The sequence below is a fragment of the Tyto alba genome, unplaced genomic scaffold (assembly GCF_018691265.1).
Source record: "Tyto alba isolate M040663 unplaced genomic scaffold, T.alba_DEE_v4.0 Super-Scaffold_5, whole genome shotgun sequence".
NCBI classification, from domain to species: domain Eukaryota; kingdom Metazoa; phylum Chordata; class Aves; order Strigiformes; family Tytonidae; genus Tyto; species Tyto alba.
Genome location: NW_024881326.1, coordinates 21,221,908 through 21,332,619, shown reverse-complemented (window position 1 = coordinate 21,332,619; position 110,712 = coordinate 21,221,908). Strand labels below are relative to the sequence as shown.

General features: G+C 42.2%; 4 protein-coding genes across 7 annotated transcripts; all 4 read left to right on the top strand.

Annotated features, from left to right (window-relative positions):
• The first annotated feature begins 24,094 nt into the window (after nt 1-24,094).
• On the top strand, nt 24,095-55,130 carry ADGRG4 (adhesion G protein-coupled receptor G4). The gene is made up of 23 exons (XM_042807554.1): nt 24,095-24,137; nt 26,898-27,515; nt 33,448-33,525; nt 33,981-34,075; nt 34,403-34,455; nt 35,573-35,612; nt 36,149-36,174; nt 37,151-37,299; nt 38,231-38,363; nt 38,906-39,024; nt 40,087-40,297; nt 42,683-42,848; nt 42,969-43,118; nt 43,966-44,088; nt 45,820-45,865; nt 46,713-46,816; nt 48,159-48,280; nt 49,117-49,385; nt 50,592-50,685; nt 51,757-52,046; nt 52,597-52,698; nt 54,163-54,324; nt 54,962-55,130. The coding sequence occupies exons 1-23, from the start codon at nt 24,095-24,097 to the stop codon at nt 55,087-55,089; spliced, it is 3,321 nt and encodes a 1,106-aa protein (XP_042663488.1). The 3' UTR covers nt 55,090-55,130.
• Nucleotides 55,131-64,405: 9,275 nt separating this feature from the next.
• BRS3 (bombesin receptor subtype 3) lies at nt 64,406-68,857 on the top strand. Its single transcript, XM_009973051.1, has 3 exons — nt 64,406-64,836; nt 67,536-67,887; nt 68,450-68,857. Exons 1-3 carry the CDS (start codon nt 64,406-64,408, stop codon nt 68,855-68,857), a joined length of 1,191 nt encoding a protein of 396 aa, XP_009971353.1.
• A 6,456-nt stretch (nt 68,858-75,313) lies between these two features.
• HTATSF1 (HIV-1 Tat specific factor 1) lies at nt 75,314-88,587 on the top strand. Its single transcript, XM_032993807.2, has 9 exons — nt 75,314-75,616; nt 79,359-79,563; nt 79,882-79,929; nt 81,091-81,245; nt 82,264-82,427; nt 84,084-84,183; nt 84,701-84,790; nt 85,287-85,424; nt 85,839-88,587. Exons 1-9 carry the CDS (start codon nt 75,449-75,451, stop codon nt 86,121-86,123), a joined length of 1,353 nt encoding a protein of 450 aa, XP_032849698.2. The 5' UTR covers nt 75,314-75,448; the 3' UTR covers nt 86,124-88,587.
• Nucleotides 88,588-91,403: 2,816 nt separating this feature from the next.
• Nucleotides 91,404-100,523, top strand: VGLL1 (vestigial like family member 1). Of its 4 annotated transcripts, none has more exons than XM_032993798.2 (6): nt 91,404-91,426; nt 92,103-92,220; nt 95,667-95,896; nt 96,479-96,898; nt 99,050-99,109; nt 99,783-100,523. In XM_032993798.2, the coding sequence occupies exons 3-6, from the start codon at nt 95,686-95,688 to the stop codon at nt 99,821-99,823; spliced, it is 732 nt and encodes a 243-aa protein (XP_032849689.2). In that variant the 5' UTR covers nt 91,404-91,426; nt 92,103-92,220; nt 95,667-95,685; the 3' UTR covers nt 99,824-100,523. The 4 variants fall into 4 exon arrangements, with proteins under 4 accessions (XP_032849689.2, XP_032849690.2, XP_032849691.2 ...); XM_032993799.2 differs by lacking the exon at nt 91,404-91,426 and adding an exon at nt 92,691-92,725 and having other exon boundaries at nt 92,050-92,220; XM_032993800.2 differs by lacking the exon at nt 91,404-91,426 and adding an exon at nt 92,646-92,725 and having other exon boundaries at nt 92,050-92,220.
• The last annotated feature ends 10,189 nt before the right edge of the window (nt 100,524-110,712 follow it).

Sequence of the window (110,712 nt, the reverse complement as noted above, 5' to 3'; positions counted from 1 at the left end):
TATTGGTCCTGCGGAAATTTAACTTCATGGGATTCAAGAGAAAGAAGCTGGCACACGTCTATGAGTTGAGTTGCACCCACTGCGTAACCAAGCGCTCACTGGCTTGCGACAGGGCTGGGGGTTGAGTCCTGTGTTTCAAGTACCCCTGGTTTTGTACGTGTCTCCAAAAGAAGAGTGGGGTGAAGTGATTTGGCCAGTCAGGAAAAAAAAAAAAAAAATCACAGAAATGAATGAATTCCTAGATGCTGTTCTATGTTAACCTGAATTTGTCACCGAGTTGTTATTTTGCTTCCTGGTTGGTTATCAATGAATTCTGGAATAGTCTCTTATTTTGCCTTTGGGTTTATGCTCTGGGAAGAGTGAGGGTAAAACAGCATCTGTGGCTGTATCTTTGGGTAGGATCTTTGGGCCTTATGCAGAAAACTCCCTTTGAAATCGTGAGTGGAAATTTTACCCATCTGTGGGCCAAAGAATTGTCCCATAAATGGGAAGAATGCAGAAAAGGCGGCAGTAAGATCATGCAGTGTTTCAAGAGAGTAAACAGGAACCTTACAAAAATTCAGATCAGGGCTCCATTTTCACCTGGATATCCAGACCGCAGACTTGCCCTCTTGTTTCTTGTTTGTTATATTGGCTTCCCCCACTTCAGCATGTGTGTACAGATAATCTTTTGGCTCTTGTTTCCTCTGAGTGTTAATAGAACGCCAATTATTGTTATTATTTTAAACAAAAGGGCAGCTAAAGGGGAAAAATCCCTAAACATGCAAAGCTAAGTTTTCCAAGTTTTTGTTTATAATATATAGTAATAATACCTTGCCACTTAGCAATCTTAATGTACTTTACAAGCATGATGAAATTAAATTTCGCCATTCCACTGAGAGACATTCAGATGTTATCCTTATTTTACAGATGAGAAAACTGAGTCACTGAAATCAAAGTCTCTAGTTATGTCATGAACAAAGCAGCACAGCAAAAAAAACCCAGCCCAGATTTCTTGACTCCTTGTTCTGTATCCATGTCTTTTTCCATCTTCCTTTCATCAACAACTATCAGCAAATATCTCCAAAATGGTTTATACTGATTCTCTACGGCATAAAGTACAAGAGGTGTGGTATAAAAAAAATGGTCAAACTGTCTGATAGAATGTAATTTTTTGTTTTTGCAAGCTCCATGAATAATGTGTAGTTATGAGGCCATACTTCCCATATCTGTAAAAATAAAGTGCTCATGAATGTATTGAGATGCCTTTGGATTTTGATTAGGTTACATATATTTTTCTTAACTTACAGAATTTATTTGACACGCTGTGCAATTACAGGAGTCAGTGTCTATTTATCCATTTTTGCCTCTGTGAGAAAAATGAGACGATTGGCATGGGAGGAATCACTCTGCGGAAGGGAGTGCTTACAGGTGGAACGGGCAGCTGAAATTAATTTTCAAATAAGATGGTATTTTCTGTTCTTTTCATTTCAACAGACACATATACAAGTGGCCTCAGTGGTTGCAATTTAACACATCTGATATTTTCTGCACATGCAGAGCTTCGGAGTAGAAGGTATAAATTACAAGAAGGGAAATAAACTGTGTTGCACACTCAGGATATTTGTGGTGGGACAGAGGAGGCTGTAAACTTAAAAAGGCCAAGCACATACAAATTCATGAGAAATAAAAGGACTCTTGAGGTAGAAGTGGGGCATTGTCCCTTCCTGCTCTCCATACATATACATATGCATACTGCTTGATATGCATATCTTTTATCTTTAGGCACACAGGAACTGAGCTGAGAATATCTGCCCCAATGTGGAAAATGTGTTACGTTTTTTCTCTGATGAGCGGTTTAGGAATATTTGAGTTAATGCTTCAGCAATTGTAACTTCCATCTTATATCCCTTTTACCCTTGTTTCTCAGATTTTCAGTTCGGTCATGCAATTACAGCTTATGCCATTTTAGTGGAACCTCATTAAAATTTTGACCTTGCGTGGCTTCAGCAGCACTTGCAATCATCTTTCAATTTTGCAGCATTTGCAGATTTGATTGCAGCAGATGATTTATTTTAATCCTTTAAAGACTGTCCTTTTTTTCCATTGTCCCTATGGAAGAGTGAATAATTTAATTTTAGAGTCATCTCTTCTGTCCTTTCAGTTTTCAAGTGATAGTTTCTGACAAATCTTTCAAAAATGTTTCAGGCCAAATCGCTGATGGGTACATGTTGGCATTATGAGATGAAAATCAATAGAGCCCTGGCACTGCATGCAATTTGAGATTCCAGAGGCTTTATACTATCCATTTCGGTTTAAGAATACCAAAATTAGTCAAAATAAGAGTAGCTGAAATTAGTCAAGAAGAAGCCAGCTCAGAAAATACTTACACCATCGGTAGATCTGTGGAGGATGTTGGAAGAAGAAGAAGCAGCCACCCATTAATCTATTCCTAAACCGATTTCCCAAAGTATCCAGTGTTACACAGTATTAGATGTTGTGCTTGACTGGACTGAGTATGAGATCTGGTATGACAATTTTTATATTCTAGTTCAAAAAAACAGCCTTCAGATTTTCTGTGAGCTGATGACCCTAATTGCTTTGATCACTAAAGCACCTATCAGTAAAATGTTCATGTGCATTCAACTTTATTTGTATTGGAGTCTCGCTGAATAAGAAACCAGGGAAATTGGATGTATCTCTATATCCATGCATAGGATTTTGAAAAATCGTAAAAAAGAATTTCAAAATGTTTGAAATCCAAAAGTGTAAGGCATATATTGTGACAGATTATAGTGGGTTTCCTGTGGTGAATGTAACTGCCATGGCTGATGGAAAGAAAATTGGTGGCATGAAAATCACTGTAGCTGTCCAACCTTCTTTCCAAATGGGCTTTAACTGCACGTTCTTGTTTATTACTCTCCTGCTGGGACAAGTACCTGCAACAATCTGTGTTACTAATACATCTCTACTCTAAGGACCTCAATTCTTAGTCTTGGGTCAAGTTGACTTGTATTTATCTGGGTGAATAATTCTTTAGATATAAAGTTATCGGACAGTATTGCTTAATATAAGAGATACAAAATCAAGCCCTTAGTTTGTCCTTCGTCCAGTATGTTTATTGGTTACCTGGCTGACAGAATGGAAAGCATCCCTATAACATTTGTAAGCACTGCTGAGATGTTGGAGGACAAGCTTAGGAATTCAGAATGACCTTGAAAGTTAGTAACACAGTCCAGGAGAAAATGGGGAGAAATAGAGACTGATGCAAGATAAAACACTGAGACAAGAATAATCGCAGAAAAACAAGACGGAGAACAGCTTGCTACATAGCGGATAGAGCAGAAGATAATCTGGGATGTCACAAGCTGAGCATGAGTCAACTGTGCCATGGTATTGTGAAAAGGGAAGCGCGGTGGCGGGGAGCAGGGACAGGAGGGTGGCCTCCGGGGCATAGCGCTGTCCTCCGCCCGGCTCAGCAAGGGTAAGGCATCAGCAGGGCGACTGCGGGGGCACCGCGCTCTAGACAGAAGCCAGCTGGAGACAATCTAGAGGGAATCAACAAAAATAGTGAGAAGACGAATGAGGCAAGTTAAAGAATTGGAATTTTTCTTTTTTTTACTCCGAAGAAGAGGCAAATGAAGGGTGATAATCTGCTTGCTTTGACTGAAGCAGGGAGAATGAAAGACAATAGGCTTGATTTTAATCGGGGAGGATGAATGTGTAATTTTAAGGAAACCATTCGGATAGGGAAGCACAGCGGGATAGATTGCCGGGGAAGTGGTAAAGCTCCACCGTGGGAGATCTGTGGCTGGATGGGTATGAGCCCAGAAAGGCAGGTCTGATCAGAGGGTGGGAGGAGGGACTGCATGACCTGAAGTCTCTTCCAGCTCTGTGTTTCTACAATTCCTGCTTGTGGGTTTGGGGACTGTTGGCCAGAACAAGTATTATTCAGTGCAAGGATTGCAGAACTGCCTTCTAAATTTAGATGGAGCACACTAAGCAGTGACAAAAGATAAATGAGTTCGAGGGAAGACACTGTGATCATGTGGCTGCCTTGGGTAGCTGACAGAAAAGGTTTGATGCTTCAGTGCACGACACCAGTTCTGTTATCTTAGATCATCCCTTGCTGTATAACAGTTTTGTGGGGAGAGGAGACCAATTTGTACAGAAATTAATAAAGCGAGAAGGAAGATGCACATGTACATGTGGAAACAGGTCCGTGCCTTTCCTGTCTGTAATCCTCCGCATGCCCACCAGTTCTCATTTCATAGAATAACGCCTATGTGTTGGCTGAGCATACACATTCCCCATGAAATCCAAATTTTAGTCATTACTGGGGTCAAAAGAGGGTTCTAGAAGTCTCTTCTCACCATCTCTTGTCTTTTCAGCATTTATGTATCTATTTATTTATTCTGTGGCTTTCCATCAAGCAGAAGCTCTCCCTGAGGTTGACAGTTACTGTATTTATGTGTCTACGTGTGTATGTCTGGTAGGTTGAGCACGGTGAAGATAGTAAACATATAACAGTAAATAATAAAAGTTTAGCTCCTGGGCCAATTCTGTGAAAGTGACTGCCTAAACAATGTGTGTAAAAGCTGCATCTGTTCAACTAAATTGAGATGCTCTGTGTTGAAGTGCTCACTGCGTGTGTAAACACCTAATGCTGTCATCATTTGCTATTTATTTGTATTGCCACAGTGTCTAGGAGCCTACAGTAATAGCGGCCAAACAGAGATGGCAGTAGGCTACTCACTGCCCCAAAGAGCCCAAATCTGGGCCAGAATTTATTTCAGGATCTGTACTTTAGCTGGCAGGTTTTTAAAACAGTTTTCTTACTTGCTTCTGGCTTGTCCTGCTCTGATTTGCAGCAGTACATTTCCCAAAGAAAAGATTAAGGTGAATCAGCTCAGTCAATTTTCTGAAGGTACAAATCCCATCATACTGAGTCATTGTACAAATGCTGCACCAGCTGTGCGGATTCCAGCATTTCCCTTGCCTACAGCACAATCTGGTAATTATTACTGAATCATTTGAAATTATCCAGAATTTTGATGTGATCACTGTCAATGGCACTAAATAATACAATTCCAACAAGCTAAACACGGATATGGTAATCCTTATCACCTCTAACACTAAACAATTTAATCTTATCATCATGTTCTGATGATATAATATATTCCAGCAGTGGCTTTTTATGAATACTGTGTTGTTCCAAGTGGTGTTGAGATAAAACACCATTGTGGAGAGTTAGAGTATTATGCGAACAGTGCTGCGCATCTGACTGAGAGGACATTTTTTGAAGACTCTTAGATGACTCCTCAAATCTGTGTAATGATCTGAAAATCCTTCTGATTGATCCCTGCCCTAGAAGTGAGTACTTACCGAGAAATTTGAGAATACAGAATAATTTTTCATTTATCTGAGCGTGAAAGTGTTTCTCAGTAACTCAATGCTGCTTAGATGTTTTTCTTTCTAACGGCTCAAAGGTGGCTTCGTTTGAAAGATCAGTTTTCAAAGAGGTGTCCTTGGACAGAAAAGAAGAGCAGTCAGCTATGCTAATTCTATTTTGTGCAAAGCTCCTTGGCAGAGAAGAGTCCCTGAAAACTGCCTCCCTGCTTTTGGAAAATAAAGGGCAGATTGTAGTGATGATGGGGAAGGTCCTTAGTGCAAGGATAGAAACTTTGAAGTCTTTGCTTTCCTAAGTTGATGTAAGATGTTTTTTAAGTCTGAAGAGTGGCTCTGCCTGCAGGAAGAAAGATTGGTCAGGAACAGCTCCCCTTTCCCAAGCTCCATGTAGACCTTTGGCTTTATACTGCCACCTGCTCTTCCGAGATTTCTTGGCAGGCCTAGCTTTAACAGCCTCGTTACGTTGTCTTGATTCCCTGTGCAGCTTCGGTACAGGCAACGTGCAGCCTTTTGCCCAGCCATTCCCATGGCAAAGGAGAGCCAACTCCAGCCGGGAGAGCCGGGGCAGTGAGGGTTACACTACTCCTCTCACAAAGGGGAAGAGGAGGAAGAAGCTGCTTTTCAGCAGCAACAACAAAAATCCACCAAAACTCAAAAATCCAATAATGATTTCATTAATCCACTTAATAGCTGGAGCTAATTTAATCCAAATTTAAACTTCCTCCAGTATTTTGGGATTCACCTACCTGAAAACCCCTCTTTGTCCCAGTGCCATCTAGCTGCTCTTCCAAGCAGCTCGGAAGGGGAGCATTCCCCTACACATGGCAGTGGGCACTTACAAGTTGTGTTTTAGGATGACTGCGTCCAATTTACTTTCCTCTCTGTCAGAGGCCAAAGATGCTCCTGGTGTGAGATGGGTGTTGTTTGGGCTGCACAATAAAAGACTGTATGCGTGTCTGGCACAGACAGGTGCTGGCTGCATTCACAGTGCTGAGAAGCTGTGGTTCCATTTCTTGTCTGCAAGTTACAATCTGTTAATTCTGCTGCTCACTTTGCCTTTCCCCATTCAATTCATCCAACCTTACCAAGGTCAATATCGGGTAAAGGCTTGGGGTCTTATTCAGCAGTATCAAGAAAGATGTCTATCTCTTGGATTACTTTATCAGTTTTTAAAGACCAATTTTATACTGAAATAATGCTTGGGCAAACATCGAGTAATTCCTTTTCGTAAGAAAAGTATTTAGAGAAGAGGCTTTAGCAGGGTAGTTGTTACTGGACTCTACGGTGTTCCTTCCTGTTCTGGCTTGGGGGTTGCTGCTTTGGCAATTCCCACTGGCTTCTGACATGGCTTGGAAGGACCCTGGTCTCACAGGCTGCTTTTCCATAGACCCTACCTTGTCCTCCCATGAAATGGGCCCTCTACTCCTGACCAGCTGAACAAACTGAAGTGGGATTCTGCAGATGAACTCGTCAGGGCCAGCGGGAGGCCTCTGCCACAGTTTTCGACTGTAGCACTGTGAAGCTCCTGTATTCCAGCACAAAAAGAGGGCGAGGAGATAAATGACTCTAGTGTTTGTTTGTTTGTTTTGCCTAAAGAAGCTTCTTTGTAAGCGTATTCCACATGAGTATTCTTCTGTCCACGTAAAATAGATGCCTTGTGTCTGAATTTAAGTCTCTGTATATTGTTAGTTGTGCAATGGCTTAGAAATACTTTAGAGGCATTATCTGGGAGCTTTTATGGCTTCTCTCACATATTTCCTCTGCCTCCCTGCACCCACACGTCCATGCACACAGAGCGAGAGATGCAGGGTTAGACTTCTGCTCATTTTACACAAACAAAACTCTCTTTTTACGGTCTTTTTTTTTTTTTTTCTGAATTTAACCCAAAAGTCAATTTTGGACCCTTTAGACAGCTATCCCAGCAGAGATCTGTGCTCCTGAGGACCTCAGACTCTGGAAGGAGTGATAGGCGGCTCGATTTGGAGCCCAGAGCCTGAAAGCACAAGCATCAGCCCATCTGCGGCCAGTTTCCCCGCCTGGTAGGGTTGTTTTGTGAGTTGTTGCTACAGAATCACAGCAGTGCCATTTATTCTTGAAACCGTGGATTGCATTGCAGGGACAGCCATAACAAATCACGAGCATCTGTCATAAGCAGTTTTCTTGCTTTCCCGTGTGGATTAACTCTTCACTTAAAGCTCTGAATGGCAGCATGGAGCAGGAAGAGAAAGGCCAGATGTTTTTTCCCTGAGCATTTTCTAACTGTCTCTCCCCCAAAAGTTAACCATTCTATGATTCCTTTGGCTTCAAATTTTTACTTAATGTCAGTTTTGGGAAGTCTTCAAGATTAACATCTCAAGAAAGCCATTTCAGCTTCGAAGCAATAAAGCAAGGAGTGCTTTGCTCTTTGGGGAGATCGCTGAGCGCAGAGTCTTCCTAGCAGAACACATATTCAAAATACGGCTGTGAGCTGCAACAGAAGTAGGCTTTCCACCACAGAAAAAGGACGTGTGCTCCATTTATGAAAAAGGAAATTAATTAATCAAAATTGCTACAATAAAATAATCGTTTTTTAACAGGTGGCTGGACTGTGTGGAGGTGTTATAAGTGAGGCCTGTCTGTGGTAGCTAGAGTTTTCTAAGTCAGAGGTACAAATCATGCAGATGCTAAAAGTATGCCAGCTCCACTTTGCACGCACAGACAGACCGTTATTACAGCCCCCTCTGATGTAATCACTGAGGTACTCTGCAATTAGGCTTGCAGGGTAGCTGTCTGCAGTGAGCACTGGCTCAGTTCTTCAAAGCACCGTGAGTGTCAAATAATAGGTAAATGCATTATGATGAGGAGATCGATGCTGTGGGCCATGGATTCAGCAACATGCAGGATTGTAGCCCCCCAAGAAATCCGCTCTGTCCAGTCTGTTATCTTCTAGCTTTGCCTTTATTTACATTTTCAGCAAGGACAGCCAGATTTCTTACTTCTAGAAATCTAAGGGCGAAACTAGCAAGACATTTAACATTCTGAAATAAATGAGACATAGGAGTAGCATGTAGGAATGCTTTAGATACATTTTTTGGCAATGCTGGGTGATCACATAGATGATACTAACTCCAGAAGAACCCTCCGGAGTGCCCACCGTAATTCCCTCCCATGGACAGCGAACCAAGAGCCGCCAACCATCTGAACACCCAGTAACCAGTGAAACTGCCTCAGAAAAGCATTGAGCACATACTCTAGTGAGTTTTTCAAGGGAAACTCTCCAGTTTTGGTGCTCTCCAACCCTCTTACCCTGCTAAGAAAAACCTCAAGGGCTCTTGGTTTCTGGGAGTTACTGGCTTTCAGTATGACTGCTTTTAGCACAAGTCGTAGAATTGCTAATAGAGTTTCTACTAGTTTATTTGCCGTGACTTCTGCTTTCACGTGTGAAGGTTTCTGGCTCAAGTCAACAGCGGTGAGCCCTAAGCGGTTTGAAATCCTGTGGTAAGTGTCCAAGCATAAATTACTGTGAGCACAGTGTGATAATACCCGTATGTGTATAAACTCGGCTGCGGGCATGTTGTCGAGCTTGCATGGTTTGTCCGGTGAAGAAGAAAAAGGGAGAGAAGTTAGAAAAGCCCTGAAGATTCTCCTTTGCCTTATTCTGGTGATGTGTCACCTGCTTTGGTACCCGAGATTCCCAATTTCAAGGTGTTTTAACACTGGAATCAAAGCAGGCGGCTCGCCCAGAGGTTCTTTGAAGCTTGCTCTGCTACAGGAAATGAAAAAGCAAGCAGCACCCAGTGCCTCGGTAGGCCTGTGCTCGAGGTGCTTGCTCTCCACCAGCAAGACTGGTTCTTCTTCTGAGTAGGGCGACAACCTGCCCAGCCTCCCAGGTCTGTAGCCCTGTCTTTTCTCGGGGGATTCCCCCGGGGGCATGATTTCCAGAGAGCTCGCACCCCGCTGACTCAGGGCGGTATCGGGGCTGCGTAACTCGTGGGAAAAGAAGCTGTGACAGGTCCTGCCACGGTGGCACTTGAGCTGTGCAGCTTTTGCTGGCGGGTGGGTGGAGGAGTGGATGGGGGCGGGGGGTTTCCATTTGAAGTTTTCGTTTAAATACTGACATTTGACAGTTATTACTGTACAGCAGCATCTGAGCAAACTCAAACGATTTTGCTGTTCCACACCTGGAAAAATAACTACTGCAGTTCAGACCTCGGGGTAGTAAGTGTTGGCTGCTATTTACTTTTCAGTGGTAGTTCCTTATCTGCTTAAAGGCGATGCCATGAACCTCAATTAGTTAGTGGTTATACAGTGCTTTGAAATTATAAGACATGATCTGCCTTTTAAGTATTATAATGTTTCTATAACATACTGTAACAAGTACATGCTTCAGTGTACAGCAGCACACTTGGCTGCAGGCCAGAAGTGCTACTTAAGTGAAATATTTCTGGACTTTGTATGCCAGTGACACAAGGATATCAAGGAAGATGTTCATCTGTTCTAAATTCACTGTGTACGTACCTTGAGTACATGGATAGCCCAGCTAAGAAAATCAAGCACAGTACAAATAGGTGTCAAGTAGAACAGGTGACGGATGCAGCACAAGAACCTATGCACAGTCCAGTCAAACAGCAGAGTGCTTTGTAGAGCAGGACTGGGAGGAGGGTAGGACAGGTATAGCATCAACTATTTCCAGTGATTTCCTTCAACGTCCAGTCCTGGAGCTCATGATTGCTCTGAGCGTGACTGTGCAGTGCTACAGATGTTCTTTTATTCTGATACATGGGAGACAAGGATGAATCTGACTTCCTCCTTTTGCTCTTCAGCCTGTACTGTCAGTGGTGAGTAAAACGCATTGCTAAATTAATAAGTCATAACATTTTTGGGCTTGGGCCACTAAGCTGTCTCTCTCTGCTTCCCTCGTGAGTATGGGAGATATGTTAGCCTGGGGATAGGGTAACAGCTCCAAAAGGCTGCGGTGAAATGCAATCTTGTTCTGACACAATGCAGCCAGTCAGGCCATCTGTGTGAAGGAGCACCCAAAAAGGTAACCGACAAAAATTGATAATCCCCAACTGAGCCTCAAAAACTCAGAGCACCCAGCCTAGCTGTGGGGAACTTACAGTTTGCAAATTTGAGGGTCGTGACTGTGGAACTGAAGCTTTACAGTGACAGCAAGTGGTTAGGAATAAGGATATTTAGTTTATATTTCTTGACCAGCGTCCGCTTTTAGGTCCCAGGTCTTTCCCTGGTTCAGCAAATGGGCGTGGGCGTGCGGGTTAGCTGGAGCTGTCACGGGGCAGGACACTGGTGTGGTCTGAGCGTCCAGCCGTGCAGACCTCTGCTGCCCAAAGGAAAGGATGCTCTGGGTGCGCGGTACCAGCCCTTCAGTGAGTCTCTCTGCGGAAGCAAATCATGAGAAAACTGACCCTGGGAAGGGGTCTGAGGGTGCAGCTTCCCTCAGGCGGGGTGGCTGGTGCGAGGCGTGGGTAGGACTGCAGGGCTGGGGCTGGGGGCCTGGGTAGCGATAGCCCCTCTCTGAGCACGGCAAGCTGTTGGCTTGCCTCAGCTGTAATCCCACACCCGCTCGTGCCACTGGCTTCTGGCCAGACTCCCCCCTGGCTGGGGCTCTCTATGCCTCACACCTCGGTCCCCACCGCAGTCGCAGAGACCACAAGGATTGATGGGGGAAGCACTGACCAGCTGGGCCTGCGTGCCCGGGGTCCCAGAGCTGGAGAGAGGCCATGTGCTGCACAGCCACCGAGGGGGTGCAGCTGAGCAGGGTATTCAGCTACAAGAGGCTCTGTGCAGCAGTGCAGCACAAGAGTCTTGCCTTTAAATATCCTTATAATGTGGTTTCTCTGCTTCTATATGTGTGTCTTACATAGCTATCCAAGAGGGAAGGCTGCACAGTTTCATCATTCTGCCCTTCATTCCTCCCCTCAACTAGCCTCAGCGTGAAGTTTGGATCCCCCTCGCTCTGGACGGAGACGCTGTGGCAAAGCAGGTTTCACCATGAGACTTTTCCACCAGCTGACTGACATATCCCAGCCATGCACGCCGTCAGGGAGTACTTCTTGTGGAGATCAACTCACAGGAGCAGAGCAGAGGAACTGAGGGCCTGAAAGTAAGAAAAAGATAAGATTCTGAAAAATTAAATGCGGCTTGTGAGGCTGTAAAAAAATAAATCCTGTAGATAGGAGTGGGGTCTGGCACAGAGCAGAGAGATGGGACACAGAACTGGTGGAAGTGTTGCATCACCTGAGTGAGATGTAGCTAATGTCACCACCACCTAGGGATGAGGATCAAAACAGACCCTACTGCTTTGCCTCTGCATCATTCTAGTATAAGGCTTGCGTTATAGGATGGGTTGGTAGAATAGCACAGGGAGCAACTTGTAGATATTCAAAAGAGCTTTAAAAGAACAAATATGTCTCAGAACTAAATGGTTGGTGCCACCTGCAGAAATAAAGAGAGTACTACTCATGCCTGTTTGCTGCTTTTCTGACAAACACCTCGTTTCCAGAGAGAAGTGGTACAAGCACAAAGCTGTATTCTGCATTCACATTTCATCTTGCTTTCATGGGACAATTTTCCTTAAATGCCTTTGATGCAGTAGAGCTCTTAAGAAACCATTCACTTGAACGCACTGCACCGTTTAACACTAAAAATGAAATAAGGTGCATGCCTGTGTGGAGAGACTAAATGTAGGATGCAGCACAGAAGGATGCTGTGTAGCATCTGATCTGGAATTTATCTCCATCAGGCTGTGGCGGAACAGAATAAATCAGGAATTATGAATGCTTCTTGTGTGGTGGAGGGTGCATCAACTGCAGACTTGGTTAAAGCTGGTGGTTCGCTCACCACTGTGCTCTTGGAAACTGAATAGAAAGACCAATTACCGCCTACCTCTGTAATGACAGCTAAGGGTTGATGTTTCTCTTTGGTTTCCCAGCCAAAGCAACGGGCTGCGTGTCAAAGCTTGTACTTGCAAAGGTAAAAGCTAGAGGATTTGAGGCAAGCGGGATGGTTTGTGTGTCAGTGAGAAAAGGAGTCATCTAATGATCGCCCGAAATAACAGGAGGACAGACTGTCTTGGGTGTAGGCCACGCTAATGACCCTGATTTGGAAACGGTGAATAGGAGAAGTTCTGCTTGGGTTTCTTCTTCTGAGTTCAAGGAAACAAGACTCAGTACTGTAAATATCTGCCTCTGGTTTTCAGCCTCTCTTCCCAATGGGAACAATCCAGTGAGGCCCTAGTTATTACCTGCTATAAATCAGCTGCGTATACACACTTCTGACTAGAGCAGGGTCTCCTCCCCTTCAATTATCATTCCTTCTCATGTACAAACATTAAAGCAAAATTCAATTAGAAGTGAGCCAGGAGAGCACAATTAAAAGCTATCTTCGGCTCCCAAACGCCCTGAGCAGAGCAGATGTAACGTTCTGAGGGGCTGCAAAGGTACATCCCTTCAGCAGAGCCCAGGCTGAAGTTTAGGTTTAAGCATCTCCTGGGCCCCAGGAGTTTCAGACACACTTTTGGCCGCAGCCCATTGCTGGCCAGAGCACTGACAGGCTGAGTGGGGTCTCCTGGAAGAGCCGCTTCCTTGACCATTCCCAGAGGATGGGTTAGACCCAGGAGCAGCATGGGCCGGGGCTCTGTCAGCATGGATGGCAATGGCACAAGTGGCACTAGCCATCGAGCGTGACTTTTCTGGTTTCAGAAAGGACATTTCACTGGACGTGTAGGGAAGTCTCGGATTTAAGCCTTGGTCTGAGCCAGGACCTTGCCCTGAAATGGGCCAGGGTTACCTTTTTCTTAAAGCAATGCTACCACAGCTGGTAAATCTCAAACTCCTTCTTTACCTAAAACTAGAGTTATTTATTTATTTATTTATTTATTTTTTCCTGAAACTATCCTGATTGGCACAGCACGGCTTGTTCCACTGAGTAGTTACAGGGTTTGGGCTGTCACATACTGGAATTTTGGTATCTCTTTGGAGCAAAAAATTAACTCTGTATTAGGGCAGCTCTAGGTTATAATTAATGTAAACTAGTGTAGAAGAGTGCATCAAACCCCAGTATATCCATTAGGCATCTGGTGAAAATACAAAGATAGCAAAAAGCTTTAGTCCCTTAAGTCTGTTTTTCCTACTCTGGCAAGATTGTTAATGTCAATATTATTTCAGAAGTATTTCAAAACATAAATCTGAATGATATTGAAAAAGCTTACACGTTCATAAACATTTCTAATTTTTGAGGGGACTACTAAAACGCATCCTTTCTCTTGCCTCAAGACTTAACAGTAATTATACAACTGAAAATGGAATGATTCTGAGAAAGGGCTCGAGAAGACCTCTGGGGTGTTAGCATTGATTTTACAAACACACAGTGCAATCCTGTTGCTATTTTTAACAGCCTGCCTCAGCTAAAAAAGGAAAAATATCAGAAGATGTAGAAAATGTGAAGAGGAAGTACTGCAGAGTGAACCCAGAGGATTGCTCAGAGAGGAAATGAGTCAGGCAGTTGCTAAGTAAAGGCAGTTGCCTATTTACAGAGGAATTAAAAGAGTTAAAGGGATGTCTTATGAAATCCCCAATCAACATTTTCTGAGCAGAGTGCAGGACGGCATGAGGATGCACTTAGAATAAAGGGGTCTGCATCAAACCGCTGAATTGTCATGAGGTTGCCCTGTGCAGACAGTCAGCCTCGGGCATGGACAGGAGTCAGGAGCCACAGGACAAACCCATTTCTACCCTCAGCAAACGCTGTTGTGCCCGTGGTCCGGCCGTCGCAGGCGGGGGAGGAAGCCCTTGGGGCAGCCAGGACACCAGCCCAGGCCCCTTCTCCCTGCGTGATGGTGAGAGTGGGTTGAGACACAGCTGAAGAACACCCAACCACTCTGGCCTTCATCCTACAGCAGGGTACCATCTTGCTTTTCTCCCTTTGAAGACCACTTGCAACCTCAGCCTGGAGGAATTTCTGGTGAGGAAGGAGAGGCATGGCTCGTTTTTTCAGCTTGTGAAATGGAGAGTCACTGGGATCTGCTGGCAGAGTTCGTACGTGTGGTGCAGGCTATCTGCATGAGAGGTGCACCAAAGCCACCAGCATCTTCAAGGCAGGCCACAGAGCAGTATTTCAACCTAGCAGGCTCTACTCTGCATGACTGTTTTTCCTTCTCACCAGATACACGTGGTTAATTAGCTGGAGCGGAGAGAAAACAAAAGCTCTTCCTCCCACTCACATCTAATACCCATAATTAATGGTCAAAACGCATTTCTCTGGTAAGCAAGAGACTAAGTAAAAAGACTTCCATCATTGCTTAGTAATAAAACAAAATCTAGTAATAAATCACAGCCCATAGGACATGTTACAGCAAAGGGCTGTTGCCCTGTAGCAGCTCAGTCCGTCGTGGGGGAACCAAAGGCCGATGTAACAGTGTGCTGTCCTGCCAGCTGGTAACAGCCCCTGTGCTTTGGGTCCCTGACTGCACAACCAGGTCTAGCGTAAGGAGATGGAGAAATTTATATCCACTTGCATGAGATATGAATCTCACCCTGTTACGTTTAACTGCGAAGCTTTTACAGGGTGAAAACGTCTGGTGAAAACGTTATTATCACTTTAACAAATTCCCCAGCCACAGGCAATGAGAAAAGCAGTGATGATGTGACACACTGAATTCAGGCTGTGGAAAAAATCTCAGCTATGACACTTATCTGCTTGAGTTTCTGTGTCATCTGTACTTTCCTAGCGGAATAGTTCACATAGTTCGGGCTGCTCCAACTCCCCAGCTGGGTGCAGTGGCTACAGAGGAAATCCTGCTGTTGATGTGAGGCACTCTATTCCACATATGCAGCCAGATGTCTGTGGGCTATTATGGCACAAGATTTTTCCCTACTGCTTTTGACTGTTTTCGGCCCTAGCTGACTGAAATATTTAGTTTGCTATCTCCACCAAACTGCCCAATTTTGGTGGCTCTTGGAGTAACTGGAACTTTCATATTTTTGACCAGCAGTGTCATAACCATGCAGTAATCCTTGAGTTATGGACAGTAAGTTTCCAGCCTTTAGGTAACTTCTCAATGTACGTGCATGTATCAGGAAACTTGGGATCAGGGTTTTCCTCCATTCACATGTATTGAGGGAAGCTGCAAATGTGGGAGAATTTAGAAATCCCGGCAGGAACCCTGTTGGGGAATATCCCTGATCAGGAATGCCCTTCTGCACAGTCGATGGAGCAGACCGAACTGAAAAGGGTGGGAGGGAAAGTCCCGTGGCACATGGGAAGGAAGAGCCAGCGAGGGGGTTCAGGGCATGTTTCCAATGCAAAATTCAGAGCAGGGGGATAATTTTTCCTTGAAACCGCAACTACCAGGAATGAAAAAGTCAAAGAGAAGGATCGGACCTCCGTAACTTGGAAGTTCCTTCTACAGACTATTATGGAGGTCCCTGCCTTTCTGAACTCCTGCCCGGACAGTGGTGTCTGGCGCAGATGAGGACCATTACGCCCTCGTATTCACAGGAATATCACTAAGATTTTACCAAGGAAGGGGGGATTTAAAGTATAACCTGGCACAGATTAAAGGCACAGGGCCAAATCCGTGGTTTGTTCTTTTGGTGGTCTCGTGCAAGAGGGACTTTGTCTCACTGGACACAAATGACTTTAAAGGTAACTTTAAGAAATATCTGAGCCCAGTTTACGGTTCTTACTTTTCTTCTGGAGGGTGTTTCTGGCTTGTGGGAGAATGGCAGTGGAAATCATTAACCACTGGACAGTATTTTTGTTATGTTTTTCTGGTTTTGTTCCTGCACTGCCCATGTGCCCAGGATCTGGACAGGAGCATGTTTAAAAAGGAGCTGAAGGAGAGGTGGAGGACTAACTGATGCTGCAGATCAGCTCTCCTGCTCTGCAGATGGATTACGGTGTACTGTGAGCCGTGCTTAACACTCTTTTCACTCTCTGGAGCTCATACATTAAGCGGTAACGCGTAGCTGACAGGGACGCGATCCCTGTCTCGTTCCAGCCTGTGTTGGCTTGGCACATGTTACCTTCTACAGGGCTGTGGGAGCGTGCGGCTGGGCTCTGAGCTCACGCTGCTGCAGACCCCAAGGAGATGAGCTTACGCCACCCTCGGAGAGCAGCAACGAGCCCTGAGCAAAATTCACTCCCTCTTTCTTCCAATTCGACTCTTTCTTCTTAACGCTGCTTTTGAAAATAGGCACCTTGCTTCTTCTAATGCTGCTTTTACTCTTGCTTCAATGACAGCATTTTCTTTGCATGAGCCACCTGCTGTGTGCCCAGGAAAAGGCCAGTCAGCAAAACTTGTGTGGGGCAACAGTGACATCCAGCGGCCCCAACCCAGCCCATGGTCTGCAAAGCTCTGCCTGCATCAGTCTGCCAGGGTCATGGGCAAACTGGGTCTCCACTGAAGCCAATGGCTGTTTGTCACTTCTTTAGTAGAGTCATTAAATAAGTTCTTTAAATTTTACCCCAGTGTAACTAAGACCTTGCATGCCTTGTCCTGACTGTAACGTGATTATACCTCTCACAAAGGAAGGACAAGAATTTGCTCAGAATAAGACATAAATGAAAATCCATAAGAAATATTTACTCCTATGTGTCACAAATACTTAAAGAAGAAAAGCTGTGTTTGTGGATTATCTGCATAACCATTATGGTATGCGACTGTAGGTCCTTCTGCTATTTGTTGTATATTTTTGCTGTGTTCACCTGGTAGGAGGTCTAGTCAGGCTGAACTCTAATGACCCACTCTTCATGCTTTTCTAAACTAAAGTTTAAAGTCACAGAGTTCTGCAGGTAAAAAGTATCTTGGGATGTATTTAATTAAGTTTCTTTTGCAACAGAAAGAAACACTGCTTCTTCTTCTCACCTAGTAGGCAGATGCCTGGGATTGAGATTCCAGTGGAGAAAATTGAAGAAGTAAGGGCAGGTGGGGAATATTCCCTCCATCTCACCGAGTCCAAAGCCCGGTGCCAATCTGTGCGCGTGGCCACGAGCATCCCCTTCTCCGGGGGAGGTGGGGGGGCCCTAAGGCAGAGCTGGCTTCGTCGAGGGCAGCTGAATGCAGTCAAGCACTTCACAGTGGCGAAGACTGCTGTGACAGCGGTGGGGGGGATTTGATCAGAGTCCCTGCTAGGGACTCACACAAGTCTTTTGGATGTGCTTGGGACTTCTGGTCTGGCCTGCGCTCCAGACAGAAGTGTCGTAAATCAGCTTGTGCAGACCACTGCACCTGAGCTAGCTCTTTCAGAGCCCACCAGGTGTCCTTAATGAGACCAGATTGTGGAGACAAGACAGGTTTAAACAGGTCATTTTAAAATCTGCCTTTTCATTTCACGCAAGTTTTGCTACAAATACCGCTCTCAATCTTTTAAGCTCCCGCCACAGCTCATATCTACCTCAGCTTTCCTTCTCTTTCCTCTTTCATTACTTGAATGTCCCACAACGTGAGTCTAATACAATATTAACCACTCAAGCCATAAAGGTCCTGTTCCAAAGCATCATAACATCAAATTACTTTCAGGGCAATTTTCATAATCCATAATTCCAGAGGACTAGTAGGCGACGCTACTAATGAAATCAGTTATGAGATTGACATTGTAATTTGCGTCCGTCTCCGTGCTGCAGTCTCTCCGGGGCCATTAAGTCAGGGAGCGGAGTGTAGGTGCGTTGCATGGAAGTAGCACTTTCCGTCCCAGTAATTACGTGTTGTGGTTGTAACAGCAGTAGCAGATTGGATCGATGAACCACCTGCTAGGTGCTGCCGAGAGATTCATGGGTCGTGCCGAAGGTTCTCCACTTTATCTCCTGTGAGAAATGTTGGTGAGGCTTGATCCTTGGGGGTGATGCGGTATTTTTGACGGGTGAGAGGCCAGGGCTGAGCCACTCCAGCTGAGAGGGAGCTCTCAGGAGCCTCACAGGAGCTGCGGTGTGCTGTGGCCATGCCCCTGGCACAGATGGCTGGAGCGGTGCTCGGCCGGGGGGAGAGGAACAGCCCTGGGCTCAGTGCCTGGCCACCAGCTGGAGATCCCCCACGCTGGGCGACCTGGGAGGATTTCAGTGGTGGAGCAAGACCAAGAACAGCTGCAAACCAGATGTCCAGGTGCAGTTTTTACAGCTGTGTCTTTTGCAGTCACGGAGAAAAAATTAAGGGCTGCTAAGAGCGAAGAAATACTGTTCGTGTGTGGTTGCATGGGACAGTACCTGTAGGCAGCTGCACACTCCGCCCAGTGCTCCAGCTGTAGTAGCGGGTGAGCAAAGTGGTAGTAGCACCACAGCAACTGCACGGCAATGAGCTGGAGGCGGGCGGATAAACAAGAGGGGCATATTTTGCCCAGCAAGGGCTGCACAGACGGACCTTCCCGAGCCCGTGGCCAGGGAGCTCTGCCGACAGAGCGGAGCTGCGGCACGGCGGGAGGTGAAGGCGGGAGCGGCCGTCGTCCCGTGGGGCACCACGTTCTAGAAGCTGACCCAGTGCTTCTGCCATGGAGAAGGGTGACGGGAGGTGATGGCGCAGCAGACTGCGATAGGCAAGGTGCAAAATGCCCGCTGACACTAGGTTTCTCTCAGGAACCACTGACAACTACTCTGGGGAGGAACAGGATTTTGATTTCATTAAACCTTCTACTACTTCTCCTGTTGAAACATAACCAAGAGAGAAAAAGGAGAATGTGTTTCAGAACATGTTCTTTTGGGTCACTCAAAATCCTTGTTTCAATTTGAATTTTAAAAGTGTAAATATTCTAAAATTAAAAAATGAATGTAGAAAATTTTTAATTGTTTTTTTCCTTCTAAAAATACCTGCTTGGGATGTTTTGACAGAGTGAAATATACATCATTCTAGAATCAGCCTGTAGCAAAGGACTGGAGTAAATCTGAAGGTGTGGTGGTATTCTTTGAGTTGTATTTCTTGAACACCTACGAGTTCATAAGGATTTTACTCAAGTTTCTAAAATACCTACTAGAGGATTCAATAAATCATGGTCAAAAAGATTTTCTCCTAGCTTTGAAATTGAAAAGGAATGAAAAAAGTCAATTCTGTATTAAAACCAATTTGTAACCTAGAAGTTTGTATGGGCTAGCTGTCAGCTGACTCAGAAAATACTCTGTAATATTTACATCCTTCAAGGTTTCTGAAAGAGAAGATTATCCCCCCTGCTAATCTTTTCCTGCCCTGATTTAGTGAACTGATTTTATATTTTACAATAAAATTTGCAAGATTATGGTTTATGATCAAGCATGTTATTTACAGATCAGTGTCCAGAGGGCAGCTGCAGCCCCGCTCTGCTCGGCCAGCAGCCCCGTGCAGCTCTGTGCTGTGTGCCCATATAAGGTGCCCCGATGCTTCTGCTATGAAGGAAAAGAATAACAATTGTTTGTTGAAATGTAACACTGGATCCCTTTGCTGGTAAATATGTTATACTGTTTATTTTGAACAACAGTGGTCTGACTGTTTCTGATTCAAAGGATATGTATTTTGGGCCTTAACTATTTTTTAATGGTGCATTATCTCAGGGGAGCTGGGCAGGACTGGGTAGGTCCATCGACTAGAAAATGTGGACAATATTTGCACAGCCTCTGTGCTTTCAGTGCTCAGTTGGCAACAACTGAAGTAAATAACAAAAGCTGAGAAAATGCAAAAATACTCCCACCATTATGCACATTTTAGTTTAGGGACCAAATTTAAATGTCCAGTGGTATAAAGAAAGCTCAGTCCAACTGGGAACTAAACATCCTCTAAAAAAACCTTCGTTGTTGCACTGTGCAGGTCTGAGATGTTCTGAAAAAGGATCCTTTTAGGTAAAAATAATTCAAGAAGGTCTTGGGAGGATGACAGCCAGCAAGGCCAGAAGGTTTCATGGAAACTGTAAGCAGCTGTTAAAGGCACAAGTATATGAATCTTTTTGGTTTGTTTTAGAATAAAAATGGCTGGTTGAAAAACATCCTGAAGAGTCAGCCACCCACATTCTTCCTCCAAAGAATCAAAGATTCCGAGCTCACAGGCTTTGAGATGTAATTACAGTATGAGGAGGTTTGGGAGAGCTGAAAAGTCACCATAGCAACCTCCTGGCAAAAATCTTTGCACATCCAAAGTAAAGCAAAATTTTTTTTTTATCTGAATGGCCCTAGTAAGTCTGAATGTGTTCTGTCTTCATTTTCTGCTGCTCTTCATTTCATTGTACTTCTTAGTCACAGGTTGTTTTCAGCTCTGAGTCCTATGTGTCCTCTTCTAAAACTTCCCAGGAAGGTTTTGACCAGGAATGGATGCAGGATGCTGGTTATTAGATCAGGCTCTGCCTGTCACCTAGTGCTAAAGAGGAGATGCCCTCACATGGTGTTCCAGACCCTTTGCAGTAATCTCTAGCAAAGCTGATAAACAACTTGTGTTGAATAATTTAAACCACTAAACTGAAGAACAGGGAAGCAGAGAGAAGAAAATGGACAAAGTGGAGAAAGGGGACAGCTAGACCTTCTCAATAGTCGCTCTGGAGTTGCAGTAAAAACTCCTTCTATACCATGATGCCATGATACTGGTTTAACAGGTACAAAAAGTTGACGGGCACAAAAAGATGACTTCTGAAGCACCCACCCTTGAGAAGTCTTGTTCAGTCCCATGCTTGAAGAAAGGCTCTCTGCAAGACTTTATTGTGAATACTAGAGGCTATGCAGTATGGATTTGACGAGACAAACAGTGCACGCCCAGCAATTTCCATGAATATGATCTGCCCATGAGAGAAAGAAAACAAAACCTGCTGGCCGAGGCTGGCGGGTGGCAGGAGCGTGCTTGGCCGCGGCTGCTTGGCTGTGAGAGGGTCTCTGCTGGTGCATAGTGAGAAGACAAGGCAGGAGAAGAGTTCCTGGAGATGGGGCAGTTTGGCAAAGGCGTGCTGTGGTGGTCTTCAGGGGAGAAACCTGAAGTCTGAGGTCTTTATAGAGGGGTAACTGAGAGGAGGGGACAGAATTGTCAGGAAGAAGGTGAAGACGGATGACTAGATTAGTTAGGAGAGCTGAAGAGAGGGACACTTCCATCCTGTTTGGAGACTAGAGTGTCTGGAGGATCAGGGTCAACTGAAGTGTTAAGCAGCCTTGGGAGGTTCAGGGTCTCTCCGGTTCCTCTCATGTCCCTAACCAGATCCAGTGAGGGAGCTCAACTGCTGGGAGCCACTGCCAAAACATTTAAGATCACACTCCTGTGGGAGACGGGAGCAAGCTCCTCAGGGCCCTGTGCAAACCATTTCATCCCTCCAGAGATAACTCTCAAAATTCAAGACTTTACCTCCTGCTAAGCTACAGCCAGGACCATCCTTTCCTGGTGCTGTTCACTCCTTGGTCTTGACTCACAACATCTTTCTCGGTAGCAAGCAATATTTAATATTGGTTTAATTTGGCAATGACTGATTAATACCTTGCAGGAGGAAAGCAAGATACTGGTTGATCTTTACATTATAGTGCTGTATACCACAAATAGAGGCTAGACAACTGTTGTGGGAAAATGACAACTAATATTCCTTAGCGCAGTCACTTTTGAATCAAAAACAAGGGGAACTCTTCAGTTCAGTTGTTTCTTTCTAATTAGTGCTTTATAATGCTTCATGTTCTGGACTTTGCTCTGCACAAAACTTAATACAACCCTGTGACGTACCACAGGCTGGGAGTGTAATGATTTGTTTCTTAAATGTTATTGCGAAAGTCAACAAATCATTGCTGGAGTAATAAAGGAGAAGGTTGGGAGCAGAGATCTGTTGTCACAGCAGGTTTTCCAGGACCTAAGAAATGCAGTTTCAGAACAGAAGTCACTTGCTCCTCGTTGCCTGACTGACTGAAAACATCATAATATCCCACCTGATTTTCTCTTCTTGTTTCTCTCCATCGGTCTTTTGGCATCTGACAGGAGAAACAGTGTGGAGCCCTTAGCAAAAATCTACCTTGATTTCCATGCTACACTGGGAGGTGAGTTTTTGAGCAGCACCTTTTAATGACTATGGTGTTTTCAGGAGAAAGTGTGAATCACCTGAAATATGTAAGAAGTCCTGTTTAGGTACCACAGGCTGGGAGCATAATGATTTGTTCTTTAAATGTTACTGCAAAAGTCAGCAAATCACTGCTGGAGTAATAAAGGAGAAGGCTGGGAAAAGAAATTTATTGTCACAGCAGTAAATGGAAAACTGGGACATTTCCTAACTTCGTAAGTTTTGTACAGTGCAGTTTTAAAAGGAAATGGAGAGAGCTGTTATTCGCTCAGGTTTTAAATAATTTTCTAATGTTTATCTCATATGTCTGCACACAAAGGGACAATTTCCATTTTCCCAGCGGTCAGACTGTTAGTAACCCTTAGCGGGGAGCCCCAGGCGAGGGCTGCGTCTGATGTGAAGCCAGGAGACTCCACTGAACGGAGCTTGGCCAGTTTAGACAATCTGAGGATCTAGTCCATCCCTTACAGCCATTTTATATACCTCATTAGTAGCTGAAGATTTAATCCAGTGTGGTCCTAAACCCAGAATAAGCCCTTGCCTTTGATGTCCAGTGAAGTGAGTGGAGAAAGCAGAGCACCACGGGGCAGCGTGCAGGGTGCTAGGAGTGAGTCCGGGGCTCTCGGGCAGCGAGGCTGGCTCTCCGCTCGGTTGCTCTGGTTTAACTACAGTCATCTTTGAAGCAATTTTAGTCAAACTATAGCACGAAATAGGAAAAATTCCTTCCAATTTAGAGTGGCGTATTTGGATTTTGCTTTAAGTGCTCAGTGTACACTTATACCCTGGAACTAGCCCTTCCCCAATTACATGTTCCCAGGGCTTAATTAAACTGATGAAAGTCTGTCTGCAGACAAAGGCGCAGCAGTGAGAGCAAATACTTTTTTTGACCGCGCTGTCCATGAGCAGCCTTGCGTCCTGCTTCTCTGTGTGCCTCTTGCCCCCTCTGCTGCCCTGTGGTCTCCCATCCCACAAGTGTCTGTGGGGTATAACTGTGGGCCAGCACAGCCAGCTTAACCTCACTGGTAGGGCTTTCTCTTCTCGTTTTCCCCACGTTTGTAGGAACGTCACCGCTTCAGACATGGACTCCTTTTGTCGAAGCAGGTTGAAAGTTGCTAATGGGTTTGCAGAGTTGTGACAGATGGACGAAACACGCAGAGTGTAATTGTGTAAATCTCATCTCTTTTAGAAACCAGAGGGTTTGTATAGCTGTGACCTTTACAGAGACTACTGATCTAGTGACTCAGCTGGGTCACGGGGAGTGAGGACTTCTGAGCTCCTGTGCTGTGAATGCCGTTTCAGCAAATCGCCGGAGCGGTTTGAATTCCTCAGCCAAGTGTGTGGTAAGAGGGGGCTCACCGATATCTTTCTTTCAGAACATGCCTAAAGAATGAAGAGGTTCATGTGTGGCCCTGGACAGCACTCTTCTGACAAGGCTCTTTGCATCCTGATGGTTGCTGCTCATCTTTTCCTCCTGGCAGGTACAGTAATTCCCCTCAGGATTAACCACGGGGATGGTGCTGCCGGCGCGCCCTGGGCAGCCCCCGGCCCGGGAGATGTCTGCTGGTTTCCTGGTTTGTGTACACACAGTAGATCAGGATAGGAGCCCACTTTCCTCTTGTCCTGCCCCAGAGCAGCAGTTATTCGTGCTCTGGATCTCTCCCTTCTCACTGCAACTGGTACTGGGGTCCTTGTCTTCCCCTGAACATATGCTGGCCTGCAGACCTACAGGTCTGGCCATGATGCAGACCCTCTCCTGGGATGCTGGTTCAGTCTGGGCCGCAGGTGGGTCAGTACAAACGAGGAAATATGGCAAGGAATGAAGCGTCAGGCTTTGGTTGCATCACAGCTCTTGTCCACAGTTGGAGGTGAAAAGCCTCTTGGTTTTTGTCATTATTCATTTCTTTCCTTCCTGGGTGTCTTTGTGCATTTCCGTATGGGTTTTTTTCTAGTTTTACATTGGTCACTGTAAAATAAAAGCTGTTCATTTACTCACTTCGTGGTCTTCTGGGAAAAGCACAAGCCTACTGGCAGAACCAAATTCCCCGGTAGTAATTCAGGCGCCGAGTCAAACACTGCTTCATGAACACACTCAACACCCTTTTGCTCCACTGTAAATCCCAGAAAAACAATAATTAGTTTTATGTTGTTTTTTGTATTTCTTTCTTTGGCTTCTCCTCAAGAACAATGCAGGGCACTGAGATAATTCATGCTTCTAAAATGCATCCTGTAGCACTGGGGGCACTTCCAGCGCACAGTGTAGTCGAGGAGAAAAATGAGCTCTTTCCAAGGAAAGCTTCCGTAATAAAAAGACTGAATTAATGCCTGGGTCTTGCCAAATGTGCCCACTTTCTCTCAGCTTTGGCCAGAGGCTCCTAATCTGTCTGCTGTGAGACACTGGAAGGCCTGACCCCTGAAAGGGTGATTTCTCAGCATGTCTGCTGGGGCGCAGGGGCTGCTCTGGTCACTCATGGAACGGGTGCCAGTTCTGCCAGTCGTACACCCCCCAGGGAGTCCCATCTCTTGGAGAAACCCGTGGGAACCGGCTTCTTGCCCTTTTGGGCCCTGCAGATGCTGGGAAGTATGGCTGAAGATGGCTGTGGCATTTTCTTGTGCTGTAATGAATGACTCACTGCTTGAGCTGTAATTGAGTAGCTACACCCACGTCTCTGCATCCCCTAAAGCTCCACCATGGATCTTCTCTTGCAGTCCCAGCACCGGCCATGTGATTTCATGTGCAAGGGCTTGCTCCCACTAAGGCAGAGGCTGGCGTGTTAGTGGAGAGGTGCTAAACTCCCATCCCGCCCGGGGGCCTCCGCTGAACGGATGTTACACACTGCTGTTCTGAGTCCTACGTACTCCCACTCAAGGGGAAAATAATTATCTCGGGCGCAAACCAGCATCTTAGTGGAGTTGTAGTGGTGGAAGCTAGACCAGGATGTGGGTGCACGCTCCACAACGCACTGAGGTGCTCAGCGAAGCTGATCTTATTGCTGAGACAGACATGGAAGATAGCGGAGTGTTGTTAAGTGTAGCAGAAATGTTCTCTTTACGCTTTGAGTGCACAAGGTTACACTAGGACAGCAATGCACCACTTCTGATCACCTCCAGAGGATTAGAGTCTGCGGATGGATCATTTCCTACTTGCCTCCAGTTTAAAGTGTGTGAAGTAGATGGGGAGAAGCACCAGCTACTTTTTGCCATCCACAACGTGTATAAACTTTACTGGAAGTGCAGATAGCCCCTGGAGATTTATTGGTCAGGTTAGACTTGGGGGCTTTGTAGAAATATATCTGATTTACATGGCTGGCAATCAGGGTTGGAAAAATTTAAATTAATTTGAGGAGAATGCTGTAAAAATGGCCCCCAGATGTCCTTATAAAAGACTCAACTTAATGGAAATTCTTATCTAGAAGAAATATATCCTGAATTAGTGAAGCACATGTAAACATGTGAATGTAATAGTGAGTTAAAGATGCAGATCACCTGTAAAGGAGGGGCCTGGGTTACAAATTGAGTCTGATTAATTACGGCTGCTATGGTGCTCGTGGGGTCTCCTCACCCCCAACAGAACCACCTTGTTGGTGGCAGATGGAGCTGGTGGAAGGACTGGCTCCTGCCTTCGGTGCTGGTGTGCTGCTGTCCAGACGTGTTGCCCGTGGACTGGTGCTGCTCCAGGGGCTTCGTGCACCTTCACAGAGATTCATGCCCGGGGACGGGACTTTGTCGTGGTAGGTGGTGACTGCAGTGGGACTCGCAAATCCAGGAGTCAGAATGGAGATAACGTGTCTTAGCATTGCACTGGGCTGCCTCCTGTCCAGATAGGTAACAGACACTTAACGTGGAGTTCAAAACCCAGATAAGCAGAGTGAAAGACCCTCCACAGCGTGCTGGTGCCCCTGCCTGAACTGCCCCAGAGACCGAGGTTAGAGCCATCACAGCTACTACTGTGCTACTCTGCAGTCAGAGCTGGGGCAAATTACTCACTGCCTGTGTAGGTCTGCGGTTAGTATTACTCAGGGAGGTTGCCTCTGTCACCAAAACCTTTTGAGTAGGTTGTGGAGATATAATGAGATGATTTAAAGTAATGTAGAAAAAAGATGACCCAACAAATTCTCCAGAGCTTGAGAAAAGCGGAAACCTTAATCTAAAAACTGAAGGTTGGGGGTGTGGTATGTCACCCGGGAACCAAACATGCAAATAGCTCTTTACCCTGCATGTGCTGAACCACGACCTTGGCGCTGAGCATCCATACTGATACTGGAGCACGTGGACCCTAGACCTGAGTTCTGCATTGATTCCTATTTGGCATGTCTTGAACACTTCAACTTCTCCTTCACAGGATTAAACCCATCTTTTCTGGTAGTGTGGGTGGTCTCAGAATTAAATTTCAAAGGCAGCAGAAACTAGAAATAGAAGAAACTTTTAATTTTTTTAATCATCATTCAGGGAAGTGCTGGAACGAGGTCGTATTGCAGGTTTTTCTTTGGAAGGGACACTTTATTTCCCTTCTTCACCCTCTTTCCCGATGCTGTTTGCTTACAGAAACACGCTATCTGCATGGAGAAAGACTGGATTTACTGGGAAGGAATGATAAGTATGTGTCTCTGGCCAACTTCAGCATCCCTCAGCTATGTCAGTTCACGGTGTGCATTGACCTAAAGCGGACGGCCAATGTCAGCTCTTGGGCAGCCTTTTCCTATGATGCTAGCAACACCTCCACTGACATAAATGACATAGAGCTTGGGCTCTCTGGAGAAAACAAGCGATTGAGACTGTATCTTTTCGGCACCAGACGAGACATTGAGATCGATCTGGCCCTTTTTGTGTGGTACAGTGTGTGCTGCTTGTGGGACAGCAGGAAACAACAGCTGGAGGTCTACTGCAATGGTAATCTCGTGCATACTGAAACTATTGGCAGCGCTGAGTGCCTGAAACCCAACGGGAGCCTGGTGCTGGGTCATCTGCACAAAAGAAAGGATGGCTTTATTGTGCGGGTAAGCAACAGCTTCATTGGCAGCTTGTACTACTTCCAAATGTGGGACCGTGTGATGGGTCGGGAAGAGCTGCTGGACTGCGCCATGGGCAGTACTGTCAGCTGGAAGGAAGAGCACTGGAACTTCAGCAGCATCCTTCCCGTGGCAGACTGTCTCCTGCGCTGTGGTGAGTCCCTGCAATCTTTCCTCTTCTTGGGGCTCGCGTGTTGCTGGGGATCACATACAGAGAGTAGGGAACCCTCCAGTGCTCAGGACAACAGGGATTGTCTAATAGCCTCCGAGTGACTGCTGCTGTGACTGAGTGGACAGAGCTGTAGCCATGCGTAGGGCGCTGCCCACTCACCCCGTGCAGGCTCTTGAAGCAGATACGGAGGTTGTGGATGAGGGGAAGCTGGCAGGGGCAGGCTCTGCCACTGGCATCCTCTGGAGCCTGTTGGCCGGTGGCATCTTTGAGATGAACCTTCTAGTGGTTCATCCTTCTGCTGCAGCACCAAACTGCTACTCAGCTGGCCTGGGCCTGAGTGAGGTAGGTTGAACACAGACATTTTGTTGCAGTATGTTTAGCAATATTTAACTAGAGCCATTAGTTAGATGATATTAATCACTTTTCCACAGGACACTTGTCTGTTGTGTGCCCCAGATGGATGTTCCTTCACTGAAAAGCACCCTTAGCAGTGTTTTGGGTTATCTCATCATCCAGTCCTGATGTCTGTATGGACTGCATGGTATCTAAACTACACAGTGTTAAAACAGAGGACCAAGATTGACTAACTGACTGACTAATTTACATAAAACTAAGGACACGCCACAATATTTAGGTGCTCCACAATAACAGTGAGTGCATCTTTAGTAGTCATCTGTAAGCTTCACAGGGAAAGCAGAGGCACAGTACTAAGTAATTGGTCATTTCTGGTGTCCAGTTTGAGAATTCAAGGAGCATCCCATCAGACAGCACGTCTCTGTCAAGTGCAGCATCCACAGATTTCACCGCAGTTCCCACTGCACTTGCCCATCTCCTGCTCTGGGTTTCATCAAACCAGGGCCCAAGGCAATGAGGAGAGCATTGGGAAATCACCGACTGCTGCTGAAACCTGTGCTCAGAGGGATTTCCCCGCCCTGCCATCATTGCTCACCCCCTTGCTCTGCACCAAAGAACGCAGGCACTAATATCAATTGCTGTAAATGACAACCTGCCCGTCTGCCTCTCGGCTCCCTGCCCCACTGCCTTTATTCAGGCAGTCCTCTTTCTGCACTGCCCGCTGCCAGAGCTATTTCCCTACTTGTGTCCCTGACTGGGGGGACACACATGATCTGATGAGCAGGGAGGAGGAAGGCTCAGTTCCCCTTTTCCGATTAATACCTTTGCCCTTGGGCCCATTGTCTCTGTGGGAAAGGTGTGTGCCTGGCTTGGCAAGGACTTGTGAGAAGCTTACTCATGTTTGCTGGTGAAAAGTTTAGCACCTAAAATCAAAGACTCCACTCAGTGTCCCTGGACTTTGATTTTTCAAAAACAATAACCTGGATGAATTTGAGCAGCTTTTTAGTGAGTCTTTTAAGTGTGTCTCATAACACACTTTTAAGTATTTTAGAGAGAGGCTTTCAATGGTCAAAGCATTTTGTCCCTCTAAAGCAGTCCCTAAGAACCAGGTGATTTCCTTTAGTTCGGATTCTCCAGCGCAACATGAATTGGACATTCAGTCTGGAAACTGTTGGTGCAAATATGAAAAGGTTATCAGCAAGGAGAAACGGCAGTGTATCTCACAAGGGATGAACTGCACCAACAGGCATCGAGGCTACTCTTGCCTGTGGTGCCATGAATGGCTGGATCCACATTGTGTTCCACCCTGGGAGGAGGGAAGGGTTACTGGAGTCTGACATTTTCCCGAGAGCAATAACTGAGATGACTGTTGTGAAGTCCTAGTTATAGAGATGCTCATAAAATTTAATCATGTTTGAGAATCTGTCATGTGTCAGATCTTGGCAAGACCTTTGCTTCCATTATAAATCTACTCCTTACTTTAATTAACTGAAATTCATGAGCTAGCCATTGCACAGATACTGCATACTGATAATACACTAGGTAGGGATAACAGTGCGTGGTGTAAATACATACTGAGATTTATGTCCTGTCTTTCAGATAGGGGAAGCTGCACTTGGCTGTAGTTCATATGGATTGTCCATATGTCACACGGATGAGTCTGCATGAGAACATGGAGCATGTGTATAAGAAACAGTTGTGCCTATGTAATGAAATGTTATGGGGAAGTGCCATTTCAGTGCTGATGTCGTAACTCGAATTGTTACTTATGCCCTATTACTAGCTGCAGGGTTTGCTTCTTGTGTTTATACATGTTGTTTATAGACCTGTGCATTGCTTGGTTCACCTTGACAGTAGACAGTTTATGCAGTTGTGCTGGAAAGTTGGGCAACCTGCTTTGTTTTGGAAATTCCAGATTACTTTTGGGAAGCCAGGCCTCATTTAGGCAAAGTGAGTGAAACTTCTCATATGAATGCAGCAGGAAGCAGCCTTAAGAAAGTGTGTTGGCCTTTTGTAGGTGATACAATTATCGTAGCAATTGCACTGGTTTTGCTCGATAACAGGAGTAAAGTTACTGCTCTGCCTTTGTTTTTTTTTACCCAGAGTTCTAGAAGATGATCCTTTTCCAGCTCAGCTGGGCCTTTGCTAAAAGTATAGAAGGAAAAGTGTGTGTTCTCATCCTCTCACTGACTCACAGTCTTCAACTCTTCCTCCCCCTACCTCACCCACACACTGATTTCTGATTTTCTTCTTAATTTTAAATAATCTGGGAGAGGGATGAATACACAGGATCTGAAAATGACTGCTAGTAATACAGAAATATATTTATTACAGTTCTCCTATTGGTGGGTCTAATTTTTGCTGCTCTTCTATTGGAAATCATACATATTTACAGGATGCCAAACAAACCATTTATTAAATTATCAAATGAAAATCCATTACTAGGACTTTTAAAATGTCAGTGTTACAGTATTTTTCTAGCTTCAGATCTCATCTGTCATCATGCCTTGGCTCTCATTTCGTGAATGGAATTACATGCATGTTAATTAAAGCAAATGAAGTTACAGGATGCAGGTGGCTAGTCCCACACCTGCCTGCTGACAATGATACTTGACATGTGAGAATAAACAGATTTTTTTTTTTTTTTCTTCAGGTGATAATGATAAAGAGAAAGAAATAAATTTAAGTCTGTGAAGTTGTAATTATGCTTCATTTTTCAGGAGATGAAAACAGCATTGTGAATTACATTCCTGATTAGAATGGGTTTGGGTTTTGTTTGGCCATTTCTCTATTTTTTTTTTTTTTCCCTAGAAGATTTTTATGATTCATCCAGGCTGACACGGGGTGATATCATACATCACCCCTGAGGCAATGATTTTTGAAACATTACACTGATAACAACAGGAACAGAGTGGAGCCTGTAATCACCCAGCTATATGGAGATTCCTCCTATCTGGAGATCTGCAGCACTGTAACAGTCAGGAGGCCAAATTCAACCCTACGTGTACAAACAGTTTGGTTTATGGCTTGATAAATCATAGCCTAATATCATATTTGCATTTCTGTAAGGAAAGAAAAAATAATTTATTCCAGTGACAGGGCAAATCTGCACAGCATTGGCCTTTCTATGTTCTCATCACACTTCCTCTAGGACAGCAGTTCTTAACAAAAGCTTAGAACAAGACATTCATTTTCTATCAGCTTGAAGCCAGGGACTAATTATTTGTAGCATCACACTGGGGCTCACAGAACCCATCTCTGCAGCTTCACACCACAGGAAGGCACACAGGTTTTCACTAGAAATTCAAACTGTAGGATTAAAGTCACTGGGAATGCTGGAATATCTGCCTCTCTGCAGCACTGGGGGTCAGGTACTCCGTGCTTTGCTCTTTGTATTCTCAGGGTAGTAGGTGTTGTGAGGAAAAAGCACATCCTCTTAGTTTCAGGTCCTTCTGTTTTCTTTAGAGGAGTTGTTTCCCTTTGCTTCTAGGGTTTTGCTATGAATTTAGTAGATACTTCTGGCTTCTTGTTTTCTGCATATTCATGTGTATGTCAAACAGTGTTAGCAGCTATTGGTAGGAGGCCTGTGTATTGAATATCTAGGTCTGCCTTGCAGTTAGATGATCTAAGCCTGTGGATCTTTTCCAATAAAGAATCAGCAAATACCCATTATGTCAGGTCATGTTTCTGACCTACTGCAGGCAACGAATTTGAAATGGCCATGTAGCAGCTTGCTCCTGGACTTGCTAGCGTTTTAGTGGAAAAGCAGAGTAAATTAGTCCTCTGTTTTCCAACAATTTAGTACTATCTCAGAAGCAACAGGCCTGAGTAAAAAGGAGAGATGTCTAAATGAAAACCTAGGATTCATCAAGTATCATGGGAAAAGCAGGCTTGCTATTTTTACAGCTTTCTGTACACCCTGGGAGCAGTAGGAACAGCGCTACAAAGAGCACTGCTCTGCAAAAGCAGGCTGCTGGGCAGTTTGATCTTTGCAACAGCCCTGGCATCTTTCCTGCTCCCCATCCCACCACCTCCGGGTGTGGAGGGGCCTCCTGGCTCAGCTCTTTGCCAGCTCTGAGCGTGTTGCTTCTGCTGGTGATACTACAGGGACTGAAACTGCTGGCTTCTAGATCATGAGATGACACCAAAACAGAGACTGGCACCTCCCACGACCATTTGGAGGCTGAAGGTCTGAGCTGAAGACTGAAGGGTCTGAGCTTAGCCTGCAAGAGCCAACCTTGGAGAGACAACTCAGAGCTGGATTTCCAATAGCTTTACTGTCCTCTTGTTCCAGTCACTGGAACTCAGAAATTGCTCCAGTTTGACTTTGTGCTGAGTGCACAGACTGTGACTCAAGGCAAAGGGTAAACCTGCTTGTCTGTCTAAGAAGCAGAAGCTTGTGTGCTGCAGCATGCCTGTTCAGAAGGGGCTTCAGCTGTCCTTTCAACTTCTCAAAATAATCTGAAGCTATTTAGGATAAAAATAGGAGGCTTCAGGTTGTTAACAGCCCCTGTTTCTGTTGTTGTCCATGGATGTATTGCCAGTGATTTGAATGGGTCAGAGGTGGGCTGTTACACTTTAAGCATGGGTGATTCTCCTTACCTTGAACCACAGGAGAGAAAACAATGCTTTATGAAGCATGGCCTTATCCTACTTATTTCCCACCACACTCCTTATTCATAATTTGGCTTTGTATTCATATGTTAAGTTTATTTCTCTTAGTCAGACCTAGAATGTCAAGTCTCTGACAGTCATGAGAGTGAAGAAAAAAACACAAATTACCAGCATAGCAAGGAAATGGTAACTCTAGAGCAAAATGTTGTGATCCCTCTTTTCTTTCATCACCAAGACCTGTAATGTTATATGGTGATTCGGTTCACTGCAATTTTCTGTAATACATGTGACAAACATCACCCGTTTTGTCCCTGTCTGCCTGGTGATGTGGCAGATTGCCTGTGAAATGCAGAAATCATATCTGGTTTGACAAGGTGATTCACTTCAAGGAAAATTAGCTACAAACGAATTCTTGGAATTCTTTACTTCGAAAACAACAGGCAGGATGGTCGGCATTTATAATAGAAATCCTTATGCATGGCTATTATTAAACCAGAGACCATGAATATCAATGTTCATCTCACATGCATGTTAACCCGTTAGCGTTCAGTGTTTGACAAATGCCTTTTCCTGAGGGTGGTACAGGTTAATTGAGGAAGAGAGAACAGAGAGATAACTGCTCTTCAACACAAGCAATGAAAAAAGATAATGTTGCATAAACTCTGGTCTTCTGTGTAATCTAAACTTCGCAAATCCTGTTTTTTCCCTTGTTACACTGTAGTCACCTCTGGAGAAATAAGAAAACCCCCCACACAGGCGTATTTTCCCAATTTGCCTTCATCCTGGAGAGTGCACAACAGAGTGAACCCTGCAGAGTGAACAACAGCAGGTCTTTGTTACGATGACCTTTGCTGAGGGACTCATACCTCTCTTTCCCCTGGACTATGCTCTTCCTGACACTTTTGCCCCTGTGGATTCTCAGGCCTTTTAATGTTCTTTTCAGCAGGCTCAAGTGAAGCATCATCAAGTGCTCCTACGCTGCCTCCGTTACCTCCGACCAGCAGTACCAATAGCACCATTCCATGTAAGTGCTAAATGAGGCCGTTTTAAATGTTCACATGATCATCACTGACACTGACTGACACCATACATATGACAATTTAAGATTCAGTCATGCTTAAGCTATTGCTGCTTAGCAGGGTGTGGTATGTCAGCAGATCCTCCTACCTCTTCCTATGCACTCTTAGCAGGCAGCAAAAGCCAAGTTAGTGCACCTACAAGTACAAACCACTATTTATTTGTTAAACTGTGATAACTTGACCATGTGTTTGGGCCCTTAGGCTCCTTAATGAAATTTCTAGCAATGCAGCAGTAATCTAGACTCAGACGCTTGGAGTCTGGAATTTCTCAAAGAACCTCAGCGTCCATGAGACTGGGAAACACAACTGTGGTTCAACAGAGGGGTGAGGAGATGGGGAGGGGCGCAGGTACCTTCTGTACAACCACAGGATGCATCTCACTTATCTTCTCTTCTTACAGTCAGCTTCTTTAACGTTGATATGAACTTTTCTCTTTTCTACAAAACTGAGAGAGCTCCTGATTACTATGATGCAAGGAAGCTTCTTGAAAATTGGGTGAGTAGCTTTCTTTTCTCATTCTCATGTATTTCTAGCAGGTATCAGATGATGAGGACAGCTGGTACAGAATGCAAACTGATGGGACAGCACAGAAATGAATATCCATGTAACAGTATTGTGGCGTTTCAGAATCATGATATCCAACGCATTTTTAACAGTATAAAATTAGATTCTGAAGGAAGGGAAAAGTGTTGACATTTTGTAAAAATTTTTAGCCATTTTCGTGGGGATTTAGAATTTTGATGACAATTCTAAATTTACAAGCAGGTCTAGATAAAGTATTGATAAACCAAGTTAATAAAAATGCTATTGTTTTCTTTCCAGTTTAGTATCATATTTACTGGAGAAGAATTTTTTGTGACAAACTTTAAAGTCAGGTAAGCCTCTGGCTGTGTGGTGGTGTCATCTTGACCCTCTGTCCTTTGAATGAAATTGCAGCCAGGTTCCAAGTGCCCATTTCACAACTGAGCAGTCCTGTGACATGGGTGTAAACCAAACCCTCAGATCTGTACAGCTGCGATCATGTGAACACCCACATTCTGTTTACTGGGCTTATTCACGTGAAAATATATATCCTGCCTAGTGCAAGGCAAGTAGCTGCTGCCAAACTGAGACCTCATCTTTGGCCATATATATTGGTTCATGATGAAGACGAAACCTTTGCTGCCTCTCCAGCACGTGAGCACTGAGTCAGGTGGGCTGATGGATCTGATATGCCATCCTGGCAATTCAAGAAGTATGGAAATTGGTCCTTGCAGGAGCTGGAAGGTAGGGCAGAGCTCTGGTACCTGCAGGGTTCATTCATGTTAGTACTGCTGAAGCCCTGTTTCAGCGATTGCATGTGAGTGCGAAGGAGTTTAAGGGTCACATCCATCCACAGAGCGAGGGTCGTGACTCCTGCGGGCTGTCTAGTTTGTGTAAGTAGGTGCACAGCAGCTCTTGTGTGGCAGTGTCTAATGAAAGGATATTATAGTTCCAAAACCCTGCCCAGGAACAGTGGTTTGTTGTGTAAGACTCCTCTATTTCATACCTTTTAGCCCAATCCAGCTGTATTCATATCTGAACTGTAAGCAGCTGAGAGGGATATCTAGCAATTTATAAAATTATCACTTGCACAGACATGGAGTTTTATCATTTTATGCATATTTCGACTTCCTACTTTCTTCTCTGACTTCTCCAGTCACTGCTTGCTTTACAAATGACAATACAGTAACACACTGCACTGTTTACAGAGGTGAATCCGATTTGGAAAACCATAAGAGAAGGGTGGGTCCCGTTCTGGAAGAAGTGGTTTTTGCCAGGGTGCATACCTGTTACAGCATTTGTCCTTGGTGATTTATGTAGATACACCTATGCTGAATTCAGGATGACTTCTCTGCTGCAAGGCCTGGCTCACTGTGGTCACAAAATATTTTTTGTAGGTGACAGCAAATGGGGCTTGTTATATTTATATGCTTACTATGAAATAATTATTCTATTCTCTTTTGCTTGCAGGGGTAATTATCCACAAAGCAGTGTCTATAAGAGGGCTCATGTATGTAATTTATTTTCTGATTTTCAAACTTTTTCTTACCTCTGCATATAGTAGTTGCATGGTCTAAATGCTGATACTATTGTGTTTTGCTGAAATTATTAAATATTGACCTTCAATCTGGTAGGTGTACCCCATGTAAATAGTTGGGCTGGAGAGCCACTGTGTCTCAATAGATACTGCTATGTTCTGTGCAGACAAAGGATTGCTGGGTGGGCCTGGCACCATCTGCAAGCAGTGCTTTGCAATAGCCTTCTGGTGAGCACACTCACTGCACAGCGTTAGCTGTAGATCTGCTCTGCTCTCTGCAGGAGGCAGCATCAAGGCACCATGATGTTCTGGTTTATTCTGATGTACCTCTAGAAGTACTGTGAAACAAAAGCTACTCTAGAGAGTCAGGTCCCAGTAACATTTAAAGCAATTTGCTCTAGTTTAATGAGCACACTGAGTTTCTGTTGTTTGCTTTCCTTCAAATTCAACTTGTGTCAGTTGATTCTAATGAGCTTCTAATTTTTTGTGTCCTTCTATGCAAACTGAAGATGAAGGTAAAGCAGATGTCACAAAGGTAAGACCCATGGTTAAGAACTGGGTTTCCATAGTTCATATTGATTTCATTTTTAGAGTCAGGAGGAATTATAGCCCTCCTTAGCTGTTTTAGTTTCAGAATAAATGTGGAACCTTTAGCTGTATAAAACAGAAAAATACATGTGGATTCAGTAATTCTTGACTTGGGGAAATGTATGTGAGCATCCGAGGTTTCCCTCTCCTGCTCCATGTCTTGGGAGGCTCACAGTACTTCCACGGCGAGCTGGGAGGTTTATGCTGCACTGTAGGAGGTGGGAGTGAGTTGGAAACACCTGAAACATCCCAATCCTATGGAAATCTCACTCATTAGTCCTCAGCTGAATTAGAGGTCCATTGAGGTGATCCACCTACAACTGAGAGCTGGCTTCTTGCATCTTTCTGTCATGTCTGAAGCCACTCAAAGAGAGAAACAGTCTCTTCAAACCTCCTAAAGTCACCAAACATAGTTATCCAGAAGAATGGCTGTTTTGAGGAGAAAAACCTGGAATCCAGTCAAGATAACTGAAAGCAGTTAGTTAAATCTCAGTTTTCCATGGAGCCTTGGAGTCTGCCACCTCTGTTTAGACACAGGGGTGCTCAGGCACCTCATCGTTTTATGACTAGCTCACTCCAAACTTTAAAACATGGTTGGAAAATGCTTGCTTGTGACAGATGTTCCTTTGCCAAGATAATGTGATTAGGAAACTGAGGTATTTACCATGAAACTATAAGATTCTTGTATCTGTATTCCCAATAATTTGTACTTTAGAAAGCATTTCCAGTGATAAGGTACTAGTGTACACACATTTGGTGACATTTGCCGACATTTGCCATAGGGCTGCACTTACGGGGAACAAAATACATACATAAATGATCCAACTCAGTATAATTTTCTGGGTTACTCTCTAATTCTGTAGCCATTTATAATTGTGAAATGATATTAATATGGTAGCCTTGTTTGTGTATTCTATTTGTAGCTACACCTGTAAGGCCATTATAAAGGCCACATCACCTGAAATACAAGAAGTGCTGAGTCTCAAGATCAAACAGTTGTTGAATGACACTTACAAAGAGGGACCACTATCCTTATATGTGAAACCTGAAGATGTGGCTGTCAGGGCAATAGGTAATACTTCATTAAAACTTAATTGGAAATCACTTGCTTTGTAATTCTGGCTACAAGTGTTTTATTGCATTTAAATTCTGTGGAGAGGTTAAGCTACAAAACATCCTTACAAGTAGCCAGACTGACCTCATCTGATGCTGTCGAACATCTTGCAATGAGAGCAAAATCAAAAACTTGGGTTCCAGATGAACGGAGGTAAGCTGAAACTTGAATCCTGGTGCCAAGGCAGGTCTGAGCACCTCTGCACCGAAGGCAAGGTCAGGGTGAGGCAGCTGCAAATCCAGGATCCCCTGCTCACAGCCCGTGCCCCAGAGCCTGGCTACTGAGGGAGACCGGAGGCAAACACCGAAACTAAACCCATTGCCGACATTTGCTTAATGCCAGCACATATTGAATCGAGCCTCAAATGGCAAATAATCTTTTTGTTGGCTTGGTTACAATCTCTATCGCTCCTTAAAATACAGAACTGAGCCAGAGATAAGAGCTAACAGGCTGTACCCAAAATTCAAAAACACATTTTATACCAGACTTACAAAAGATCAGCTGCAGACAATAAAAATACAAGCCTGGAGGAAAGACATTGATAGGATAATGAGGGGCAGTGTGAAAGCACCTTCCGATAGATTAGAAAAGCCCACAGGATGTACTGTCATTAAACACTGTTTGTGACGCTGGGAAACTAACATTTTATCTGAGGACTGACCTTGTCAGATAAAAGAGAAAAAGATTGTAGAAGAACAGATTAAATATGTAAACAAAATGTTTTCTTGCAGCCAGTAAACTTGTAAAATACTCCTACCCAGTCTGCAAATTACATCTCATTCCCATCAGGAAAGGAGGTCCAGAGAACAGCTGGGGCTCTGGGTGTCAAGGGGTTCTTCTTTTCGACTACTAAATCTTTTTAAAGAGCTTTTATGTGCTTCTTCCTCAGCACTAATGGATTGTCCAGAAAGCTTTTCACACACAACCTACAAGGGGAATTATTCCTGGCCGCTAACAAGTCCAGCTACCGAAGCGGAGGTCAGCTGCAGGAAAAACCCTCTGCAGTCCGCTCGGAGGAGTTGGTGAGTGGTGAGAACGTCTCCTTTTGGTTCTTGCAGGGCAAACAGGAGGGAGCTCTGGGCTGTGCGTGGTGGGGAGCCAGATGGCAGTCTGTCATGGCACGCCGCAGCGCCATGCCAAGGAAGATGCCAAGCACACGGAGCCAGTCCCGCACGGGCTGCAGGGGCAGGGCGCCTCGCAAGATTTCCACCGTCTGCAGCAAGCGCCGGCCAGCCTAGTAGGAAAGTGACTTTCTGCCTGAGCGGGGAGGGGGAAACAGAGGCACTGAAGCATTTTGTGTCACCCATTCATGGCTCTCTGCCCTCCAGTGCCTCCAGATGCATTTCAAATTGCTCTGGCATTGGGCTCTGCTTCCACTCTGCTAAATGAGTGCTAAGTCAGACCTGGCTTGCAAGTCAGCTTTCAAAATTGGGCTAATAAATTACATTCTTAACTACTTAAATGGGAAATATGAGGAACATTAGATATTTATTAAAGTTAAAACATTAAAATATATTATTAAATATTTTTTCTTGTAACAATGTACACTGTTTTAATTTCTCAGTGCAATTAATATTGAACTTCAGCAATCTTTCTGGAAGAAACCAAATATGACCGAATGTAAATTACTGGAAGAACTTCCAAATAATATTTTAGACCTCCACGATATCACAATAACGGAAGGTAAGGCACCAGATACTTCAGTGACAAGGTGAATCAAAGTAAAAATAGTTACACTCAGATAATGCTGATATTGGACATCTGAAGAACTGAAGTGATAAGGTTGTTTTATGTGCACCCTATTTACCTGGTCATCTTAAAGTGGTTTTAATGTAGATGAATTTTGCAGGTGCTTCAAAATTCTCTAGCTAGCACTTTGAAGACTTGTCTCAAATCCTACACTTAGATTTAGAAGTAAATAACCAATGAATAATGTGACAAGTTTTGCCTGTCCATACTCTCTTTGATACTGCATCAAAGTATCTCATAATATCTCATACAAAGAAGCCCAAGTCAGTGTATGGAATTGAAAACTTTGTGCTGTAATTCATGTAAGCCACAAAATAACCTTTACCACCTAATTATATCTTTTTTAAGCTATACCAAACAGTGCAAGTTGTTTGAATGGTGAACAAAACCAATACGATAGCTTATCCACCTACTCAGCAGTTCCATCAAATAATAGATCATTGAAAGATATCTGCAGTTGCATACAGACTGTCTGACTCCCAGGGTGTAAAACTCTGCTTCTATAAAAAAATTATAGAAGGATGATGAGATGATGAATGGCAAATACAACTTTTCAAAGTATACCATTCAGAATTTGCTTTTGCTGCTATACCAGTTAAGCAGTATTTGGGGAGAGGGGAGGATCTTGTGTAATTCTGAACTCACAAACGCTAGTAAATGTGTCCAAGGTTAAAACTAAATATTATTTACAGATATTCTTTATAATCCAAAAGAAGGTGATAGTATTCTTAGGAGAAGTACATTGTTTTCGTCCTTTAAAATATAACCCGAGATATCCAGATTTTACTCTGAAGTTTTTACCAGTTTCATTGACATGTTGAGGGCTTACTGACTTATTTTTGGGACATAATTTTGTCATAGATCAGCAGCATTATGACCCTATAGAAAGAGAAGAGAAGCAAACTAACTTCTTGCTTTAACATAGAGAGATGTAGCTATATAGCTAGACATACAGCTATGCCACATAAATCATCTGTATTCTTTTTTTTCTTTTAGAAAATGCACAAGATGTTGTACAGCATATTTTATACCTCTTGCCAGATGCAACACCGAATATGGAAGAATTGGAAATCATTGCAAGTAAAATTTCGGATATCGTAAGGCTTGCAGATATAAGCACAACACTTGCAGAGTCTATATTGTCTGTACTAAACTATATTTTGCTGCAAGAAACAGAAGATCAGAACATTAGGAAAATGACCAATAGGTAAGTAAGATAACTTGTCCAGAAGTGGCTTCCTAAGCTAAAATGACACCACAGAGTAATTCATTCAGTCTGTTAAAATATCACCACAAGAGTTAGCAATTTCTGTACTTGGATCTTAAACATGTTTGTGGTTCTTAGCAGCAGAGACTGGTTATTGTGCTGTCAAAGGTGCTTTTACCAGAACCAGTTCTGCAGAGTTGTTCTCTGTGGGCATCTCAGCCTGGAGGTGGGTCAGGGAGGCTGCCGGGCTGCCGGCCCAGCTCAGGGCTGATCTTTACAGCTCAGCAGCCAGGTCTGTTGGCAGGTCAGCCTGGAGACACGTGTCTGTTCCACCAGCACACCAGGCTGGAGCGCTGTATCTGTGCCGATAAAGATTTTTCAAACATAGCTGTTCAAGCTTAGACTTCAAAATCTACATTTAGGGTCCTATGTCCTTTACATGATTCTCACACGTGCTAAAACTGAGGTTGCTAGATAACTTGAAAAACATCTCTCCTTTGAGATCTTAAAGGTAACTCAACTACCTGGTTTTGAAATGTCTGGCTTCTGTGGCTGAGCAGCACACTGTTCAGAAAACTACTGCCAGCCTTTACAAAGGCAAATGCACAGAGTTTACTCATTTCTGATTTGGGCAAGACAGCTTACCCACTTCTCACTGCACAGCCTGAACCTTCAAGTAGGAAAGATTATTCTATTTTGCACAGGCAAATCCAGTGCTAACCAACAGTGTAAGAGATGTGGTGTTCATCATATTAAAAAGTCTTTCAGCATTTCTCATATGGAAGACTGCGCCTATCTGCAGTTTTCTCTCATTTAATGTAAAGCAATATTTTAATAAGAAATATTAAAATAAGAAATATCAAAAGAAAAATTAAATTTCCACTTAAGTTCTAGGTTGGCTGTAGACTATGCAACAGCCCCATTGTTTGCACTGGACATCTATGCATTGCTTTTTCAAACTCAGGAGTCCACAAGAAGAAACTACCAAAAATAGCTTAGAAAATCTGCTGGAGAGAAAGCACTGAGTAGCATCGTGATCCTTTTGGCTGTATGCTCTCTCTTCAAAGTCTACCGCACTGCGGTGTGTGGAGTGGGGGCTGTGATAGCTGCCAGCACTCTACACCTCTGCCTTCTCAAATAGGCTGTGGGGTTTTCTGAAGTGAACTATCCATTACTTCGGATTCGCCTCCTGTGAAATGTAAGGGTTTAGGGACAAGGATGATATTCTAATAGGCTCTGGATTCCTGATCCTTAATGAGGATGGAGTTGGTATGTATGAGTTGTAATAAAAATGTCTTTACAATTTTTATGGACAAGAGAATCTTAGGTATTTTAATTTCTCCATAAATCAGACCTCAGAAGGGCACAACCACTATGGTGATACCTGATGACTGCTAGCATATCCTCACAACAGCTATTATGCTCCTTTTTCCAGGCCTCAGTAGAAATTTTTGATCCCAAGTATTCTGAGGAAGTTGAACTCCAGACTTTGCAGCTCTAGGGCAGCTGTGGCTGAAAGGTTCCTATGGGGGTCCTTTTGTGTCTGGGACCAACGATGCATGAAGACAACACCAGGCAAAGAAGGACAGGAAGGTTTTCCTTTAGTCTGCCAGGGCCAGCTGTCATACACATTTTCAGTAGAGTATCATCCCTTCTTGCATACCGCTGAATAGCTTTAAGGGTGACCAAACATGTGGAGCTGTTTCTGACTCTTGGTACACATGACTATTAAACAACATTAATTTACTGCTTCCTTTGGATTCCAGCCTCTTCTCTCTACTTAGGAAAAAAACCCACTGAGAGCAGGGCCCAGAAAGCCTGTGAAATCTCCATCCTGAGAGATATTCAGAGCTTTACTAGACAAGACCCTGAGCATCTGACCTACCTTTAAAGTATGCTCTGCCTGGGGGAGGTGGGGAGCAGGAGTACAGACCTCCAGAGGTCCCTTGCAGACTAAATTATTCTGGGTCTGATATTTTACCTGAGGGTACAATTAGATGATTGCAAATAATGAAATTAGCGGGTTTTACAACTTCCTGCCTTCCAGATAAAATTCAGTGTTTGACCGGGTGTGAATTTTGACTCAGGTCTTCCCAGAACCACAGGAAGGTTGTCCCCACAGGAGGGTATCTTCCACCTGCCAGACTTTCAGTCTACCGAAACACGCTGCTTACCATCACCTGACCCTGTGCCAGACAAAATGCTATCCTCCCCAAGATGGACCCATTCTGCTCTAGTGATTGGCCCTTGTGATCATCAATCAGAGCAGAGGTTTTTAGCTGATTGTCTCCTGGATGCATATTATGAAGCCAGGAGAACATTTCAAAAGCTGTCTCTCTCCATTTTTTTTTTTTTTTTTTTTCCTCGCTGTTGCTCTTGGTAAAGTATCCTGAAGACAACTGAGGAGATAGGCTATAAGGTGACTTACACAGAAAGAAATACTTCAGTGATAACCACTTCCTTGGCTTTGTTGGTGATGCGTCCAGATCCCAGCATGTTTGGAGGACTGGCCTTTGGCGTTACCTCCTACGACAAAGGTGTGGATCTCAAGGTGAGACCAAAGCATCACCCCAGGGACTGCTGAATAAACCACACAATCCTGCTATTTTGTACCGTTGTGTGTTTGACCTGATGAAGGCAGCTCTCAGCATGTCGTATCTCTCTCCTGCAGATCAGTGTTCAAGAAAACCCTTTCAAAATGGCCCCGGCTTCGGTGTTTTTGCCAAAATCACTGAAGAAATTCCTAGGAATTGAGCACTCTGACCCAGACAAGCATTCAAAGATCCAGTTCAAGTTTTTTGGCACTACTTCACTCTTTGCGGTAACTACAACTCCTAACAAACACTAACGCAGCAGTAATTGGTTCAGCTGTTCTTAGTGTGTACAAAAGAAAAATCCCAATAGCGTCATCTGTTCTGGGCACATTTAGCATCAGACTGATGGAGCACTAAGAAATGTGCATAGAGAGTGCACCCAGGCAGCAAAACCTTCTCTGTAGCAACGATGCTCTGAGAGGTGTCTGTAGACCTTAGACTTTTTGTTCATTTTCTGTAGCTGATGTTATTCTAATACTTCTCTTCTGTAGAAAAGAATATACCCTAATCTTCCTCTGATAGTAAGCTCTTGCTTAAGGAATGTGCATAGCACATGTCAAATATCATGAAAATAATTTCAAGATTTATGTCTCCATTAAAATAATAGCAGCACTGATATGCAGCATTTAGGACTATTCTAGCACTTGCTATGCTTTCTTAACTTGGGGGGGGTGGGTGAGTGTAATTTGAAAGGGAGCTATTTCTTTTGGTATGATGGAGCATACAGTGCGCTGAGCAATGCTTTTCACACAGAAGAAGCACTCGCAATTGTGTCTACTGTCTAATGAGCTTAATGATGTACAACTGCATGTTTTGATGTACTGAAACGATTATACAGCTTTCTCAATCCAGCTGATGCATCTGAAACTCTGTTCTGCTTCATCTGATGTGAAGACTGTCTCTGAATTTGCAACTAACTACATTTTCTAATGAAGTAGCAAGGAGCTAAATTACATCAGGCATCCCTTGGTGTTTAGCTGATCGCCATTTCCAAGAAATACAGTTTAAAAAAATGGAAGCAGGAAGTGCTTGGATTTTTTTTTTTTTTTGCATGCGTGTATTTTTCCACTGCAGGATGACAGTTTAACGAAGGAGAGGTTGAATACTTACGTTGTGAGTGCCAGCATTGAAAACGCATCAATTCAGAACCTTAATGAGCCTGTGACTATTACTCTTCAGCACATAGACCAAAATACGGTAGGATGCCTTCATTACATCAGAGACATGTTGAAGTAGAGCCTATTTCACTTACCCTTAAAATAAACTGGCAATGGGACAAATAAGCTTAAAACAATTCGCTGCCTGACCTCTCCATGATATATCAATCAGAACGTTGACAGGCCACACAGATCTTGATGTTTAATTCCTGCAGGTTAGTAAAGCTTGAGTCTCCACTAAATCCATGTTTAGCAGCAAGGGACATTTTCACTGATTCCTTGGTTTGATCTGGGCAATTTTTTTCAAGGAATAGTTTATTTGCTGAAAAACTGTCAGGTTTTGGATTTGACTGAAATGATTTGTACTTGCTCTGAATTCAGCAAATTGTTTTAGTCACCAGAAGAGGTAAATTTAAAAAAAAAAAAAAAAACATTGCATAGATGTTTTCAGAATTAATTTGCTTTGTTTTGTTTGAAAACGATGTTTCAAAACTAAAATCTATCATAAATTATTCTTGATGGGCATGGGTCAAACTTGTTGACTGGGTTCCACCTTAACATTTTTGTGTTGCAACTGTTTATGGTCCAGCCCTCCCCCCCCCCAATATATTGCAAATCCAGGGCAGAACAAAATTATCCAATAAGATGAATTTGATTAAAGTTCAAGTTAATGAGAGCTTGAAAATGCTGCTTATATGGCAATGTGTTCTTTCCATTCAGTTCTAGCAAATAAGATATACGCAGAAATTTCATCTAGATATCCCCTCTCTTCCGTCATTTTTACTCCACCAGGCCATCTGGCACCTCTCAGATTTTTTTCCTCGACCTTTTAAAAATATCCTAATTAAATGTTTAATGAGATATCATCCTAACCTACATCTCTGGCTCTCTGCCTAATTATATTTGACAGTCTACAGATCACACATCTTAACAGCTTATCTGTTAGGGTGGCTTCCTGTAAACTCTGTGCTTTATTAGACTTTATTAATAATAAAAGAAAATGAATCTGTGCCTTGGGAAAGTTTGCTGCAGCATTATGAGTAATAAACTAGAATGTCCCCAAGGGAAAACATTGCATTGAATACCCATTTAAATCTGTTCAGCTGTTTGCAATATGCAGGCAAGCTTTATTTTCTCTTAGGTGTCTTCCCTGCCTGGTTTCAGAGACAGTGGAAACACTGAAATTCTAAAAGGTTTTCTTGTGTTGAGAATTGGCTTTGGTTTTTATTGTATAAAATCTCAGGTTCTTATTCTAGGTCTTAGTCATAAATTTTGAATTTCACCAGTAATTCAGTATGACATCTCAGATACCACATGAAGCCTACGAGATCAGACACTGGAATTGGTCTAAGCTGGACAGCTTGTCAGATTTTTCTGCTGTCCTTGAAAGACAATACAAGATACAGAATGACTGGGGAAACTGGGAAAATCACTGCCTCCCAGGATTTCCCTTGGTAAAGGAGAAGGCAGAAGTTGGGATCCTCTGCTGGTTTTCAGTGCCATGGGTGAGATGGCTGATATCCCAGCTGGTTCCCAATGACCAAGTGCCCAACTGCTCCTGAACTGCTGGCACCCTCGGTGACCTGCAGACCCTTGGCGGCACCACCATGCAAACAGCCACAGAGATCAGGGGGCTTTCAGGACATGGGAAATCAAATCAAATTGCCTTAGTTATAAACCCTGATTACAGGCAAGATGCACCGTCTGCAAGTGCAGGTGGTGTACAGACGTACTGAATAAATGTCACAGCCTTCTTTTTCTCTGATTTCAGGGTAATGCAGCAGTGCACTGCGTCTTTTGGGACTTTTGGAAGAACAGTAAGTGTTATTTACAGAGCTGCCATGCTTGCTCTGTCACCAGCCTCACAGAGCCTTTGGCTCCTTGACATTGCAGCTTGAAACTCTGAGGCTGTCCTGTTGAGTCTGTTCCTGGTTTCCATTGACATTGACTCCTTGGCAATCAGTGCTACTACTAGAGGATACATGTCTGGCATTGTACAATGGTGCATCCACATGAATAAGAAGACTTAGACTAAAAAAAAAAAGCAGAAATGCAATGAAATGTCAGATGACCTCACACTTCAGGGAAGTCAGTGAGGGCTTTGCTGTGGTCAAGTCTTGAATATGGCTCAGGTAGTCAACAGACACAGAAGTACTGTGGTAACTCAGAACATGTGGGAGGGGCTTTTCTCTGCAATTACTGGTGTTGGATTATATATAGTTTTTAAATCAGGAGCTTAGCTTCTGAGTATGTCATACATGCCACATAAACAGGGTCAGAAGGGAAGATTTGGATTTTTCAATGCTACGCTTTGCCTAAACAAACCTTCTGCTCTGTAAATATTTCTTGCCGTCTGTGTTTCCACACCCTGCAGCATAATCTAGTCCAGCGCGCTTTTCCTTACCTTCCTGCTTTCTCCATGTGCAGGCATGTAAATGACTTCAAATATTTCTTCATTCCACCAAAGGCTTTCATCCAAGTTTTGAGGTTCTCAGGCAACTATATAAGATGTGTTCCTGTGTGAAATCTCACTCGTGTGCTGCTAAATGACCCTGCAATCTGTACTAACTTGAGCTCATATTCACACATTCTGCGTGCTGCAGAGCTATAAATGACTGAGCATGACTAACTCTGCTTAAAAATCCCTTTTTCTCTATTACACAGATGGACTGGGTGGTTGGAATACATCGGGGTGTGAAATGGAATATACAGATATGAATTACACAATCTGTTTTTGTAACCATCTTACCCATTTTGGAGTCCTACTGGTAAGTACTCTGTGAATCATCTCCAAAAAAGTCCCGTGGCACTAAACAAAGTCATTGCTAGTTCTGGGGAGAGATGGGAGATTCATATCTATACAACCTGTTAGATATCTGCAATTTTGCCAAAATCAGTAATAACAAACAAAACAGTTATAATAATTTTTATAGTATAAAGTCCTCTAAATGTCTCTTGCTTCATGGCAAATTCATTTTACAGATGTTGTTTGTGCTTCTTTGCAATGTAACCTAATCAACGTTAATGTGTTATGTGCTGCGTTGGAAATACTGTGTTAAATTTATTACCTGCCAGTGGCAACTAATGATCTTACATCTTCCTGAAAGTTTTATCTATGCTCTGTCAGAAAGGGAAGTTTAATATAAATACAGGAGATGTCATTAATAGAGAGAAAACTGCCTCTAAAAGTTGAATGTCAAAAAATTAGATGACTGCCTGAGAATGGGCTGCAACAAATGCAAAGGGATAGGCAAATTCCAAGGAAATGGAGTAGATTAAAGTTCTCTAATCCCAGTGGGATACAACCTACATGATGGGGCAAGGCCATCCCTTGGCCTTCAGACCCTTGCTCAGCTCCCCCTAGAAGTCACCATTACCCTGCTCTGAGAGAGGCATGGAAGCCCTCCCTTGAAGTAAGAATGTGACTTCTACAGAAAGGAATTTAGATGTTACAGATTTCAGGCAACTTGACAAAGTTTCCATTCAAGCAAAGAGAATTCAGTCTGATTTTAAGGTCACACCTCTTCTGCACTGCCACTTGAGTGATCAGCACAGTTCCGAGTATTTAACAGCACCTTCGATTGTACATCAGAGATGTAGGTTACTAGTCTGAAGCTTGAAGTTTCACCAAATAGAAGAGAAATTGTAGCAGGCAACAACAATGCCCTCTCGATATTACTCCTGGCAGCAGCTGTGGAGAAGAGGGATGCTTTCTGGATGTGCAGGATCCTCCCGCGCTCCAAGACATTTAGCAGGTTTGTGCAGTTCCCCAGCGCGGCAGCTGCCACTGAAACAAAGTAGAGTTTCTCTTACAAAGCAAGCTCCCAGTGCAAAAATTTTGGCAAGATCCTGGAATCCTTGTTGAACTTGTGGTTTCTGAAGTACAGATTTTCTAGCCTCACAACTTATTGCTGGGCACTTTAAGTACAGTATATTTTTACTAGGTTAGATATTCTGTAGGACTATACAATAAGAAACACATAAAAACATGAATGGAAACTTCCCAGTAAGCAGAACAGAAATTGATTTCTTTATCAATGTGAAAATGTGGGAAGCAATTTTCTTTATCTGCTATGGCAAACAACAGTGATTCTTTATCTTGTGTCATAGGACTTGTCCCGGACAGAGATAGATATCACACACGATCACATATTAACTCTGATAAGCTACGCAGGATGTGGTGCTTCTTCCCTTTTTCTGGGTATAACACTGGTGACATATCTAGCCCTTGAGTAAGTCTGATCCTTTTTCTTATATCACTTTTAATATTTTAGCAATAATGAATTTGCAGCAACTACTGGAATGTTTAGTAATATTTGATGCTGTGATGCATAGGAGGGAAGACTGTGAGTGGACAGTATACATATTGCTTTAGTCTGATCTGTGACTGTGGTGAAATAAAAGGGATTCAAAAATTCATGCTTCAATATAAACACTAGTCTGAACTTTTCAGCAACTTCTATGTTCCTAAATTTCTGTAATTTCATAAATTTACCCATGGACATGGGTAAGATATCATGCCAAGAATCTGGAATATTCCCTGTGTATTGACTGCACATTGGATAACACCAGCAGTCTTGGATATTCCCTGTACATTGGATGGTATCAACAGTAAAATAGGGAAACTTTTCTCTTCTCTTGCTCTTAGTCTTTCTTGTGTTTTGTCCTTTTGGATAGGTTTTGTTTTATACTGTATGTGACCGTAGCTCCTGGCATGATGGGACCCTAGACTTAGGTAACTGTGGGGGCTTTCACAACCTAGTAATATTGCAATAACAATAATATTTGATGCAGTAATGAAAAGATGATGTTACGTCTGTCTCTCCTCCACCAAGTGTGAAAAACCTAGCAGGTCTCCATACGTATTGAAGCTCTGCTTTTTCAGGCTGGGAGATCTGCTTCAAAAACAAACTAGTGATGTGATATAAACACCAATGTAGATACAATTTATACCACAAGAAGCCGATTTGTAATATGATGAATATACATTTGTGCTACTTCGCATTAGTGAATGCACCCAGCACAAGTCATGCAGTGATAACCTTATGGATGTTCCCTTTCATTTTAGAAAGCTGCGGAGAGACAACCCTTCAAAAATCCTGCTCAATCTTTGTGCTGCGCTGCTGATGCTGAACATGGTCTTCCTCATCAATTCCTGGCTGTCCTCGTTCAACCAGCCAGGTCTCTGTATCACCGTGGCCGTGCTCCTTCATTATTTCCTTCTTGCAGCTTTCACGTGGATGTGCCTGGAGTCTGTTCAATTTTACTTGGCTCTTGTTAAAGTCTTCAATGTTTATGTCCCAAAGTACATCCTAAAATGCTGTATTGCTGGCTGGGGTGAGTAAGTGTCTTTCTTCTCCACTTCTGTGCTTGGTAACTTCTCTAAGATAGGGACATATTTGTAAAAGTCAGGACACTGAGCTCGTAGGATGACACTGAGCCGTAAGGATGGATTTCTTCCCACACGCAGGTTCAGTTTAAGTTTCTTCTGCCCAAGCAGACATTAGCAGAAAGTGCCTGTTGCTCCCTGCACAGCATCACATGCAAGGAAAGGCAAAAGTGGGCGTAAGGAGCTGCTCTCCCTACCCCTCCTGTTCTTTACAGGAATGATTTATGGTACCTCATGTCAGTGGATGTGTCTGAGGAAGTATGAGCTGCCCACAGTCTTTGTCCCTGCATTGGTGATGCTCAGAGGTGATTCTGATCTCCTTCTCCAGGCCTCATGTCCCTACCTGCCATTTTATAAATGATTCCCCCATGGGGGCTGGATTTGGCTTTCATTCATAGCTCTCCTGAGGACTTCACTGATTCACCTTTTCTCCAAGCACTGAGTATCAGATACTTGTTTGGGAGAAACATAACAGAAAGGATCCAAAACGCTGGCTCAGCTGTTAGAGAAGGTGTTCTCAGAGGCACTGACCCAGAGCAGAATTTGGTCTGTATGTTTTGGGTCACCATTAGATGCTGTTTTAAAGGGGGTTTTAGGCTTTTGAATAGCATGCAGTGTATCATGATCTCTATCCTTAGATCTGATGTCACTCATAATTGTTCTCAGGTGCAGCCATCCATGATGGTGGTGTTGGCAGCAGCAGTTCTCAAAAGAAAAGCCAAAACTGAAAGAAATATGGGAAATGAGTGGAAGGGAAGATTGCTAAAACACTGTCTGGAAGATGTCTGTCAGATCTTAACACAAAATGCTGTGGTCTGCTTATCTTTTGACACTCTGCTTTTTGTAATAATCAGTTGGTTTTATTTTACCAGATTGGATCCCTTCTGGAGATGTTTGAACACTCATAAACATTTTGCAAACACAGATATTTTTATGCCTACTCATTTGTAATTTATATAAATAAGGAGATTAAACCTGCTATGCCACACATGTAATTACACTCATTTCAGAAGGAGCTTTAGAGGTAGAGCTTGATCCTAAGATGTACATGTCTGCTGTTCTCATCAGAGATTATCTGATCCGATATCTTTCCACAGTCTCCATTTTTAAATTTTTAATCTAAGTATCTCTTTTTCTCTTGCCTTCCATATTAGGAATACCAGCTATTGTAATTACTATTGTGCTCATTATCAATAAAGATTTTTATGGCAATGGATCACATTCTGAGAGCAATCCATTCAGCAATTTGTAAGTATAATACTCTAAGCTTTCTGCTGGTCACTGGAGTAACTTAAAGATACAAGAAATAACTAGAAGGCAGCAACTTCTCTCTTGCTTTTGTCTTTCTTCCCCCCCACCTTAATCCTCTCCTTTTAGTGGTTCTGGCTCACAGTATAATTTTGGATGTATGGCTACCACATGGAGTAACACTCGCATCAGTGGACTGGGCCTGAGAACAGGGAGGGCTTCTGCCAGTCAACTCCATTTTACTTTCTGGAAAAATTTATTTTTTTACATCACATTAACTGAGTCTGATGGGACATTTTTATATGCTCCTACATGTTCTAGATTTCTGGCAAAACCTAAAGGCAGAATAATTGTTCTAGTATTTTAAACATTTGCTTCTTTTTTTTTTTTTTTAATCTCCATTCATATCGTTGTTTCTTCAAGTTCCTTTATTTAAATCATCTCAACCTCCTCTCTTTTCTAGTGAGAAAACATGGCATTCTTTCCTCCTTTTTAGAAACGGTTTTATAGCAAAGAATGCTTCCATTTTTTTTTCACCTGCTTTCTGTTTAGCACAATCTGATCACTGCTGGTGAAGATTACCTGAAATATTTGAATTGTATACCACCAGAGAGGGAACACGCACCCATGACACCTCAGAGGGAAAACTGTTTCCCATCTTTAGCAAAAAGGCAGTAAAACTCACTAATTTATGTCTGAGAAAAAGCTAACCAGTGCTCATCTCTGTGCTATACTATTATTTAGACTCCTAATTAAGTTGTATTTAACTTAGTTTTCCTAAGGCAGTGTGTCTTTGTGTGTACACATTAAGTTGTGAAACAACTGTCAAGTTTATCTGAATTTAGTAGAAATACTAAAGTCTCAAAGTTGTTGAATTCCGATAACATTAATAAAAAAGGCAAGTGGAAAGATTCTATGAATGTCCTCACTGGGGGAAAGTAATGGGCATTAGAGAATGCCTCTTACTAGGTACTGGAAAACCATATAGGATGCTTATTTTGGAAGCCAGGCTTTGATTAGTTTCACTACTCAGAAAACTTCTTATTGAATACTTATCTGCCTTTCTTGCAGTTGCTGGATTCAGGAGGACATAGTGTTTTACATGTCTGTTGTGGCCTACGTCCTCTTAATATTTTTGACGAATACAGCCATGTTCATCACTGTTCTGCTTCAAATCCAGTCTGTGAAGTCAAGGACACAAAGGAGATCCAGATTCTGGAAACGGGGTTTTCTTCGAGACCTCAAAAGTGCTTTCAGCTTGATGTTCCTTTTGGGCTTAACTTGGGGCTTTGTCTTTTTTGCCTGGGGAGCAGTGAGGATATTTTTCTTGTATCTTTTCAGCATTTTTAACACTTTGCAAGGTAATTTCTGAATGGAGTACCGCTATAAATATAACAGTTTAGGGCTGTGGAGTAGAAATAAATTTGTAATGTCATGTAATTCAAGAATGGGGGGAGAGGAGTGCTCATATAACTTTTGTGTTACAGTGTTTAGCTATTTGCATAGGAAAGCTCCACTGCAGTGGGATAATAGTGTTGTTTAGATAGCACTGCTGTGATAGATACGCTGTTAAAGACATGAATCTATGCCTTTGAAAGTGGGTTCCAATAAACGCATCGTTTCAGGGGCTGACATAATCCTTTTGAACTGGGCATAAAAACAGTTGATAGAATCTACAGTGACTTGCAGATTATTCTCTGAACAAATCTGCAGCAAGCTCTTCCCATTACCCTTTCATATGCACAAAGGACTAGGTACCATTCTGGGCCAACATGCTGCCGGCCCAGGGAGCACCTCTCTGCCCATACATAACATACTGGTAACTGAGTGGCAGAGAAAAAGTTTAGAGAAGGGAGAGCAGGTTGGAGAATCCACCTGAAAACCTGTGAATTTCTCTTCTTACTTCTCTAGGGTTCTTTATCTTTGTGTTTCACTGCTTAATGAAGGAAGAAGTAGTGAAGCAGTGCCAAGTACACTTTTGCTGGGAAAGACTGCGTCTGAGAAATTATCCTGGTAAGCATTGAGGGGTTTTGTTTAGCCTGACTCATAAGTCTTTGCCTGCTACTGGCATCACATTTGTTCTACATTAGGAAATAAGGCTCCCCTGAATAGCCTTTCTGCATTGCATTGGATAATTGTTCTCTAAAAGGTTTTTGTCCTCTTCCATTACCTGCTTATATGTTATGATGATGGGGTGACAGCATGCAGTAAGAAACATGGATTTGCAAAAAAGATTTCAGTCAGGTCTCTTATTCTGTTCTCACATGCCATTCAGTGTTCCCTTATGTGAGCTATGTTTTTTTTGTTGGCCTTCCAGTCTTCATAAAGACAAGATTCAGAAATTTATGCAGGATATTGGACATACTAGGAGCTAATCTTTATGCATAGGAGCTGGGTTTATTCAGCCTGGGAAGGAGAAGGGAGATGCAATTGCTGTCTTTGGCTATCTGAGGGGTGGCTATAGAGAACAGATAGATTCTTCTCAGAGGTGCACAGCAAGAAGACAAGAGGCAGTGCACCCAAATCACAGCTACGGAAATTCCCATCATTTATAAGGAAACTAATTTTTCACAATGATTGTAGCTAAATTATTTAGACTCCTAATTAATTCTCTCTACTGCCTCCTCTGGGACAGTGGCCCAGAGAGGCAGTAGAGAGAACCTCTCTCCATGGAGAGTCAAAATTCAGCTGGACAGGTGCCTGACCAACCTGATCCAAATCTGGGCAGGAGTGAAGGTTGGAGTGAAGACCCCCAAAGGACCCTTCCAACCTAAATTATTCTAAGACTCTGCTATCTACCAGCTCAGCAAGAAATAACATGGGCTGTAGCTTATTCTGGGCCACCCCAGTGATGTTGATTTTTCACAAAAATGTGGAAGAATTTAGTAACTTCAGTACCTCTGTGTGTCTGTCAGAATTAGTTGACATTATGAATGCGTATAACAAAGGAGAAGGTAAATCAGTTTAGTCTTTTCAGAAAACCAGACTAAAAATCCTGTATTAACACAGCAGTCCTGTGCATTGTGTGCTGCTGAGGAATACGTAGCTTTCCATTTGCAGAGAGGAAATTCAGTAAAAATGCTCTAAGTAGCACATTGAGTACTTTCCCTTGAGTATGAGCCAGCTTGATGCTGTATGATACAATAAGGTAAGGCTGCCATTCTTTTCCCTTGTGTATCTCCTGTCTTCTTTGGTATGTCCTTATCCAAATTAGTGTTACTAGACCAGGTCCCTAAAGGGGAAATAGAAGACTGAATTGCTGGTATCCAGCCCCACCTGCAGAAGTGTGACAGAGCTAGTGTAAAAATTAACAGCAGGAATTGTGCATTGTGCTGCACAGAGGCCCATGGCTTCAGGGCAGGTACAAGGATGGCACAAGAAGCAAGTAGAGACCTTTCTCCTCCCTGGTCTCTCGTAGTTTGAGATGTGACACCCGTACAGAATTTTATTCCTGTGCCTTCCACTCTCTGATTTCAGACTGGAGTGGGTCAGGTACAACTGCTGGATCTACACCAAGGCATTTAAACCACAAATCACCGTCCCAGGCTTTGTGGAGTCTAAATTCTAATGGAACAAGTTCAACTTTCAATGGTTCAGATTTCCTTCCCAGGACTTCTCCAGATATGAATTTTAGGATTGGTAAGAAAGCCAGTGCGCACAGCATAGACTGGAATGCAGTAAGTTCTATATGGTGACTGTCAAATCCCAACCAATGGAAATAAATAGGAAACCTTTCACTGCTTTGTCTGTGCCAGACTTCAGTCTGGGGTTAACTGTACTGAGGAAAGTAAGAAAGCCCTTAAGATCCTGGTATGGCTCTTCTCCGAAAGGAAGGGAACTCTCTGCTCAGCTTGCACCTCAGGTACCTAAGAGACATTCTACCCTGGGCCAGCTGGCTGTCATTCTCATGGGTCCTACTTCCAGCTAGGGAGCACCATAGTCTATCATCTCATGCATTAACAAAAAGAGCAAAGATCTTGGGATTACAGAAAGCTGATCAGGACCTGCTGTGCGCCTGTTTAATCCAGAAGAATCCCAGCAGGAGGTTTTGCCTTCCAAGATGGATAAACTGTTGCAGAACCATATTCTGAAAAAAAGACCTTTACAGGAATTCTGACCTAAGCACCAAGCATTCCTGGTTGTTTTTGGAAATACACTGGTTTCTGTCATTTCCCCAAAGATGTTAAATCAGTGAGCTCTGCACAGACAGGTTTCTTTCTAAATCTATTAAACCAAATTATTATAATGAAAAATTTTCCCTAATTCTTTTCCACAGCTGAAGTTCATTACAACCCTAGTGCTGTACCTCCAGAAGATGGTGAGACCAAGCATCCTTGTTCACGAAGAATACTACCCTTGGAAACGGGGCTGCACTGTCCACAGAAAGCAAGATTTTTTCATTGATACTGAATTTGTTTTCTTCTGATTATATAATAATGGTTCTCTTTTGTGGCATTTAGAAATAAACATTGATCTAAATAGTTACTTCTAATGTCCAGTTATCACTCTGAACACAATTAGAGCTAAACCATCCCACGATTCAACTCTCCAGGCTTCAGTGGAATGGCAGTACTGACCACTTAAGGATTTGGTCCCCCTGTGTTTCCAAGATTAGTTGCCATGTTAAACAGAGACTGAAGGCATTCTTTTACTCATGATTAGCCCTTCTCATAGTTTGTCGTCTTTTTTTTTTTTTTTTCTTTATACTGTCATGCCATCCCTCTGCTTCCTTCTTCATCTGATACTTATCCTCAGAACCTAATATCCATAATATTGAGTTTCAAGTAATTTTTTCGAGCCTGTTGTCTGACTGTCTCAGGCATGGACATCTAGGTTCCTCAGTCAGTATCTTTATGTTTTCTGAAATGGACTTCGACCAACTTACACATTAAGAAATTGGACTTGGCTTTCCAAGATGTTCCTTTCAGTTGTATGTTTTTATTTTCAGATGTGCTGGCACTGCTGACTTGGATTTAGATCTCTAAAGAGAAGTAGATGCGTGTTTAAATGTTTGAAAGTGCTGCCCAGTACCTTCAAATGGAATGTGGAAACAAGAAAAACTTAAATTCCCACTTCTAATGAGTATCCATGTGTAAGATATAGGTTTCAGATTACCTCTCTTGCAAAAAAAAAAAAACAAAAAACAAAAAACCAAAAACTCAGAACAATAGCAGATAAAATCCCACCATCTTTGAAGGCGGCGATTAAGAAGTTTGCCCTTGAGTAATGCTTTGTTGTGAATACAGCAGGAGATAAACGCCATTTCATAACATCACAGGAGAGATTTAACTTTCCTCTCCTACTAAAGAGGGGCTTTCTTTCAGCAAGTGTTTGAATTGGTAACTTGCCTGCTCAACCAGATCCTAGTTTCAGTCTTTAATGCCTTTCTCCATATCATTCAAGTAAAGATTTTTTTTATATAATTGCTAATATAGTAAAATACTAACCTGTACTGATGACAGAGAAGTAAAAAAAAATAATGGAGTGATGTCTTAGAGCTGGTATGTACGATAGCAAATACAAAAGGTTCTTTCATTCTGTGAATAACTCCCACACAGCAATTAGTGAAAAAAAGATGAGTATTTCAATGTACAGTAGCTACAGCCAGCCTACTTGAAATTAGACAGATCACCTTCAGTTCCTTGGCTTTCTGGGAGAAACGTTAGCATTAAAACCATGCAAACAAGTTCTACATCATACCCACTTGTTTCTAACTTGAAATTGCTTTCAATGAGAAAGAAATTTAATATAAAACACAGTTCAGTATGTCAGACACTTGAACTATCACCCTCTGCTCGTATTCTTTATTTTCATTAGTAAACTCTTTTTCCACAATCTGCTACTGAATACAAGTTTTCTCTGCTTTGCACTGAGGAGCAGGACATGCTGTGCAGTGCTGCTGCATGCTAAAGCTGTGCCTGACTCCCCTCGCATCCCTAGCCTGGCTGCTGCACACCCCAGGGGGTCCCATGAGGGTAAGGAAGGAGGCTGCAGAGCTCTTCAGAGGAACCGGAGCTTTGGTCCTCCCCTGAGTCCCTTTTTACACCAGTTTGTCTCTGCTATGATATCAGTAAGTCTAGGTGGATGGACAGTCTGACCCTGTTTCCCTCTCTACCACTCTGCTTTGATCCTCACTGTTCTCCTTTGTGCAGGAATTCTTTCTGCATCCACTTCACAGGACAGAAGGTAATAGGATTAAATTTAGACTAGACATTAAGTAACAATTTCTAATTTTAAGGAATTAGTGGTCTAGAGAGCACATAGAAATGCCATCACTGCAGGTCTTAAAAAACACTCATAGTGATAAGACAAGTATCTGCCAGAGTTGGTATAAGTAAAGTTGATTTTGCCCTAAGGCAAAGGATGGACTGGAAGGCCTGTTGAAAGTTCTCCCAACTCTTTTCTATTTCCTATTCTCCCAACTCTTTTCCCAATTTTCTATTACTCTAATTTAAAATAAAAAGGCAGCAAAAGAGGATCAATATGAAACTGGCCTTGTCTCCTGCATACTGTAATTGTTTTATTACATTCCTGATAAAGATGACATGTATGACATTTTCTAACGTTTTTGCTAAAGGTCCTCATAACATTATTAAATGATTAGAAGCAACAAGGATTTGGATAAAAGCTGGAGAAGCAGTGAGAAAAGTGCTGGAATATTTAAGACTTCTCAGGCTAATGATAAACGGCTGGAAATGCCATTTCTTGGGCAGATCCATCAGTGTGTTTCCTGCTTTGGAGGTTAACAGCAGGAAGAAGAGCAAGCTGCACGGCATGGAGCGATGTCAGGACTCCGTTCTTGCTGTTGATTTTTTTTCTATTCAAAAAGCAAAATCTGGAAGTAAATTTTTAAAAACCTGTCAACTTGCTTATGTAAAATGCAAAATGCTGTTTGTTCTGGGAAGATGGTTAGCTCACTTCCACTCTCCATCTTATCCCTAATGGCTTTTCCGGCTACACAATGTATCATTTATGTTTCAAGCATCGCATTGTTTAGGTTGTCAGCAGGAATGAAGGTGTGTAATTTTCTTTGGGCTGAAATAATATCTTCTGCACCGGCACCATTACATTTGCTCTTCTCCCACATATCTATGCTGACATTCTGTCACAGAACTGTGCATTGATGGTTTTCACAGAGAGGACATGCACAAAGACAAACCTAATAAAAAATTGCTGTGTGCTTGTGATGCACAACCTAATAACTTTAAGTGATGGGAACGGCTTCTGCAGCTCTGGCTTGAACGTGACCTGGCGGCCAGCGGTGCGTTACCGACATGAACGCATCCTCCTCCCTGCGGTTTTGATTTTATCAGTTGACTCCGCTCACTCCCTGAGAAAGCAGCAAGCTGAAAGCTCCTTTGATTTCTAAGTCATTCTCATTTACTTCTAGACTGCTTATTTTTAGTGATACATACACCAGGAAATGCGTGCTCTGTGTTAAAGGAATGAAAGAAGGACTTCTGAAAGTATATTTATCTACTGAAGACAATCATTTGATGTCAGATCTCAGTGGGTTGTTAACAATAGGTTAGACGATGCAAATTAAATAAAAAATGATAGTAAAATCACTGCAGCAGCTGTGGTGACTTGGGCAAAACCCTCCCCACTCCCATCCTGCTATTTAGACCAGCACAGAACTCCACCACCCTTCATACCAGCTAAGTCAGTGGATGCAGATCCGAGGTCTAGGCAGCTCACTCAAGGGTCCCTGGAGACTTTTTATGTCTCTGCATGAACAAGTGGCTAAAGCTGCCTTCTAGCTCAATGTATGTACAGTGCTTTGACAACCATGTGACAGACAAATGTTACATAGGATGATAGCTAAGGGTCAGTGCAGCTTGTTAAGTTTTCTTCTGACAGCTTATGAATCTTCAGCAGTGGTTAGCAATACAGGTTAGCAATACTTACGCCCAAGATGTATAATTATTTCTAAACTTAGCAGGCAGTTATTACTGGGACAATGAAAGAAATGTCATTATGGGAAATGATTTGAGATTAAAAATCAAAATACTGGGAAGATAATTACCTATTGTGTAAGATGATTTTTAAGTCTTAATGCACAATACACTGTGCATTTAGGTATCAGAAAGTATTTAGCATGTAATGGCACTCTAATGGTTCTAAATTAAATGTATTACTGAGAGTTTAAAGGATGCCCAAAAGAATGATGCATGCTATATTGCTTCATTGCCTCATTGTTCCTATCATAGAAGAAATTCAAGGATACATTCCAGAGTTTATTTTTCTCTCTTTTCCAGGAAATGATACCAGGATTTCACTGGCCATTCCCATACTGAAACTGGCTGGGGAAAGTCTTGGAAAAGGAGGCTGGAAGGGATGCAAGAATGGAGAAACAGGATAAAAGGTATTTGGAGCCATTGATTAATGACAGTATTTGGGATCCTGTCACAGGCAGACCGTGTCCCATTAATCCACTGAACAGTTTGGATTTAGACATTGTAATAAAATCAGAAGCTGTTTTCTTTTATTTCAACTAAGAAGATATCCTTCTTGTTGCTGTATTGCTGAATGCTGCTCCTGACAGCTCATCCGAACTGACCTTCCGTCTCACCCTCGTAACACTCAGGGCTGGGAAGGTGTTACTTTTGCTCCTAGATGTGCTGATAAGTCTTGTGGTATTTGAAAGTGTAACTGGAGAGCTCATCTTCAGTTCCAAAAAACAAGGACACAGTTCCAATCAAACATTACTGCAGGATTTGATGCCCTGAGTCTCAGTGCCTGCACAACTCTCTCTGCCCTTGGCGTACAATCAACTCCACACAGGTGATAGGGAGATAAAACAAGTAATAAACCACAGTATTTTTCTCCCAAATGGGTCATCTTTGACAATGAACGGTTACCCTCTGCTATGAATGTGGCACAACCAAGGAAATTGTCATTAAAGTGGGCTGAAAAGATATTTTTCCTTTTAATAGCTCAGTAGTTGTTTTGTCTCCAACTACTGCGGACACTGGGCAATGGTAAAAAGTCAAAGTAGAGGACAGAGGAGATGTTCCCTCTTAGTGGTGAAAAGCATCAGATTGACAGACTCTGAAACCAAGCTCTTGTGCTCAGAAGTGAAGAAATCCAGTGCGGGCAGTGCCTTCTGCAACCTGCCTCCCCGCTGCCTGACACCCGTAGCTCTGACAGGGATCCCTGGCGAGATGTGGAACTGATGTTCTCTCTGTTTCAGGAAGGACTCAGATGTAGCGCACGGAAATGACTCATTCCCGTTCTCACAGTAGGACAGAGCAGAACTGGAAACAGCCCTGGATGTGTTAGCAATCTGCTCTAAACATGGGCCGCTGTCTCTGACATCGACGCTCACTCCGGGTGTGCTTTCAGGGTTTCCATTCAATACTTGCCTGTCTGAACACTAGAAAATGGATTGGGAACAGTCACACAAGTCATACAGTCCATCAAATGGCTGTCAAATAAAAGCTTCATCCTTACTATTGACATGAGTTATGATACTCTTTGTCCTCTCACCTTGCCATTTTTTGTCATGCTATTGGCAATTTCAATTTAAAGAGAGGACGCTAAAGCTGCAACACAGATGCAACTCAGAAACAAGGCAATTACGTGCACCCATCCCTGAGGATGTCACCTCTAGAGCAGGGACTCCTCTTCCCAAAACAGAGGTGCCAAAGCAGTTCAGAAAACACTAGGAAGAAAAAGTTATTTCAGATAACATAATTCTAGTTATAACTGCAGAGTCTAACTTACAGGCTAGAGTTGTTACAGGATTCCAGGTCAGGACTTCTTGATGGAGGAGCAAAAAGCCTTCCTTCATCTTTATGTCAAAAGAAGATGACCTAAAATGAAGGCTACTGAGATTTGCTGGAAGGGAAAGATTTACATTGATCTGGGCAGACTGTTCAACTTCAAATCCGTTTTCTACCTCCAGGGAGGAGTGAGAAGAATGTGCCTGTGGTGACCCAATGACAGAGTCCTGCTCTACGCTGAACAGCCTGGGCATGTGGATAGCAATCAGGCTCATTTATAGAAGAGATATTAATCTGAGAAAAGCCTTTTATAAGAGAGGATGCCACAACAGAGTCTACCAAAATTCAGGATTGGGATAGACAAGCTGTTCTGTATCTCTCTGCTGTTAACACCCAAAGAACATAAACGTCAGTTTGCTCAGTGGAGAGACAGAAAGATACATCAGCCAGCAATAAACAGATGGCGAAATTGCTAGGAGAGACAATCAAAGCAAGGGTCGAAAATGAGTTTGAGACATAAAAGAAGAATTAAGACAACGAAATAGTTCTATGCAGAAACGATACAAATAATGGCCTCAGAAAGTGAGTTAAAATAAACCTAAAAAAACCAGGCTGGCTAATACAGCTGTGGTTCAGTGTGTATCAGCTTTGTGTTCCTAGCACTCTGGCTACGAAGTATTTTGACATATTTGCATAGATAATGATCAATGCCGCATGAACAATGTACACTGAAATAACAAGAATATGCTACACAAAATAATTACAATTTTGGAAAATCAGTTTCTTTAATGAGAGTTAAGAGTTTGGCTGTTCTCTCCATATTTTGGCTTGGTGCAGAGCAAATGGTTCTGAAAGATTTTTCTGAGTGGGTGACACTACGCAGCACATGGAAATGACTTAAGTCAGCAGTCACACTGCATTAAAACGGAAAATTTGCATTAAAAATACAGCTAAATGATATACTCTTGACTATTTCACTCATTTTTTTTTGCAGCATGGAGTTCAAAAGGAACATTCATTTTCTGTGAAGCCCGGTAAGTGAAACAGTATCCAGAATTACCCAAATTGCTTTTCTCTTTTCACCAGAAGACAGAGCTCTAAAATAACGCCTTACAGTTGTTTACTGTTTGGAATAATGATGCCATTCTCCTCCTTTTCAGCTGGATTTGCACAACTATTAGAAGCTATCGGAATCTCTGTTAAAAGTGTAGTGTGTTTTCTCCTGTCTGGTTTCTATCCATGACGCTAATGAAGAGCATACAAAATTGATGAACATAAACAGATTGCATATTTGATGTTTACTATCTGTCCTTCAGGCTTTTGTGGGATCTGGAGAAGGTTATTTTGTGTGCTTTTTCCAAATAATATTTTTCACCTCCTAACCATCAACTAAGACAGTATTTTATGCTCCATAAAGAGAGAACCTGGCCGACTAGCTAAAACCTGCAGTAATACATGGACTGTAGGAAGAATTGTGAGAAACGAAATAGCTTCCTTCTGCCAGATTTCCCCAAGGAGGTAGAAATCTGGGAAAAATATGATCTCTCAGTAGAAAGATAAAACCAAGGAGAATTTCATGCTGCTGTGAGCTGGGTTAGACAGAGGTACTGTGCCCTATTAGAGACAGCAGGGAAAATGTGTCTGCGTTTCCAGGTAAGGTGGGCTTCTAAAGTATGAAGCATCAGACTGAGCATTCAGGTTCAGCTATATGAATTCAGGTCCAGTTTGGAATAAACAGCACATGACAAACCAGGAATAAACAGAATTTTAAGCTCCTGCCACTTTCTGGGGTTGCTTTCATCTGTGGCACTTGTTGGCATCCTTACAAGGTTTAAATATGGGTTGGGAGGTCTGTCACCTTTCCCTTCACACCTGAATCATCCCCCAAACCAACTGTAGGGAGCACCTCACAGCTCAAGAGTTCCCAATCCTCTGGATTATCTCTTACACAGAGGGTATCAGTTCAGGTCCTCTATCCTGCCATACAAAATGGTTGAGTGACAGAATAAGCTCAGCCTCAGATTTCATATCGTCAGCCCTAATCTCTCGGATGGCTCTGAAAGCTGTGGGACTGTAGGAGGTTGGGATTTTTGATGCTAACTGAATTTGGTGCATCAACCACCCTCTAGGGCAATTCAAGGCAAGTAACAAGTTTCTCTCAGCTAAATTCCAATTTCAGCTAAACACCTGATGTTTCATTCAGGTGCCACCCTTGCGTATTCAACACTTGGTGGAGAGCAATTAGTCCCCAATATTTGGTGATACCCTACTTCTCCTATACAGGAAATCTAAACATTTTATGTAACTATCTGACATTAAACTGTCACAATCTGTTACAGTTGCTGAACTCTGTATTAAATATAATGCACAGTACTACACCAATGTGGGTGGACAACATAATCGGGCATCCTCAAAGGCACCTAAATCTGTGAGCAACCTACATACTGTGCCTGCATAAAGGATATATTATGGTTGATCGTGACAAGAACTCCTCTTCTAAAAGCACTTTCAAAAAACGTAACTGGAATTTTTAACCCATGCATCCTTTTTGTATCAGTGACTCCTTCTTCCACCTGGCCACAGCATTGGTCTTCCATCTGATCAACCATCTACCACCTACCAGCTGGTCTGTCACCACCTGACACCAATGGCATAGTTGTGTTTGCAAGCGCTAGGACTGGGAGAGGGAAATTAGACTTTTCATGCAGAGTACTTAGAGGAGTTTTTTTGAGTAAAAGAAACAAACTTGGATGTTGTATGTCTCTGTGTGTGCAGCTAAAAATAAAGGGACTCAGCAATAAGATTGCTTTTGTGATTTGAGCAGAGTACCTTCTCTACTCAAACATCACAACTGAAGAACAGTCTGGAGGAAAAAATATTCCAGCTACTGATCTTAATTTTCAAGGCATAAAGCTCAGTCCTTTGATATCTTTTTCACTTCCACTATTTAGAAATTACATCTTGGCTTTCTTAATTTCAGGAGATTTAACTCAATAGGTCACATTCCTTGTACCTTAGTTTACATTAAAGTTAATCAGGAGTTCATTACAGAGCAGAGTTTAAGATCTGACTGTTGTCTAATTTAAAGGTAGCAAGCTCCATAGTACTAACATGTTTGACTGAGATAGCATCATGAAAATTTATTTTTCTCCCAGAAGATTTGAATCATCAGTTGTACCATCCAAAGCCAAGAAATACTTGGATTATTGCAAGATAACAGGCTTCCGTACAGCAAATATCTATAAACCTGTTCAAACTTCAGCATAAGTTGTGGGTTTGATGGCAATGGGACTGTTTCAAGGGAGAAACCTAAGCTTTAATAAAAGTGTTAGGAGGATTATGGCCATAAATTTTGATCTTATATTGCCTTTTGGAAGGTCACTGCATTACTGTGATAGAAAGACTGATCAGAGTAGTCAAGTACAGGCTGTCTCTCAGCAAATACTACATATATTCTCAGATATTTTATCTGCCATTAAGGTATACTGTACAGTTTTGCATTAAATTAGTATAGTCTATGCTTACTTGTATTATTGAGAAAATTATTTCAGGTTTTAATTTGATTTCCTTTTTAAAATATTCTGAAAAATACTAACAAACACTTGCTAGGTAATATCCAAACCCTAATGCTACAGTAATCACAACACAATATTTACTTGCCAGATACCTCCAAGAAAAAAAACATCATTTCAGTTAACATCTTTTAAGAAACCCCTTTTTTCTTTTTTCCTCCTCCCTCTCTGCTCCACTAGCTGAAAAGCCAATAAAAAAATTCTCCACCTCCTACACAGTTCAGAACAAGATCTGTGTGCATTTCTCCTAGGCATGTTTCAAGACCCAGAAGGAGATGAAAGTAGTTAATGTGCAACGGGAATCTTAATTTCAGACACAAATCTGTACCTTTCTATTGACCTTCCTGATATGCTGCAAGTTAAATATTAAAAAATTTTTTGATCAATTTAAGTCCAGCCTGAGGAGAAGAAACAGTTAAAGAAATGTCTCAAGTATACTTGCATTCAGCTAATCAGACTTTGCGTGCATCTACAAATGGTTCAGAACTGAAATCAATCATTGATAATGAAACCACAAATGAAAAATGGACCGAAGACTCCTTTCCAGGATTAGAAATACTATGTACAATTTATGTTACATATGCTGTGATCATTTCAGTGGGTCTCCTTGGAAATGCTATACTCATCAAAGTCTTTTTCAAGATTAAATCAATGCAGACGGTTCCAAACATCTTCATCACCAGCCTGGCATTTGGAGACCTACTGCTTTTATTAACTTGTGTGCCTGTAGATGCAACACGTTATATTGTGGATACCTGGCTCTTCGGAAGAATTGGGTGCAAGCTGCTGTCTTTTATCCAGTTAACCTCAGTTGGAGTATCAGTGTTTACCCTGACTGTTCTCAGTGCTGACAGGTGGGTCTGATGCAACTGATTTGCCAGGAGATACCGCAGGTGTGAAGTTAGAAATGACTAGAAGAGCAGAAATGATCATTTTGCACAGTATTAAATGGCACATTGTAATAGACTTTTTAAAAAAAAAACAAAACAAAACAAAAAAAAAAAAAAAAAAACAACCAACCAATCTCTTTCCCATTTAATTTTAAAATGTGTGTTAGAAAAATTGGAGCAGTTCTTTTTAATGGCATGAAGTGAGAAGGACTCTTTAAGTCTTTTGACCTTTTATTAGCTTAAAGTACAGTGCAGCATTTTTTTCTCAATTGCACAGGAAAGGGAAATTTCTTAAGACAGGGAAAAGACAGTATATTGGTGCTATCTAGTGGTGCACTAAAGTAGTCAAGGAAGGTGAAAATTAAAACTGTGAAAATGACTGAGTGGAAATCCTTTGTCCTATGCACTCAGGGAGGCTCCAAAATCCCAGAACATAAAAGATTGACATGTGGGGTAAAAAAACAAAAGAAAACACAGAACAGACTGGGGGACAAATGAATGACTCTCATGGTTTGATAGTTACTGTAATATTATGGTAATTTTCAGCTTGATGTGTGCTTAGTGTGACATGGCACAATTTCAGTATTTTCTCTTATAGCTCTTAAATATTTTCCAGAGATATTTTATCCCAGAGGTCCTGAAATTAAAATCAGGTTATAATAACAGCACTGTTAGTAGGGATCAGTGCTCCCATCTGACTGCTGTCAGGCATTGCTCAACAATCAGGTTTCCATGCACTTATTGTCCGTATGAACAAAAGTAAGATGAGATTTCAGTTCAATCAGCAGGAGCATGTCAAGGAGCAGAAAAATCCAAAATGAATTTTAGTATTAAGAGAGAAAAAGATTTTCATCTTGTATGCCAGATACTGTGTATGTAACAGCAAGTAGTTCATGTGTTCAGAATTTAAGCAATGCTACTGTTACTGTACTTCCCAAAAAATCAGCCAACACAGGAATGGCCATACTGGTTCAGATCAAGGGTCCATGTAGGCCGATATCAGCCTCCAGCAGTGGTATGATAAGGACAAGAAAAGACACATAGGAAGAATAGAAACCACTGTCCAACACTACATTTATACCCTAAGCCTTCAGTTGACCACCTGAACAGATGTGGTTTCTGTCTATTTAATAACCTCAATGGATTTCTCTTTTGAACCTGTTTAGAAATGACTTTCACTACCTGTTGCATAGACAACTCCTTTTTTTTTTTTTTGCTTTGCCAGTGGCTTCATTTGATGGCCCCGGCTCTTGTGCCAGAACAGACAGTGATAACCACCCATCTCCTCAGGCTACTTATGTTATATTCCATCCTTAGTATGAGTTTTTTGAGTTAAGGTGTGCAGAGCTGCACACAGTGTTCAAGAGTTCCATGAACCAGAGATACAAGTAATTGCACAATAGCCTCTCTTGCTCTCCATTGTTTTTCTAATAATTCCTAACATTTTGCTTTTTTGTTCATTTTCTAGGGTTTGGTGTGGGTTTTTTACTATTGCTGAATATTGAGCTGATGTTTTCACTGAACTATCACGGCTCCAAAGTCTTGGTCCTGTGAGACATCAATTCAGCATCCATCATGGACTAGTTGACCTTAAAGGTCCCTTCCAACCCCAACTATTCTATGATTCTATGATTTAGACACATAGCTGTTATGTAAATACTTCATGCTACATTTTCACAGGGTAACTATATGGTAAACTTACTGAGAAAGCTCAGAACATTCGTCATGTGTGCAATGCCAGACAATCATGTTCCAGTATGCTAGAAGAGCTTAAAGTCAATAAAAATGGTATTTATTTGATAAATAGCAATCCAGCTTGAAATTTTCTATATATATTTGCCTAGAGGAGAAAAAGACCAGATCCTCAGGTTATGCAAAATGGTACAACTAAGATGTCTTATCTGCTGGATCCTTTTTCACTGCCTTTCCTTTCATGCCAGTCTCGTGTTCCCCTGGAGAGGTCTCTTCTTTCTGCGTCACTGAGAGACCCCGGTACTCTGGGAGCAGGGTATATTGTTTCCAGTGCTTCATCCGCCTTTGTGGCAGTTGGTCCTTTTCCCATGTCCCATTTCCACACAGATTTTCACACATCTATAGATTTATCCTGATTTTTCTCATACATCTGACTCAGTCCACATGCTGCAGAATCACAGCCATGAATCAACAGCAGTGTTAGCTCCTGTTTTATAAATATGAATGAATACCGGAACACTATTTTGAGTCAGATCACTGCACTCAGCTGGGATCCTAAGAACATGGAAGAAAGGAGGGTTGTACATGCTTGCTTTCATGTATTTATAAAATAGTTAACCAGTTTCATACCCTTACCAGTTTTACATACTCATTCCCTCATTTACCTTTCTAGGCAGCATCATAAAAATAGGAGAGATGATTGCCCTCACTGATCCTAACCCAAACAACAGAAGTCATCTTTAATTAGGAAGGCTTTAATGACAGGTCCTGTCAGCCAACTCATTAGAATACATGTTTAAAATTAACTTTTACATTTCCATCTTAATTACAAAGAGCTAGTATCTGTTTTCATTTCCAACACGATTCTACCACCCTTAGTTCAGTGAGAACAGACATGGCTTTATCCTCAAGAAGTCTGCATTGTCGGTATTTATTTGTATTTATTCTGACAGTGATGTTGTTGGTTTTAGGTACAGAGCCATCGTTAAGCCCTTGGAACTGCAGACTTCAGATGCGCTACTAAAGACCTGCTGTAAAGCTGGCTGTGTTTGGATCATCTCCATGATATTTGCTATCCCAGAGGCTGTTTTTTCAGATTTGTATTCTTTCAGCAATCCTGAGAAAAATGTAACTTTTGAGGCATGTGCCCCCTATCCTGTGTCTGAGAAGATCCTGCAGGAAGCTCACTCCCTGGTTTGCTTCTTAGTGTTCTATATTGTACCCTTAGCTGTCATTTCTGTCTACTATTTTCTTATTGCCAGAACGTTATATAAAAGTACATCCAACATGCCAGCAGAAGAACATGGTCATGCTCGTAAGCAGGTAAGCTATGATCAAGCAATGAAGTGTCCAATTTTACAAAATCTATCATGCTGATTAAGTCTGAATTCTTGGGTGCAAAACCTTTACCTGATAACAGAGTAAAAAGCTCCATAAACTCAGCCCATATTAGCAATCCAAATTCAGTGAGTGTGCATACTTTCCTAAAGAGGGATGGGGTTTGTTTTGCTTTAGTATGACCCTGTTAAACTCAGAAGTTAAAATGTTGAATTGTAAACACTGAGACATGTGAGCTGACACATTAACTATTGTACTTTTAAATCCTAGTCTAGATGAAATTGACACATGATATATAATGGAAAGGGAATGTGCTCTGCACTGGAAATAACTTGTTAAAAAAATTATGAAATAGATCTATTTTTCTGTTGGTTTCTTGTTTGGTATTTTTTTTTGTTGTTGGTGGTGGTTTTTTTTGGTTGGTTTTTTTTTTTTTTTTGGTTACTAACGCATTTAGACTTTTAGACCCCTTTGAAAATCAACGCCAGCTACCTAAACATGTGTTACTAATTTCTATTAATACCAGACACGCATTATTTTCTTCTAGATTGAATCCCGCAAGAGAGTCGCAAAAACAGTGCTGGTGCTTGTTGCTTTGTTTGCCTTTTGCTGGTTGCCTAACCACATCCTATACCTATACCGCTCTTTTACATACCATGCTTCTGTAGATGCTTCCACCTTTCATCTGATAGCTACTATTTTTTCCCGTGCCTTGGCCTTCAGTAATTCCTGCGTCAATCCTTTTGCTCTTTATTGGCTGAGTAAAAGTTTTCGGCAACATTTTAAAAAGCAAGTCTCGTGCTGCAAGGCAAAATTTCGTACCAAGCCTCCTAGTGCTACCCACAGTAATACACCTACCAGAGCCCTGTCAGTCACGGGCAGCACACATGGCTCAGAAATTAGTGTTACACTGCTAACAGATTATAGTATCACAAAAGAAGAGGAAAGTGTTTAGTCTGTCTGGGATGAAGAAGGACAGAAACCGAGCCTTTGCAATCAAGTCACTGCTACCGGGATCCTGGAAAGAGGTGCCATACCTTGCCCTGTCTGTGAAAGAGTTTTCATCAGGAGTTCCTCATTTTTTTAAATATACAATCAAGAAATCAAACTGTGTAGGAGAAGAAGCTGCAATAGCTGAACTTTCCAGCGTAAGTAAGCTCAAAGGGACTGTTCATGTTGCCAAACACAAACTCGGATCCCTAGCTGGAATTTCTGGACTGGGCAGGACAGGAGTCAGCAGCGTTGGTGTGCGAATTGGCTGTAAGGATGGTTTTGTTCTTGGGGACTTGTTCTTTGACTTGTGACTGAGAGCTGCCTCTGCCAAGTACTTGCATCTACAGCAAGCAAGCAAAACTATGTATCTTCATAACACAATCAACCAGGCAGGTTTTTATTTCTTTTCTTGTCCTGAATGTAAAAAATTGGTAAACACATCAGAAAGCATGCTAAAATGAAAGAATGCTAAGGTTTGTAGTATGGTGCACTAAAGAAAAGAAAAAGCATTATGGGCCAGGTCCACACTAGCCTTTGCTCTGTCAGCGATTTACTTTGAAACTCTGGGTAAGAGCTGACTGCTGAGTAGAGAGATGCCCTTCTCAGTTCCTAAGGAAGTCAAGGGAATCAGCAGGTGATCATCTCTCTGAAAAAGCTATAATCATCTTTAAGCACACTTGTAAAATTCTTTGTGATCTATGGATAAACCATCTCAAGAGTGCAGAGTTCTTTATTATAGTGATTTGACATCAAGAAATTGGAGTGGATCTGTGGTAGGGTTCTAGTTTGGATTTACAGTGAACTTTTGAAGCAAACTGATCAAATGTCCTCCTCCCCCATCTTACTTTCTTCCATCTCCCAGAGTGGTCCTGAGTGCACAACCTGGATTTCGATCTGATGAAACTGCATCCAGCCCACGGGACCAGACTGGAGTGAGTTTAAAGTAAAGCCCCTAAAAGTGTACAGTATGGGGGGCAGACTAACCATTTACCTCCACAGATCTACTCCTGCTGTAGTGTATGTGGTCATATCTAAGTGCTCTGCACATTTTCAAGCATGCTGAGAGAGCTGTATTTTTCTATTGTACTAATTTTCTATTTTTCAAGTTATTCAAATAGTATCCCTTTTTAATATTAAGACAGACTGTCTTTATGAGATAGGCCTTCTAACCTCAAAACCACTCATTTTATGACCCTGCATGCAGAGGCAAGTCAGGGAGAGCCTATCATCATGGGCAGCCTGTGCATCCCTAAAAAGCTCAGCAGCACTGCTGGCAGGGACTGTCTTCTCATCAGGAAACACAGGAGGCAAGTCTTCCAACCCTACATTACAAAAATGTTGAATGACACTTATTTTTATGAATTTTGTGTACTCTGAACCAAAATTTTGTTCTGTGGGAGTTGGTGATAGAAAACACAATAGATTTTCCATTGCTTAAACTAAGGGACTTCTATCTCAAAAAATAATTTGTGCGTTAAAGTATGGAAGAGAGGTTGCAACTATATAAATTAGACAAAATAGTGCTGTCAGTCACAGAATTTTGAATTTTAACTAACACTTGAAGATACAACACACCCCCCCAGCTACACAGAGCCCATAACAACACATGGATGGAAATCCATCCATCCATGCGCCATTATTTGAGTTCATTATAAGATGTCGAAAATCTATTTGCAGTCTTTCTCTGTTGACTGCCCTTATCAGAATAATAAAATCAAACTATAAATCCCAAGAGCGCTGGAATACAACCTCTGTCGTCATCTTAAACCAGTTTAATGATAGCCCATTTTAATCCCATCAGCCCTGGCCTTATTTTACTGCATTCTTCATGTTACATGCTGCAAGGCTTTAAGCACTAATTTTCAAATGGATCCTCCATTTTATTGTATCAATTGTACATGAGGATTGGACCACTGAAATAAAAGGAAATATAACAGCACAGAAATACAATTTATGGCAGACTCCAGAGACCTTGTTTTACTCTCTTTGTCTTAATATAACACATTCCCTGGTAGTGAACTATGTACAAATATAACAAACATATTGCACTGACATTCTCCCTTTCTCTTTTTTCTTAATGGAGCTGCAGGGTGAGAGTGAAATAAGTAAATAAGCCTACATACTTATGACCCTACATTTATCTTCCTGGATCTTACAATAGGAAATTCTAAACAAAAGAAAAATCAGCTAACATCAGAGTTCCTTACATTGTTCTTTATTCTACCTTATTAAAGCCTCTGGAAAACAAATCTGCCACATTTCTGGACTTCACAATTTGTCTCTGGTGGAGACCAAATTTCCCACTGCAAAATCCCTGGCTATACCTCACGGTAGCCCTTAAAAACCACAGTTTTCTAATTCACCGTTTTCCTTGCTTTGCATGCAGCTACTTTTTGCTTGTGTAACTACTTCTCTAGCTGGATGGTCTATCTATTGCTAATTTAACCTGTTAAAAAATCGGTGGTTTTGCTATATGCTGCACATGTTTTGGTTGAAGACTGGCAATATTTCAAGCCATAATTTAACTATTCTGTATACTTTATGCTTTTATAATTCTGTACTTTCAAGTCTTCATGACATGTTGTATTGGAGTGATATACTGGTCAACATTTATTTTTATCTAAACAATTTGATATTATTAATTTCATCTATTCCCCCAATATAATTATCCATAAAATATCTCCACATTACCAGAACTGGAAAAGGGGAAAAGGGTTGTTTCCTTTGCAATCTTTTCTCAGCGTTCCAAAAAAACATTTATTTCAACCCTAGGTAATACAAGCGTAATTCTAACAGCATACTGGTATAATGTCTATTTACAGAAATAGTGAGTGTTATTTAGCAAGGAACTGGCATGAATAATTAGGGTTTTACTATTTATATCCACAGTGAAAGAACAGGTAGAAAAAAGGCACAAAATACTGAAAGGCAAAACTTCATCAAAGGTCTTGTTCATGCGGAGTCTTACTAAGTAAATACGATTCCTAGGATGTACCTTTTCTATAGTTTGTTTTGTGAACGAGATGTACACATTAAGAGCTTGAATACATATAAATGTAATAATTAATGTTTGCATTAGCAACAGGTTTAGAATCAGTACTCTAATTTGTGCTCTCACTACAAGATGCTGGCTTAAAAAAAAAGTCCACAAAAATGAACAAAACCATGTCAAAGCACGGTAGTATAAGAGACTGCATCTCCAGCAAATGGCACAGAATAAAAAGTCAGTTATGAAATTATAGCCATTTTAAAGCTCACCCTCCTGTTTTCATAGAAAGTATTATTTTACGTAGTTAAATATGGGCTGCCTGCTGACACTCACGTGCTTCTGCAAATACTACACTTAAAGAATAAGCTACTTACACATTTCAATCAGTGGTAATTAAAAAAAAAATAAATACAGGTTCTAATCAGTGTTTAGTTATGGGCTCTGCCACAGATGGTCCCCTCAGTGCAAGGTGAATTGTTCTGTGAATTTCCTTTGTCAGCACAGGAAAGGGTACTGAAATTTCAGCACATCTGGATCTGGTCCTGTCATTTTTTGCACCGTGAAGAGTCCTCTTTACTCTCAATAGTCTACAGCTACAGGCTGTACGTAAAAGCCCAAAGAAGAGTAAACTGTCTGTACTTAATCACTAGTTACTGCCTCCTTGATTTAACATAGCAAAGCATCTTAAGAAAAGAGTGTTGACTCTTTATCTAATTATTAGCTAGTGAATTGCTGGTTCTAACAGATAGCAAAACACCACTTCACGAAAACCAAGATTTCGGTACTCTTAGTAGGTGGTATCTCTAGAACAACAATCAGCTCTGATGAACCAAGATTGCCTTTTATCACAGAGAAGTCAGACACAGCTAGAAAATCATCATGCTAATGCCTCCTTTTAATATGTACTTTGAGGCATTTTGTCAGGATTCAAAACAACCTTTCTTCACAGCTTAGACTGATCTGAGCTGTGTAACACTCGGGCTCTTGGCACCATCCTCACAACATGCAGTTTGCAGCAGCAGTGCTTATGCAGCCATGAATTATATAATTTCAAAGATGCGATTGAGAGGAAAGCTGTCTTACCCCCCAAAAATGACGAGTCTCCAGCCGAATCATCTCCCTGAGCTGTCTCACTGTGCTGTCTTTACTGAAGAGGACGAGAACAGATGGTGGCAATATGGTAAGAAGCTGCAGTTGCTGTCATCCCACATAGAGTTACCTGTAGAAAGTGCGAGGGAATTTGAGGTAGTTTATCTTCATAGCTACATTAAAGCGTGCAGATCAGATTTACCATGAACTAACTCTGCTGCATGTAAGCATGCTCTCACTTCTACTGGATTGAGATTAAATTTGGATCTCCTACTCCCCAGGACAGTGCCCCAATGACTTGTTGTAGGCAGATCTGCACACTAGGGACATCTGTACTGTGTGGGCACAGACTTTGCTACATCTACTCAGGTTATAAATGTAAAAAACTCTGCCAAAATAAAATAAGCAGTTTAAGACTTAAATTGTATCACTCTTACAATGTTTAATGCTATGATTATCTTACTTCCAAACATATAACCAGTTCCAGTTTTTATAAGTAAGCACAGTTTATGGTAAGCCTCTCATGCTCCTCACCAAAATCCAATATCTATTTGAGAGTTAATACAAATGTCTCTTAAACTGTCAGTTTTTAAGTGATTACAAAACAATCTTTGGACAACTATCATAATGGCCCTGCCAAGAGAAAATTCTTGAAGCATGAAAGATGTTATTAACTAGGCTGGATGTTCTTTGTGGAACGGCCAAAGGTTACTAGAAGTCTATATTTATATACTCAGCAATTTCATCTGACGGTTTGTTGACCAGCCAGTTAGCTAATATTGGTCCCTCCCTACAGAGCTTCACAAGCTCAGGACTGCGTCTTTGATTTTATTATCATTCCAGTCTGTATGCCAGTAAAGATATATTTGTTCCTGGCATACTCATTTCCAGAAAACTTCTGTACCAAATATTATTTTAATTTCTGAGCGCAAAGGTTGCTTTGCCACTGGCAAGTAGCTGCTGCCAGCCTTGATGGGGCTGTTCAACTAAATTTTCATTTAAAACGCATACATCATTTTAATACCCGGGTTTTATAGCTCTAGGTTAAATTTTGCAAAATAAAACCTAAGCTTCATCTTCTAAATAAAAATACTTTTAAATACATCCTTTAGCATTTTTTTTGATGCAACGCCATCTGGATTACACGGTGAAAACCACTAGATGGCACTGAATGAAGGTCTTTTCAAAGACCTGAATCATGTAAAAAATCTTTATTTAAAATATTTAAGTATCCACAGAGTACGACACTAATTAAAAACTATTCGTAGACTTCGTTAATGCAAACCAATTCAAAATTTGCACTATACCAGCATATCAGCCCTCTCTGAAGGGAGTGCAACAGCCGCTGGACACTGTCAGCCTGTCACACCCCTGTCCTGTGGAAAGCAGGTATTTGTGCCACCCAGGTCCACCTGAGCAGCGGTTCCTTCTCCCCAGGAGGCTTAATTGTTCGAACCGCTTGCACCAGAAACTTGTGCCAAGGGAGGAGCAAGAACCAGTGTGATTTTGTTGACATTTAGCACACCGTTTTCATGTCATCTACCTTTTTTTGTCTTTGCCTCCGGTAGGATATGAACGCAGACTTTGAGTGTCCACCGCAGCCGACAGCTGCAACTACTGTTCAGTGTTGTCCAAGGCACAATAGGGAAAAGTATTGTAGGAGGAAGTACTTTCAGTGCTTCACGCTCCTTAGCAGGCTTTTACTTTATCATGTAAGTAAAACTGGGACATTCACCACGCGAGGCCCACCTTGGCACAGCTCCCCGCCCACAGGCCGGCCCAGAAGCGTCGCCAAGCCTTGTGGGCCAGCCGCCCTCACGCCAAGGCCCTGCCTGTGGTGAAACACAGCCGCGGCCTGAGGGAAAGCGGCAAAGCCGCGTACGGCAGCTCCGGCCCCTCAGGCTGCGCCACCACCGCCCGGAGGCGGGAACTCAAACCCCGCCCCCTACCGCGCGCCGCCGCCGCCACCGTCCAAGTGCCCGCCCGCCCTCCTTCCTTCCTTCCTTCCTTCCCTCCCTCCCTCCCTCCCTCCCTCCCTCCCTCCTTCCCATTGGCTACGCCTTTCTCCACGTGATCGCCCAGCCCGCCGCTCAGTGGCAGCGGCGCGGGTAAGGGGGCGGGAGGAATATAAAAAAAAAAAAAAAAAAAAAAAAAAAACACCACACACAAAAAAAAAAACCCAACCACACACAACGCAAACCCGGGAGGGCGGGCGCGGGGTGGTCACTTCCGCTCCTGCGCGCGGCGGGGCTCTGCGGTGGTTACCGGCAACGTGAGGCGGGGAGGGGGGGGGGGGGGGGTGTTCCCGCGCGCGCCCCCGCCGCTCCCGGCTGCACGTGCCCGCGCGCTCCCCGCCGCCGAAGGGGGGGGCGGGGCGAGGCGAGGCAAGCGGGATCCTCAGGAGGAGGCGGCGGCGGCCGACTAGGCCCGGTGCGGGTGTTGCTCCCTCCCCCGCCTCTGGTGGAACGGGCCGGGATGAGTGGCGAGGACGGGAACGAGGAGTTCTACCGGCAGCTGCAGCTCCAGCAGCAGTGCGAGGCCGAGCCCGGCGGTGAGGGCGAGCCCGACCCCTTCACCTACGTGGACCCGGCCGACGGGGCCGCCTACGAGTGGGACCGGGAGAAGAAGGCCTGGTTCCCCAAGGTGGGTGCGGGGGGCGGCTCGGTGCCGCCGTCCCCCTTACCGGTTGCGCGGAGCCGCGGGGGCCTCGCGGGGTGCTTCCGCCGCCCTGGGGCAGCTCTCCCCCCGTGGCGTGGCGAAGTTTCCCCGGGGAAAGGGGCTGAGGGTGAGGAACGGTTGATGTTGGGCCTTCTCAGCACGGACGCGCCTCGCCTGTCTGGGTTCAGCCCAACAGACGGCTGCTGCGAAGTCTGTAGCACTAAGCCGCTCTTTTTTCCAGGGAAAACCACGGCAGCTGGCGCTGGCTCCACCTGTAACCTCACCGGCTGCTCTCTGCTCTTTTGCCGAGAAGAGATATAGGTTGGCTTTTCTCCTTGGCTGCGATTCTGTAGAATTGCTCGGGCCTGGTGTGAAGTCACAGTTATATTTGTGGATCTTAACGAATCGGAGCTGGCTTTGACATGTTTGGGTGTCTTTATCGCAGTAGCTGTGGTGATCTTGTGTCCTTATGTTGGCAGTGAACTAGTCTGTTAAGAGGTCTAGGTAAAAATGGAGTAATAGATCTCTCTTTTATCATTGTCTGAAAATGATGCATGTGCAAAGCTGTCTTGTTCCCTCGCCTTAGATTTTGGAAGTGCACTTGAAAATTAAGTGTATTTGTCTTGGGGGCATTCCACAGAATGTAAACGTTACAGTTTTTAATCTTTTTTTTCTTTTATTATTAAATATTTCAAGTATAAAAAATGAACTTGCAGTAACAACGTGGCTCTTCAAGGTGAGAGGGGGTGTAGATTGAATGTGTTGAGCCAACATATACTGATCTGCAGGTGAAATAGCACTTTTTTTACTATGTAACAGCAAATAAGGGCAATTACTTAAGTTAGAAATATTAAAACATTTTCTAGCATATAGTTGGTAATTGTAACGTGCCAGTTCTTATTTGTGACTCTGAATTCATCACAATTTAGAGAATCTGAGTGAGAATGAAGCCTGTAGCGCCAAGTTTCTATGTGTGTAAACCTAGTAAGGTGTCTGTGTAGCAGATGGCTTACAGAGGGGTAAAAACACGTGAAAAATCCAGACTCACAAAGTAGAGCAGTGGAGGACTGAGTATCCCTGGCTCCCTGTGGAGTTCTGTATCCAGTAAGCACAGTAACTTTTAAAGGGGCTCTTCTTTATTTCCCCTGTTCCTTCTCTTCTTTCTCAGCTCTTTTTTAAATTTATCTATTTTTCTCAGGAGCACGGGTCTTTCCTAAATGCCTTTCTGATCTCAAATTTCCATCTTGGAGATGAGATAACGCTAAGAGTTGGACAGATTATATAGGAACAGCAAAGCTCATTAGTAAATACGATGTATAGTAGAAGTTGGTAAAGAATCATTGTGAAGGACTATATGTTACAGATAGGCCACTGAGCAAGATATCATAGTATCTCAGGTTACTTTATTTTGCTGATGATTATTCGAGTGTTTTATCAAATTGGATTTAAGAGACTGCAGGAGCCAGAAGTTGTAATTATTTCTCCATGAACAGTAATAAAATTCCTTATCTCTCTTCTCTGACAAAATATTAAAATATTCTGACTAGTCTATGTAATCATCATCTACAGACTAGTATTGCACTGCTACTCGACGTTGGGAATAGAGTATCTGTTGAACTTCTGCTAAAGCATATTTCAAAGCAGTGCAAAAAGTTGGTATTAACTGTCAACACTCGTCAGAAATATTGAGAGACAGTCAAGTATTTAATAAAAGTGGTTGCAACTTTGTGTGTTGCTTAATGATTTTTATTTCAATGGTACTGTATTGATGGATACAGACTTTATAGTCCTTCACAGAGCACAAAATTGCATGTTGAATTTATTTGCCTTCCCTTATCACTTGCTATGAAAAAGCAGACGTTGGATGTCTTCTGTAAGTGTAGGGTATCTGTTCTTCATTTGGTTAATCTATTCCTTTCCATTTCAGTGTGACCAGTAGTTAATTACATGCTAGCATGTCCTGTAGTATTGTATTTCTTTTCCTATAAGCTTAATTGCCCCAAACCGTTCAACCGTGTGGGTATGGAGATAGAACTGATCTCTTTCTGTGATGTTCTCCACCAGAACTGGATTGAAGCCCCAAGTAAGAAATTCTGTGAGCTCTTGTTTTTCATGCAGGCATGGTATAAGTTCCAGTAAAAGCCTTTATACTTGTATAAATTCCTTTGTTTGCAAAAAAGTGTTTTTAATTGAAGTAGTTGTAATGGTATATATAGTAGGATGATAGCGTAATATGGAGAAAAAGTCTATGTTATTGACTGGCAAAATTTGACAGTCCATAGTAGGTAACTTGCTAAGAATAAATTCAGCTTTACCTGAGGATGCAGTTCCCCCTGAAGCTGAAAAATAGTACTCCTGCAGGAAGGTAGGTAGTTGTTGCAGGTTGAATCACTAATGTATCAGTAGGTTCTCTGTTGAAAATGAATAATACTGTTTACCAGAAAGTTTAAAAGCTTCTGAAATCTCTGGGTTTCATCAACTGTGAAACTAAGGACTTGCTAAGCTTGCTAGCATCAAATATAATGAACCTGATTAGAGCAGAGTCTTCTTTTCTTTGCCAAAGGTGGTTGTACACTTCCTTTCTCTCGACGTTGTATTGTGTCATTGTCTGTAAGAGCAGCCACTTCCATTCCCGATTGAGATGTTGCAGATCTTGTTTAGTGTAGGAGCTATTTCATGATAAAGTTATATGGGGCTCCACAGCTACTTGAGTGATGCAAATATCATGATACTGTCAATTCTGCATTTTTGATTTGTCATAATAAAAGCTTAGAGTTGAAACATCAAGCTTCAAGTGACTGTGGAAGATATGAGATTGCATTGTTTTCATTGACACTATTGTACATTGTGCAGCTCTCTTAGAATAGCTTAATGACATTAAGTTTTGTTGCCTTTTGAATAGAGATGAAGCAAGTGCAGCACAGATCAGAGACAAATAAAATTGTCAAAGGTTAAGGCTCAGCTTTGGGAATAAATCATTTCAGAGTGTGTAGCTTCAGAAAATAATTCATAGTGCAGTGATGCTAGCAAAATCAGCTATGATGTAGTATCTCTTTGCACGTTATTGCTAGTGGCTAGTATTAAAATTTACCTGGCTGGAAATACTGGGTGTAATTTGTAGGATTTTTTTTGTTTGGTCTCCAAAAGCTCTTATATTTTATCCAAATACGGTCTCTCTCTAGAAAAGAGCAAGCTAGTTATTTATTACTAGGATATAGAGTAGAGTGTGCAGCCTTATAAACAGTGTGTTAAGATACATCTTTAAGTGCGATATTTATTGTCTACCAACACAAATATATGTCATCTCTGAAAAAGGTTCTGTGAAAAGGCAGATGCCTATGAACAGTCATTCATCATCCACGGAGAAGTTGTTGGCTTACCTTCAGTGTCACTTTATTTGTTCAACATGGTCAGGAGCGCTTGGTTTCTGTTCTTCAGGCAAATCCAATGTGGAAAGAAGAAAGTCAGAACATGTGAAATGTTTATTTAAAAACTTCATGTGCTATATGGAATTAGTATGTTAGTCTAGTTCAAGTAATGCCTGAACTGATTGTTCTTGTTACGTGTATGGCTTTACAAAGATGTTTTAAAACAAGTTTTTAAATACTGTTGTTTTCTCTGTTGTCGGATTAGAAAATGACAATCATCTAACTAACACTAAAACACTTACAAACCTGAATTTGTAGTTCTTCAAAATTTTAGAGTAAATTTCCTCATTTATTTTCAGATAACAGAAGATTTCCTGGCAACATACCATGCCAACTATGGCTTCCATGCAGATGATACAGACAGTTCATCTGCTTCTGGCACAGCAACTGAAACTAAGCAACCAGTAAGTTCGAAGACATCAGGAACACAACCATCAGCAAACGAGAAAAGACCACAACAAACAGATCCAAAACAAAAAGGGGAAAAACGGAAGCTTGAGCCAGGTAAGCAACAAAGGATTTCCCTCTGTGTAGGCTGCAGCCTGTATAGCACTGGGTGGAAACTGGCAATTGTTCAGTGTTGCCAGGTACAGCAAAGATATGCGTTCTGAATATTTCCAGAATTGTTTTAAAATTCTGTGGTACTTCGTAGGTATTTTCCTAAGGCCATATAAAAGGTGGAAAAAAAAGCAAATAAAGTCATGTTCAGAGCTCTTCCTGTGAGCAGGCAGAAAATCTTAGAAGTCTGATGGAATGTGAACATTAGTGTATGCTCCCATGTTTAATATATTGGCATAACTGAATTAGAACTCTTGTTTTTAGGATGGTTTCACGTTGAAGAAGACAGAAACACAAATGTTTATGTGACTGGTAAGTAGTAGCGCTTTATTTATCTACTTTCAGCTAAAGATGGTAAAGGAGACTCAAATATGTCTCACTTCTACTGTTATCTGTTCAGTCATTCACTTGCCAGCTACTTAATGTCATGTTCCTGATTGCCTAATGTCTTTGTGACCTTTTAATTGCAGATGTGGGAAAGTAATTTAAGGGACATATTCCATGCTTCTGTCTTTTAAGTGTGATATTCTGTGAGCTGTGTCAGCCAAGTCACTATTTTTTTTTTTAAGCAAGCTACAGCCAAGAAAGGCAATTTCTGTGAGCTCCTAAGGAATAGGATAATGAGAACGAGTTTATAATAAGATAGTGCATCGACTATACACATCACTTGGTATTTTCATTTTTATTTGATTTTATAAATACATAATTAAATTATGAGATAAGGAGGAAACTCTACAAAAAAAAAGCTGGCAATAGAATGAGCAAGTAGTGGGGAAAGTCAAATGAAACTATTATGGTATTACTCTCCCTGTTTTGGATGCTGGGGTGCTGTCTTTAGGTGTGTACGTAAAAGTACATTTGGTGGTTCTGAGCAGTCACAGAAATACACACACTTGAATTCTCAAAAATCATCTGGACTGAACTACCATGGAACATTCACATAATGTTCTCCTCCATATTTTTTTTTTTCCTTGTCCTCAAGTCAAAGTTCAGACTTCAAAAACTCCATACACTATCATCTGATTTTTTTGTTGAATTTGCAGGTGGAGAAAATAGTCACCTATTTATAGATTGGGTTTTCCTTTTTTGTCTCTGATCCCCAGAGGTGCTGTAGACCTTTAAAACTCGAACAGGATAGTTACATTCACATAGGCCATTGTGTCCACTGCAGTGTCGGCATCATGTATAGCACTAAAGCTCTAGGTCTGCATATTAGGGAGCACAGATACGGTGCTGTATGTTACACCTATTAAAAAGTAAAAGGATTTTCAAAATATTGCTATAAAGTAATGTTTAAAAGGTAATGGCAAAAATACTGGTCCCAAGGCCAGAGGTTTCTTACGGTGTATGTAAAATTTCATCTTTCAGTTTGATACCTTTCATGTAAAGAAACACTGTGGGGTTTTTGTTCTAATTAGGTTTTTCTAAAAAGGAAAACATAGTCAAGGCTTCTGTTTGTAATTTATTTTGCAGGTTTACCTCCAGACATTACGAAAGATGAATTTATCCAAGTCATGTCAAAATGTGGTATCATTATGCGAGATCCACAGACAGAAGAACACAAAATCAAGCTGTACAAAGATAAGGAAGGAAATCTTAAAGGAGATGGTCTCTGTTGCTATCTAAAGGTCAGCGGTGCACTGAAATGCAGTTTTCCTTCCCATTGAAGATACTTGTAGCCACTGTTTAAGAATAATAGTCAAGAGATTCTTGAAATACCTGAAGTATAACTTAGAATGTAGTTGTCTGTTTTAAAGATGAAAATGCCAACTTCTCTGCTTGTGTACCTCATTCATTTCCTCTTATCCACCCCTACCCTCCCCCTGAAAATGTCCATAATACCTGCTGAGCTTGTCTCTACATGTTTGTCTTGGGTGCCAGTGATTATGGACTGAAATGGGGGACCTCTTCACCTTTGAAAATATGCTGCTGTGTGGCCAAGAATACAAAAATGAGACAGGAAGGAAGATACTGTAGTCCTGTATTTACAGCTTTTAATTGAGAACTGGTTAGGTTCAGAACTGTACTCGCATTCTGTACTAACTTATAAAATTTTAGGTTGAAGTACTGTTTCCTTCATGTGTTTCTTTTGTGAAACATTTGGAAAGTTAGTGCTTGCAAGTGCAGTCTGCTTTAATTTCTCAAGAAGCACCAGGCAGTACTAAATCAACTAGTCTATGCAATTTTTGTAATTTTAGCAGTTAGGGCTGTTTAGTGAGCAAGTCTAAAGACAGTGTCCGCCTGAAAGGACTTTTAGGAAAATGTTAAAAATTACTTAAGAGCCTCAGTATTTGTTGTTCTTGGAAAAGTGATACAAGCTTTGTAGGGAATCAGGCCCCTGACATTTTTTTATTCTTAAGTTCATTGGTTTGCTTGATCGTTGCAGATTGCTTTTTATGACATATATGAATGAAATACATGCAGTTTCTTTTGGGAGCATTAATCTGCTATAACAGTGGTAAAGGAGTGCTGGGTTTTGTTTAAAACATTGCCAGCTGTGTCTCAAGGGACTTGGAAAAGATACGGCATTGTGGTTTTCAGTGTCAGGGAATTGATTCTTAGCCCAATATTCTTAATTAAAATTATTGGAATAATTTGATTGTGCCATGTGCTTTAAAGCTTATGCTCTGTTTTATCTTTAAATAGAGAGAATCAGTTCAACTTGCATTGAGACTTCTGGATGAGGCAGAAATTCGAGGCTATAAATTGCATGTTGAAGTTGCAAAGTTTCAACTGAAGGGGGAGTATGATGCAAGCAAAAAGAAGAAGAAATGTAAAGACTACAAGAAGAAGTTGTCTCAACAGCAGAAGTTTGTATTTTTTATTTCAGTAAAATATTGCTTGAATTCTAAGTGCTGTTAGTAAGGCACTGCTTTCTTTCAAATGCAATGCTAAGAGTTATGCAAAAATTGAAGTCTTATCTGACAGTGAAATAGCTTAAATACAGATTTGGAGGGGAGGAACTCTTAAATTGACATAATGAACTTCATGATTGACACATTAAAATATTATATAGGGATCCATGGTCCTTTCAGATATAGAAGAATATATTACAACTCTGGGGAGATAAAGGACTTTTTTTCTCAGTGTGTGAGAGCATGCCAGTCCCGTTGTGATATCTAGGCTTTCTTCTATAAGGTAATAATGTTGGCTGTCCATGTATTGCTTGTACCATACTTTACTAGTTGCAAAGGATAAGGGATGCTAGCTTCTGTAGGAGCAAATGCTGAAATATCTCTGTAGATTCTCCCAGACATATCTCTCTGATGTTTTTTTTTTGTTTTGTTTTGTTTTTTTTTAATACTGATTTTTAATTGTACCTAGATCCGTTGCTTTTGTCACTTAAAAATTCTTTTTCTGCCTTTTGGTACCAAGGAGATGCGGATTAAAGAAGAAAGAAGTTTGAGTATATAGGACTATTAATATTTTAATGAAAGCAGCATTTGACTAAACATCTTAAATAGTTAATGAAGAAGTGTTTTGCCACAGTTAAAGGAAGCAAAGGCTACTTGATATTTTATCAGTTAAAAATAAAAATAGCCTGAAATATATCTGCCTTAAAGATACATTGCCAGTTCTTGCTGTAAGAAGCTTCCAGTGTGGAGAGAGAACTATGAAAATAATGAAATTGCATTTGACAGTGATTTGTGTGAATAAACTGTCTTCAGCTGGTGTTCCTTTTGAGTTGAAGAGCTTAATTTATTTGCAAAACTACCTTCATTGGAAATCCTTCTTGTACCTGTTACTTTAGCTTAAGACAACTTGGAACTTAGACAAGATTCCCTCCCCCCCACTATAAGATTTTGAGAGTTAAGTGTAAATGAATGTGTCCTTTTTTTGTAATAGGATATGAAGTAGGTGTTTCTACGAGAAGTAACATGTAATGTTTTTCACGAGAAGGCAGAGGCATAGAACAGATGCCCTGAGTTACGTTGCTAGTTTGTGGCAGTGGCTCTGTACACTGTGGAACAAAATATATCTTGCAGCGATGCCTCTGTAAGACTCAAGGTGTTCTTTCATGCTTGTTTAAAATAAGTTAAATTTTACCAAAGGGGGAATAGTGGATCTCATTTTTTACAAAATAAGTTAGGAAGAATAGCAAATAGTAAAATACTGACATTTTTATTATACTTGGCAGCAGCTGGTTCCTATATCTCAGCAGATACTAGGAAGGAATGAAAACTTAGATTACTTTTTTCACTAAGAAAATGCTTTGATTATAATAAATAATTTATATTCCCTCTGTGATATTTAAGTACCTTAAATCCTCAACTGCTTTGTAGAAGAAGTGGTAAAACAGGGTGATTATTGCATTTTTTTAGAAGAATAACATAACTGTGTCAAAATACATGTTTTAGTTGATGTATTACAGGAAATGCCAAATTAATGATTTTTTTTCAACAAATACTTGTAGAAACTGAAGAGAGCCGCAACAATATCTTCTTACTGTTGCTTCATTTCATTAGACAGCTGGATTGGAGGCCTGAGAAGAAAGATGGTGCAACTCGAATGCGACATGAACGCATCGTTATTATCAGGAATATGTTTCACCCAAAGGACTTTGAGGTAGGAAGATGCAGTTTGCTACTGTAGCTTGTGCTGTTTTCGTTAACATGGTGTGAACTTTCTGTCATAAGAACCTTAGCAAAATTCTAAGCAGGTGAGAAGACAATTAAACTTACTGTTTGGCAGGGTTGTTTTTCTGCACTAAGCATCTGCTTAAAATTCATTCATCTACTTCCAAAAAGCAAGAAGAAGATGTTAAGAAGAATGTATTTTTCAAGTTGGCCCTTGTCACTGTGTGTATCCTGACTTTCCCTTTTTGGATGGAAAGAGGAGTAAACAGTAACTATGTTAGAATGGAGAAGCAAACACAAAATAGCCTTATTAATAAGTAGCATTTATTACATTCAAACAAGGGCTGACTGCCAGCTCCCAAGTGGCTTTGAGAATGCAGAATAACAACACTTAATTTATGAACTTTTAATAGATTGGCAGATGTGTTCCAGTGATGATTGAGCAAGAATAAAGCTGAGAGAAGTAAATGCCTCTGTTTAATTACACCTGTGTGATTGCATTGCAGGAGGATCCCTTGGTGCTAAATGAGATCAGAGAAGATCTGCGGACAGAGTGTGAAAAGTTCGGTCAAGTAAAGAAGGTTCTCATATTCGATGTAGGTATTTTTTTACATGTTATGTTGGCAGAATTGACGTAATGTGCAAATGTGCAAAACATACAGGGTTCTTTAAATAGGAGTGGAGCATTGTATTTGGGTTTGTGTGTTTATTTTGTGGAAACGTGACCTAATATTTGAGTATTTTAAAATTAACTGTTTTGGAAATTAATTTCTAAGCACCTGTCTACTTCAGCCTGTGGGAAGGCAAGCTGTAACTTCCTGGTGACTCAGATACATGTCACTAGTTTGAAAGCGTGTAAATACATTTATTTGTAGCTAAACTAGCTGAAACGTTTGTTTTCTGTGTTCAAAAAGTCTGTTCAGTGTATCAGTAGAACAAAACGTGCAAACTTGCAAATAGAATTTTTCAAACATGATTAGGTGTGATCGGGATGAACCTATATCCTAATTGATTTTGTAACATAATCTAAAAGATGTTGTAATAAATACACTATTTAGAAAACTGTGAAATGAAAGTTGTCTCTCCTTACAGCGACACCCTGATGGCGTGGCTTCTGTGTCATTTAAAGAAGCAACAGAAGCTGATCTGTGCAAGCTAACTCTAAATGGAAGGTGGTTTGGTGGCCGTCAGCTCAGTGCTGAAACATGGGATGGTGTAACAGATTATCAGGTAGCCTTTTGTGGTCCTACTTTATCAAATATTTATTCCAAACTGTAAATCTGTTTTAATTTTAGAAGCATTTCGTGTCCCCATCCCCATACCCTTCCCCTGCCCACCCCCTCCCAGCCTTGTCTTGTTTCTCTTCAAAAACTACTAGGACATCCCCAAAAAAATCATCCTTCATCCATTCAGTTTAGTAAAAAATTTAAAGGACCTGTTTGATGTTAAAAAGTGTGTTTTGGAAATGTCAACTTGGAGGATTAGCCAGTGGATGTACAGAGCACTAGTTCAGAGTCAACAGGGCCTGTTGGAATACTTGAGAAATTACTGCAGTATAAATGCTTGTATAATTTTATCAGTGTAAATATTCATTTTTTTACAAGTATGACTTTGTAATGATGTATATAAACATATCTTTAATAGGTGGAGGAAACTGCAAGAGAAAGGGAAGAAAGGCTGAAGGTGTGGGGATCGTTTTTAGAGGATCCTGATACAAAGGAGCAGCAAACTACATCTGATTCAGATTCCGCATCAAGTAGCGTTAAACTGCCTGAAGGCAGACAACCTTCAAAAGCGAATGACACATCTAAGGAGGATGTAAATGATGAAGCCCATAAGAGGGAGAATAATGGTGAGGGCATTAATGAAGATGGTGCTCCATCTACAGACAGCAGCCTTGCAGGCAGTGATGTTGAAGCAGATACATAACATCTTTAATGCTTTATGAAAGCATGTTTTTTAGGGTGATGTTTGAGTTTATCCCTATCTTCAGGGTGACTGCAGACAATATTCATATGAATATATGCATATTTAGAATGTCATCAACTGTGTGCTTTGAAGTTTTCATTAAAAGCAGTATTTATTGAGGTTCTAAAAGTTTGTATTAATTGGCTGTTCAGGTAAAGTAACTCAAGTTGCCAAGAATGCAGTAAAACTCATCAGGCTTCTTTTGTTCTATGCTTGTCGGTGTTTCACTGTGTAAGTGTGAAATATGTTCCCACCCTTAAGTTTATGTAACTATATGTAACTTCAGTAATACAAAGCTATTACAAGATTTGTGGATTTTACTGTTAATTTTCCTGTACCCCTTGGAACTTGGTGTCTCATCCTTATAACTGATTCTTGTCCTGAGTACATTGGATCACTTTACGAAACAGATGCTGTGATATGTGTAGGGTGAATGCATTGGATACGTTGCTGTGCATTAAGTAGCAGATGATAAGAATAGTACCAAGTTGCAGACTTAAAGGAAATGGAAAACAAACAACGTTGCCACAGCCAATGTAAGGCAAACTGAGTGAAGATGGATTATTAGATCACAGCGTTCAGTAAATTATTTGTTTCTTCCCCTGTTCAGATCTTCTTTTGATGCTTAGATCTTCTGTTGAGGCTGGAATTACGTCAAGGAGACTAGAAATGCTTGAGCACACACATTCTTAGACCATAATAAGACTGATCTTAAACTCTCATGGTCAGTATGCAGTAGGTATGCAAAACAGGCTTTTGATTGATGTGTTGGCTTTGTTTAGTTTTTGCTTTAATATTAGAGTAGAAGTTTTCGTTTAACTTTGTTAGAATGATGAGTGTGAGTTCTCTTCAACATTTTAGTTTAGCCATACGTGCTCTTCAAAGTGCGGAAGATCTCCCGTATTTCATAAAATCTAAAGGCTTTTGGCAACTTGAAGTACATTTGTTGGGCAAAAGTTTAGGATATTTGTAAGTATGCTTTCAAATAATATTCTTTTATATGGAAAAAGCAAATGCTAGCCCTCTTATAAATATTTCCAAAATCAAGGATTTAGAAGACGTTCTAACTTTAGATATCTTAATAAGTGGCAGGCTTTCAAAAATAACTTTGGGGGACCTGTTTTGGGCGTAGTCATTCTCAATTTAGAATCCCATTCTTTTGGTACCTAAAGATAGAAGAATATGGATTTAGGCACTAAACAGTTAAAATATTGGTGCTAAATTCATAGCATGCTGTTCATATGGGTAGTTACTAGTGCACGTTTGTAAGGAGGTTCTTTTGCATTTTTTTAATTCATACTGGATTGCAAGAAACCATAGATGCTAATTCTTGTATTTCCATCCCAAATTGATCAGAATACTCTGGAAATCGGTATTTTCAAACTTTGCGCTCCGAGATTGCCATCTGTATTGTTTCCAGAAGTCTGTATGGTACTCTTAAGTTTGTGGTTTTTTTATTTTGGGGTTTTTTTTTTTACAATTGATATGTATGGGGTATGCCAACCAGAGCATTTAGGCTAACACTTGCCACTGTGGATATAAGTTGTATCTTTTTGTGACAAAATATACAAGAGAGATGATATTTGAATTCAGGGTTTAAAAGTGTGGGGGCTCATTATAAACTAGCATGACAAATTTCCAATTTTGAGTTGCATTATAGAGAAGAGCTGTAACTCTTGCCAGCTAAGAAAGACCGTTTTCTCATCTCTACAGGAGTGTGAATTGTACTTTTCAGCAAAACAGGTGTTTGAACAATTCAGGGAATCTGAAATACTGCCTGGTTTGTAGCTGCACGTAGTGGCATATTCAGATTATATCTCTGGGTTGTGTTGGGTCTGCCTTAGTTATTTTTATTGGCAACAAGCAGCACAGACCTTTTGAGGACTGGAAGTTTTTGCATATGAAGAGTATAATTTAGTGCGGTGGGTATTGCTTTCAGTGCTCCTTTTTTTTTTCTTCCAGCTTCTAGACTCCAGGCTTAGATCTATCTGTTAACTATTGTGTTTTGTTAGCTCCTTTTTTTTTTTTTTAAGAGCCTAGTCGTGTAACACTCTACACAGTTAAATCACCTATTTTACAGTGGAATTGCAACTGATATAGGGAAACTGTTGACATGTATAAATATTGTACAGTTCAATGAAGCCTTATCATGGTATCAGATACAAAAAATAAGGTTAGTGTTAGTGTTTGAAAAAAGACTTTGAAAAATAAAGAATCATTATATGTGCAGTAACTTTCCTCTCTCCAATTGATGTACAAATTTGATTGGCTTGCTTGAAAAGTCAAACATGATATTAGTCTTTTCACCTTTTCCTCTAGACTTCACACTGAAGTAGAGCACCAACAAAGACTGAGACCAAATGCTTTCCTGGCTTTCCTATTAACTAGGATTCTTAAGAAAATAAAAGCTGTTTTTCCATGAAAATACATTGTTCTGAAGTGCGGCATTACACTCAAACTGGTATTTTCCTTCTGTCTACCTCTATTACTCCCCAGTAAAATGTAAAAATATATTTTTATAAACTATTCATTGCGTTATTAAGGCATTTAATAATCTATGGAGAGGTTAATGCAGCTGTGACTTTCTTTTCAGCAGATTTTCATTGAGACCGAATTCTTTTGATGTTTTCCTTTTTTAAATGATGCAAATTTTTATAAATCTGAACATCAATTAAAATTTTTCACAAAAGTTAAAATTACTATTTTGAAGTATGATTATTAAAATCTCGTAGTAGAGAGCATTAGTGCTTAATACCAAATTTTAACAAATCTGAAGCAAAACAAGCTGAGTTGCTTTTTAACTTAGAATTTTTTCTGACTGAGCATCACCATAAATAAATTGGTAAGAAGTTAACAGCCCAATGCAATTTTCACTATATTTATTCTTTAATTAAAAGTGCTTTCTAATGACTTGTCTTGCTCACTAGAAGTGACAAAATCAAAGGTTTTTGCTCAGTTTCTAATTTTTCCGAGGTTCCATTCCAGCGTTGCAGGATACTGCGTGTTCCTTCATCCGTAGGCTCTGGGTGCGAGGTTCATTCTAAGAAAAGCAGTCGTCTTCCTTCTATATTATGGAAACAACTAGCAGCAGATTGAAACAATTTGTGGATCATTGTTGCTCAGTTTTGAACTAGACAAATAGCTGTTTCTGCTAATTCGCACAGTGTGACAAAATGGATGTGAAACCACTTAAATGTAGCGGCAGGGAAAGAGTATTAACTAACTGGTACTTCGGCACAATTCGGCACGGATAATCACCTTCTTAACCATGCAGCACAAAGTCAGTTGCCTAGCGTCAAGATACCTTGGTAGTTTGCTTTACAATCAAATGCTATTTCGTGGTTTGCTGGCAAGGTAATTGCATGGAGTCACGAGTATTCATCAGAGATTACATGATTTGAGGGGCATGGCCATGGTAGACATCTGGAAACAAAACGCCCCCAAAGAAAAGGCACGTAAGTTGTAGCAGGTTCTCGGACGTTCATATACAGCTGTAAAGAGAGAATTAGTTTCATTTTGCATCAAAATGTTTATCTGTTTCTCCTGCTGACTTTTTTTAATGACTTTTTTTATTAATTGAATTTCAGTCCCTCGTACAACTTACATTTTGTATAAGGATTGCAATTCACTTAAAATCATTAGTATGTTAAATGCAGTGCATTTTAGCTAAAACATGTCCTAGACATTATTCAGTTAAGGTTAATCTATTTACAATTGCGAATACTTCGCTTAATTCACTTAAGAAAACTTAAAGGTATTGGATGCTTCATAGAAACTCAAACTTGCCTATAAATTTTCCAGTAAAATTGATATCCATAACCTGAATTCTTGACCTGTATAACATAATCAAATTCTTTAAAAATAAAACCCAACATACCTATAGATGTTAATTAGATTTTAAATTATTATTTTTCTGAATTTGAGGAAACATACTGCAGTATGGTAAATGAATTATGTAAGTTGTGTACTTGTGTTGATTTGACTTGTGTGTATTTTAGTGCTTACTATACAAGGCTTAAAGTCTCACTGTCAGGATACTCTGGAAGTTCTGTAAAATATTTATAGAATTATGAAATCTTTTCCAGCAAATTGTTTTTTGCTCATTCTATAATATGAAAGTATATTGTTAGATTAAACTTTTCAGTAAGTTGACTTGGAATTTTTCTGACAGGTTATTTTCTTTCGGTAGGTTAAATAGATCATTCGCATTTATCCTTTAGAAAACCAACATTTAAAAAAAAAAAATCATTTGAATAATATCTAGACCTGTGACAGCATCTGAGAATCCCTTGATTTGTCTTCAATTTTGTTTCTTAAAGGGGTTGTGTTTTATACTACCTTTTTAATAAACAAACTCATGAACAAAACAAGTCTTTTCTGATTAGTTTTGGGATAATGTATTTGTCTTGCTTTTTTCCTCAGTAAAAGATACGGTAGCGTTTGGTGCCCAGTGGCTGCAGTTCAAAAAACCTATGTGTTACCATGCCAGAGCTTTCCAACTGGAGGCCAGTAGGCATGTGGCTGGAACTGTAAGTGTTGTTGCAGTGGGACACGGTATTTGTTCCCTCTGTGGGTTTTGTCTCAGACTTCATTCTGGCTTGGTGCGTTAAAGGACCCTGCAGAACACGGAGGAGCAGGAGGAATGGCTGCAGGCACCGTAGTTACGACTGAGAGCATGTGGGAAGGAGTTGGTTGGTAAGGACAAGTAGAATTTCAATTTTTATTGTCAGAAATAAAGATTTTTTTTTTTTTAATTTCTATTTGCTGGGGGGGTTTTTTGAGTTCAAAACACTTTGAATGTTTAAAAAGCGCTGGAAATCCGTTGTTTCAATTCATAAACTACAAAGGAATAGGTATGATAATCCCATTTTTATCCAGTAGTTCTTTGGGGTGTTCACCTAGGAGCTTTAAACCGATGCCATCTAACAACCTCACAACGCTTTAGCTGCCAGCCTTGGAGGAAATTCTTGTATGAGGTCTTGAAAAGCTTTAGCAGGAGAAATCCCCGCTCTATGAAAGTTTAGAAAAGAGGATCAAAGAATGGATGCTTGAGAGATATTGAGGGCGCTTGCCCTGCTGATAGACTGGAATCCGGTCTGTCTCACAATGAAAATGTGTTTATGCACAGAGTGTGTCAATAAAAGACTAAGCAGTGTCCCAGGAAATATGACAGGCTGGTAGTTAAGTTGTTCTGGGAGATGGCAGAGGGCGGGTTCATACGTATTTAGGCAGAGGGAATTGGATTGTGCTCTCCTACTTTCTGGGTGAGTAAACAAACTAGAGCTGCTGTATAAAAGATACAACGTCACCGGTTTGGTGACAAGTTCCCCAGTGTATTTTTCCAGCTGAGACTGGTGAATTTTACCATGATAAAGCATTTCTGGAATGGCTGCAATTTGGTAATTTTAGTAAATTTACTAAAAAAAAAAAAAAAACCAAACTAAAACCTAACTACCTCCAGCACAAGAATGAAATTTTTATTTTCTGAAGATTTCTGTAGTCACTTAAACAGATCCAGCGAGGAAGAGAGAAAAAATTGGTTATCCAGCTTATCTGGGACAGAGACATGATCTTCTTGCAGATGTTTGTAGTTGCAGACTTAATGCTGAATATGCTGTAACCCGGCATAGGAAAGTTCTTTCTGACCCTGGCCAGGTTTGGTTCTCTGCCATAACTTGTTTATCACCTTACCTTAAACTCTTCTGAAGTCCAGACAGACACTGTCTTCTTTATTGTGTACACATTGTCATGAAAAAACCCCCTACTTAGAATCCTCTTTTCCTCATTCCTGAAACCTCCTAACCTGGTTGACTTGTCGGAGTGCATTTCATGCATTCTTAGCAGATAGGCTGAAGGAAACGCCTAGTGCCTCCTTCGCTGGCAGCTAGAGGCTAGAAAGCGTGTAGGGAGTTCATGAACGCTGCTTGTCTCCTCCTGCAGTCACTGCAGAGGGCACGCAGCCTGCCGGGGCAAGGATCCCAAACTGCTGGACGCAGCATGACCGTCCCACAGCTGGAAAATCTCACCGGTGTGACACCGCTCGTGACAGTGAGTTAAGGTAGGAGAATTCAACGGTAATTTCAGTGTATGCTCACTGGCTTTCTCAGATGTTCCCTTACTTGAAGGATACTCGATGAAAGAGAATGTCTGCTTGTTAAATTATTGCTTAATACTTAGGAAGTGGAAATTTATTTTTAAAACTGGTTTGGGCCGCGTGGAGTAGAGAACAGAGTTCCCTGTCTGATGCTACAGTGATAGGAAATTAATACTAATAAGGGTGGGGAATGTGAAAAATAAAGTATTGTCACCGGTGGTGAGCGAGCAGTCAACAACTGTGTCTCAAGCCTGTGTTGACCATGCATCCTCGTCCACCTGAAGGACAATTACTTGACCTATTTTGCCATAATTAACCTGTTCGGAGAGAAGTGTGAGGCAAGCTGAGTCCATTTCATCCCGAGTTCCACTTCTATATTTTGACAACAGTTTGTGGCAGACACAAATCGGAAGGATTTCTGCCTTTTTTTGCAGACTTCCTGCTGGAGACGGAAGAATGAGAAGTTCAGGTAATGAAGACCAAAGTGCTCCAAATCTAGGTCCTGACTCTTGGGACATTAGATTCCTCATGTGTATATGATTCACTGCGAGGACTGAAGTATAACCTAGGTTATAACTAGCCTTCTTATGACTACCTGTTGGAAAGCACAAAAGGTTTTTAGGAGAAATAGAAGTGACCATTCTTTCTTTTAAAAAATATATTATTTTTCTAGCATTGCAACTACTGTGGTCACAGTTCATACAAGCGTAACAGCTGCTACACACCAATAAATGGTGCTAGAAGAACTTACAATTAATGTTATGAGCAAGTTAAGCATGTTAACAAAGTGGTACAAAGACACAATGGCTGGCTTGCCCTGAGTGAGGAACAGGAAAAATAGACCTCTGGGCCAGAGCTAATGCTTTTTAAATTGTATGTTGTGTAGTGGTAGAGCAGTGTAGGAAGAGCTGGTTTGCTGCTTGCTACTGAGACGGCCTGATGTAGTCCTTTCTCAGGCCATATGGTTGCTGATGACTTTGCCAAACTTTCGCCACTTGTATTGGGATTTTTCCATGGCAAGCATTGGCCTCCAGCTGAACAACCAGAAAATTTCTTAACCTAAACAGTGGATTGATTTTTAAAACAAGACTGGGAAAAAAAAGTAGTGTCTCTTCCTGTGCTTGAAGTTCTTCCAGTTGCCTGGCTGGGTTGTGCTAGTTTGTGCTCCCCTTCTGGACCTTGGGAAGATGCCTGTGCATTGGGAGGAAGGGTTTTTTGTTTAAATTTTCTGCGTTTGGGAAAGTTTGGTCAGTTTTAAAGTTCTGAAAGATTGTCTTCCCAATCAGATGACTGCTACAATCCTCTTGCATTTCCAAACTGGTGACCAAGCTGTATGTGTCTCATCCCCACCACTGTGTTCAGCTGGAGCTGGGGAAAGGATGCAAGAAGGGCAGAGCAATAGAAATGCTAAGATGAGGACTGAGGAACTCTTGAGTTCGAACACAAATTGGTAGTTGATGACAGGGGACTAGGTCTAGCTGAGCAAGGGATCATGAAGAGGGGGAGAACTGAACAGAGAATAAGGGGGAGGTAGAGCTAAAAACCAAAACTAGACGTAGAAGCAAATGATAAACACAGAGAAGTAGTTTGTATACGAAGGTTTGAGATTAAAAAAGGGGATGGGTTGTGGCTCATAACCTTAATCCTCATATTTCTTAATGTCTTAACACTCGGCTTTGCAGCCTGAACAGTCTTTGAATGTGTAAGGAGTGCTGAGAGACCACGCGGAGGCAGCCTTTGCAGATACTTCAGAGTACCCTTCGAGGCACAGATGAGTGCAATGTTTATTAGGAAACTTCTGAGGATTTGAGGGGGTTTATGATTAGAAAAGAAATCAGATAAATGTATCAGAATAGGTTAAGCAATGCTGCGCATTCCAGGGTTAGTTGGATGGAAACACAAATCTAATGATTTGTTAGGTTTTATATGATATAACTGGCTATCAACCGAAGGTTTCTTTGGTCTCTGAAAAATAACAGCCACCTTTTTGCTACCAAGGTAAATTAATTATGTTATGCAGTGTGATGAGCTGACGAGACTGGATAATTGAATAGAAACAGCAGGCACTTCTCATGGCATTCATAGCCTGAGCATTGCTAAATATGATTTTGATTACAGCAGAACATATGAGCTCTGGTTGTAGAACTAGCTCCCCTGTGGCCAGAAAGTACACAAATGCATAAAAATTTTGCTTCTCCAGGGCAAGCAGTGACATTCCTTGTCCTACTCTTACCATATGTGGCAGCAGAGATTTTCAAGGAGAACAAAAAGGAGTCTTATAGTCTTCTGTTGACTACCTGAAAACTATTTTAGAGTAATTCCTGCCTTAAATCCATAACTTCTGGTTGAGGTACACTGTGTGTTTTATCAGTCTTGCTACCAAAGTTTTAAGCAAGTGGCTGACACACCATGTTCCCAGTTAAGTTGTTTCAAACAAAAAAGGTTTTTTGTTTGGTTGGTTTTCTTACATGAATTTGCCATAATTTGAATTCCAACAATTTAATCTGAGTGTCTTTTTTAACATGTGAAGCAACTAACTACTCTCTTTTCCTTGAGGAGGTTTGTGATGAAGGTAGTTCAAACTTCACCTTATCTAAAGTTGTTGTGATTTTAATTTTCAATGAATGTTTTTTTAATTTATTTTTTTCACTCTGTCATAGCATTTTTTTTGAACCATGCAAAAAACAGAATTGGACAAAGCATGTTAAGTGCATCCTGAACTTCATCCAAGGCTAATGCCACCTCTGAATTATTTGTCCAAGTGCTTCAGTTCTTTGAGCACAGTTCCATCCTCAGGGCATATTTGCACAGTGCTGGGTCCTAAGCCCGGGGGTATAAAGACGGATGAAGGCAGAGTGAGAAATGACACCTGGTGAATAGATGTGCCCATTTTATTTTTCAATAGAGCTGATGCTATGGCATTGACAGATAACTCATACAAGGTTGGTATCCATCAGTGGCTCTGTATCTCTTTGAGCCATTCGCTGCTTTGGACATGAAATATCCCTTACTTACATTGCGTATTGCACAGTTACATCAAACTTAGAGTTCACCAGCAAAAGATTCTGCCGTGAACAAGTTAGACAAACCGAGTTCTATTTGTCTTTGATTGGGAGAAAGGGACTCTCATCACAATTCTGAAAAATGTAATGCATATTTATTGAAAGGTTTCTCTTTTTGTTTTATACTTAAAGTATTTCATATTAGAAGTATATACTAAGGAGATCTGTTAAAAAAAAAAAAAAAAAAAAAAGGGTGCATGGAAGAAGCAGAAACTCAGATAAAGAATCTCATCTTACTAGTAACAGTTCTTCTGGCCCTACCAGTTTCAGGAGGAAGATGGGCTCACCACTCAGTGTGTGCTTTAAGTTGAATAATATTTCTTTGACAGGTCTGTTTTTTTTTGACAGAGGCTGTTGGTTATTGAAAATGGAAGAAACAAGGAAGCTCACTCCAAAGCCGTGTAAAAGCAAAGAACCTGTGAAAACAGAATGGGGGTCTCAAAGTGTTGTATTTACGTATTTCCAAGGGGATATTAACAGCATGGTAGATGAACATTTTTCTAGAGCTCTAAGCAATGCCAAGAACCCACAAGACCTAAGCACGAAGCACAAGGGTGAGACTGTTCTCCTGAAGAATGGTGAGCCACTTTCTGTACGTGAGTGTGGTGTTAGACAGGGGTGACTAGCTTTCGCTAAGAAATTTAAGATGCAGCATGCTTGTGTTTGGAATTGTGTACAAGCAGAAAGCAAGTAAATCATACTTGAAAGGCCCTGGACTATGTAGCTGGGACTTCCTGGGTAAATCTCTCTGTTTGGGGTGCTTCCCAAGCTCTCCCTGGGCCTGTTGGCAGGACCAGGTCCTCATTTTCTGGCCAAGAGCCTCCATCACTGTCAGATGCATTAAGTGTATCGTGACTTAATTTGTTGTCTTTGCAAAAATACATTTGTCCGAGTTTCCAACTGTTAAAACCCTGTCTATGCTAAATGTTACATGTGTTTTCTTACAGGCCGTTATTTGAAAGTATTGGTGATGGTGGTTTAGTCTGCTTTTAGTATGAATTTGTTGTTGATTTTTAAGATAAGAAACGCTAAAGTGAATGTATATTTATTTAAAAATGCATATGCAATCTGGTAGCATTCCAATAGAAGTCCATTAGAATTTACCTTGGGGAAAAAAGTAAGAATTGATGAGACTTCAGATGTTTCTTTCTCTTTTTAAGTAGATAGCACGTCTCCCCATCAGTGGAATTTCTCTTCACATTACTCCAAACAATATCCATCGTCATCTGCTACAAGCATGTCAAATTCTGGTCAGAATTTTTCTGCTGCTGGTATGGCAGGCCAATACCAGCCATCAGCTCTGCGGAGTCATCCATCCCAACCTGCAGATTTATGGCCGTTCCCTTCGATTGGGACTCCCAGTCTTACCAGTTCGGTGTATCACCATGCCTTGCCTGACCTGCACGCGGTAGATGAACCGATCTCTGACAGGAAATACGGTTCTCTTCTTGGTCTTCTGCAGCAGGAAAGGTGCCTAACTTCCATGCAAGAATGTACCATGAAGCAACACTCAAGTTCTGCTTGTATGACTGGACCTGCTAGGTTACAAAATATAAGTCAAAGTTCAGCTCCTGGGGGAGGTAAGGAAATACTATCACTGTATTCTTTGATGACGCTTTCTGTAAAAATACAAAATCATACAGCCTGTTCCTAGGTTCTCAAATTGGGGCCATCTTCAACCCAGCTCATAGAAATCTTTTTCAATAGTTAACCCATATGCTGTGTAGTGTGGTACTTGGGATTGATTAGCTATATAGTATGGCTTAATCAAAAATACGCATTGCCCACCTGCACGATATTTTACCTCCTGGCTTACATTAGGGAGATACTTTAAGTGAATATAAACATTATCCACAGTGCTATCAAGATCTCTACCTTATAGGTAGCAGGTAGGGTGATGTGTACTGGATGCTGCCATATTATGACCAGAAAGGGGTGGCCAGGTAAGAGCCCTGAGCAACCCGTCCTACTGCCTAGGGCTTTAGTGATACTCTGAATACATGATGTGAAACAGCAGCCCGTACCAGAAAGGCCAGGGATTTCTCTCCCTCCCCAGTCTCCGTTTGCAGCTGGAAGCACTGGGGTGAAGTGGCCGGTGGGCCAGCCTTGCCTTGTCTCCCAGCCTGTTGCTGCCTGCCGTGAAGCACTGCCGCCCTGCGTGTCGAAGGATGTGATTGCTCCCTGCGGTACTTTGCCCAGAGCTAATGCCCTTCACGCAGAAGCCATGATTGTTGCTTATCTATTATTAACAATTAGTGGGAATCCCAATCCTAGGTACTACCAGCACACAGAAGGAGGATGGCTGGTGACTGAAGCCCATTTCCCAGGAGCTTATGTCCCCACACCATCTAGGTCTGCTGGATAAAATTGCTCCCTTGTGAGTAATTTCTGCTTTTGAGAAGCTCTGTGGGATCAGGCTTCCTGGCCAGATCCCTGGTGCCCTGTTTGGGTACGACTGCATCGCCGTTCCTGGGCGTTACCCAGATAGTCAGCTTGGCACTGGCCTCCAAGAAAACGGGTTGTGAAATTGTTTAGGGAGTCTGCTGGAAAAATACAGCGCGTCCTACCTGGTGCTTCTAGATAAAAAGGACCAGGCATGGGAAGAAGCAATCCTGAGTCTTATGCTTTTAAAAAATAACCAACTGTGAAATATCTACTGGTTACCCAGTTTCTAATCTGCATCATCAGGAATTTGGCAGAACGTGGGCTAAAACTACTGCTTGTATCTGCAGGCAGTCTTATGTACAGTTCCTCTTTGAGGCTACACCGAAGCTATGTAGTTATGAGGACCCCAACTGCAAGTGTTTTGCTGACTTACTCCTGCTAGAGTGTCTCATGCCTGTCTCTGTCCATACATGGAAAAGGGAGAGTGTGTGTGCCTTCAGCTGGAATACAGACTTGCTGCTCAGAAAGTTTGTATCTGTACACAGTTAGATTGGTTTAGCTGAGACTGTACGTATGTGTTGCACAGGCACACACCCTAGACTTTTTGCAGCTAGTAAATGACAGTCTAATTACTTGAATGATGCTGTCTGGACTTCTAGGATTTAATTTAAGAATAAGATTAGGTGCCCTCTTCCCCCAAGGGGGCAATGTGAGCCTATCAAGGCTTGGGAGTCCGAGGAACTGACTCCTCCAAAAAAGGAGATGTTTCACAAAACTAGCCTTGGGATCAAAAAAAGGAAGCAGTGCTAACAACAGTGGACTTTTTTTTTTTTTCAAAATTTCAGAAAGAAAGTGGGTGGGGAAAATTAAATTAGAAAGGAAATTAAACAGCTCAGTGCTCCCCAACCATTACCTGTTAAAGCCTTTTCTTTCAGGAAGTTTATGTGGCCTCTCTGAATATTTGGGGAGCCTCGTAACACCACATGTATAATGCCATATATGTGCTTATCAAGCAACCCAAAAAGAACAGATAAGAAATGGCTGGCCCATGTTCACAGAGAGTCTTTGGCAAGTCCCTAGGATGTGTGCATCTAGTCTGGCTGTGGGAGTCCCTGTTTCTTGGCTCTATCTGTTAAATATACTTCTCGTTGTGCTGTGTCATGTTTAAGAACAGCTGATATTTATATTTATGGAAGTATATATTGCTGTGCCAGACAGCACAGACCTCCCCAGCACCTGTGCTATAGGCTGGGCTGCAAAAGCACAAGGTTTCTTTAGGAACTACTGTCTACTTTTAGCTCTGTGTTGAATCTCTGCTCATCTCCAGTATTTTTTTTTTTTTTAAGAGAGGAAAGCAAGCTCTTACCAAGGCTCAGAAAATCCCAGTGTAAGCCATGCCACTGCAGGTGAGTAATCAAATGGCAGGTTTGGAACAAATCAGTTCTCACCTATGAAGCACAGCTGCCTCACTTATGCATGCAGAATTAAAGATGCTTCCTTGCTTGCTTCCAGACTGTATTTCAAAAGTTGATTTTTCCCCCAGATAGACATGCCACCTCCTGTAACTACATTAACAGAGAAGAAGGAAAACATTCTATTAAAATGAGATGTTATTTTCTAACGCCATCTACCTTAGTTTTTGTGGTTATACCATCAGCCTGTCACTTCACAACTCCTGTTTTGCACTGGCTGTCCAGGTTTCAGATCCCAGAAGGATAGGACACCCCTTGCTTTGTATCTCAAGCACCTGACTTCAGGCTGAGGTCCCTGTTGGACCTGTGTGCTAGCATTGCTGCAGTTTTCACCAACAAACCCACTGCCCTGCTAGGAGAGTTGCTCTAAGAAATTATTCCCAAAGTATTCAGGCTTCCGTGTTTTCATTAGTCTCTTGAGACTGTGTCATGCCCTGATGCTGGTTCTTTGATGTGCAATATTTTGGGGATACTTTGGATGGGTCATTCTGGTTATTCTAGTAAGGGCCCTCTTGCATCAGACCCACAGGTGCAATTTTGTTTGCACAACATCTTAGGTCTCATGGACTATGCTGTTTGACTGTCCTGATACTGCTGTGTCTTTCAGGTATTCAGATTCAAGACAGAAGACAAGATTTGTACTTTTAGCAACTGGATGTCTCTACTTTATTCTGAAAAAGAAAGTTATTGCAGTGAACTTTTATTATTTGCAACTGTGAATCGAGAAGAAATGAACTGCAGCTGTTCTGTGCTTTTTCTCTCACTTGGAAGAATACACGTGCTATTTACTATTTGGGGAATGAAAAATAATCTTTTTCTGTTCAGTAAATAATTTCTAATAGCTATGGTATTAAACCTGACAGTATGTTTGTCGTGAAGAAATATTGTCTACTTAAGGCTTTTCACGTAGCTCTCTTGAAAGGACTCCTAGCACATTTTAATCTTGCTGTGCTTATTCATTTACCATCTCTTGGTAAGAAACACAGTTCGTATCAGTGCAGTTGATAAGTGCAGGGATGCAGTTAGCGTAAATTCAATGCTGCAGATTCTTAGCTTGATTTGATATCTCCATATTGTTTAAAATAGTCTTAGACCACAGAAAAGAGACTTCAAGACAACCACAGATCAGCAAATCATGTTATATTTGTATTTTGGAATTACAGTAATTTGTAACCATACTTGCAATTCACATAGACTGTCTTCAGAAGCTATATAATATGCATATGCCCAAAGGCTCTGTTTTGCCTCGTCATGTATAATCACCCTCCAGAGAACAGTGAATTAACACTAGATCTGGGAGGAAATCTGGATCCTCATTGGATGCAATTAAAATACCATTGAGCAAAAAGCTGAAGGTGGAAATGGTCTATTTTCCCAGTCTCTCTGCAGGTGTTAAAGGTCCCTTTTCTAAATAAACCTTGTGGTGTTGAATTTTAAATTATTGAGCTTGAGGGGCTTGCCCACCTCAACAAGCAAAACCCCAGACCTCAGAGCAGCGGAACGGGGGGCGGTCTCAGTGCTCCCCCATGCAGCAGAAGTGGCAGCCATGAACTGTGCACCGACCCTGCGTGTTCAGATCCCCCTCCTCGCTTCACCCCGTGCCCTTGGCAGGTGTGTTTGCTGAAGCTACTCTGAGTAAAACCTCATGGGGCTGGTCTTCAGGTTTGTGTATGTAATCCCTGCAGTAAGAGAAACTGCTTAGCCTTTATTTTAAATCCTAAGGATAAAAAAAACAACTTGGGTTTATTATTTCCTTTTTCATTAGCTATACATTAATTTAATACAAAGATGCACAATTAACTTTTTCCTACGGCTCTGCGCAGTTGCTTGAGAAAATTTGACCTGTGAGATCCTAGAGCTGTGATTTACAGGACAAATCCTTAGCCTCTGTAAGTGTGTGTGGCTCTGTCTACACCAGATGTTTCTGCTGCCACTGGTCTACTTCAGTTATAACACCTTGTGTAATCTGATAAATAATTTGAATTCAGCAATTTTAGATGCTTATGGTACTGATTTAAAAAGAAAAAATTAGAAAATCCCAGTTTGAATCATACAAATTTGCTCTAGCATATACATGAGCTAGAACCAACCAGACATCACATACAAGGGGAAATACTTTAACTAAATTAAGATAGACCAACATCCTGTGTCCCTATAGATGAGCACTGAAAAATCACTCATTTTGAATATTCCTATGTAATTGCCTTTCTTCTCTTTTAAGTTTAGGAATACCTCTCCAAGTAGTTTTCTGTTGTCATTCCAGATCACTTGTTTCCCTGATTTTTAAGGCTACATAGTAATATAATCTGACTTCCTCTATGGGCCAAAGCAGATTTCCAAGCTGTACTCTGTATGTCTGTTTTACTAGTGTGTGTTGTAATTCCAGTGAAGTTATTGCTTCAGAATTGTGAAACAGTAATTTTGTCTCCTGCTGCCATCCCTCCTAAAGGAAAATGCTTTAATGTCTCTCTAAGCTCTGAAAAGACATATAACAGTATATTTAAATGGTCTTAAGATGTGATGCTGCTTGGAGCAGTTTGGTCCTGTGCATGTCACAGCTGGGAAGAGTCAGGGTGACTTATTCCCTTGTTTCTGGTGAATCAACTGAGTGGGGTTGTACGGGGAGGGGGGGAACTTTTTTTTTTTTTTTTTTAAATGCATGTCACTTGCTGCCAGGACACAAGGCATCCGTGATTCTGCCTTGACACAGAAATGCTTTGAGCCCTTGCTGCAAGGTTTGGCAAGGCCGTTGCCCTCGCTACCCGGCTGGGTGACAGACCTGGGGACGGGTGCGAGTGCCTGGGCAGCCGCGGGGCCGGTGCCTTATCCCGGAGCCCTGGGGCCGGGCTCTGCTCTGGGCACACCAGCCCTTGCCCCTTTCCCTGGCTGTTAGAAAAATAATGACCTTGGGGTAGAGGGCTGGGGGTCAGAGCCTCTGCTGCTCCGGCGCTCGGGCTCGCACCGCTGCAGCGGTGTGCAGCAGAGCCTGCCGGGGTTTGTCGGCATCTTTTCACCTGCAATAAACATAGTTCAACCATCAGTGCAACTTGCCCCTAATGATTTTGCACGAATAGAGGTCTGAACGTTTCACAGCAGTTCCCAGCGTTGGGTAGGCTTTTGTATATAATATATATATATATATGCACATATATTCCTCTACACCATTGCTTGCCCGGATTGGAGTTTCCTGCTTTCCCCTCGCTGCCATCGTGCTCCCGTGGCAGAGTCTTCCTTCCCGTTCAGTCCGTGCGCTCTCCTGCCTTCAGCAGCTGCCCTCTGGTACTTCCCACGGTTATTTTTGGTTCCTCCTCTGAACGCAGCAATCACGGTGCTGACGGGAGGAGCAAGGACGCGGGACGTGCCCGTTTCAACAGGTGCCGCCTCCTCGCACCTCGGCAGAGGCTGCTCCCAAGGACAGAAGGACAAGCATGGGCCAGGTGTTACACTTCTGGTAATTTACTGACCCTGTGGGAAACCACTATTTGCCTTCATTTGGGTACCATTTCTAAAGCTTTAGTCCAGGAATAACTTCTTTGCACAGATGGTTTTTCTCCTATCTTTTTTTCTGATGGGCAGATGAGATGTAAATTACATGCTTTGAGAGCCCTGTTCAGAGATTAATGCAGAGAAAAATACTCACGTTTGACATGTCTACCCTGTGAGGAGTCTGGGGCTTTTTTTAATAAGCTGCAGGAACTATTGTACATCGTTTTCACCATGCATGTCCCAGGGCATGGATGTTTTCTTCTGCGTGTCTCGCGGGGGATGGCCCTGGTCCAGCTCCTCCTCAGATGGTCAAATAAACCTCGCGGGTGGCTGGGAGCAATGTAGCTGGCTTCGCTACTCCACCCCATTTTAGTCACTCGTTAGTCGTGTTAAAAATAGTCGTGGACTGCGATGACAAACAAGATGGTCATAGCTGGTGGCCCTCACCCTGGTGCGGATACCCGTCACCCCTTTTGGAGAAGACACCCCAAGCTGTTGCTTTCCTTTTTGTTCAGGTGCAGATTAATCTGCCCCGTCGCAGGTGAGAAAGGGACACCTCATGTATCCACGTGACGTGTAGCCTTTGGTAAATACTTGCTCATGACTGGAATTGTGGAGCATCTGGCGGTTTTTAAGCCTCTTTTCCGGCAGGCTCTGCCACGCAGGACAGCCCAGCTCCTGGTGAGGGGCTCAGAGTCACACTGCAAGGCTGTGATCTGGCCAGAGCGTGTCAGCACTGGTGAACTTGTAGCTGAACTAAAGGTGCTATCTGTGCCCTGCACAATGCTGCGAAGGTCAGGAAATAGGAGTGATGTTTGCAAGTGTCCAAAATCTTTTTTTTTTTTATTTTTTAATTTTTTTTATTTTTTAAGAAAAATAATCCCCAAAATGGCTCACACAGGAAAGTTCTCAAGGCATTGAAGAAAGCAAACAGTTTTGGGTAAGACACCAATGAATTCATGTCATCCTTCTCCTCAGCACAGGTAGGAAGGAGCTTGCCATCTGACTGGAGAGGCTTTCACCTTCACTCGCGAATGTGACGGCTCCTCGCTCCTGGGTCGGGGAACTCCCCACTCCCCCCTGGAAAATAGCAGCCAAACCCTTCCTATTCCTTTCTGAAGGGCTCGTGCTGCTTGTTTCATTTCCAAGCAGCCTGGAGAGCCTCACAGACAGCCAGCCCCAGCTGCAAGGAGGAGGGGTGCCCGAGCCAAAACCTGCCTGCCCCTGCTCGGAGAGCACCGTGCTCTGCCAGCCTTGTCCAAAGCTGGTGTCAATAAAAATGTCCCTTACTGTGTTTTTGTGTGTGTGCATATTTTGTTTGTTTTTTTTTTTTTTTTTTTCCCTTGGGCAGATTTATGACTAAGTGACCATATGGCCTTCGTGTACATGAAGGAAAACCTGAAATAACCAGAACAAGTGATTTCCTGGGAAGGCTAAAAAGTGTTGCACCACTTCATTCTTCAATCTGTTTTCCTCTACTCTTTGGTTTAAAACACTGCATGTTTTGGGCTCAGGGCTCTAATCCACGTAGCTGCTGATGCACAGAGATGTTGGTACTCCCCTCTGAGTTATCATATATTGTTACACTTGGAGGATTTCAACAGAAAACTGGTGCAAAGCGGTGGTTTCGCTGCCTCGGTTGCTAGGAGGAGGGTGCTCTCCTCGTTTCAGTATCACACACCATGTCAGAGGGCTGCGTGTTACCACACTGCACAAACAACTCGGCTGTGGTCACATCATACTGATCACAATTTCTTTGCTGGGGGGGTGCAAAGGTGACCGAGGGGTGGGAAGTCAGCGGCTGGGCTGCAGCCTGGGGCCATGGGGCTCTCCAGCCCCACTCAGAAGATGCTTTCAGGAGCCATAAGTGAGCTGGTTGACCCAAACTGGCTGTGAGCCAGCTCCAGGGTGTGTTCCCCAAGACACGGTCCAGCAAGAGGCCCCCGGGTCTCCTCTGAGCCACCATGAACCCTGCTGAGCCCGTCAGCACCCACGCTGCTGACTGACACTGTCCCATCCCACCCCCCACCCCGCTCCGATTTCTTGGTGGGAGTTAAGCTGGGCTCAGCGCATCCCATGAGCGAGACTGGCCCCTCAAAGCCCTTGCACGCCAGAAAGCTGGCTGCTTCCCCAACCTTCATCCTCTGTGCCCCCATCTCCCCCCGTCAATGGCCCCTGGGCTTTGCAGGGTCTGGCTTTGAGGCTGCACAGAGCAATTTGTGTCTTCCTCATCCTTCTTTCTCCCCCTGGCAAATGCTAGGTACAGCACAGGGTTATATAAATATTGCCAAGCAGTATTTCACACTGAAATACAACAGTATTTCATCTGCTTACTACCTTTCCACCTGAGATAGGAACAAAGTAACGGCTTTCTCCTGTGATTAAAACAAAAAGTTTCTGTGCTCAGCATTATGACCCACTCACATTAACTCCCAATACAGTACATTTACCAAAGAGAAGTGTCACTTTAGGTAAATCCCTCTGCCAAATTAAGAAACAAATTGAGCGGATGGAAGGAAACGGAATGTACCAAACACGCAAAGGGCATCTCTGGTAACTGAGCACAGCCTAAAATAATCCTGTGCTGGCTGCCTGTCACACGCTGTCTCCCCGTGCCTGGACGGCTGTGAGTGACTCCACCGGCATCGGAGAAGCATCCCCATGCGCACGGGCTGCCTCTGTTCCCCCGTGTTTGTAGGCTCAGAGATGACCCAAGTCTTGCAGACGCCACTGAATGATGTGGTCAAGGGACAATCCTTTGATTTGGCCTTGCAGAAGATCAACCTTTAATTGGCCTTTAAAGGTTAGTTCCCATGGAAGCCTTGAAAGTCTGTTTGTCTCAAAGCTTGGTGGACCCCATCCAGCTACCGGCCCCACCGAGCAGCCCCCTGTGTCTGACTGGGTCTGGTTGTGGCTCTGGAAACCAGGACCTCTGGGTTTGTGTAGGTTGTAGAGCAGTATGGCCTAATGCAGAAAAGCCAGTTTCTCAGGCAGACGGGGAGGAGGAACTTCTTGTGAACTACCCAAATATCATCAAGGCTCAAGCGTGTGCCGGATAAATGGTATTTAACAAAAGTTGCCATGTGCAGCTCACCAGTGCAAGGAACGTTGTGTGCAATCTGGATACTGTACTCAGATCACTTCAGAGAAAAACACAAGGGCTAATTAAAAATGATGAGCAATTAGGAAAGTCCTCCAGCTGGAGTTTTTGATACATAAAGGAGGAGGTTTTATTTTAAGGTAGAATAAGTAAATTTTAAGGAAAATCTCCTGGCTTTAGTTAAGCTGTCACATAACTAAAACATGAGACATGATACTACCACTGTTCCACCTACCACACATTGTTTGTTGGTGCTGGATTTGTGCCATGTTTTAAGAAAAGATTAACATCAAAATACTTTTTTTCCTCTGCCTAAGGTTGCACCAATAACTTTTGATTTTAAGTGTGCAAGGAGCAGCCCGACATTATTTTGCTCGTGTATTGTAAAGGTACTTTACTAGAACAACAGCATCAAGGACCCCACCACCTTGCAGGTACGCAGCACCCGAGTTCTCTGAGGAGCACGACGGTGAGTGATTTACTCAGAGTAAAAGGGCTGGGGCAGGAGGGACAGGGGGTGTTGCCACTCTGCTCTGTGCAGGATCTAAGCACCCTCCCGTTGGCCTCTGCATTTGCTGACAGAGCAGGAAACAACTGCCCAACACCTGCCCTGGGCAATTTGGACTGGTTTTCTGGGTTTGTGCAAATACATAGGACTGATTGTACCATTTGTCCCGTTTCTTGTCAAAAAAAATGTTATGAAGGATTCAGTTTATTAGATGGATATAAGGAGTAAAACCCACATGCATCATCTACAAGGTGGCACACTGCACAGAGCCAGTCAGTGGGGCTCCTTCACCCCCCAAGCCAGGGCTGAGCTGCCAACAGCACATGGTTAATTCCTGCCCTGGAGGGGCTGGAGGATGAGCTGGGTCTGACAAGGAGGTTTCAAGGTCTGTCCTTCAAAACATGCTGTTACAGACTGCTTGTCTCGCAGGAACACCCGTGGGATAGTGCGATGGCGGGGAGGACCAGGAAGCCAAGCCACACTGGGGCTCACAGATGTGGGCAGTCAGCGGGTGGAGGGATGCACCACACATCGCCATCCCCCGGGGCATCCCAGTGCAGCATCCTCCCAGCACAGGCGCAAGTGGTGACCCCCCTCCCTGCATGAAAACCCATTGTCTGCCCACAGGCTGTGTAGTGCTACCCCAAAAAGCAATGGTTTGGTTTTGTTTTGTTTTGTTTTCAATTTATTTTTCCTTGCTTACATGGGAAAGCAACCTGGAAATACTGGTGAGAAATACGTTTGGGAAGCAGCTCTGGCATCATCCCGCAGGGCGCTGGCGCTGCCTGGGCTGCAGCAGGCTGCCAGGCTGCTCTTATTCTAGGCTGATTTCCCACACTGACAGGCTGTAGGGCACAAAACGTCCATGTAACAGTGACTAATGAGAATTGCTGCTTGTCTCCATGCAGAAACGCTTGGGAAGGGAGAGGTTTCAGGGGAATAAGAGCCTTCTCTGATGCTCCTCCTTGCCTGGGAAAAATGCTTTCTGTGGCTTTGCAAACTGGGGAGCGCGGGAACCTAGAGCCAGGTTTATTCCCCTGTGCATATCCATCCCCCTTGTCTCTCATATACACAGCTGCAGCACGCACAGAGGTTTGCTTTAATGCAGACTGCAAACCCAAGGATCTTCTGGGCTGATTCTGAGTTTTATGCTTATGAAGACAGATACAAACCTCCTCGCATGCAGCGGTGCATCAGGAGTTTAAGCCATGGCAGTCCTGCCCCTGCCTCCGACTTTGTTTATGTCAATAAGAGCAGGAATGTTGCACATCTCTGCAGGCATGACCAAAGGAAAAAATTAGTACTTCTAATCAATCTGGCTCAGTTTGAGCGGTTCTGGAATTGTGTTCTGAATCTTTTTTAGCAATCTTGAAAGGAGAGAGAGAAATCTGTAATTAAATCAATACATATGTAAACGAGCATCTGCCACAGAACCAGTTTAACTTCTTTGTGTTAAACATGTATTTCTGTTGATGCGTTATTTGTGACATATTCTTTGTATATAAGGGTGTTATTAAATTGGATTTTGGCTTGATTTAAGCAATTAAATGAGTGAAATCATTCTATGCATTTGCACGATTTTTTAAGCTGTTATGTTGGCTCTTGATGTATGTTCTTGAGGCTGCCTTTCAGCTGACAGCCACTTTTATGATTTATGATTATTCAGAAGTAGGTTTGGATAAATTGTGCAGCTGATAAACTGTCAATGTTCAAGTTTTCACCGACCAAATGTGGTTGGATGTGAAACTAAGAGCCCTTCCCGAAAGACTGTGTTTGGATTTGGTTTGTTTCTGTATTTCTCTAAGAGCCTCAGACAAAGCAATGGCTTCAGTAACTTCAGTCTAGTTCTTTGGTGGCTCTAAACTCAAGTAGCTCTATTTCAGTCATCTGGCATACTGAAAAAATACCGAGAGCCTGAAGTCTTTATGGCATGAAAGAAGATATTGTTATTTCCCCATGTAGGAAATCAGTCTGGTTTTGCATTTCCTGAACACTCAGTGCTGCCATTTATTCCATGGATAAATGAGATCCATTATTCTTTGTTTCTTTTCAGGGCTTGCTTCAGAGCTTGGACCTCCTGAAATCTCTTTTCAAAAAAATAAATATATTCCTAGCTGATCTCTTTGGGGGAAAAAAAAAAATATCATATTGGTGATTTTGCTGTCTGCGATCACTCATTCTGCAGTGACACTCCACGGTGTGCAGGGTTTGTGCGTTGGACTTGGGTGCTGCTGGTGTGTGGGTGGCAGGGTCAGAGGATGGGCATTTCTTCTTCCTGAGGTGTATACTCATTTCTTCTTAAACTGGGAAATGCAGCTGTGTCAGTATGGCTCAGTTGGGTAGGATGCTTGGTCTCACCTGGTTAGGTATATATTTTGGCTGCAGGAGGTTTTTACCATGTGTGCATAGTCCCCTGAGTCATTGCATCGTGCAAACGCTGCATCTCTCTTCCATTTTGCAGGGTATTTCTCTTTATCTCCTGCCTTGTGCTGCTTCCACTGCTGCAAGGGAAGGAGGGTGGGAGCAGTCCAAACAGCAAGGGTCACCTCTGGCTGCTTTTGCATATTACAGCACGTGGAGATTATTAGTGCTATTAGCTGTACTTCGCATGCCTGAGGATATGCAATGTGTTTGCACATATGCAGTTAATTTTGCCCCCAGTTTGTGGGTGGAATCATCACGCTGCTGGTGCCTGTGATAGATACATGGTGCAGCTCCTGGTTGACAAATGTCGTGCCATGATGCTAGTATGGTAATTCCAGAGGGCTCCATCAGGATGAGGCTCATCTGCTGTGTAGATGCCCAGAATGAAAGGACGCTCACGGGTCCCAAAGACTTTAACATGCTCTGCTGCTGCTGCTTTGGTCTTTGAACATTACATTTGCTGTATAGACAGCCAAAGACACAACAACAAGAAAAGGATTGCGGCAAGGAAAATGAATATTACCTTTTTGCCTGATGACAAAACAAGAATAAATTTGGAAAAGCCACTCGCAATGCCCAGTGGAAGAGGGATAATACAAAGCTCATGCATGCCCGTGGCACAGGGCTTTGCATATGCCTTAGCCTCAAAAGGAGACAGCGACAGGCTGCATGCAAGCCAGCTCTTCTTGCAAAAGTCCTGGCTCCCACAGCTACTTCTCGGGGAGCCGTGCTGTGTCTCAGAGCTGCCGTCAAACAGCACAGTGTGGGAAGCAAACTTCCCACCAGGTTTAGCTTGAAGAAGTGCTACATTACTGTATTGCATCAGTAAAACTAGTGAATTCCCACTGCTAGGGAAATGAAAACTGTAGAGCAGCTTGGCAAGGATCAGACAGATGGGCGAAACAAGGGAAAGCAAGTGTTTCTGTCACAGTGTGTAGCAGGGCAGCTGGAAAGAAGAACTGAGAGAGCTGTACAGCTTGTGAATGATGAGGACAACTTGACCCTGGTCAGCCAGAAGCCTTGGGAGCAGCAAACAGGAATGTAGAAAAACAAGGTAAGGGTGCTGAGCTTTGTCTGAAGAAAACATGCCAGGCTACGGTTAACAGAAAACATCTGGCCATTTCCTAAACAGTGGAAAGTTTTCTACCTTGAGCTAAAAGTGTATAGGACATTGTGTTTGTGCTTGTAAGATTTGATTAACCAACAGGCTTAGGATAGCAGTGACTCACTTGTAGCCAGTGAGTTGTCTGGTGTATTATGGACAGAGGGTAATGACCAATCAAGTGTTGACAAGTATTGTTAGAGAATGTATAATTGTAGAAGAATTGTTTACAATAAACGACTCCGACTTCGGCCACAACCTTGACTTTGCCTTCGACCACGGCTTCGACTTTGATTCCAGTTCCGAACTCTCAGCCTCTTACTAACACCAGTCCCGAGTCCCGTCTCTCAACCACCGTCCTCAGTGTGTAACCAGCCTGTGGTGCTCCTGGCTCAGGGCTGCTGTGGGGGGCAGCAGCACACACAGGGCTCTCCTGAACGCAGCTCTCTGGGTGCAATCCCCAGTGTAGGAAGTTACAAACAAAATTCCATGGGCACAAGGTGGGTCCTTAATTCCTTTGGTTATCAGCTACTGTCGGAGGTGGGCACTGCAGCTTTGAGCTTAATTTAGGATGGCTTTTATGCCTGGTGTCTCCTGAGCTTCAGCTGGGTTGAACCCATGTGTGTGTGCCGAGCATCACGCAGCCCCATCCCGCATCCTCTAACGTCGTGGGGGGGGAACCAAAACTGCCGGTCAATGTGCTGCCAGGCCAGGTGAGACTTTCCACCCTGCCACCGCCAAACCTCGGAGGGATGCAGCAATTCAGGGGTCGCTTCTGCAGGGTGCTCCCTTTGCCTTAATCGTGTCCCAGAGCTGCTGAGCGCTGGGGCTTGGTGCTCGCCGAAGCTGTGTGCTGGGCTGATGTATGAAACGCTCAAGGGCTCTTCATTAATTTTGTATGTTAATATCCCCGGGAC

Excerpts from the sequence above, each read along its gene's own strand:
- ADGRG4 (XM_042807554.1), top strand. The coding sequence starts at position 24,095 with ATGCAGACCCTCTCCTGGGATGCTGGTTCAGTCTGGGCCGCAG. Across the intron at positions 39,025-40,086 it reads CGATATCACAATAACGGAAG|AAAATGCACAAGATGTTGTA; the intron begins GTAAGGCACCAG and ends TTTTTCTTTTAG. Across the intron at positions 44,089-45,819 it reads AGCACATAGACCAAAATACG|GGTAATGCAGCAGTGCACTG; the intron begins GTAGGATGCCTT and ends CTCTGATTTCAG.
- HTATSF1 (XM_032993807.2), top strand. The coding sequence starts at position 75,449 with ATGAGTGGCGAGGACGGGAACGAGGAGTTCTACCGGCAGCTGCAGCTC. Across the intron at positions 75,617-79,358 it reads AGAAGGCCTGGTTCCCCAAG|ATAACAGAAGATTTCCTGGC; the intron begins GTGGGTGCGGGG and ends ATTTATTTTCAG. Across the intron at positions 79,564-79,881 it reads AAAACGGAAGCTTGAGCCAG|GATGGTTTCACGTTGAAGAA; the intron begins GTAAGCAACAAA and ends TCTTGTTTTTAG.
- VGLL1 (XM_032993798.2), top strand. The coding sequence starts at position 95,686 with ATGGAAGAAACAAGGAAGCTCACTCCAAAGCCGTGTAAAAGCAAAGAA. Across the intron at positions 95,897-96,478 it reads GACTGTTCTCCTGAAGAATG|TAGATAGCACGTCTCCCCAT; the intron begins GTGAGCCACTTT and ends TCTCTTTTTAAG. Across the intron at positions 96,899-99,049 it reads AAGTTCAGCTCCTGGGGGAG|AGAGGAAAGCAAGCTCTTAC; the intron begins GTAAGGAAATAC and ends TTTTTTTTTAAG.
- BRS3 (XM_009973051.1), top strand. The coding sequence starts at position 64,406 with ATGTCTCAAGTATACTTGCATTCAGCTAATCAGACTTTGCGTGCATCT. Across the intron at positions 64,837-67,535 it reads ACTGTTCTCAGTGCTGACAG|GTACAGAGCCATCGTTAAGC; the intron begins GTGGGTCTGATG and ends TGTTGGTTTTAG. Across the intron at positions 67,888-68,449 it reads ATGGTCATGCTCGTAAGCAG|ATTGAATCCCGCAAGAGAGT; the intron begins GTAAGCTATGAT and ends ATTTTCTTCTAG.